General features: G+C 38.6%; 10 protein-coding genes across 12 annotated transcripts; 5 read left to right on the top strand and 5 right to left on the bottom strand.

The window, feature by feature from the left end:
- Positions 1 to 6,928: 6,928 nt before the first annotated feature.
- On the bottom strand, positions 6,929 to 8,890 carry LOC137575279 (luciferin 4-monooxygenase). The gene is made up of 4 exons (XM_068287751.1): positions 8,545 to 8,890; positions 8,289 to 8,481; positions 8,108 to 8,230; positions 6,929 to 8,048 (listed from the first exon to the last, which is right to left on the bottom strand). Exons 1-4 carry the CDS (start codon positions 8,888 to 8,890, stop codon positions 7,073 to 7,075), a joined length of 1,638 nt encoding a protein of 545 aa, XP_068143852.1. The 3' UTR covers positions 6,929 to 7,072.
- A 318-nt stretch (positions 8,891 to 9,208) lies between these two features.
- On the bottom strand, positions 9,209 to 12,084 carry LOC137575322 (luciferin 4-monooxygenase). The gene is made up of 4 exons (XM_068287836.1): positions 10,683 to 12,084; positions 10,424 to 10,622; positions 10,239 to 10,358; positions 9,209 to 10,180 (listed from the first exon to the last, which is right to left on the bottom strand). Exons 1-4 carry the CDS (start codon positions 11,023 to 11,025, stop codon positions 9,211 to 9,213), a joined length of 1,632 nt encoding a protein of 543 aa, XP_068143937.1. The 5' UTR covers positions 11,026 to 12,084; the 3' UTR covers positions 9,209 to 9,210.
- Positions 12,085 to 31,204: 19,120 nt separating this feature from the next.
- On the bottom strand, positions 31,205 to 36,610 carry LOC137575446 (uncharacterized). The gene has a single exon (XM_068288026.1). It carries the CDS (start codon positions 36,608 to 36,610, stop codon positions 31,205 to 31,207), a length of 5,406 nt encoding a protein of 1,801 aa, XP_068144127.1.
- Positions 36,611 to 40,070: 3,460 nt separating this feature from the next.
- On the top strand, positions 40,071 to 40,775 carry CAH14 (Carbonic anhydrase 14). The gene has a single exon (XM_068288025.1). The coding sequence runs from the start codon at positions 40,071 to 40,073 to the stop codon at positions 40,773 to 40,775; it is 705 nt and encodes a 234-aa protein (XP_068144126.1).
- Positions 40,776 to 45,356: 4,581 nt separating this feature from the next.
- Dso1 (Daisho1) lies at positions 45,357 to 47,011 on the bottom strand. 2 transcript variants are annotated; one of them, XR_011032178.1, is made up of 3 exons: positions 46,997 to 47,011; positions 45,544 to 45,831; positions 45,357 to 45,464 (listed from the first exon to the last, which is right to left on the bottom strand). XR_011032178.1 is itself a non-coding variant. In XM_068288115.1 (2 exons), exons 1-2 carry the CDS (start codon positions 45,617 to 45,619, stop codon positions 45,412 to 45,414), a joined length of 129 nt encoding a protein of 42 aa, XP_068144216.1. In that variant the 5' UTR covers positions 45,620 to 45,777; the 3' UTR covers positions 45,357 to 45,411. The 2 variants fall into 2 exon arrangements, 1 of the variants encoding a protein (XP_068144216.1); XM_068288115.1 differs by lacking the exon at positions 46,997 to 47,011 and having other exon boundaries at positions 45,544 to 45,777.
- Positions 47,012 to 47,122: 111 nt separating this feature from the next.
- On the top strand, positions 47,123 to 47,470 carry Dso2 (Daisho2). The gene is made up of 2 exons (XM_068288114.1): positions 47,123 to 47,277; positions 47,350 to 47,470. The coding sequence occupies exons 1-2, from the start codon at positions 47,211 to 47,213 to the stop codon at positions 47,421 to 47,423; spliced, it is 141 nt and encodes a 46-aa protein (XP_068144215.1). The 5' UTR covers positions 47,123 to 47,210; the 3' UTR covers positions 47,424 to 47,470.
- Positions 47,471 to 47,580: 110 nt separating this feature from the next.
- Ipk1 (Inositol phosphate kinase 1) lies at positions 47,581 to 56,506 on the top strand. Its single transcript, XM_068288112.1, is given in 11 exon segments — positions 47,581 to 48,026; positions 48,028 to 48,166; positions 48,535 to 48,687; positions 49,528 to 49,628; positions 51,358 to 51,627; positions 51,696 to 51,754; positions 52,498 to 52,644; positions 54,834 to 55,308; positions 55,310 to 55,360; positions 55,591 to 55,805; positions 55,889 to 56,506. Coding segments are annotated over 11 exon segments (1,929 nt in total). The 5' UTR covers positions 47,581 to 47,870; the 3' UTR covers positions 56,052 to 56,506.
- Cib2 (Calcium and integrin binding family member 2) lies at positions 56,475 to 60,337 on the top strand. Its single transcript, XM_068288113.1, has 5 exons — positions 56,475 to 56,574; positions 56,651 to 56,685; positions 56,993 to 57,132; positions 57,224 to 57,346; positions 60,083 to 60,337. Exons 1-5 carry the CDS (start codon positions 56,524 to 56,526, stop codon positions 60,298 to 60,300), a joined length of 567 nt encoding a protein of 188 aa, XP_068144214.1. The 5' UTR covers positions 56,475 to 56,523; the 3' UTR covers positions 60,301 to 60,337.
- A 1,263-nt stretch (positions 60,338 to 61,600) lies between these two features.
- Positions 61,601 to 90,184, bottom strand: otp (orthopedia). Of its 2 annotated transcripts, none has more exons than XM_068287940.1 (9): positions 90,008 to 90,184; positions 89,583 to 89,817; positions 80,176 to 80,492; positions 79,480 to 79,635; positions 66,482 to 66,686; positions 66,285 to 66,392; positions 65,435 to 65,601; positions 63,268 to 63,456; positions 61,601 to 62,416 (listed from the first exon to the last, which is right to left on the bottom strand). In XM_068287940.1, exons 2-9 carry the CDS (start codon positions 89,611 to 89,613, stop codon positions 62,183 to 62,185), a joined length of 1,407 nt encoding a protein of 468 aa, XP_068144041.1. In that variant the 5' UTR covers positions 89,614 to 89,817; positions 90,008 to 90,184; the 3' UTR covers positions 61,601 to 62,182. The 2 variants fall into 2 exon arrangements, with proteins under 2 accessions (XP_068144041.1, XP_068144042.1); XM_068287941.1 differs by having other exon boundaries at positions 61,601 to 62,413.
- A 32,163-nt stretch (positions 90,185 to 122,347) lies between these two features.
- CAH15 (Carbonic anhydrase 15) lies at positions 122,348 to 123,336 on the top strand. Its single transcript, XM_068288104.1, has one exon. It carries the CDS (start codon positions 122,405 to 122,407, stop codon positions 123,305 to 123,307), a length of 903 nt encoding a protein of 300 aa, XP_068144205.1. The 5' UTR covers positions 122,348 to 122,404; the 3' UTR covers positions 123,308 to 123,336.
- The last annotated feature ends 6,993 nt before the right edge of the window (positions 123,337 to 130,329 follow it).

Genomic DNA, 130,329 nt, shown 5'->3' with positions numbered 1-130,329 from the left:
ATGGAATATTCAGCATACTGAAAAATATCCTTTTTGTTAGCCACAAAAGATTCCTTTAAAAACCTAACTAAGCTATTGTGTTGAGTCGGGAATGGAAAGTGATATCGTTGGATGGTTAAGCATGGCTGAATCCTTTTTCGATCAGACACATTTCTGCCCTTGCGAAAGTCCATCTGCCCTTTCACAACATTTAGTCCTTTCGTGTGGGGTGCTTTTTCTTCATTCGCCAAATTGAACAATAGAAAATTATGAATCTTTCAAAAGAATGATTAATTGTGATAGTGATATCTGATCTACTAGTGCTTGAGTCAACCCTAACTTCATTTCTCATAGACTGACTCTTAAAAATTACCACATAAATAGATTGGACAAAGTATGTCTGTCAGCTGTCCCATACTAAATAACTTTTTGAAATAGGTTAAAAGTGAATTTTGTAGTAAAAATGCATTCTGCTTCAATTTACCCAAAACTTTCTTTGTTGAACCCAATTCTATTAGTTTTATGCGTGTTTTGAAAAGTTTTCATTTGCCGAGGATTCAAAAAGTGCTATCATTTAAAGGCGATTTCCCTAATTGTATGGCAATAAGAAAGTTTTAACATTTCTTTTTCATTACCGATGGTAAATATTCTCTTTATTTAAACTTTTCAGTAAAGTTGCTTTTCGATGATTTATTGCTTTTCATTTGACTTTATTAGCTATACGTTTTTTTTTAATTTTTGAAACTGAATTTGATGTGGTACTTGAAATTCTATAGTTTCTTAACTATACATATAAGAGAACTGAAAGTTTGAAAAGCTAAATACTTGTTAATTACTAACAAGGTTCACTTTAGTTTAAGTTTGGGTAATGTAAACCACTCCTAATATAATTAGTCTCAGTCAAAAGACTTTCAAATACTTACTTTAAGCTGGTTGAGTAAAAAATAACGATAGATTTTATAAATCAGGTATTCAATCTCTTGATTTTAAAGCTGTTTATTTTGGGAATCGAAAAGTATGTAAACACTCTTTAATTGTCCTTTCAACTTTCTTATTATGAAATATGTAGGGTATTTGCTTTCAATTTCCTGACTTCGGTAGTTCAAATGGATCATAATAGTAGAGGAAACTTTACTTTAAGTTACTTTATCAAAATGTATATAATTTACTTTAATGGACCTGTTCTTGCAATCATTTTACATGCAATCCAAATGAATGTGTCAAGTTAAATATAAGTTTTGCATACATTTCTGTATATACATATATTTTCCAGAGTTTCTGTGTTGCTTTCTGGTGGATATATAGCTTATCTCATTCCGCTTCAGCTGTTTAAACAGAAACTTCCAACTCTCCGACATACTTCACCTGGTTTATCTTATCATCGTGCCCCCCTGATAGGGCCAATGCCCACCTTTCTCTCTCCCTTTCGGTCCCTACGACTCTTCCTGTGACAAATATTGATTTATGTTTTAGCTTTCCCTTTGGCTTTGGACTGCAGCGCATAAGTTGAAGAGGAGTGAAGCTTGTTAAATATTTGCTTAAATAAAGCATAGGCAAGCATTTTCTTTTTACCCATCATCAAGAGGGCGGTGGGGAATGGGGGTCTGTGTTAAATTGGAGTGGGGTAAATGTGTTGCACAACAAACATAACATAAATATTATATGAAAATCCCTGACGACCTTGGTTCGCACTGTCAGGATAAATAATTTGCCATAATGTACGTTTCCACTCCTTTTACAGGCGAAACGCAATTAATGATGAAATCCTCCGGCTAGGCTAGGAGCCTTCATTCGACATCATCGTAGGCGTTATGGAATTGCGTGTCTGGATGCGTATGGCATAAGCAGATACTTACGTTTGTATGTATGTATAATGTAGCGAGGTTCTCATTTTTTTCCAAAAATATTCGTATTTATTTATATCTTTTCTTATCTGTGATGAAAAGTGAACTATTAGCCAGTGGAGCTTGACCAGAAGGGCGCTCAACTGAGACGCAAAAACGGCGTGTGCCAAGAGTTTCTTTTGCCACCCCTGCCACCACCTCAACCCAGTCCAAGTCCGTCCCATTTGGTTTTGTCCTGTTCTGTTCTGTTCTCTTGTAGGCGCTGTGAAGCGTGGCAAACAGACACCAGGACGGGCCGGGCTGGCTGCCAGAAGGGGCGTTTAGGACACGCGTCCTTTTCCATTCAGCAAAAGAAAGTTTTCCGGTGGGTAGGCTTCTGTCTGAAGGAAATTAAAATACTTACAACAGATGGGATCCGGATCTGCATGAGAACTATTAACTCGTGGTTAAACTTCCTTTATTTCCATCAATACCCTAGCAGAGAGTATCACAATAATATTCATGAAACACATAAAAAACATTTGCTATACATTTAAGAAAGGATATTTCTTTTCATAAATTTCACCCACTCAATCATCATGGAGAGTTAGTTATGATTTTTACATCAGACCTTATCTTTAATACAAAGACTAAATAAACAACACTAAAATAGTCTAGGATGTCCAATTTATGTAATTTATTTAAAATTACTCTTTAAGAAACTTCTTTATTTATGAAATTACTTTAAATGTTAAAATTCAATAGATTGAGTGATCAAAGGTCACATAAAATGTAGCTACTTTTGATATAACTTTAATCATTACTAAACGTATAAGTTAACTTACAAATACTACTGGGAAAAGACTTAATTGACGCTAAATACTGTCCCATGATAAGAAAGGAATTAGGTCAGGTCAGGTCAGGATAAGTCAGGATATGGGAATAATTAACTTAATAGTAACTTTAATGTAACTCATGAGTTTCCTTTATCTTCCTTTTAATTTACTGAAAGTATTTAAGTTTAAATAATCAAAGATTAGCAAGGGTATAGGAAAGTGACTGCTTAAATTTTCACTATCCAACGGTATCTTCTGGAAATGGAAAAATATTTATACAGTTTTGTTTGCCATAGAAAAGGCTGAAATCCTTGGGCTTATCTAGCCCCGGATATCGAATGCCTTTGATGATTAAAGCCGATTTGTGTACCTCTTTTTTTCACTCAAGCTGGTCCATTCAATTGCGGCCCTCCCCCCAGTCCCGCCGTGGCCCCCTCTCACATGGCCACACACATTTGGATCTATTGTGTTTTGTTGAATATGGGTTTATCTCTTGGAGCCCGCAGCTTTTTCGCATGAGACGCGATTTGCGATTTTAAGTATGTTTTCGCCTATTCAGTTTTTTGGAGCCTCATCCTTTGGCATCGTTCGCCATCAATCAAAAGTGCGTGAAATCAAAAATTTATGCCTCATTGGTAGACAAGGCACGCTCGAGCGCATAGAGCAGAGATAAAAACAAGTAGCTAACAAGGAGCGGAGAGGGAGCGACGGGGAGGCCTTGCCATCAGGTCAACAAGAAATCGCATAAAATTGCTCAAACCGCAAAGCAACAAAAATATAAATTTTATTAACCGACAAACAGAGAACAGATAGAAAGAGATGACAACAAACCCATGTGTCCAGCCTACAGATGTGTGTTCCGTGTGTGTGTGTGTGTGAATGTGTCAGGGACACGCACCGCACCTCTTGGGGGATCTTGATGAGAGAGAGAGAGAGAGAAAGAGAGTTAACTGCCTATGTGGTTGGCTTGAGTGGGTGGGGATATAAAAATTGCATGAACTTGAAGTTGATTTGAATGCGGCTGGCCCCATAAGTGGGTTGTGGGTCCCGGGTCCACTCGACAACCTGGGCCAATATGTATCACCACATAAACTAGAGAATTCTCTGAAGCGTTCTGTGCCAACATAAGTACGAGTTGTAGTCAAGCGTGTCACATGGAATTGGTCCAAATCAGACAAACATTTATTTGTATTCGTGAAAATGTAACGGTTTCTCTACATTTCCTTCTCTTTTTTTTTGGTTAAGGGTCATAATTGCCACCACTATGAATTTAGTTTTGGTACATACATATTTTCAACCCCCTTGCACTCTTCTCTTGATTACCCCGAAATCAACGCACGGCAGATGTGCAGGACGACGACGACGACGACGTGAAAGACTAAGCGGGACAGGGACACGCTCAACAGCACAGAACAGGACATGGTATACAGGAGGCATTTGTATGTGGGACTTGGTTCTCCTCTCTCTTTCACTCACTCATTCTATTGAGCTTCATTGAGATCAACCCTAGATCCACCTAAAAATATGCTTCACCAACTACCAACCATATTGTAATCATTTTTTCACTTTATACCCTCTACAAAGGCGATAAGAGAGGCATATTGAAATTGTCCAAACATATGTTGCAGCCCGAGACGATCAGGTTGAACATATGAACTACTTTATTATCGTCAGAATGGAAGAACTTCTTTCTTATGTAATCTATAAGTGATTAGTCCATGTGAGTGATTTCATTTATGAATTTATTAACAGTCTGAGTTTTTAAAACTTCTCTCCGTCGGTCAGCGGGTCTATTTAGAAGGACATTCAGCAAATCCATAACAGAAGTGGGTCACATTAAAATATTTCATTTCAAAACTTTGCAATGACCAACATATGAAAAATCCTATATGTATACATATGTATGAGAGCTTTCTTGAGCCGCGTATCAGAGTAATCCTCTTGAATAGGTTTCTGGATTCCGACGGTATAACAAGCATACCATTTCCAATGTGATGAATCACATTCATGTATCATATATTTGTAAGCAATTATAAATGTACAGATGATGAAGATGTAAATACCATACGTGATACATTTGTATCTTTTGCTCATGTGTTTGAACACTTTGTTATATGCAATCACTAAATGAATAAGAAAAAATGAATAATATCATATTATAAAGCGCATTAAACAATCCCTTAGTGGTCAGCCATATATGTTTTATCTAAAAACTTTCCACTTACTCAGTAGTTACTAAGGAGCTTTTCCCATGTCTCAGCAGAACTTTTCTTTCCCCAATAAATGACGCGATTCTCAAGAAACTCTGACAAAGTGTTAATCAGAATTCCTTACTAACTGTTGTTGACCTACTCCAAACAGGCTAACTGATGTTGCCAATACAAGTGTTTAATTTAATAAGGTACCACTAAGGAATATACCAGATCCATTATTTATACAATGCACTTGTGGACCTTAATGTTTGGGTGAAAAGTATTTCAACTTTCCACTAAGCTGGTACCGACTTAGTGACGTTTCCAACTAATATTTGGCTTCAAGATCAAAAAAGCTATCCCATTCGTCATATGGAATATATATTTGAAACTTTTATTTGTCTTTTGCTGGGTATCTCAATGTCGGTTCGAGCATATATTTCATTGAATTTTTAGCTTGTTTCGTTGTGCTGTTGTTTACAAATTCTTCCATATGCTACGAATATCCTTGATGAAAATTTAAAGAGTTTGCATAAATTTGTATTCTTTGTTTTGTGTAATACATGTACATACATACATATATACGAGTAACTATATGTGGTTTCAGTTGTGGGTTTATGATGTTGTTGTTGTTTACAAACTGTGGAAATATTTTATAAAAATTTACAACGAATAAAAGCAAAAAAGAACTGAGTAAAATAAATAAGAATTTCATATTGTTTACTCTTTGTGGCAAAGACAAAACGAACCGAGTTTATATATAGTTACACCAAACTATGAGTTCATAAGATCCCAAAGTATTTTATACCCTTTAGACTTAATTGACTATTTGGTCTACAATTCTGTTGTTAAGTTTATAAACAAACTAAATAGTTATATACATAAATAGTTAGAAACATTTATGTTTATGTAAACAAGAATTTATTCAGGAAAAGTTTTTAACATTTTCTTGACTTAGAAATGCCCTACAAATCGAATTGGTCACAAAATTATGATACCCATCGACATACCCTGCATCAATTTAAAAAAATTAAACGTGAAATTTATCTCCTTAGATAAGGAAAATCAAAATTCTTGAGCAAATTACTTTTTATCAAACAAAATGTATCAATGCGAAAATTTCTAGCCCAAAGAAAGAAAGCAAGAATTTCTTAGGCAAAACTAAGAATTTTTCTAAGAGGCAAAGTACGGGATGAATGAGTCTGTGTGTGTGTGTGTGTGTGTGAGGGTGTTTTGGACAGGTTCGGCCACAGCATTTAACTCTTTTTGCTGTATGCTGGCTTTATCCGGAAATTGTTAAGCAACTTCAGTTGTCCAGTATTCAGTTTTCATTCAGTTTTCATTCATTCATTCATTGGCCATGCAAATCCCTGGCACACAATTTACACCTTGGGTGCAGTTTGCAAAGCCCTGGGGATAATCCGCATTAGTTGCAAAATGCAGACAGGACAGGCCAGACCACAGCACCATCAGCATATGGATTCAACGGCTTAGTTTTGTGTCATTCCCTCTCTCTCTTCTCCTTTCCTGGCCCTATCTGAATCCCAAAACTCGAGCACCAAGTAGCTTTCTGGTTTCACTCACCGTGTGGGCTGTCATTTCTCGAAAAACGCAAATTGAATCGTGTTTTTATCGAAACATTTCATTTTGCTATTTGTCAAATGTCTAAACTAAATGTTAACCCCAATGTGTTGGAGACCAGGAAAAGTCCTAAAAACCCAAAACATCGACCCATAAAATATGTATTGCATATTGCAATTTTAATTTTTCAATTCATTTTATGTAGGAACATTTTTTGGTGTACTTCTCGTTGTTTTTGCACATCTCTTTTACAACATTGGCAGCCACAGGAGTGCCACAAATAACAAATTGCTTGTCATTGGGCCAGACCCACTCCACCCATGGCTTAGCTAGGACCAAGGTTGATACGGACTTCGGAAGGGGCAATGGCAAGAAGACGTCCAACAACTTTGTGGGGCGCAGTAGAAGGACATTGCATTTACAATTTCAATCTCGATTAAAATTCATTGAATCCCTGGCATTAGTTGACATCTCTGCACTGCGTACAGTGGAGCAAAATAAATTAACTCGGGCAACATTGCAGTAAAGCGTATTTTTATGTATTTGCAATCGATATTATATTAATCGGACTTTACTCCGGTAAAGTTAGCAGGAATTAATCGCACATATCTATAATTGGAAATACATTCAACAGTTTTTCTGAATGTGAGCTTAGGTCAAACTATTCAGATGGTATACCCGATTCTTTGATCATTTGTAGTACTTTACGCCTTTGCAGCTTATCGTTGGATGTTTTGGGTAAAGATTTGACGAAGTAAATTCCTCCACGTATGTGGTATGCCCCACTTAAATGCATTTCGACAATGGATGTAATTTGGTTAGCTCTAAGTTGTTTTCCCTCCAAGTTATCTGCCCTTACCACAGCACAGGCAGTTAGATTAGTGGACACATCATCGGGAATTCCGAAGACGCATGCCTCATTTACTCCTGGAAGGCGGAGAATAAATTCTTCAATTTGTTCGGGATATATTTGAAAGTTGTTGAACTTGAAGACATCTGTATCACGTGTCTGTATATACAGATACCCTTCGCTATCTATGTAACCAATATCTCCAGTTCTAAACCACTGACCGTCCTCGGTTAGTGCGCGTTTCGTCGCTTCTGGATTACGGTAGTAGCCCTCCCATTTATAGCGAAGATAGGCATAGATAATCCCCACCTCATTGAGTCCCAGTGGCATTCCTAATTTGTCCAGGACGCGAACATCAACGTTTCGCATTATCTTACCCTCGCAGCCTAAAGGACCTCCCAGATTCTTGCTTATTCCGCCCATCTCGGACAGACCATAGCCCACGATGAATCGCGTGTTTCCTATCAGATCGTACATACGACGGGAGACAGCCTTGCAGACCTTCGATCCAGCTCCGATTACAACACGTATGGAGTCTAGTTGAGCTCGCAGCTTTAGTAGATCCATCTCACATTTGGCTAGCAGAGCGATTTGGTGCGAAGCCAAGAAGAGGAATGTCACTTGATGAGTAGATACAATACTTAAGAGATAATCAACGGAATAAGGTCGATTTGTTATGATCCGTTTGCAGCCATTAAGAAGTGATGCCAGCAAGATAATGGTCCCAGAAATCCAATATAGGGGGCTGAATGACAATAGAATTGCATCTCTGGTGTATGTGTTTGGACTGAAAGCGAATAGTCTAGTAAAAACAAGAAGGTGAATGCGATTTTAAAGTACACCTACTTCTTGCAATTTCCCAGCAAACTACGATGTGAACGTGTTACTCCTTTGGGCATGCCCGTAGTACCCGAAGAGCACACTATGAAAGCTGTGTGATCACCATGCAACTTAGGACAAGGCTTGTACCTACAAAGAAAGCATTGAGTTATTAGGGAACACTTTAGAATTCAAGATAGAAACTTACGCTGCGGCTGTTATAGACTCATCGTCGATAAGCAACTCACTGACATCGCGTACACCTTTAATCTGTCCATTGACCAGATATATTTCTGCTGGCCTAATCAATCTCTCATTCACAGCCTTAATGGTCGTGTAGTTCTCTATGTCGCAGAATATCAACTTTGGTTCTGTGATGTCATACATGTACTTAACGGTTTCTGCAAACATAAGTGAGTCTTGTTTTTAAAGAATCTTTTACTTTCCCTTTTCTCGGGATTTACCTTCTGCGAAATCCGGGTGCAATGGATTGATAGCAATACCACGCAATAGAGCTGCAATAACGACACTAGTTAGATTTGTCGTATTATTCGCCGAGATGCCTATGACATCGCCGCGTTGCACTCCGAGACGCTTGTAGGCATGGGCGATTCGGGCACTCTGTCGAGCTAGTTGCGAGCCGGTTAGGTCTTGGCCCGTGATGTCACAGTGTTGCATTACCTTGTCCGCATTGAGACTGAGAACACGCATTATTACTTCCCCCAGGGTCATTTCGGGTCCGTAGAAGTCCTTGCCCCGCGGTCCCTGCCAGGTGCGTGTGGCGGCATCATAGTGCACCGTACAGCTCATATTATCGATCGTTGAGATCGCTGGATAGACTAAGTAATTTACTGCGTCTCATCTCTGTTTTATATGAGTCGTAAAATAGGAAACAAAAGTGAGGTTGCTAATTGAAGGGGCACGCTGCGAGACGATGCGTCGTCTGACAAAGCTAAATACCGAATATTATTGTTGTCATTGCCTATCTAAATAGATGCTGATTTGGTGGTTTAGCGGTTTGCATGACGTTAAAACTGACGAAATTATTGAAACCCAGACGAGAAAATTTCCATCCAAAAGAGACATAGACGACTTTTCCTTTCTTATTATTAACTGATTTATTGCACGATCTATAAATGTGTGATACCCTCTTTCAAATTTTCATAAATGTTTCGACGTAATACTTTCTTGTTTGTAGTTTTTGGTAGTGAATCAACGAAAAATACTCCGCCCCGTATATGATAGGCCTCACTGAGATGATCCTCTACGATTGCCTTGACATCTTGGGTCGTCAATTGTTGACCCACCTCATTCGAGTCACGTACCACAGCACAGGCCGTGAGATTGGTCGAAATATCATCGGGAACTCCAAAGACAGCTACTTCGTGGACTCCAGGCAAATGGAGGATCACATCTTCGATTTGTTTTGGATAAATCGGAAAATGATTGAACTTAAATACGTCCGTGTCGCGGGTCTGAAAGTGAATACAGCCCTCTTCATCGAAGTATCCGTGATCGCCAGTCAGAAGCCAATGGCCATCTGAGGTTAGAGCCGTTTGAGTGTCCTGAGGATTGCGATAATACCCGCCCCAACGTTGATTAATGTGGACATGAATGCGACCCGTTGTATTGGGTCCCAATCGCTGTCCCTGATCATCCAGGATACACACTCGAATGTTCCTTAATAGCTTACCCTCACTTCCGAGAGGTCCCCCAATATTCTTACTAATTCCACCCACCTCAGTGAGACCGTACAAAACGGCAAAACGATCTGCTCCCAGTAGATCATACAATTGTCTCCAAATATTAAGGGGCACTTTTGATCCACTACAGACAAACGACTTAACGGAATGAAGTCGTAGTGCCAGCTCCTTCTTCTCCCTCGACTTGGCCAGCAAGGCCATATGATGGGGCACGGTTAGGACAAATGAAACTTGATGTCTCTCGACTAGTTCAGCAAAATATTGAACACTAAACGGACGATTGGTAATTACACGTTTGCAACCATTTACAAGTGAGGCCAGCAAGGTAAAAATGCAGCTGATCCAGTACAAAGGACTAAAGCAAAAGAGCACTGACTCTGTGGTGAACAACTGTGGACTAGAAAAAACATCTCAGCTTGAGGCCATAGACTAATAAACCGTAAGTCGCAACATACATTTTGGTGTTGTTCAAAAGACTGCGATGAGATCGTGTGACACCTTTGGGCAAACCGGTTACACCGGAGGAGGTAATAATGAAGGCAGTGTCGTCACCACTCAAATGGGGGCAGGCAAAGCTGAGGAGGGAGGAAGATGGCAACGAAATTACAGTGTGAGTAGAAAATAGCACTGGTCTACCTACAGGGTCTTCTCGTCATAATCACTAGATCCCAATTCCAGCAAGTCCTGAACATTTCGGACGCCAGGCAAAGTTCCATTCAAAAGAATTAGTTCCGTCTTGAATTTGAGACTGTTTTTCACATTACTCAAGATCTCAAAATTGGCCAAATCACAGAAAATCACCTTCGGTTTGGTTATTTCGTACATATAGGCAACGGTTTCTAAGTGGAACAGAGGTAGAATTCAAAATGACGCATTTAACTTATTCTCATTTTTATTACCACTTTCGAATTCTGGATGCAATGGATTTATAGGTGTTCCATTCAACAAAGCGGCTATAACTACCTCGGTTAGATAGCTTGTGTTTGTGGCCGAAATGCCCACCACATCGCCCCGATGGAGCTTTAGGCTCGAGAACGCATTGGCCAATCGTCGGCTTTGCTCTAGCAATTGTCCCCCCGTAAGACTTTCGCCCGTTGGGTCAAACACTTGCATCACTTTATCCGAATGCAGGCGAAGAATGAGTAGAGCCACCTCGCCCAGTGTCATGTCGGGTCCATAGTATTCCTTATCCTTTGGACCGGACCAAATCTTTTCACAGCTGTCATATTTGGTAGATGCCATTGCCACTTGGTTGGTTGACCGAAAATATAACCAAAAACAAAACTACGAAAAACACCAAACTAACACCGACCGACTGACGACTGATTTTGGTTGGTCATGGCCCGTATATATAGAGGTGAGATGGCAAATTGAAGTAGCTTCTGCGATCTGCCTGCTAATTGCCTCAACACGTTTTTGGCTCAACCACAGGCTGTCGCTAGTTATCGCCGTTGCCGTCGCTGTCGCTGTCAAGATGTTCTAATAAAGTTCGGCGACAGCTGCCAGATTGTCAGGTGGTGTGTGTGTGTGTGCGGCGTTTGTGTGTGTTGTGTGTTTTGGGCATAACACATGAGATTACATAGTGGTTTTTGGTTTGGACTTAAATCAAACCTCTCCAGTGAAGTGGAAGTGTTTGTATGTATGTGTGTTGGTTTAGTCCTGCTTAAATTAGGCTTGTATAGAGGTTTAACTCTCTATATCTCTCTCTCTTCTCTTGTCTCTCCCGTCTCCCGTCTATCGTTGCTTAACTGCCAGTTGACATATATTTCATCTCGTGTTCAACGAATCGTTTACCAATGTATCTTAGACGCTGCTACGATGCTCTTCAATTGCATAATTTCAACGATTAGGCACGGGTTGATCTCATGGCTCTGTCTCCATCTCTCGGAATCTCTGCATCTGTGGTTGCCTGCACGCGCCACGGTTCTGTGTCCTTGTTGGGGTCCACTTTGTCAGAAATAGAGTCTCACACACACACTGTGATAGGTAGTCCTGGCGCATCCTTGGTGCGCACACGCTTCATTTGCGTGCTTAGTTAGGAAATCAAGCGTATGCTCCAGGACATAGAGCAGCCACAACTTAAAATGCAAGGTGCATGGCTCAGCCCATGCCCAGGCCCAGGACTTTCCCGTTGCCACCCGCATATGGAGTGGATTGAAAATTGCCATTCGATAGCAAACTTCAGTGCGTAGCTTTCGTGAAAAGTTGTTGAGCATCAGCGACCGGAAGCTCTCAAAGAAAAAAAAGAAGGGAATGGAGACAAAAGCAAAAGGTTCTTCCGCTGTCGTTAGTTGTCGTTATTCAGTGGTGGTCTCCGGTAGAGAGAAATAGATAAAACTGCATATAAAGTTTATCTATTGAACTCATCTTAACTCCTTTTCTGCTAAAGTTAATTAATTACGCGGCATGCAACAAAATGGCAGCAAAAACTCTCTATCAGCCTCCGCCTACTCCTTCCCTTCGAATTCGATGTAGTAAAAGTTTTTCAACAACTTTTTATATTGCCTTTTTATGACCCAGCATTAAACAGGCAACTAGGGAAAAGCCCACTACATCGGCTATGCCACACACACACATACAGGGTGTACTAAACACAGATAAACAACAACTTACAGAGTGACTGTAGTTGGAGAATTCTGTCTCAGATTTTAGCCAGCTTGAAATCTCAGCAATTAAGTGGGAGAAATATTCGAGAATGACATAAATGAGAAAAACGCGCGACAGATGCAGAGTTGCTGAAAAGTCCAGAACCAGAAGCGGCTTCAGGATCCAAATAAGGGAGGGAGGGAGCCAAGCAAATGTAATCAGGCTCAACATTATAATTAACCGCAAATGCAGTTATGCTGGACCCCGAGTTCGTGTCGAGATGACTTCTCTTCTCCTTCTCATCTTCCTCCTGGCCCTGGCAGGACCTGGGCTAGAGTTAGGCATCGCAGTTCAGCCGCTGGGCAATATGTTGTCACCATGCTTCAGGTTCTCTACTCTCCAAAGTCCCCTCTCTCTCCCTATCGCGTTACCACCGCAGCTCGTTGGCGTTGTTAAAACTTTTACGACAAGTAGGCGAAAAAACGAACAAAAAAAAAATACTTAATTAAAATGATTGACTAACAGAAAAGTTTGTGCGAAATCATTTTTACTTTTTTTTTTTTTTTTGCTTGCCGCCGTCGTTGTAGTTCATGGTAACTAGCTAGGAATACTTTTTCCGGAACAATAGTTCTTTCCGGTTGTGGCTCATTTCTCAGTTTCCTCCACACTTTTCGCCCCCCTTCCTCTCTCTCTTTCTCTGTGGGTTGTCCTCTTCTTTAGCTGGCATTTTTTATTGTTTGTCTTTGGCCGTTGGCTATGAAATTTGTAGGAAAACTGCGTGGACATGGCCAGATCTGCTGGCTAAGCTCGCAGATACGACGGCATCTTGTTGTTCATCTAACAAATTAGCGAACGCCTCAAGTGTTGTTGTGCGTTTTGCCTGTCCACGACTAGCTCCTCCACCTTCTCCTTCTCCCAAGTATCAAGTATCTCATCTACTTTTTCTTTTTCTCTCTATGTGTTTCTCTGTTGCTCTTTCGTTGGGGGGAACTTTGAAGTGTTAATGAATTGGTGGAGAGGTACATTTTGGGCGGGCGGGGGATTGTTGGAGTGGTTTTGCGGTGTAATGACCGTTGGGTATTGTGGTTAATTTTGTTGTAATTGAAATTATGATTTAATTTAATTTTGTTGAGTTGTGCGAATGCAGCTCTAAGTTAGGCCATCAAGAGTCCTATGAAGGACAAGCTAAAGGATTGTTTGGGATTCGCACGAAATTAACTTGTTTTGTTATTAGAAGACTGAGGAAGAATGAGCATTGGCCACCATTTTCCTTTAATATTGTGCCGTAAACTTCTTGGTTGGAATCCCATAACAAATTCATGGTTAAATATCTTTTGTCATCCATTAGTAATGTGCCAAACCGTTTCATAGCCAATCAACGTGATACCGTGCAACTTCCTCATTGGTATTGGTGGAATTACATCTTCCACATTTTCTTGTGCCAATGGGCGCTACAAATCAACTATTTGGATTTGAGGATAGAATTACTGATTACTAGCTATAAGGCGGTCAGGTTGATATCTTCGAAATTTGTGGAAACAGCTTTCTCATTCGAATTTTAAAGAAAACCAAAGGGCCAGGGCTAACTACGACCGCGTCAAAGTTTGTATACCCTTGCAAGTTTTTTTGTTGCCTTTCCTTTACCTTAAAAGTGGAAAAACGTTTTATAATAAAATTCTTATGTTCGCAAAAGAACGGCCTACAATTTTAGGCTGGTGCAATGCGGCTGTTTGTATGACAGCTATATATGGAGTATGGTTATCCGATTTTTATCAAATTTGGTACAGTCGTTAATATATCTATTAAGTTGTCAAATTTTAACTTTTGTAGCGATCGCAATGAAAATAACGAAGTTATTAACAACAGTCACTGCTTTCGACCGATCGATCCTATGGTATCTATATGATGTAGTCATAATACTTATACAAAACTAACAAATATAACGTTAGGCATAATTAAAATTATTGATAACTTAAAAGTTAAAACTAAAGCGCTGGCTATTTAAGTAGTTTCTTATAATTTATAAGAGGTGGCATGTTTGCATGAGGTTAAGGAATTGGACTATTTGGGATGCATTTTCTGGGGCGGGACTTAAGAGGATGGAGAGTGGCCATGTGTTTTTAAAGATTTGGTTTCTAAGGTGTATAGTTCCTGGACAGTCTGTAAGGATATGCAATATATTGAGATCATCTGATCATAGACAGTTTTGACATGGCATGATGTCGATATATGTACATATGTTTGTTGTGTGAACAAATATTATTATATGGTGACAATAGCTTAAAAAACAAAGTGTTCAAATCACTGTTTTTGACTTTGTCATTTGTATGGGAGCTACATATTTGTTACAGTGGTCCAATCTGACTGAATACGAGATACATAACAACTCTGTAGCTTCCAGCTTCCGGAAATTAGCGTCGATCCAGAGGAACATGGCTATTTAAATGGTCTGATGCTTCCTTCTATGCGTTGCACATTTCTGACCAAAATAAGTATACCCGTTTCGCAAGGGTATAAAAATGAAAGCCAGGCTGGGGTTAACTTCAGCCGAATAAAGAAGGCTACATGCAAAAATTTCAGCTGTGTAGCTTTTAGGAGGCTTAGGGGGGACTTTGCGCTGAGAGAGAATATATGTACATATACTTTTTATGGTCAGTGTGTTCACAAGTGGATTTTTTCAAAAATATCTTCATAATTGAAATATGTACTTCAACTTGTGGCTCAAGTTTCGAATCATTTAAGTTCGTGATTAGGCAAGGATTATAACAAGGATCTTCTCGAAGACAAGATGGGGGATGTGTTGCATTTGAGGATTATTTTGCATGGACATGTGAACAATTCAAGTGCCGGATTATGTAGTAGTGCAATTAAATAATTCATTGCAATTATGTATGTGTTTTAAGGCGTGATTACAAATCGCTACAAGACTACTAATAATCCATTCAAATGAGCAATTAACAATTAATTAGAGCGCCTTACAGTTTTGGCCCAAGTGTTTGTAGGCAAACACACCAACACACGCACACACACACACACACAAATGCATAATGAATGGAAAGACAAGTGAGTGGGAAGGGGAGTATCAGAGTCTTAGTTTAAGTTTGTTTGTCAGACTGTTGTTAAAACAGCCACAAACCAATTACATATTTGATTCGAAACATCTTCGTAGCACTTTGTAACCCAAGGCGCCGACATCTACTACGCTACTGTGTTAATGGACCAGAATTAGGAGTAGAAATAGGAGTAGGAGTAGTGTGTGTGCTCCCTTTTGGCACATAAAAGGCATTTAATTTAAATGTTGTTCAAACTGCCTTCAAGTGACTACTACAAAAACGGAAATGAGCAACCAAATTTTTTTAATTAGAAAATTCACACATATGCTCAGGGACTCCGAGTGTCGGTAATGTAACCTACCTAACGATTGCGAACTTCGGCTGGACGCATTCCTTTGCCAAAAGCCAAAAGCCAATTCCCATTGTCATAGTTAAGTCCCCGCCGTGTGCGCTCTGTGTGCTGGCAATTAAAAATGTTCATTTGGCGAATTTTCTTTGTTTTTCACCCCGACACTTTTGGGTGGCTTGCGGAGATTCGTTCTATTTTTCGCGTTTTCCATCCACGAGCAGTGCCTGGGCTTTTGCCTGAGCACACGTGCATTTCATTTGCCATTTTCCGGTATCCTTGTTTGTGTATATATGTGACTGTGTGTGTGTGTGTGTGTGTGTGTGTGTGTGTGTGTGTGTGAAGATGGGTGCGAATGTGTGTGCCAGCGTGACAACGTTTCCGCTCTTTATTGGCATAATTGCTCATTATGTGATTAAAAGATATGCCAAGAGTTGGATGAGCTTGAAATTGAATTAATCATCACGTACTTTATAGACCCATGAATCACTCAGATCTATTCAAAGGTTGCCCCGGAAACCCTAATCTGTCCTTAAATGGAATTAAAATATGTAATAGTGTAAGATATTTTGCATTACAGCAAAGAAGTACTTTTATATAATGAAATATTTCAAATGCGGTTACGTCGAGAACCTCACGTGGTGGGCTAACTAACTACGTACCCGGTCATGATCAACACTCACCAACTACTATAGGACACCTATTGAAGTTGACCTCAAAAAGTCAGGCCGTATTTATGGTCTCAAGGTGAGTTAGTAGTTAACACACAAATAGTTCTTAGTCATTATTTTATTTAGGTACCTATATAATAATTTATTAATAGGTATATCGTCGAGAGAACTCCCCAACGGTTTTTGTGAACATTAACACACATTCCACGCACAGCATCCACAACCTCTCACCTCGACAGTTTATTTAAGTTACTTGTGCTTAAAAGTATCCTCTCTCCATTTGCATTAGTCAGTTAGTTCTTCTGTATGAAACGAAAGTGTTGGGATTGTCCTGTCACACAACACTGATGGTAAAGCGGCCAAGTTTATAAGCCATCATTTGATCTACCTCTGACTTAGCTTCATGTAAACCCTGAACCATTCTAATAGACACCTTCTGAAGAGGTAAAAATTGCATAAAAACCAAGAGGAATCAAAACAATCTAGATAAGTCGTCCAATTGTTGGTTGAAAAGGGGTAAATTTGAATACAAAGCTCCCTTTTGCACTCTTCTGTCCATGAGGTTCTCAGCCGCTTCGTTTTGAACTCACAGAGTATTTTAGCCCAATCGTTTGTCAACAATCCAGCACTAAGGTGTATTCCATCTTCACCTTCTTCCGATCCTGGATGCCACAGCGACCTTATATGGCTTGATTTTCCATATCCGTTTGCCCCTGAGCTTGCCGTTTCATTTGATTCGTTTCTGATTCAGACCTACTCAACCAGTTAAAAAGTTTAATTTACTTGCGGCTCGCAAACTTATTTTCCTCCTCACATACGAAACGAAAGGATAACGCAATAAAAGCAAATATACATGGGCTAGAGAATTCATTTTGCGCTGCAAACTGAAACCGTATAAAATTTATGCTTTTGCCTGCATAAAAACTACCAGAAAAGAAATAAAAAAAACGGAAAAACTGAAACGAAAACGAAAACTATAAAAAATATAAGGAAAAGCTGCAAAACAAAAACAAAAGGCAAAACAAACAACAATTCAATTCATTGGCTGCAACGAAAGATGCAGACATGGCCTGGTCAACTCCTGACCAGAGGACAAACTTTGTCCAAAGAGATACAACAAAAATTAAAAAAAATACAGAGTAAAAGAAAAAACAAAACTAAAGCAATTCTAGTAGATTGCGTAGCAAAAAAGAGCGAATAGATAGGAAGTAGTGGAAGGGGAGTGAACTAAGAGGGGGAAAACTGCAGCTAACCGCAGGCATTCAATTCAACTAGAAAATACAACTTTGTGTTGTTGTTCTTGCTGCTGCAGCCGCTGCGGCGTTTTTATTAGCCTCGGCCCCTAGTCCTGGTCTTGCTTCTGGTTCTGGTCCCAGTCCTTGCCCTAGTCCTGGTCCTGGTCTTGATCCTGGCACAATGCAAAAAGCCGCCGCTGTCAGGACTTGCGTATAAATAATGAATACACAGGCAAAAGCAACATTGGCAGCCAACATCCTTGCGTAAATGTCTGCGTTTCGCATTAAGCCACTGGGTCCATAGACAGAGGGGGCAACACACGGGGGTCAAAGTGCGAGCCCTGGTAATAGAACAGAAAAACTAACCAAGGAACTGCTCAAAAAACGCACTTAAAGTTCTCCACAGCAATTGGAGCAGAGAACGAAACTTTCTTATACACTTTGCGATAAATGCGAAAAGTGAGTGTATCAATTTCCGGGAGAAGTTTGCAACGCCCTGAACCCAAAATCAACGACAATGAGGACAAAATGTATTCAAAATAAAAACCATTTTTATAAATATTTATCTATATGAAAAGCTTTTAAAGCAAAAGTTATCCGATCTGTAAAGAAAACAATATCTAAATATCTTAATCCTTCTTACATGTTTTCGTGTCTCTCGTCGTGTCTTTTGTAAGATGTCAACGCTTAAACCAGTTGCGAATTCTTGCCACATTAGGTAAAAATATAGTTTAGGGCTTAGAACTAAAGTCTCCTAATAAGCAGTTAATTTAAACGCCGAGAGGATCTCCTGAAAAGTAATGCGATACTTTTAAAATAAACCAAATCTAGATTGAAAAACCTTAACAAAATATTCTTGTAGAATCTCAGTCCTTTTAGAGTCAATTTGATGGAATCATTATAAACTATTTGACATTAGTAGACTTAAGTAATTATATCCTACATTATCCATATTTAAGATCCTTAACAAAATATTCGTGTAGAAGCTAGAAATTAGTTTTTCAAAACTAAACAGAAACTCTATTTAATGTCCTTCCAAATTCAATATGTTGGTTGAAGTGTATGAGAGTTTCATTGCAATTGGCATTTAACCGCGAGGCAATAACAAGTTGGTCTTTGGTGAAAGAGCTTTCTCGCACACATGTATAGAATTTCGATCCATTGAAATTATCATTAATCAGCTCGAACAACTGGCTAAACTAATGGCATTGCTGCTCTCCGCCTCACTTTCACTTTATCTCTCGCTCGGGTTTTAACCCTTTTTGCTTATTTTGGCCCGCTCGAAAGTTTTGCTAAAGCGAAATGCATTCCAATTAGTTACTCGACAGAAAATGCTAATTTGATGGAAGGCAAACTTCAATTTCAGAATATTCATTGTATAGGAATGCACTGTGCGATATCTTTTTACCTCTGTCGAAAAACATATTTGTTGTCATTTCCAGCTGCTGTAGTTTTGGCAAGCGAGAAAAACCTCATTTTGAGAAAATTGCTTGTTGCTTAATTGGAAAAGAGAAACCAGAAACCCAAATGACGAAATATGTTTCACAACATTTTCCCATACATATGTGCACAATTGAGGAATTTGCAGCTTTGTTGTGGCTTGCCTTGGTCAAAACTCAATCTTTCATCCTCTCTCCTTCCAGTATAAAATATTGCCAAATAATATTTGGGGTCAGCAAGGAGCTGGAGGCATAGCACACCTATTCTCAAACTCTAAGCAGATATGTATGCAGGTGCAATCGTGCCTATTCTCTGCCAATATCTTTCAAACTGTTTTTGAAGTGAGAGTTTCTAGTGATTGCTCTTTAAAACCGACACAGAATTCACCAGTTAATAAACAGTTCAAAAAAGTTGTAAAAAATGAGAAGACATTTAACAAATATACAATCTGAAAACATCCTTCTAAATGGGCGTCAATAAAGCTGCTGATTCTGGCGACCAAATATGACATTTTTTCGTCCTTTTCAATCACTTTGGACAATGTTTTGTTGGATTTTGGCGGCGATTCCTTGAAGAATATTATTCTTGAGGGCAGCTAGATCACGCCCATTTCTGCCCCCGCAATTTAGAATTAAATTTGTGTCACTAAAATAACAGTAACTTACTAAATTTGATCAATTAGGCTATTTGATCCAACAGAGCGGATCCTGGGCGTGTTGGAGTGAGCAAGATGGCGAGATATGTTTGCTAATATACTTTATTTAGTCTTTATTACAGGTACAACTGAAAATAATAATAAAAATGAGGATACACTCCAAATATTATTTACACATTATGTGTTAGTCATTAAATATCTTAAGTTTTATACAGAATATTAAATAAGTATTTATGGATAACCATTACTCACTTTTGAGGTTAGTAAACATTTTAAAGTACTGCAAAAGTCATATTGATATATATTTGAAATTAAAATATGTCTAGAAATTTGATACATATTTTAGTATTTAAAAAGTTTAATAATATTCGACGTGCATATTTGTATATTTTGTTAAAGTAATTGTCACTTTTCGACTCTGAATTTGCATTGTCAATCTTGTCAAAAGGAATGCCAATTTGTGAGTAAATATTATCAGAAACGAAACGATTTCATTTTTTGAATAAATACCGAGCAGTTTCAAAAGCCAATTTATCTTTTGCTTCCAAAAATGAAAATATACAGTGGTGCAAAATGGCGCAAAAGGTGGTCATAATTTTTGATGATGTGCAATTAACACAATAATGACAAAACTAAACAAAACTAACTCAACTAACTAACTAACTAATCATGATGTTTAGGTGTTTAGAAATGAGCGGCGATTACTCTAATGGAATAGACTGATATGAGCCTTTGAATTTGAAATTATAGGAAAAAGGCGATATCTTTATTTTAAAGTGGAATGGAAAGCTTTAAATGAAGTGGAATTTTCATCCTTTTACCTAATTTTGGTAGACAGGGATTCTAGGCATTAAATTGAGAGCTTTGCTTAAGGCTCGTCCGTCAGTTAGCATTGTAGTTTGATGGAACATTTTTGTGGAAAATTCTTGAAACTAGTCAGCAGCTTTGGCAATGTCACAGGTCAGAACGCGTTGATGTCCTTGCCATGGAATATGTATGTGGGGGTATACAACAACTTTGCGGCTGGCTGCTGTCGATGGCAAGCTCGTGTCCTTGTGCCTTCGCGTGTGCACAATGTCCTTGTCCGCAACGAGTTATAACTTGTGCCCACCTGTGCCGTCGCCCACCATCCCGTCACCTCTTTACCAGGAGTGAGTGTGTGTGGAAGTGTGTGTGTGTGTGCACTCTATATAGCAATTTATTTTTCGCTTTGATGCTCGACTGCTCCAACGAGTTGGCGACAATGTTGCGTTCTCTCGATGTAATTAGCGAAGTTTACTCTTATACAATTTCATTCCATCTTCCGACTTAACCCCAACTACCAACATTTTTTGTGTTTTTCTCGACTTCAGATGGGAGTAAAGGTGGAAGTGAATTTACTTTCATTAGCGTTTGATTAACGCTTAAAGTTGCAGGTTTCCATATGCATGAGATATATCAAGGACGGTTGGGGGCGGAAATGTAGCTTTATCTTTGTGGGAGGAGCAGGCGGAGGGATACCATATATATTTTCTTTCTGGAACTGAGAGTGGAAAATTGTATGTCAATTGAAATGCCCAGAAATCACTGTTTAAATTTGCATGCATTTGCAAGGCAATCGAGCCAAAAGGACAAAACGGAAGCAGGTCAACGGGATAACAATATTCCTACCGACCGAGCGACTCTATGGAATCAGCTCGTACCTACTTCTTGTGACTTTGGAGTAACGCAAATGGGAAACGGCAATGGCAACGGCAGCGGCAACGGCAACGGTTAACGCGCTGTTGCAGTCTCGGCATGCATAAAACATAAGGATAACGAACGGTGTACGCACACAGGACATACTACAAACACACATACACACACACGGAGGACACACAGGCGGCACACGGGAGACAACAACACAGTATTGTATAATTAAAACTGCATTCAAATGCAAATGCAAATGTAAGCTACAAAAGCGTAAGGCGTCCCAAAACCGGTCACAGATTAGACAATTTCCCTATACAGGGAAGGACTTTGGCCCAAAATGTCCTGAATGTATGAATGTATGAATGAATGATCTTGGGATAGAGCAATCCTATTAGAATTGCCTCCTATACAACACATTAGTGCTAGAAGGATTTTGCCAAGAGATTTAACCCATAATCCACACAGTCCTTGCTAATTTGTGTTCAAGGCAATCAAAACAATGCCACATCCTGTGTGCCTACCTTCTCCGACTCCTTTCTCTCTCTCCAGGTGCTTATCCTTGCAGGCTTAAGGCCTTCTTGCATACATATTTGTGCATGAATTATCACATCCTTTGCCAATGCATTCTATTCTGCCTTTAAGCGTTTGAAATTTTATTTGAAGAAAAAAATTCCATGGATTCCCTCGTAGATAACTATGAAATATCAACGCCCTCATCATCATCATCCTGGAAATGTGCAGAGTATTTATACTCTTGTGAAGAAACATGGTACATTGGTTTTGCCTCTCCAGAAGATCTACACATCTATGCTTGGGAGTTTGAGAAAACGATTAGTGATAGACTAAACATTAATTAAATTTCCTTCTATTCCTTTTCAGAATTTTGTGGCGCAGCTACTTAAATTTAAAAGTGTGTAGGGAACTGAACATCAGAAAAGAGTTTCGTGACATGGGTTTAATATTGAAATCCTTTAGCTGCAATAGAGAAAAAGTTGAACATATTTTGGGTTCATTGCATTTTCGCACCCGCACGTGTAGGTTAGGGACGAGGGATTATGCCTCTTGCCACTCCCAGAGGCAGCAGAAACACGTGTGCGTTCAGCAACAGGTAGGTGCAAGGGGATAGCCCGCAGTGTGTTGTCGTCGGGCCAAAGGTCGCGTGCCGCTCTGTTGACGTCCAAGGCACGCGTTCGTTATTGCCGCCAGGTGACTCTCTGTGCCAAGGAGTATCTGGGCTTTGAGTATGCGGGCTGCTCTCTGTTTATGCACATTTCTCCTTTTGCCACACGTGCCTGAGATGCAGGGGGAGGAGGAGGAGGAGATGAGGAAGTGCCTCTAATTGAAATGCAATGCTGGCCACTCAACACTCGACAGACACACATGTATAAGGGCTAAGCCAAGTGTAAACTTTACTTTTCAACTCGAATTTTCCAACATCAATTCGCAGTTAACTTGGCCCAAAGGAGAAAACAAAAAAATGCAATGTAAACACATTTCCATAAGAGAGAGAGAGAGAGCGAGAGAATGGGTCTCCAATAATTCCTATAATAATGCGATTTGATATTGACAAATCCAATTTGATGACACTATACTACACATTAATGAACTGCAAACATTTCCCACACCCTCCTCCAACTCTCATCTCACTGGCATTGTGATGGCACGTGGCTGGCGTTTCAATATTTGCTAGATGTAAATGTAAGTCAGATATGGTATATGTATATGTATGTATATCATCTCAGCTGGGTTGACCCGATTGAGCGCAATAAATCGCAGCTCAACTGCATATCACACTTTGCATATTAATAGCAATAACAATGAGATTCCAATTGGAATTAGAGAGGGATGCAAGACGGAATTATATATTTATTCGATTTGCTTTGCTTTGAGCAATAAGCAAAGCCTCAAGCACCTGCAGTGTTGATTAATGCAGCGAATAAAGCGAGTGTTATAACAAGTCATCAAATGACTTGTATAGGTAAACAATACTCTGAACTGCATATATTATATAAAGTCTTTAATTTCGAAAGTTCTGAAAGACAAAGAGCATTATAAAGACCTGAATAAACTAGTATTAGGTAAGCTACAATACTGACGATCTAAAGGATATTTCAAACGACAATGTTAATAATTATACTTTACTTGCTTTTTAAGAGTGTTGATAAGTTCCGCAAACATGAAGAGTGTTATTGAAAGCTTGTAAATGTTATGAACTCTTTGACTAGAATTTAGTTATCAATCGACTTTTTGTTTTAACGTTTCTTTTTTGCAATTCTTTTGAGCACTCAATTTGAGTGCCTTCCTTTGCAGACATTTTTCTTTTTCTTTTTAATGATTTGACACATAATTCTTTTTTCCATTTGACCATCCTTGGAAATGGAGGTGGTGTCCTTTTTGCATGCATCTGGGCAAGGTCTTCAAAAGGCGCATTTAAGACCCATTACCATTAGGCGAGGACACTTTACTTTGCTAGAAATCTGCCATAAGCTCGTCTGCTGCTGTTGCCTCCTTTTGCCTAGGACATTTGCATGATTTTTGCAAGAGTAATAAACGTGAAGCTCCAGTGAGAAGAAAGCAAGGCAAAAAAAAAGTAGAGACCAAGTAAAACATAGATGGAAAAGAAGCCAAAGGAGAAGGGCCAATGCCAATACTTAATGTCAGTCACGTAGCATGGACACTTTGCGTGCATTGACATGACCAGTTGGCAGATCCCAGTTGCCAGTTCCTCCACTCGGTACCGACAAACTACAGGAGTCCATGTCCGTGTCCGTGTCCCAGCATAACGGTCAGTTAGTTGGCATGCAAAATGCTTTATTCTCTTTTGCTCTACCTTTTCCTATTCGCCATTGATTTACCTTTCACTGTGAAGCAAAAACTAAAGTTATTAGGAAAAGAAAAACCGATGGCAGATGAAAAAAATTGGAATATTAAAGTGGCATAAATATGGTTATCTCTTCCACTTTCCATTCTCCGTGGCTCTATAGCTCGTCCTCTTTCCATTGCATATCTTGTAATTTGATAAGCTTTGGCAAAAAAAATATATCCTTCGCACAAATGAGTCGATACACATTTAATAGTTTTCCGGCTACTGGACAAAAAAGAAAGCAAAGACAAAAAAAAAACTTCTTCAAACTTTTCCTAGAAAACTTTTGCGCTCAGATAATCAACAACAACAACAACAGTAGCAAAAGCAGGATCAGGAAGGGGAAGCTCGAGTCAAAGGAAAAGTGTTGACACACACACACACTCGCAGAAGTTTAGACAGCTTCAAATGTATTGTACACAAATGCACTTTCGACTACTTGCAATTTCCTCCTTAGTCCCCCCCCACCTATGCCCCTAACAACCCCTCAAAATGGCCAAGTTTTGCTTTTCAATTTTGAACTTGCAAAAAGGCAAACGTGCAAAAGTTTATACTTTGCTTAGCACAAAGCCAAGCCAATCCTTGCCAAGTTATGTCCTGGGTATTATTAGAAATTGAATTAGATTTCTGTCACACTCAGATTGGAGTACAGTAAAAGTTAAAGGCCAATCACCAATCATCATCGTTCTTGGCTTTCTCACATGATCTGATGAAATGCAAAGACATGTCGAATGGCTAAATTAATCGATTGATCACATCCGCAGAAAAACTTCTACTCAATACCCTATTTTTTCTCACAAGAAAAGAAAAGAAAATACTTCATTATTCAATCCTTTGCATTATATCCCGGATAATAACTACCTTTTTAAGTATTGCTTCATCTTCAACAGAATTATAGATTTAGTAGCCACCGACTAGGTATTTGCACTTTTTAATTGTATCTAATGAAATGGTTTTTGCAGGAATACATAATGTTGCCAACTTTAAAGTGTCATTTAATATAATAACATTTAACTATCCAAAGACTGCAAGGGTATATAAACTTCGGCATAGCCGAATTTACATTTGGTATTGTATTGTATTCTCTTAGAAAATAGTTTGTATAGCATACTTTTGGGCATGAGAATTTATGCGTTTAGCGAGTTCGTAACCAATTGAGTTAAGCCATTTACTTGACTTTGCAGGTTTGTTGCGACAAAAACTTGGACACTTATTCAGTTAGCCTTTTTGCTTCCATTCGAAAGTTAATTTGGTTTTCTAAGATATCGCGAATGCGAGCTGTTCCTTTCGGCCCACTGTTGGCCAAGTTCAATTGTATTTTTGGCTTAAACTCCCATTTAAGTGCGAAATTAGGGAAATATATTGGTATAACTAAAATAAGAGTATTGTTCTTATGGATATTTTATTTAAGTATTTTACTTGACCTCTGTTTTGTAAATCTACAATATTTAGCAGATCTAACTATATAGGTAAACAGTCCTCAGAGTTCTAATTTGGTTAGCTAAAATGTCTCAGTCCATAGTAGATTTAATGTTTTCGAACCTGAATAGTTCCTTAAAATAACTTTGGCTCTTATTTTTTTTCTAACTGAAAAACTTCGATTCTGTTTTTTGATTATGTTTATTTTTAAAGAATATATATATAAAACAGAATCAAAGTTTTTCATTTAGAAAAAAAATAATAGCCAAACAACATCGGATGACTTCTTTTGCGCCGGATGACTTCTTTTGCGCCACCTTGTATATAAAAAATATCAAAGAAGTTAAATTCGGCTATGCCGAAGTTTATATACCCTTGCAGTCCTTGACAATAATAATTTCACATGTTCAAAATTTCTTTTCTGCAACTCAATTCATTAATATACAAACAAAACAATTTTACTCTTCATACTATGTACAATTTGTTCTTCTTCTTCCCTCATTCCCTAAGCAAAGCAACGCACGCATACACATACAGTTTATGTAGCGTTGCGTCTGTGTGTGTATGCATGTGCTCTGTTAACAGATGGTGACGTAGTAGGCAGCAAGCAGAGCTGCCGGCAGCGATTGAACCGATTTATATAGACTGTAACTTGTGTTCTATTTATCCGATCAGGGTCAAATTTTGGGATCTGAGATTTTATATCAAATTCTATTATATTGGTAAATTTCATGGGGATACTCCAATTTTTGCAAAAATTTTTGTTCCAGAGCTATATGATATAGTAGTCCGATCCCAAAGATTTTCATACTTTATCTCACCCGGGTAAAAAAAAAGCTCCCAAAAAAAATTTCATCCCGATAGCTCTTAAGATGGCTGAGTAAAACGCGTACGCACCGACGGACAGACGGACAGACGGACATGGCTATATCGACTTAGCTTCTCATGCTGATCAAGAATATATATACTTTATGGGGTCGGAAACGTCTCCTTCTGTGCGTTACAAACATCTGACCAATTTTATAATACCCTCTGCAAGGGTATAAAAATGTGTAAAAGCCTTTTAAAGTCCTCAACTGAAGTCCTAAACTCAACAACGGCAACTGGAGAAAGAAGATTACGTTCTCACAAAGATTAACGAGAATAAAATCCCGAAAGAATAAAGAAAAACTACCCAAATCAGGAATTTGTTTCTATAACGATTTCAAGTCGCAAAATGTTGACATTTGCTCGGAGGTCGTGCTTGATCAAATCCAAGGATCGACATTAAATATACAATCAAATGGCCAATAGTTGTGGAAGCAATTCATTTACCCACTAGGATGACTTTGCTTTTGATGACGGCTATCTCTTTGTGTTGACGAAACTTTTTAAAAGATCAATGACAATTTGTGGAAGATTTGTACCATCATTTTATCATTTATCAACTGACGATTAGAAAGGCAAATTTAAATTTGTCCTTAATTTATACGATTTTTGCATGAAGTTTTCTCTACTGTACTAAGAATATTATTTTTCTGTATTGTACTTTTCCAAATTCACTTTCAATTTCCAAACTCTTTGATGTGTTTCTTAATTGTCATGTAAATAAAACAAATGTGCATATTCAGTTTCATTTATTCGATGAAGTTTTTTGGGTATTCAACAACTAAACTTTCTCTTCTGCAGTTCCTGAGGAATTCAAATATTATTTAAGGATGTAATTTCTCAAAGAATTTAAAACACTTAGAACTTAGAAAGTTTATTCTGCAATCAAGAAAGTTATATCCAAATTATCTTTAAAATACTTAAATCTTTAACTAAGTCCTTCAGTTTTTTTATGCCCTTGTAGAGAGTAATATAAAATTGGTCAGATGTTTGTAACGCACAGAAGGAGACGTTTTCTAGAGAAGCTGAGTCGATATAGCCATGTCCGTCGGTGCGTATTCGTTTTACTCAGCCATCTTAAGAGCTATTGGGGTGAAACTTGGTATTTGAGTTACTTATAACCCAGGTGGGATAAAGTATGAAATTCATTAGGATCGGATCACTATATCATATTGTTCTAGAAGGAACATAGGTAATGAAATTGGAGTATTGCTATGAAGTTTACATATGTGATAATATTGGTTATAAAACCCCAGATCCCAAAATTTGAGTCTGATCGGATAAATATAACACAAGTTGCAGTCAACATATTAATCGGCTCTGCTCCCAGCTCTGCCAGCAGACGTCTACTGCGTCTTTGGTCATCAACAGAGCACATGCATACACACACACAGACGCAACGCTACATTGATGAACTGAGTTGCAGAAAACAAATTTTGAACATGTAGAAATATTATTGCAAAGGACTTCAAGGGTATAGAAGAAGTTACCTTCTTCTATTTATCTAAAAAACGAAAATTGCTGTACCTCAGTTAGGATATTTTCGTATATTCATTAAAAAACTGAAATATCGGAATGACATTTAATAAAGTTGATCGGCAGATCAAGATATTAGTCGATTGACTTTCCATCGCCTGATGGACTGACTGTTTGCCGTTCATCTGTTGTCATCTTCATTGCAGATGTTCCCCACAAATTATTCTCCTGTTTCCTTCTGCTTTGGCCCTCTGCCACTTTACGTTGCAATTCATCAAAAGTTTCAATCAGAAAACTTTGCCGTAAACACAAATTTTTAGTGCCAAAAATTTACCTTAGCCATTAAATAGACTGTAGACTAAAAAGTTCCATTCCCCAAAACTAAAGGAGCACTAATCCTTTTAATTTTGAAACTTTTTTCCTCTCTTATTTTGGGGCTCTTTCTTGCTTTTCCGTTTTTGAGCCGAACCAAACATGCGTCGCACTACTTGCTAAAAAGTTTTTTAATAACAAAACCTCCAAGCTAAAAAGAAGCAGGGAAAGCCAAAAAAAAAAAAAAACTAAAAACGAACTAAGATACCCCGCCGAACCTCCCTGATGCTCTCTATACAGTTATCAACCATGTCCAAACTATGAGAGGAGATGGAGAGGTTCTCGAGGGTAGGGGATAAATTTTATTCTAGCTGGCACATCCTTCACTGCATACATCTATTTCAACGATGATGACTTTCTCCCGAAAAATTGAAAACTTTTAGCAGCAACTGTGCCCCAGGCAGGCTCCTCCCACCACCTCCTACCGGTCGGTGTCTTGTCCAGACCAGTAGCACCAGCAGCAGCAGCAACCGAAATGCAAATACAAGTTATAATAATTTCTTTTCAATTTCCGTCAAAAAGCAAACTGCATAAATCCGCATTCAAATCTTTTTCGTGTCTCATTTTCCTTATTCAGAGGCAAAAATTTGCATGATTCCAAGTAAACAAGCAATTTGTAGAACCTTCTCCATCAAGGATGATGTCGACACAGGGGCAAGGGCAAGGCCAGAGGACAAAAGACAGAAAATTAATAACTCTTTTTGCCTTCCAAATACATATATATGTAGATATTTATGTAAGGATGTATCCAATTCCATTTCAAGTAAGAAAGTGAGGGAAAATTCACTTTGCTTTGCGTTTTCAGTCAGTAAATGTAACGCCTTGTTGAAACATAATTCGGAAATATAATATCGAAAATACCGGAAACATCTCTCCATTTATTAAAGGCTTCCTATTTTTGTGCAAGGACTGCAGGTGAGTTCACTACAAAACTTATGGTCTCTTATTACTCCACGGGAAGGAAAAGTAAAAACAAAACAAAAAGTTTGCGATAAAAGTGAAAAGTTTGCCCAGGAATTTGCAAGTTTTTTGACTGCAAAATAATTTGCCTAGGCCAACAAACACAATAAATTCAATATTAAGTTGTGCTTATGTCAACAGTTTTTCTGCAACACTCAGGCCCGAGATGGGAGCAGGACCAGGACTAGGACCTGGCCCAAGCCAAAAGTTATCGCTTGCCAAACATACACACACACACACGCACACACAAATAGAGAAACATAGCAAAAGAGAATTTCTCCATCCAATGGAATGGAAGGCGAAGGGGGGACATGCCGTGTGTGAGTGAGAGATTCGGTACTCTTCTGTTTATGACTTGCTTTGGGTAGCAGCTCCATGGTCATAAATAAAACTTACACTGGCAGGTAATAATTTTCATCCAACCATCTCTGTTCACCCCTGCCCATCCCACCCACTAAGTCTCTGTTGTGCCTGCCTTTGGTTTCAATTTAATTACTGCATAGCAGTTACACCAGTTAATATTGACACAGTAGCCCACAAAAACCACCTGTTCCCCATGCTGTGCCCCAGAGCCGTGTAAGCCACAAGCCTGTCAATTGCAAAAAGGCGATCTGCTCTGCTCCACCGACGCACTGCTAACCGCAGCAAACAAACCAGCTTAAAAATGGATTCACCCTCATTACAATGGGTATACACATCATCGTCCTTTCGCAATGTGCAAATTTCATTAATCGACATCTACCTCAAAGAAAGAAAACTGAGAAGAAACTAACAATAAGAGAAACTGAGAAAAGAAATTAAGAACTAATTCATTTACAACGTTAGAAACTTTTATAAAAACAATTGCCAGATTTTATCAAAACCGAAAGTAAACAATCCGTAATCATGGATCATGTGTCCATTAAAACAATATCTCAGACATTTTTTGACATTGGGCGGCAAATTGATAGAAACTGTAGACTTAGGTCAAAGTAGGTCAACGAGTAGACTTAGGTCAAAGTAGTATAAAAACCAGATGGCCTGAACTAACTTGGACCGTGTTTGTATGCTCTTGCAAGTTTTTTATCACTCTTTCCTTATCTATAAATTTCAAAGTTAAAAACGGTTTGTCTAAAAAGTCGAACGTTTATCAAAGAGCGGTCTACAATCTTAGCATAGCAAATTACAAAGTTATTGACAAAAGTCACTGTTTTCGACCTATCGTTCCTATGGGAGCTATATGATATAGTCACCAAGCCTACATGAAAAATTTCAACTCTGTAGCTCTTACGGTCTAGGAGGAGTTCGCGTTGATAGAGACGGATGGGCGGACGGACAGACGGACATACGGACATGGCTATATGAACTCGTCTCGACATGCTGATCAAGAATATATGTACTTTTGGTCGGTTCCATTTCACACCATTTCTGTAGAAAATGTTCAGGTCGTGACGTGGGACAGCTCCAAAAAAGTTCGCGAGTCGAACATATACCCCGAGCCCTCTAACCAAACAATTAAACGCCGGTTTTGTGTTGTATTGCGCTATATTCAGTTGCACAATTTGTGGGCATATCGATCGGTTAGATCGGTTGGCTGAAATCTTTATTTCAATGTTAATTCAAATTTCTCACATGTTTCTATTTTATCTTACATTTGTGTTTTTCTCTCCTTTTCACGTCTTTCCTGCTTGCCTAATTTTCTGTGACTGGCGCGCCGTCATAGCGGGCCGCCGCTCTGTCATAAGTGCAAGCAAAGACAAAGTAAATTCTAACTGTTCTTCTTCGAATGAGAGAGAATAAAAACCAGGGGCGCGTTGGGTAAGCCTTTCTACTGGCGCGGGGCGGCAATTAAGCCTGCACCGCAACATTCCCCACCCCGTAATTCACCAGCGTCTTCGCGCGGTGGATTACTCTCCAAATTCAGTACGGCCAGCTTCACTGTTGGTCGCGTAACAAGTCCATCTACTGTGCGAACGACTGCGCTTCGCACCTGCCCATCTTTCCCACGATGAACTTCGATCACTCTTCCCTTTGGCCACGTATTACGTTTAGCGGAATCGTCTACAATTATCACCACGTCACCTACTGCTACCGGCTTGAGCTGTGGTTGGAACCATTTCGTGCGCCTTGTGATTGTAGGTAGATATTCTCTTAGCCACCTCTTCCAGAAACGGTCGGCAATTTGGCTGGCAACACGATACCCTTTTGCGAGTTGCGGACCAGACTGTTCCAGTGAACCGTTCTCACGTAGGCCACTAGAACTGCCTTTTAGAAAATGGTTCGGCGTTAATGCTTCCGATTCGGCGCTTTCTAAAGGCACATACGTCAGAGGCCTTGAATTCAAAATTTGCTCTACGTCAGCAAACGCTCCTCTTAACACCTCTTCCTTCAGGCCGGCCTTTGGCAGTATTTCTGAAAGTATAGATTTAGTAGAACGTACCAGTCGCTCCCAAACGCCGCCCATGTGCGGTGAACTGGGAGGGTTAAACTTGAACTCCAACGTTGGATACTGCTGCTCCACAGCTGAAGTTGATATCCGTTCTATGTGCTCCTTCAATACGCGGCTAGCTCCTCTAAAATTTGTACCATTGTCCGATAGTATGGTACGCGGCACCCCTCTTCTGGCTACAAACGCCTTCAATACGCAAAGAAATGAGTCGGTTGACAGTGATGTAGCAATTTCTAGGTGTACCGCTCGGGTCGTAAGGCATGTGAATAACACGCCCCATCTCTTCTCGTGCCTGCGGCCCACTGCGACTTCAAATGGGCCGAAGCAGTCCACTCCAGTAAAAGTGAATGGTTGTGTGTGCGGCGATAACCTCTCCTTTGGTAAATCGCCCATCTTTGGTGGCACTGGTCGGGCCACTCGTATACGGCACGCTACACAGGCGTTCGCGACTTTTCTCACTAAAGCGCGTAAGCCGGTTATCCAGTACCGCTGTCGTACCTCGTTAACGACAATTTCATTGTGCAAATGGTAATTCTTCCTGTGATAGTACTCCACAATCAGAAACGTTACTCTATGCTTTTGCGGTAGTATAATGGGTCGCTTAGTGTCCATATCTACGCCTTCAATTCTGTCTATTCGTCCTTTGATACGTAGCACTCCTAACTCGTCCAGGTAAGGAGTGCACTTAAATAGCTTACTTTTCCTATTTGTTATGCCATGTCCTTGGTTTAGGCATCTGATCTCTTCTGGAAACTCCTCTTCTTGGCATGCACGAATAAAAACTGCATCGGTTTCCACATCGCGGTTTATAGCCAAAATGTTCATCAGTTTTTCTCCGCAAGGCCTCTTACATATGCCTTGCAAAAAGTTTAGAACTCGCTTTTGTACCGCCCGTAGCTTTTCCAACGTTCCGAATCGTTCCGGATCCGGTGTGATGCAAGCCAAACTAGAGTTCCCTTTGACTTTCTCCTCGTGGTGCAAAATACTTTCACTCGTCTTGCTCGGGCTCTGCTCCATGCTAGGCCATTGTGTCTCTTGTTCATACAAGAATCTCGGGCCAACAAACCACCTTGAATTCCCGGTCATGTCTGGCATCTTTGTCCATTTCGTGCCATCGTCTGCAACGTTATGCTGGGTGGGCACCCATCGCCAAGATAGCACGTCAGAGTCTTCCAGAATTTCTCCAACTCGCAATGCCACAAATTGATTGTATTTGCGGGCATCTGATCTAATCCAGCATAAAACGTCCTTAGAATCCGTCCAGAAAATACGCTGACATACTGTTACTGAGAGTTCAGGTTCAATGAATTTCGTCAGCCGTAAACCTAAAACAGCAGCCATCAGTTCCATCCGTGGTATTGAGACTGGCTTCAAGGGGGCCACTCGTGTTTTAGAAGCTACCAGGGAACAGTGGACTATTCCATCCACTTCTGCTCGCAAGTACACAAGCGCTGCATAAGCGTTGATACTGGCGTCCACAAACGTGTGAAGTTGTACTCGTCTTGCACAACAAACCTTCGGCATGCACCTTGAAATCCTCACTTCGTTGATTTTGGGTAACAGCTTCACCCAAGTTTTCCAGTCTGCTTGGTCCTCTTCCTGAAGAGACTCATCCCAATCCGTTCCTGCTCGCCAGATATTCTGCAAAATAATTTTAGCACGAACAGTGAAAAAGCCAAGCAATCCAAGTGGGTCAAAAATTGACATAACCACACTTAAAACAGTTCTTTTGGTCGGATAGTCTTTCGATGCTCTTTCAAGCAAATCCGGCTTGACTACATACGTAAGTTGATCTGTCACGGGCAGCCACCACATGCCTAAAACCTTATCTTGCGTTTTTTCAAGGAATCCCACCTCCCTAGGCACGTCGCCTTCTTGGTTCTTGAGCGCTCTCACTACGCTCGCAGAATTCGAGGTCCAGCGCCTCATGTTGAATCCACCCTCCAAGTGAATTCTCTGCACCTCCATGGCCAACTCCGTCATCTCGTCTTCGGTGTTTGTCGACTCGAGCCAGTCGTCGACAAACGTGTTTCTACAAATGGCCGCAACAGCTCTTGGAGATTCTTTTCTGAACCGCTCTGCGTTGCGATTCTTTATGTAATTAGCTAAGGCCGGCGAGCAGGAAGCCCCGAATGTCATAACCTGCATCACGTACGTTTCTGCCGCCTTAGCCGAATTTCCATTGCGCCATAGAAACTTCTGAGCCGTCTGGTCCTCTGGGCGCACTCTTACTTGGTGAAACATCTCACTTATGTCACCAGCCACTGCTACTGGTCGCTCCCGAAAACGTATTAGCACGCCAACTAGAGATGCCAGTATATCCGGGCCCTTTAGCAAGACGTCGTTTAATGACGTGCCGTTGACTTTCGCAGCTGCATCCCAGACCAGCCTCGTCTTGTTCTTGTTTGGGTTAGTGACTGTAAATATAGGAAGAAACCATGAACTTTTACCCTTATTTAGCTCACTTTCTGTTAATCTCCGGATGTATCCCTTTTCTTCATAGCTTTGCATAATGTCCAACATAAAGCTTCTAAGATCGATGTCCTTTGCCATTTTCGCTTCTAAACACTGAAGACGCCTCATGGCCATCGAGTATGAATCCGGTAGATCTACTCTGTCGAACCTCCATAACAGTCCAGTTTGCCAACGTTTGTCAATCGGGCAATAACTTGTGGTCGCCTCCATAATCTGCAACGCGCGCTCGTCGTCTTTCGATCTTAATGGCTTACTTGGCACACGTGTTCCCGAGGACTCCATGGCAAAGTATTCTTTCATTGACGCATCCAAAGCGCGCATGCTGCTCGCTTCATTGCACTCACATATGTGCAATATGTGTGGGGACGCTGGAGCGGCGTCGCTGTGCCGGCCATACACAGACCAGCCCAATCTACAGCGCGCCGCGACCACGTCGTCTCCTTCGGACTCCCGTATCTCCAAAGGCACACAAACTTTCAAATTATCCAGACCAATAATTAAGCTTGCTTTTACGTTACAGTAACTTAAATTTGGTAAATACTGTAGATGCTTTCTCGATGTTACCAGTTCGTCGGTAACTGTTTGCGTAGGCAAGTCTAACTTACGTACCGTGCGCAAACTCTTGAGTTCAAATTGCGTCGCACCTTGACACATTGATGACACTCCGACACTCACATACTTGGACGCGCTTTCCGTTTGAGTGACTTGACTGGTCCACTTTAAGCACAGTTCTTCGGCCGGGCCATCTAGTCCTAACTCGTCTGCCAGAGTTTCTTCAATCAAAGAGCAAGCGGCTCCCTCGTCCAGTAAGGCATATGTCGCTAAATTTCGCTTCCTTCCGTATAACGTGATTGGCATATATCTGAATAAAGCCTTGCTTGTTATATCTCCATGGAATAAGATTGGTGGATGAACTGGTTTATCATCCTCATTCGTCTGCCACTGCGATTTGCTTTCCTTGTAGTCCGCTGTCTCGTGGATCAACGAGTGGTGTATCTGCCTGCACCCATCGACACCACAACTTCTTTTACTTTTGCAATTCCGTATCACGTGCTGATCAAAACAACAATAGCAGAGCCTCTTTTGCCGCACGAACTCCTTTCTCTGCTTTATGCTCATTTCTCGAAAGAGGCGACAGTCTGCTACGTTATGACTCCCTGCACATTTGGGACACAACCGGATGCGTACTTCTTGTGTTTTCGATTCCTGACTAGATCCACTTTGCAATTCGTTGTGCAGAAAAATTCGCTCTTTGGTTCTCTTTGCTCCATCCTTAGCTGGAACTGTATACGGCGTAACCATTGAGGCACACATTGCAATGCCAAACAACCAATTGTCAAAGATAGACAAGTTAGCCACACATCCAATTAGAGTCATTCGGTGTCTTCCCCAATCGAGTTTCAATTCTCCCGGCAACTTCTCGACGAGCTCGCCTAGTAAAGCTGGATCGTGCAGATACTCTTTAAGCCCAATTGCGACCAGTGTCGCGCAATAGTTCTGCACTGCCAAGGCTAGCTGAATAACCGAATCCAAATTATTTGAGCGTGCCGCTGGTTCTTCTCTTAGTTTCCTTTGAAGGCTCGAGTGAATAATCTCCGGTCTTCCATAAAGCATCCGTAACGTACCGATTGCATACGGCACCGTCTCTGGACACATTAGCTTTCCTCGAACGGCATCCCAAGCCGCTCCTTTTAAGCACTTTTGGAGCCGAATAAGATTCTCTTCGTTACTAATTCCACATCTTTCAGTAGATTGTTCGTAGTGGCTTATAAACAACAACCACTCTTCTGGCTTACCGGAAAACACGGGTAAGTCTTTGTTCAGTACTTGGCGGGCCGCTATCTGTTCCGATGACAATAGAGTTTTCTTGTGTCCTAAATCCGTAGAGTGCACTCCAGGGCTTAACGTCAAGTGTCCGGTAGCCGGCAGTTGGCTTCCAGGTCCATGCTGCATTCCACCCGCGTTACTCATTTGTCCTTGGGTCCACAATCCGTTATGAAGATTAGCTGTATTGGCCAGAAAAGGTAGACTCACTCCTTGAATAGTCGATTGCGCCAACGCAGGTACGGACCACGGAGCTAGATCAATTTTACTGGGCCGTTTAATTGCCGTACCGTTTCCTGCGTGACTCTCGAACATTCCATTAAGAATCGTTTGTTGCACTGACAAACCGTCGCCTCTGGATGGCGTTGACATCGTTGGTGTATCAGTTTCTTTGTCGCTTGAGACCGCTCCATTCTCAGTCGCCTCAGCGCCGTCTTCCTGACTCTCAGCGCTAGGTTGAACTGGTACTCTATCACTGTTGCTCATTTCATATGTTGCGTAACAATGAGGTTATGTTTGCCTGTTTGCACGTGGTTCACTATCTCCCTCTCTCTTCCTCTCTCAGCGAGCCGGCATGTAATCGTCTGCCGCGGTCGCTCTCACGAAGGAAGCTTCTGGAAGATTCCACGTTTACTATCTCCCTCTCTCTTCCTCTCTCAGCGAGCCGGCATGTAATCGTCTGCCGCGGTCGCTCTCACGAAGGAAGCTTCTGGAAGATTCCACTCCAATCCACGTGGTTCAGAGATATTCAGACTCTGCTAATATCTCTGGAGCCAAAGAAATAAATATTTCAGGATGTAGAAAATGTTCAGGTCGTGACGTGGGACAGCTCCAAAAAAGTTCGCGAGTCGAACATATACCCCGAGCCCTCTAACCAAACAATTAAACGCCGGTTTTGTGTTGTATTGCGCTATATTCAGTTGCACAATTTGTGGGCATATCGATCGGTTAGATCGGTTGGCTGAAATCTTTATTTCAATGTTAATTCAAATTTCTCACATGTTTCTATTTTATCTTACATTTGTGTTTTTCTCTCCTTTTCACGTCTTTCCTGCTTGCCTAATTTTCTGTGACTGGCGCGCCGTCATAGCGGGCCGCCGCTCTGTCATAAGTGCAAGCAAAGACAAAGTAAATTCTAACTGTTCTTCTTCGAATGAGAGAGAATAAAAACCAGGGGCGCGTTGGGTAAGCCTTTCTACTGGCGCGGGGCGGCAATTAAGCCTGCACCGCAACAATTTCATTAAACCTTTTCCATTTTTCTTTGGCTTACGACTTCCTTTACCTCAGTGAAATGTGCATTGAAATTTTTTATATTTTTTTATTTTTTAGAAATTATATTTTTGATTTTTCAAACTTAATTATTATAAATATAAGAGATTTATACGGATACGAACAAACGAAAAATTTAATAAGAAAGATAAATCAGTTTACAAAACGTTCACAAATTATAATTAATTAAATACAACGTTTAATATTCAACTTAGTACGAATTGACTGACGACTTCTACGATTAATTACGACTTTTTGAGGACTCTCAATAGCCAGGGCTAGAAAAAACGAACTGCAACACAGAACACATAAATGCATTGTAAAAAATATTATAAATTTATTTTTAAATATCTGCAAGAAATTTAAAATATTAAAATATTTCTTCGCTCAGTCGAAACTATTTTCAAAATGAGAAGAAAATTCAAGATAACAAGTTTCTGCCAATTCATGCTTAACAGTAAATTCCTTAGTCCTAAATGTGGTTCATTGAGAAGCACCTCGACTGAAGGAACGGGTTGCACAGTGTCAAGTTTTTAAGTCATAACAAGTTCGAATTTTGGCTAAAATCTATTGCAATTATATTAAATACGAGCCCTAATCTGCACACTTCGATCGCTGGAGAAATACTAGTTAGTACAGATACTAAGTAAGCTGTGTGCTACCCATAAGAGACCTAGAGTGACTTTTGATGGCGCCAAAATGAATGTAAATTCTTGATCAGCATCAACAGCCGAGTGGATGCAGCCTTCTAAGTCTGTCCGTATGATCATCTAGACCTCGAAAACTATATGAGCTAGAGCTACCAAATTTAGTATGTAGACTCGTGTAGTATATACAGTTATCAAGTTTATTTCCAACTTTTGCCACGACCAGGAAAATAGAATATGCTATGAGGCATGCAAACCCAATTTAACAGGCATAACTTTTGTTTTCGAAATTGAAGATATTTTTTCACTTGGTGCTTGGTATGCCGAAGTCGGCGAGACGATTTACATATTTAATTATGATCTAGGAACGATGCAAAGGAAGTTTAACCATAAAATTTTGTGTCTAAAACCAACTTTCATACTAAAGGGAATAATTAATAAAGGAAATCTGCCTTCTCCACATGTTTGGATATACCTTGAATAGGGAACTAACTTAGAAATCGGGTCATCGGAAAAAGGATCGCTAAATCGCATCGTGCATATAAATATAGATAGAAAATGTTGCCTTAAATAACAAATTGTTGCAGTCGAGTACTATTTAGGCCAAAATCGATTTTCTGTCCGACTCCAGGTCATTTTCTTTTTTGGGGACTAAAGTTCTCCTGTGCTGATGTGACTTTTTAACTTTTAATTGGCTGAGTAATACGTTTAAGTCTGAATGGATATTTTTGTTGGTCCTGCATATAAATAATTAGAGGGGGAAAATATTTACATTTTGGACCAAAAATGCCATAAACGAGAATCTAGTGCTGGCCAAGAAGATGAGGTGAGGACAGAGAGAGAGAGAGCAAGAGAGGGGAGAGTGATGGGGGAAGTGATGGGAAGTTAAGTCTAAGCTTGGCCAGCAACTTTTTGGCCACTTCATATTTCATAGAAACATGCATTATGACTATTTTATGAAGAACACCGAGTACCAGCTCCCACCAGTTCCCAGATAGAAAACCCAAATACCCAATAGTGTCCTCGGAGAGCGTGGTGGCAACCAGGAGGATGTCGGACTAGCTGGCCATAGAATTCTCTCCTGTATGTTATGTGTTGTGTCCTGTGCCAGCCTAGGTATTTATTTAAGTTGTTTGTGTATGTGTGTGCGAGGGCGTGTGTGTGTGTGTGTGTTATTGTCCTGCCATAAAGTTGCTTGCTTTGGTGTCCTGTTGTCTATGCTTTGGCCTAGGGTCATCCCGTTCCACCCATTTGTGGCTCTGGGCTCTCTTCTTCTCGGTCTCTCTGGTTCACTATCTGCTTTATGGCTCAGCGCTTTCAATGGTTTAAACGTTTTGGTTTTGGCCCAAAACAAAAGGATTCAACCAAATTCATAGCCTGTGGGAGGTCTTTTCGAGTCGGGCACAAAGCTGTTATCCAATCCACTCAGCTCCTGTCTCAGTTGTTCGCCCATCAATTGGTAATTAACAATTTTGACTATTCACATAGCAGACAGGGAGTAAAAAGGTCAGTTTCAGTCCCTTCCATTTCTGCCATCAGCAACAGAACTCCAAACATAATCCCCCGATTTCGATAATTTAATATTTCGGCCCTACATACCAGGTGGTCACCTCCCTCTTCCTCCTCTTCTTTCCACCCACCCCCCTATTAACTGCAATAATTTCTTGCACTTGAATGACCAAACTCAAATGTGAGTTGGCTAAATACCAATTCGCATTAAGTACATTTGTGTGAGTGAGTGGGGCAATGGGTCGAAATGCATTTGAAAATTAGCCAGTAATTAATTAAAACTAGTTGTGGGATCATTAAGATATTAAATCTTCTCTTTCTTTCTCTTTCTTCCTCTCCTAGTGCTCTCTGACAATATGCTGTGGTATTCCTTGGCCTATTTGTTCAATGGTTTCATTTCCGGTTTACGATTCATTATGAGTTTTGCAAATGAATCAAAACCAATTATGATACTCCTTAGCAGCTGCTTGGCTCTGGCTTTCATACTAAATGTCCGGACGGGTGCCATAATTTTCCGGAACATGGGCAGATTAATGACACCAGAAATTCAGACTGCCCCCATCAACATTGTCAGCAACGGGGTGCAGGAGAGGAACTTGCCAAGGGAGCTGCTTTGGCAATTCTATGATGATTTGCCATCGGCCGTAATACTCAAAAATAACGGATGGACGGTAATTTTGAGCATTTGCTGCGAGAATCGTGAAATGATTCCCTATGTGACGGGCGGCGATCTGCACCATAAATATTACTTTGTGGAGGCCAGCTTCAAATGGAGCTTGTTGCACTCAGTGGAGCATTCGATAGATGGCCACAAGTTTTCACTGGAGATGCAGGCTCTTCACCGCTGTCCTGAGAAGGACGCCGCCTTCGAGTACCTCACAATTTCGCATTTGTTTGTCCTCACCTACCATTTAAATGGAAAGATAGGTAATATAACTAACAATTTGGAGCTGATTCGGCGTCCTGGTTCGGTTGCGGAATTGCCACCCTTCGATCTCTTCTCGCTCATGCCGAAGTTTGTGAACGGCTTCTACAGCTATCGCGGCACCTACGACAATGGCCAATCGCAGATAATCACCCAGTGGTTCATCAATTCCCGCATTTTCGGCATCAGCTTCGAGCAATTACAGAAATTTGCCGAAGTCTGTGGTAGGAATGGGAAAGCTATTAAGCAAAATACTCGCAGGATTCGACCTGTGGGCAATCCTTCCGTTCTGTATTATTAAAAAATATCAAATCAATGGATTCTTAGAACTTCAGTTAATGTTTTTTTCTGTTAATAAAACTTTATTATTCCATTTGGTTCTTCATCCTGAGTCCTTTCTAATCAGTGTAAATCGTCTGAGAGTTGTCTGTCTGAATGAGTATACTGCCTTGCTCTAAAGCAAAAATACAAATAAATAATGCGACTAACCAAAGGATAGTCTAAATTTCTAATACTTACGTTTTGGTTCTGCACTAGCCAGAGCCACAATCAAAGCCAGAACGAAACCGCAAATCTTTAGGAATTGCATCTTGAGCTCTCTTTAGTATGGCGATTGAGTAAGTGTGCCTGGATGGTCTCCACGCTTTTTATAGCACTTGCTTTATCTCTCATCTGAGCCATCGACCGACCTGGGATGTTGCCCCTAGCGAGACGCTTATCTCACTTGAGGGGGAAAAAAAACCCAAAAATGTAAACAAAGCGGCAAGTGTCAAAATTAGTCAAAATTCAAGCTTTTTTTTGTTTTGCTGATAAGTATGTAAATTTAAAATCGTTCCAGACTTGATTAAGTTTGATGACAAACATATAATACTTGGCATTAACAAAAATCAAATGAAATTATTATTGTCCATAGCAAATACAGACAGATATGTACGACGAAATTGTTTGGTTCTCATCTCTTTCTACCTAGAGATCCTCTATGGTACAGTCCTTCGTCCACATCAAGCTGTACTTTAAGCGAGCTTTCACTGTGATGCAGTTTTTTTATTGGTTAATAGGGTGTTAATTGGGCTTACTCCCATCCAGAATATGTCTACAGAACTTCTAAATATAACTCCTAACTCGTTGACTCGCTTTAATGATCAGGGCTTATATGAGAACGACAAGAGCTATACAACAAAATGCTCTTAAGATTATGTCACATGCCAAATAGGACCTTAAAAAACACAGGTTTAGTTGATAAGAACATTTTGCATTCGGTGTGATAATATTAAGTAAAAGAGATATGTAAGGATATATGTATATATATCAACAGTTTCTGTTGAAGCAGGTCATTGAGAATCTTACTTTTCTTTTTCCTATAAGAAAACTCAAAACAAAAACATAAATTGTGACATCTCACAATCAGTAAAATATTTTCTCAGTGTGTAATTGAAATTTTGACACTTGAACATTTTTCATTTTGTTGAGTTGTCGGTCTAAACTATTTGAATAACTATCTGACAGAATGTGCAAAAACAAAAAGAAGGTAAAAATAACAAAATTTCTCTCTTCAATCAATTGTCGTTTCTAGTTGAAATTTTTCATTTCATGTGAATTGTCTAAGCCCGACTCTTCGGCACGTTTTGCCCAAAAAAGAGGCAAGTGCTTGAAATACTTTGGCTAAAAAAGGCAAAGAGAACCAAGCTAAAGTAAAGTCATTCAATAGCAGCAACTGAAATTGTTTAAATTAATTTTCAATAAATGCTAGAGCCTAAGCTGGCAGAAAAAAAGAATTCAGCCGAGAGCCCAGCAAAGCCCCAGGATAGAAATCTGCAAATTCCTCAAATCCAATGCTGAACAATGGCAACCATAGCCATAGTCAATGGACTGGCCCACTGAGAGGGAGAAGGGGTGGCTGCATATTTGGTCGGTTTCTACTTCAAACATGGCTCCCAGCATTTAGCCCCCACACGAAGGCACAGAATATGCAGAGTACATCCTTTTCCATCGACATTCCAAAGCAAGTTGCCCATTCAGCCAGGATGTAAGCGGCTGGGAATATGGACGAGAACATTAAGCCCCAGAGGTGGCCATGCCACTTTAAAACACTTTTCCAATTGATTTGATTCCCTTAATGAAATGGCAATTTAATCATAATTTTCCCCAACTCTCAAAAATCAGATTTTATAATAAAAAACAAATAGTATTGGAAAATCGATTTTAAGAAAATTTAAGAAAAGAGAAAATAAATGTAATACGCTTGGCCGACCCATTTAGGTTATAAAATAATTTACTAATGTAGGTATATATTTTTAAATTTCATGAAATGCATAAAAAACACTTTGGCCCACCTCACTCTTTTCTTTTATTTTTCCATCTTGGGCGAATCGGATCATAAAAATCATAAGGTATATAAAAATATTTTATATTGAACCACATGGGTAAAGTCCTTTATCCATCTTCTGCTGATCCCAACTATCGTGTCCATTTATCATTTAATGAATTTGTCAGCTGTTTGGTCACATCGTCCTATACTTATTCTAAAACCTAAGTAATAATAATCAGGTGAAGTATATAATTATATTCGTGATTATCGTCTCTTGTTTTATGTAGTCATCTGTATCGTTTATTGCACATTGACAATATTGTTGATCCCAATCTGGTAAGTTAGTCATTTCTTCATCTCCAGGTAGATTTTCTTGATTCAGATACGTCTGAAAAATGAAATTATTTAAAAATTTCAGAATTGGAATAAAGAACATAAATTGTTAGTAGTTCAAAGATGACTGTTAAAATGATTTTTGAATCGACAAATGTAAGAGAGCCAAAGTAGATACTCTATACGAAGGGATTTTGAAGTGATGTTATTCATAATTGTCAGAAGATGATAATGACGGGCTTCAATAGTTTTGAAATTCAATTTCGGATATTGTTAATAACATAAACAGTTGCCCGAAATCTTAAAGAACTCCTTAAAAGGTGTGGAACCAGAATGCATTGCGGAGTTTGTTCAAGGATAATAGAGATGCCAATAATGACTGACTTCTCCAGCCATTCTCTAATGCTGAAAGTATTAAAACTTCTGATCGTGGGGTTTCAATTGACTGTTGAATATCAAAGGGATTAGTTTACAGACCAGTCGCCTTAAGAAATTGACAGGCATTGGATAGCTTCGCTGCTATTCCTCCCATTCATCTCAAGGTTCACCTACACATCCTTCATCTGGCAGTATCCATGCCGCCTCCAGTCATTTGAACTGTTAACCAGGCAACCGGGGCGAACGGCAACTTCTATTACAATTTATTTCAGGCGTAAAACCAGCGAAGGAAATATTTGTGGTAAAAGTTTAAAATAATTGTTGATGTAACGAAGCATACAACTGTTAGCGGCGACAGGGGGAAGGTGGCCAGTGGGTTGGATGCTGCTAAAGTTGGCGTCGCTCGGGCGGCATCCTACCACCATCATCCTCCTGCCACGAGCATTTAATATGAAACAATGGACTCAAAATCAGACTCAGTTGCGTAGCGGAATCAACAATAGTGGCCACCAGGACGACCAAATAGTTTTCGCTTGGAGAAAATTGTTTAAAGTTTTCCAATGTTCCAACTAAACTCAGCTCGACACGAGTCAACTCACTCCACTCCACTTCACTTCACTCCACTCCTCTTCACTCCATTCTCCACTTCACTCAGAGTGTACATATAAATATGGACGCACTTGTTCTCGTTGTTGTTGTTCATATTGTCGGTCGAGTTTCTTGTTGTAGTTGTTATCGTTGGTGTTTATGTTGTTGTTTGCTCTCTGCCTCTGGGCAGTCGATAAGTCAAGCAATTAAAGTCAACTTTAACAATTTTCATTTACAAGATATTTGAATACAATTTGTCATCCAATATCTCGGCCGATAAAACAAATAGTATAGAAACCTGTTTGGATAGCAAGAATTACAATTCCAAAGCTCACAAATGGCTTAAACTCATGAAGAACAAATGTGGCCAACTAGACGAAGTCTAAATACACTTTTAGCCAATGATTTTGTCATATATATAAAAGCATAAAAAGAAGAGTCTGAAAACAAATACCCCAAAAATATATATGGCCAACAATCCTGATGATTACACAGGCCGACATGATTTTTAAACTTGAGGTGTGTTCTTAAGTAATTCGGGTAAGCTGATTCTGACTGCTTACTTGGTTTTTGTCCATCACGTCTAGATTTTGTGAAATCTGGAGATCTGGGGTTGGAAAATAGGCACCCAAAAGTATACTATAGAAAGTTCAAAACAAAAATTTTCAACTTTTTTAACACATTTTAGAATATTCTGTGTAAGAAAATAAGTTCTTGTTTGCACATATAACTAATAAACAATTTGTTAGACTCCCAAAATTCTTTAAAATTTGAAAGCAGACAATTCTTGGAATCCCTATAGCATACTTTTTGGTTCAAATTTTACTCATTATAGAACCATATCCAAAGTGTAAGATATTATGCCTTATAACAAAGCAATAACTCTTTGATATTTTGTAAAATTCTTTTAAATCCTGACGTAATAGAGAAAAACTAAGTATAGGGCCGTGATCAGCGCCCCCCAATTTCTATAGGAAACCTATTGAACTTCAAACACTTTAATGATTATTATTTAACACTAAGATTACTTTTTTTTAACCATTTCGAGTCTGGTCGGTATTAATGAAATGTGAATCGTGAAATTGTTCTAATTCATGCCCTAATCACTTTGAGTCGCAACTATTTCTAATTAAAGACCAAATCCATGTAGTAAGCCACTTGGTAAGGGCATCCAAAGTAATACAAGATTTTTGTTCTAAACAAAACGTTTTTGATTTCATTTGCGTTTAAATATTTTCCCTTTTGTGTGTGCATTTAATTGAAAAAACAAACATATCAGGTTCAATAGAATATTAGTCGTTTATTTTTGTCATTGAATAAATTAATTAAATTAACCGGTGCGAATGTATTGAACATTGTCGGTCTGAACCAGAACAGTGCCAGCTGAAATATTGGAAAATTAGGTCGAATTAGTGACGAGCGACGAGCGACTCAGGGAATCCTTCTTCAGGTGTGTACTTACGTTTGGGCACGGGCTCAGCATTGGCCAGAGCAGCCAACATGGCAAGGAGAAGGGCGGCAGCTTGGAAGAATTTCATTTTGCTTTGATCTTTTTGTGATTGATTTGCAACTGATGTCTATCCCCCGGCGATGGGCTCTTTATATAGTCGTTTGCTTGTCGGCTGAGCTGGGGAATCTGGGAAATTCCATTTCTCTATCGCGAGTGGGAAATATCGGGAGCAGCGTTATCTCTCTCAAACGAGTTGCGATTAACGCGAATTCCGAACCGGTTGGGATTTCTACGCAATTTCTGTTAATGGAACAAAACACATGAACACATCCAAATGAATACTTATATTTTTATTGATGCAGGTAGTCGAATGCTAGACCAGAATCAAAACATTGTGCTGTCAATCTTAATAGTTAGTATAAACGTCGACAAGTGCAACTTTAGTTCAATATGCAAATGAGATTCTTTCCAGAGAAATAAAATTAAATGCTTAAGGTATATTTCATTGCAACGAACTTTAAATGCTCATTAAATTCTTTTATAAATATAAACTAAGTAACAGAAGTTTCATTTTTCAGATATATGAATTTGGTATTGATTGAAGTTGAATAATTTTTAAATATATAATTTGAATAATAAAAAAAAACATTGTTAGAAAAGACTTATGAAGGATAAAAACATATTTTTAAAGATTTTTTTCTTTTAACTTTTATGATAAGATTTTATTATGTATTGGAAAATTTAACATTTTGACTATTTTGTTTCAATTAAATTATTATTTATGTGCTCGGAAATATGAATATATAAATCAAATTGTAAATGGAAAATGTTGAGACTTTCTTCGAGTTATAATTAATTGTCACCTATATGCATTCTATATGTCGATCGGCCATATACATATGTATGTACATAAATATTTGAAAAATTTGAAGTGTTTTAGTAACTCCTAGAAAAATTTCGTCATTCCTGGAGCTTAAATGGCAAATGACCCTTTTTGGAAGAGTATAAAAACGTTTTATAATGGCACGTGTTTCTGGATAATTAAAATTGACGGGGAAAAGCCTAAGAATAAACTTCTTATACGTACTTATAGGGTATAGAATGTAATGAAATGTATTATATTTCAATATTTCTTTGTTGAACTTGTTGGATTTCCACTATACTTGGCAAGTTCTAACCATATTTTGGGGAAATTTTAATTAATTTTTGGTTTTATTATGTTTTATGTTAAACATTTCTTTGTCAACCCAACAACGAATGAGAAAACAGGTTCAGATTTAATTAAAAAGAGAAATTTTAAAACAAAACATGGAATTGTATATCGATTTTTCATATTTTTATCACTTATTTAGCTTTAAATGATTTGTTGACGATTACACAAAGAATAGGTTATCTGCATTGGAAAATGTTAGTGTCTTTGTTTGAAAACAATTAGAACACGGCATATAATAAATGTGTTTAGTACATGTCTAGTGGCTTATACGTATTGAATTAGCGTTATCACAAAGTCAATGCATTTGTGACCCTGGGTATTTTCGTTTTACGCTTAATCAATTGATCTTGGGATTTCCAGCGAGGCAGCCGACGACTTGCTGCGTTCTCTCCAGCTTCCAGCTATAAAAGGGGCTACTCTCGAGTCAGTCGATTGTCATACAACAGCAAGTAGAATCAGTCTAATCATGAACTGTCTGAAGATTTGCGGTTTCGTTTTCGCCCTGATTGCAGCTCTGGCTACAGCAGAGGCTGGTAAGTGTATAATTAAACCTAGTAAGAAATAATTTTGAAACATTTATTTATTTTTAATTTACTTTGTTGCAGGCACTCAGGTGATTAATGCTGGCGGACACACCTTGATCCAAACGGACAAGCATCAGTATATTCGCAAGAACTAAATTACAATAATGAAATAAACAAAAAAAAAAAAATCGTAGAAAACAAATCTTGCATTTAATTTATTTAGTTTTCTTTTGAATTAACCGCCAAATTATGGTCACACTAGCCGTTTGTGGCATGGTCACACCTTAGCGTATGGATATGGGCACACTAGCAAGAAGAAGTGATCTCAGCTGATCAGCTGTTTATACAAACAAGTTTTTATTTTTTACACAAGGAAACATTCTATTCTCTACTTAGCACAAAGCAAATCTAAAACCAAAACCACAAAATCCGACCACAAAACCAACCACAATCGGCAATCCATTGCCGCGGTCCGGAGTCGGTGCCAGAGCCAGGCAGGCGTCAGTTGCAATTTCGAGAACGACAACGCCAAACGAACCGCAAAACACAACAGCAACATCCCATGCTCATCCACACCCACAACAAACACCCGCGCAAAAGTCATGAGCATTGCTCCGTCTCCTCCGCCCTCTTCTAGCGGAGCTGTCCGGACACTGAACACCCTGCTCAATGTGCCCGAGCAGATGGAACTGTGCCAAATTGAGTTGATCTATCGGGCGGAGGGCAATGCAAATCTAGTACTGGCTTTGCCGCAATTTAAAAAAAGTTTTACGTTTGCCAAAAATGATATCCAACAGACGCCGACAGTCGGAGTCAGAGACGAAGTCCAAGTCCAAGTTGGAGTCGGAGATGCAGACGAATCCGCATCCGGCTGGGGAGTCCAGTGTTTCCGCTGAAGGTTCGTACGTACCAAACAAAAAAAAAAAAAAAAAAATATTGTATTTATGCTTGTTATTGTTGGCCACCTCATACCACCATGGCTTCCTATTCTTCTCTCTTTTCGGCCTGGTCAGGAAATGGTTGCGTGCAGTTTGAAACACCCAGCATGATGCATCCCAGGCCGGGCCGGGCTTGGCTAGTTCTTCCTTCATCTTCCTTTGTCCCTCGAGCAGTGGCCAGGCAATTTGTGTATTGTTTGCTCCCCTCGCTTTCTCTACATCTTTCTATCTCTCTATCTATCTCCGTTGTGCATCTTTTGGCCATTGCATCAAATGTGTTTATTTCATTTATCCACATTTCTTTATACCCCCTTTTTCCTTTTTACAGCTGGCGACTTGACAATGCCGGATTTTATGGCTTATATCGAGATAATGCGCCGTCTATTAGGAAATGAGTTTGTCTGCGAAGCGGATATTGTTGCTATACCGAAGGAGGATGATAGATTCTGGATAAATGAGCACATACGCCACCATAGACCGGGTAAATAACTACTTACAAGCTACAGTGGATGCTGAACCGAGATGGATGCCCAACAAAACAAAATACATTGATAACCGAGATGGCTATGAAGAAAACGTATCTAAGCTAAGCAAGTTGGTCTTCAGATCAAGCGATCACACACCTTAACTTAAAGTAAATCGGTTAAATTTAAGTTTGATTAGCTATTAGCTAGAGAGAGTTCAGTTTAGAAATTGTTTGCTGTTTCCTTTCTTTATGTGGAGGTATGGACTATATTTTGTGCCAGCGTCTGGGGCAAGTATTTTGTATTTGATCAGCTTTCGCTGCACTTGCCCTTTTTGCCTTTGCCTTTGGCTTTTTATTCTCTGTTTTGTCATGCCGTATCCTGGCCTCTGGCCAAAGTCTTTCCGAGCAAAACTGCAATCAATCATAAACGAGCTTTTTAGTGCTTCTCTGGTCCTTTTACTGGCATTGCACATACACACACACATAGACAGATGCTCTCTTCCCCTATCCTCTCTCCGTCGCTTTGTGACTGCTCCAAATTTCCACATCGGAATGGTCGTCAGTCTGGTGTGCACATGGGACTGATTAGTAGAGCGGCATGTCTAGTTGAGCTGGTAGCGGTAGCGGTAGCCAATAGTCGCTGCCATATATCAAAATTTTGGTTCATGCCCAGTGGCCAGCAACAGGCTTGGGCTATGGTTGTGGCCTTTGGGCCACCATTTATCATAGTCGGGGTGCTGCAACTAACCTAGTATTTATCAATAATCGCCATCGAACGCTTGCACTTTACATTTATATAGACCACCGCCTAGGTTTTTAGTCCTTCATTCATTTTTCCTTTTGCCTTTTTTGCAGTTTCGCGTCTGGATAAGGAATTTGTGGGGCCATTCGGTCTGCTGCTGCCAGATGTGACCCAATTGCCTGCCACGTTCGATGTTTTACTTGCCAATTTACAGGTGAGTATACCGATGGAGCTGAGTATGAGTGTTGGACGTCGTTGTTGGGCATGGTTATGAGAGGGGGGAACGGGAGGGGATGTTGACGCTGCTCAAATAAATTGTGTATTTTGTACAAGGACAATATTGGCATTTTTTCGGCCATATGTGCTGGACACTGGACATTGGACGACCTTCTATTCCCCGCTTACACAAAATCCACCAAAAACCCTGCACCAGCGGCGGGGCAAACAAATACCTACCAACAGCCCCACCTCTACCTCCACCCCAACCCCTAGCCCTAACTCACTACCAATACCATGGCACATGGCTAAGGCACATAAATCAACGGTTCTTTGTTTTGAATTAAAGTGGGCTACAGTGTAAACACTTTGTTGTTCTTGTTCCTTCGCTGGATGTGGGGATGTGGGCCGTTCTAGCCGCTGGCCGTTTCGGTTTGTGCGGTTATAAAAGACGCCGAAATTGCTTTGAAAGTGCCGCCATAGCTGCCACAGTAGCTAGTTTTTATTTCTACTCTTATTTCCTTCAATGGAGTTGCATTGAGTCGATTAGTTAACTCTATCCATATGCATCTATCTCAATAACAAATAAATGGATAATATTCCTAATGCTCAACCCTTTGGAGTATTTAACTTACAGCTTAGTTTCATACTTGATTCTCTATGAATGTTATATCTTTTAGTAGTATCTCAGGAAATCAAACTAAGTGTTTGGGAGCAGTAACTCCCAACGTGGTCAGGGGTTACAGAGTAGTGGATATAGAATGGAACTTTTGTTCAAGTGTTTAGAACCGATAGCCTCTTCCCTCTTATCAATCTAGATCCTCTTTAAAGGATCCCACAATCTTCGAGATTATTTGAAGTTAAAGTTTTCAGTGTATTTGGCTATTCGATGATATTTTTTTCAAATTATTTTTCCGTCAAATTTTTGGCTATTCGCTTTTCTCGGTACATATTGAATTTATGGTTTCGGTGCCAAAGCATTGACCGAAATAAAATTGCAAGCAAACGAAATGAACGCGATGGGAAGTGTGGGTAGTGGGTGGGTGGGATAAAGAAAAAAATATAGCTATGGCCATAACTAACGCCACATATTGTCTGGGGGTGGAAGAGAACTGAGGGGGAAGCGGACGGCAGCGAGAATAAAGGAGAATGAAAGAGTATTGCTTTATATGTACATATAAGCGAGACAGCAAATTGGAAAACCTTTTAATTGTCACTTTAAATGTTAATTTTCAATTTCAAACTTGAACCGAGCAGTGGCCGGCCTCTGGTCCGGTGGTCTCTCTCCGTCCATGCACTGGGCCCATAACTCATCATACAATCAGCGCAACAACTTTTGTTTTATGTCACAACAACACAATGGCAACAACATCAATGGAGCTGGCAGGCCAGGTTCATGTTCAGGGCAAAGGAGTGAGCCAGCGATAACCTGGCTCCATATCCTTTCATTTTTCCTTCTTGCCTTTTTTGCTTTCTGTTTGTTCGTGCTTGTCGTGCCTGTCCGTTGCATTTTCAAGTCAAAGTGGCGTCAACACTGGGATAACTGTTTGCGGCACACGGCAGGCATAATATTTCATGGCAGGACACAGTCAGGCCAGCCAGTGGAGTTCACCTTCATTTTACTCCATTTGGCAATGGAGCAAATAACAAACAAAATAAAAAAACACAACGACCAGAAAACAAAAAAGTAAAGGTAGCAAATAAGCCAAAACGATATAATTTTACAGGCAACAGACGAAGCCATCGCCGGAGTTCGTCGTCTGGGCCATACATATGCCATCGAAATAAAACCCAAACAGGGCTGGCTACAGTTTGCAAGTGATGTCAACGATTTATTTGATTTAATGCCAACAGAAGCAAAAACAGCAACAACAAAAGACCAGACGACACGACAGCGCGAAGGGGAGAGCAATGAAACGGGACAAGGGCAAGAGATGAAGCCCATTCTGGACAAGGGCAGGTGCAAGTGTCGTTATTGTAGCATGCAGGTTTTGAAGGTGAGTTGATGTTCTTTTGTCGAAGCAATTGGCGGGCGATACTGAGTTTTTTATTTTCTCTTTTACAGCTAAGCAAAGGAAAAATCAAACAGTTGAGCGGCTATTGTCCCATGGACTTGTTTTCAGGGTATGTCTGTCTGTCTGTCGTCCTCCTCATCAACGACAAGCACAAAAACACAAACAGCAAACGGCAATCGAGAAACAACAACAACCAGTTCGCTCAAGTCATAAATTTCAATCTGCTCCATTTGCGTGTCCTGTCGTGCTTCATAATTCCAACACTTTTCTGCCGTTCTCTGTAGCCTTTGCTTTTGCTAGCCATAAAGCTTTTCCCTCCTCCTTTATTATGGAGCACAGATCCAAGAGCCGTCGGAGCTGGTCCGATTCAGTTTGGTCCACTCTATTCGCTCCGTTCGACGCTTGCTACACTCAAATTCGTTTATTTGCGGCCCGCTGTTTTAAGTCATGCGTGCATCCGTGCACAAAATTCAATTTGCTTGCGCTTTCATTCCGGTTTACCGCCTGCTTCGCTTCCATTTCCACTGGCCATAACAGACATTTCTTTTTCATTCTTCTTCCTTGTTTTTTTTGCTGCCTTCGAAAATTGTTGCCAAGAGCCGACCATATGTATATGCATGCATATATGTATATATATAAATATATATCCCATATATCCCATCTGTATATACATAAGTTTTAATAGTGTTATTTATATGGATGGATGTGTGTATGTGATGCTGTCCTTCTGCCTATATCGCCTCCATTCCTACCTCCCTCCCTCCCTTCCTTCCTTTCATCCTTTATTATTTTTCTCTCTTTTTTGAATTATTATTATTGTTGTTGCCGTTCTTCTTCTTCTTCATTTTTTAGTGCACCCGGTCGTATGCTTGATGCCCTGAATGCACTTTTCGCCTGCCCGCAAAATAACTTACGTGTATTCCAGAACGGCAATTTAATTTATGGCGATCATGCGAATTCGATTTCCTGTGAACAATTGTATTCACAGGTTTTTCCCGGGTAAGTCAAAATCAGAAAAGAGTTTCTGTAAGGGCAAAGAGCTCTCGAGAGGAAGGCTATTGTTGAAAATTGATGCCTTGAGCCGTAGGCCCAATAAAAATCACCACCGATCTAATTAATGTAGAAGGCTTTGAATGGGTTGTCCCTGCTTCTTTCTCGACAATTAAGTAATGAAATCATTTCGGAAAATTTGCAAACTGTAGAAGGAATTATTCACGATTTTTCTTAAGGACTTTACATTTTCCATTACACAGCATAAAGTAAATCAAATTTAATGGAAAACGCAGTCACAAAAATACAAGGCCTCATAAGATCTTATGAAAAGGTTTTCGAAAGAAATATTGGTTTGCCTGATATATTAACATCTAAAAGAATTTTATTATTATTTTGTGTTCGAAATAAAAGGTAGATAGATTTTGGTCAAATTTCAAGATAAAAAATATCTGCTTGTATTTCGAGACTGTTTACCAATCACTTCGCAAGCGAAACAATTTCGTAAGTATCCAAAGGTTCATTGTAGAAAATGCAATGTCATTAAAGATATACAAGTTTAAGCAGTTGATTGTCTCTGTAGATTCCCTTAAATATCAGAGCTGGCCATGTTATTTATTCTGTTAATACAGTCCCCTGTTGGTGATAAAGAAACCCAAAAGGAATCACTGAACTCTAAAGAAAATATGTCAAACAAAAAACCGAAATTAAAACCTGCCAAAAGTATTGTTTTGGCTTTTGACAATTTCCCTAGATAAATTATAGAGATTTTAAGCTAAATATATGCTTTGCCATCTCTGATGACTTTTAGGTAGGAACCTAATGCTACAGAACAAGCAACTAGACCGCTTACATAGCAACTTGTGAAAGGCTCCCTCAGGTGGTAATGCATTTGTGGCAAATAAGTTCAGAACGTTCAACTGACTGAGTTGACTGACTTTGACTTCTCAGTATAGGAACTTCCCTTGATCAAGATTCATTACTACCACGTGGGCTGTATTTTTAGGGCTTAAGATATTTGGCACCTAAACATACGAAGTTGAAGTTGCATGTTAAACTGTTTAATTTCAAATAAAAATCTGTGACTTTGTTATACAGGGATGATCTTCTAATTGAAAAGTAAATACTTGGATTTGTTTATTGTTTACAGAAAGATTTACAAATTTGAAAGTTGGTTTCTTAAAGCATTTCTCAAAATGCGCGTTATGTCAAACCCACAAATTTAGACTCGTGGAAATAAAATTTCTGCTCAGGTCATTCCATTTCTTCCATTTTTTTGTGCCATAAAACGTCATCTTTGCTCATCTCATTACATAGTTTACTCGGGCAAAGTTCTTCCGTTCAATAGAACTTTCTCAGTACTTACACTGAATTTTCGATCAGTTTTATCCAATCTATATACAATTTTTAGTTTGTAATAAAAGGTTTCAGTCAGATTCTTATCAATTAAAAGGGTAGCCCAAAGGTGTGCAAAAGCATCGAAAAATTAAAGTTTTAAGCGGTACGGGTAGAATCATGGACCAATTGCAAATCAGCCTATCAGTCTTATCAATGTATGTTTAAAATTGCATGTTTCCTTTTAAACTGTATTCATTGCCAATAAATGAAGAGCCTTCCAAAGCCCAGATCCGCAACCTTTTTTGGAATCGCCTAAAAATAGTTTTCCAAGCCGTTTTTCTCACAAGTTTTACAAAGAAACAACCTACCTTTAATTCAAATAGAGAATCGGGAGAGCTAAAATTGTCTACCGGCTAAACAGAACAGACAAATCAAAATTGTTGCATTTTCATGTCGACACCACCATAAATATCCAGTCAAAAGGGAAACTCCCAAACAATTTCCATACAACACGCAAATATTCAATAAATATTTGCTAGAAAGAAAATGTTCCGGACAAATTCTCGAGTGGCAAATGCCAACACATTGCCATTTTTCTTACCATTTTCAACTTTGTAGTTTTTGTTTTCTTTCATTTTCCACACCTTTTTGCCACCGCCAACGCCAACACCGACACCAACACTAACACCAATACCAACATAAACATCTAAACATGTTGACGACAACCGCATAAAACGGATTGGGAATGGGAATGAATTGAAAATGTTAACAAACAAAAATTTTGCACCAACCACCAACGATGGGGATGGGGATGCGCTGCGATGCGACGCCATGGCCATAAAATCACTGAAATTCTCCAGCGAAATTATGGTGCTTATAAAACATTTGCTGGTTGCCTGCCTTCTCAGGGAATACAATGTGGAGCAGCAGGAGAAGGAGGAGTATGCCAACCAATGCCAAAGAGAAAGACAAACCCAGACCCAGAGCCAAAGCCACGTTGCAATTGGGCAAGTGAAGACAAAAGGTTTAGCTGGTGAAATTGGCGCCGCTAATGTTGCCATGACAGAGTTAGCGAAAAGGCAAGTGGAAGGGGGAGTTGGAGAGACTGTAGAGGTTGATTCTGTCAATGCTGGTCAATCCTCGAGAAGGACAAGAGAAGCAGCTGGTGAAAAAGCAACGACCCAAAGGTACACAAAGCGTTGCCGACTAGAAACAGCAACAAAAACAACGGAAACAAAAACGGAAACACGGCCAACTCGGAGTCCAAAACCGAAAGAGAATCAGAATCAGAATCAAACTCAAGCACAAGTCAACAGAGCGGAAAGACTGGGTCTGCAAAAAAAATTGTGTGTTGCAAAAAATTTTGCATTTACAATTGCTGGTAAAGGTAAATTTCCTTTTTTTCTCTCTCTCTCTCTCTCCCTCTTTCTCTCTCTTTTGCTTATTTTTATTGTGTCAGAAGGGAAACAGAGAAAGAATGGCAGGTGATTCCTTGAAGTGTGTAACCTATCTAGTAAAACTTGAAGTGTATTCGAAAAGGCAGCTAAATGGCCAATGGCCAAACAAAGTGGCCAAGTGACTTAGCCCAGTTTTCCTTCATGTACGTTTCGTTCACAGCAACACTTTGATTATATGTGGCAGGCCAACTACTCGACGCATTCGAAACGGAGCTATAAAGCTTTGAGAGAACTGCTGCCCCTAATCGATGCCATTAAATTGGAGGAGCTACAGCCGGAGCAGGCTTATATGCTGGGTGCCACTGCCTTGGATTGCTCGATAATGTTGACATTTCAGGAAATCGAATGTCAGGATAACAAAGACAACGAAAAAGGGTAACTAACTAACTAACATAGAAGCTCCCCTTAACGCTATCCCTTATCGAACTTAAATCGATTGCATTTTCCTCTTTTTGCAGTTCCCTCGTGATGTCTCCCGCACTGGGACTGGTTACTGTGCTGGGTCATCAGTTTCTCACCAAGCTCACTGTTTTGGATTTGGATCCCAAGCCTGATAGTCACTTTCATAAATTCATAGAGCAGACACGTGAAATTGAAAAGTGCTGCCAAGCATTAAATTAATTAATAAAGTTTACATAGAAAACTAAAAGCCTCACGCAACCGAATGTAAAGCGCAGAAAACTGTGCTACACTTTTTTTTTAGTTTAGTTTTGCAAGAGCCATTGCCGCACCTCTATGTAAAACAAGAAAAAAAAACGTTCTATGCCGCAGCTTGACAGCAGCAGCAACGTTGGCAGCAACAGCAACGCAGTGGCAAACAAACCACAGGACACAAGCCAAGAGGTGCGGGTGGCAAAAAAAAAAACACACGAAAAAGAAAAAACGGCTAGCCGTGAACACTCCTTAATTAATTTCCATGCGAATGCGGCGCCATACGCGCTAGAAAGAGGCGCCACCGCCACAGGAATGGTGTCCTAAATGGGGCCACTGAAGCAATGGCCATGCAAAGTTATAGTCAGTTGGCTGTAGTCGCGCACGGGCACAGGACAAACCACACACTATTGGATTGGATTGAGTTGATATTGGGCAAACTATGGGCAACAAAGTTGTTACCTTCACCGAACAGCAATTGGATGACTATCAGGTTGGCATTAAATTATTATTATCAAATATATTTTAATTGGAATTTACCCTCCCACTCTCGTTCTTTCTCTTTAAAGGATTGCACATTCTTTACACGCAAAGAGATTTTGCGGTAAGGTTTTTATGAATACAGAAATAAGCAAAAACTATTTCATTTCATTCGGCAAGATGCCGAAGATGGGGCCACACCCACAATACGGACTCAAACAATGACCGCATGCTGGCCATTGTTCATCTCTCAACCTTTTGTTAGCCACTCAAAACAAGAAAAACTGAACACACTCTGGGACAACACAAAGAGAGTCCTGCTCCATCCCCAGTATCCAGTCTGAGTGGCGTTCCATCATAGACCGATTTATCCACACTTCTACACTCTGTTTTTCGTTGTTGCTGATGTTCTTGTTGTTTTTCTTTGGCAGTGTTCATAAACGATTTCGTGAACTACGGCCGGATTTGGTGCCACGCCAAATGACCGAGGGCCAGTCAAGTGTCAAGGTTCCCTGCGAGTGCATTGAAAAGATGCCCGAGTTGCGTGAGAATCCTTTTCGGCGACGGATCTGTAAGCAACAATGGATAAAGGATATACCCAACCACCCGCACTCACACACATTGTTCTTATATATGTATGTATGTATGTATGTACATTCCAGGTGAGGCCTTCTCACGCGATGGCCAGGGCAATCTGTCCTTTGAGGATTTTTTGGATGCTCTCTCTGTCTTCAGCGAGCAGGCGCCCAGGGACATAAAAGTTTTCTACGCTTTTAAAATTTATGGTAAGGCGACTCCTTTTTGCATCCTTTTGTTTATGCATTTCCGCAGCACAACACTGGGTGTTTTCTCTTTCTCTCGTCTGTGTTTTAGTCCTTTTGTTTTGGTCCTGTGTCTTTGGCGTTTACATGGAACGCATTGCCCTGGCTTTGTGGTAATTTGTCTGCGAGTGGCATTCTGCCAAAGAGCCCAAAACTTTCGCGTGGTATGCGCTCTATTCGACCATGGCCAAAGTTCAAGGACAGTCATAAATTTCAATAAGCATTTTAATTGAAATTTAAATTAGTTTTTTTTTTTTTTTTTGAGAAACAACCCAATGTCATCCTGTAAATAACGACAAACTTTAAACAAGTGCAACGAAATTTAATGAACTTTAGATTCGATTTTTAAAATTGAAGCCCATTTTTCAGTTGCTAAACGGATATTTAAATTAAAGAAACCATTCAAGAGTTCAAAAGACTTAAGAGTAAATGACTTAAGAACAAATGTCTCCCCATTTTGAATGCTCTCTTTTGAGTTACTTAGATTGATTTTATAAATATTTTCTTTTATTAGAGCTGAATGAACGATTGAAACATGAATTCAAAGCAAAATTAATGAATTGAATGACTTTAAAAATCGACTTTAACTCACTCAAACGAATCAATCAAATTGAATGAGTTAGAATGTATGAAAATGAGTTGCTATGATTCGAATCCCATTTCTGATTTGAGTATTTATTTGAATTGATTACTATGTGATTGATCTAGTCTGGTCAGTGACTCAGTGGGGACCTACTCCGTCTACAATTACGTCTTCCAACTGGTGATACTTCACATTACTATGTTGAATGCAAAAAATAGCAATAGCAAAAAGTTTGTTTTGATGTTTTTGGCAATTAGGAAATCCCTTTGAAATAGGTTTCCCAAGATTTGTCCTAAAATGTCCAATCCTTAACCGCGCACTAAAATTTTTGGTGTATTGAGTATTTAAAGTTTAATAGCCCTCATTTGACCATTATTTTCTTTACATTTTTGATCAAATTAGTTGTTGTTGCTTAAAAAACTTTCCAATCAAAAGAAGACTATTCAAATAATTCAAATGATTCGAGTGCTTTTGTACATTTCGATGCTTTGACACTCAATTCATTGCTTTTCATTAAACAGAGTTACGTATCTTTAGAGATTTGAAAATCATTTCATTGTGTGTATGTGATTCATTCATTTGAATTTAATTCGAATGGATTCATTTGACTTTGATTTTTTTATCATTCATGCAGCTTAGAGAGCTTATTAATCACCTTAAAAAGAAGTCTATTGTTATCGAAATAGACACTTTCTGTCTGCAATCAACTTACTTAGAAAAGTCGTTTGAAAAGGGCATTACACCTTATAGATTGGATGCAGTTCGGAATGAATTAGGATCAATTTGTGTTTTCTTTTTTAAAAACACAGCCTCCAAAATAAAGATCGATAAAAATTATGTTCCATTACCAACCATTTAGATTAGAACTTGATTCGCACTTTGTAATACGATTTGATTCAAAACTCATTTATTTCGGTTTGGAACTATCTAGACGTCTCTCTTTGTCATAACATAAACAGAGGCTACATCGCAAGGACAAATGTCATAAATTTAATTGATTAAGTCTCTTATCTATCAATGAGATTATATTCAGACTAGTTTTCATTTGAGTCTAGATGGTAAATTCTTTGTATGCTTAGAAAGAAGATTTAGATAAAAAAGTTTAAATCTATCTTTCTGATTAAATAGATGCTCTGTGTCCGGTTTATTAGAAATTTAGTAGCCCATTTGAAAAACTGGTTACTTACCTTGTAGCTTAACCAAACAAAATATTTTAGTATGAAAATAGAAATTCATATAAGTATGTCTGTTTATGTCGGCTCTTTTCGATATATCGACACTAATGGACTGAAGTGGAAGTTTTCAAACATTGTAGAACGAAGTAACTTCCTAGCAGCGAAATACCTAAAAGCCTGTCTTCAAGGGTTATCTTTAAAGCTCCACATGTCCTGCACGAGTAAGGACCACACCTCGTTTAAGTGATGTATCTTCTATCTGTCAGATAATCAAACTAAATTAAAATTATAGCCTTATGTTAGAATTCGACATAATTAAAGTCTCAATTTTAATGAATATAAGTGAATGTGAAAGGATTTTAGAAAGGACATTGCTGAATATTCGATTGGCATTCGCCTTGCACGAACCACTGAATGAAATTCACTTTAACCGTTGCACCATGGTAACTAGGCCAATTGAGTCCTACAAAGCATCAAAAAGTACAAATGTGAGCTGCTTCACAATATTTCTGTGGAAATATTTTTACGTAAATATTTTCGAAAATTACAGGTGAAAGATGTGCAGAGAGAGGGGGAGAGAGAGAGCAAGAGAAGGACCCCGTGTGTGTGTACCGGAGCTCTTTGACTTTGTTTCAATGTGCATTATTAGATTGACACAAATTGAAACGTGCAGCAAGAAACAGGCGATTACCCTTCGCAAACACACACGGCGCCCATCACCACCCACCCACTAGACCCACCTACATTCACACACACACAAACACACACACACACATACACCAATAGACATGCATGCACAGGAAACTTATTTTTGCACACATCACTTGACTTTTGTAAAAGAAAATGTCAAGTTTTGTTTGGCTGCAGTTTTTCATCCATCTGCAGAAGGGCCATACTGCTGTTGCCATACTCGCCATACTTATGTCCGACATAACTTTACAGATTTCGATCAGGATGGCTTCATTGGCCACGATGACCTCATGTCCTGTTTGACAACAATGACCAAGAACGATATGAGTCCGGAGGAGCATCAGCAGATTGCAGACAAGGTAATCGAGGAGGCTGATGTCGATGGCGATGGCAAGCTATCAATTTTAGAATTCGAGCATGTCATATTGCGGGCCCCCGACTTTCTCTCAACCTTTCATATCAGGATATAAATAGAGAAAACTTGTATTATTAAATTGTTTATATCGCATCAAATAGTCTTTGTCTGTCGGTGTGTGTGTGTGCGGTGTCCTGGCCTGCATTGGGCAATTGTAGTGACAATGGGCAGCATGTCAAATGTCAGGGAACGTTATAAAATTTATAAGCCCATGCATGCAGACACTGAACTGACCTGACCTGGCCACCGGCCACCAAACTGCGAACTCAATCGGCCCAATCAACCCATCCGCCCTGTTGGCCAGAGGCCATGCAGCATCCCAGTTATCCTCGTTATCTATCTATGAGTGTCCACATGTATACGAGTGTGTTTGTAAGTGTGTGTCTGTGTGTGTGTGTGTGTGTTGGTACACTGTCCGGACTTTTATCAATTTGCCAATTTTCAGCTTAAACTTGCTTTCAGGCAAATTCGATTTGGCTTTTCCGATATTCAGCCTTTTAGTCCATTTCCTATTTAATTATATATTTTTCCTAGATAACAACAAAACACAAAAACCAAAAAAAAAAAAAAAAAAAACTTAATTAATTTTGGACTAAATCGTAAATCGCATAACGAATACACACGAATTTAAGTTTTTATTTTTGTTTTTCTCATCCTTTTTTTTTTTTTTTTTGTTTCGTTTTTTGTTTTGTCATTTAAATCACGTTCAAGTTCAATATTTAATTTAGTTCACTATTTAATAATACGCATAATTACATACATATTAATTAGTTGGTTGGGTTGTCGTTTTTTTTTTTTGCGTTTTTGCGTTTTTAGTTTCTGATTCCATGATATATGTATTTAAATTTAGGCTTAAACATTACAAGAAAGTCTATTACAAGTACATTTTGCCATTTATAGGTAATTGCATGCGTCTATTAATAGGTTTTGTTTCATTTTAGTTTTTGTTTTCGTTTTTCATAGGGTAAATGTTGGGAGAATGGAATCCCTTGTCAAGGATCGACTCAAGGAATTGCTATTTAGTTTAGTTTTAGTTTAGTTTAGTTGAGTTGTTTGGATTTATCTATAGGAATTGCTGCTTTAGATCGACTATTTTCTTGTTTGTTACGATTAGGTTCTTTAGATTAAGATTAAACAATATATTTCTACATATCTATAAGTATAATATGTATGTATGTATATATTTGCATATGTCGAAAAACAAAAGGATAATGGCTATACACAAAAACAACAACACTTATCGTTTACAATCTACACTTAGTGATAGCTCTAGAAATAAGTTTTCATCTTCTTTTCCTCGTTTCACTTTTTATTTTCTTTTATAAGTAAATACTAAGCGAATTTTTCTGTTTTCCTTTGTCTTCCAAAAATTATTGTGATGCCTTTAAGAATCGGATTTGTTTATACAATTTTTCGTATACAGCAATGATTTATCGTATATATATATATATATAATTCAATAACTATCTCTAAATATTTAAATGGAATAGCTTTCTCTTTCACATATGTATATATGTATGTATGTGTTTATAATTTGTATGCTTAGATCTGTTTAGTGTGGTATCCTTTTTCATTTTTTGTTTCGAAATACATTTAAATTGCATATTTTAGTATTCTGCTCTCATCTGTTCCAATGGCTAATAGTTAGCTCGGTTTCAAGGTTTTGTTTCTCGTATACATGGTTTTCATTTCATTATAGTCTTTTGAGTTTGAAAATATATATATATATATATATTATGTATATATGGGTGTATGCTGAGCCATCGTTCAACATATTTAATTTTGCTAACATTATGAGTTAACATTTTCTATTTCGTTAACATTCGAAGTTCCCCCGTCTCCAAAGCCTGGTCTGTGTCGATTCGTGTCTCGGCTGTCTAAAACTCATGGTTGGTAAACCCGTAATCCGAAAAGCTTTCAAAGCTTTTCAACAAATTTCAGTAGACCGAATTATGGTGCTCGTAATTGTTGTGGGCAGCTGCCGCCGCATGGTGCAAGTACGAAGGAATCGCCGTGGCATTAAGCTCCGAGGCTCGTCGTCTCAAAGCTGCAATGCTGTGTCCTCGCCAGACATCCTCCTCGGTGGTGGTTGCGCCTCCACTACCGTCAGTGGGTGATTGCATAGACTGATGGCAATGCGGCAGCAAGTGGGCATTCCCGGAGCTTTCCTGCTATAAAAAGAAAACCGTGTTAGAGCTTTCAAACCAATAATTCGCAACTGTCTTAAGCGTGAAAGTTTTGTTTAAGCTACGACGAATGAATACAGACACATTGTATATATCAAATAGTCAAGTCAAAGCGACTACCTAAATCTACTAAGTAATCTATTTATCTATAAACAGTGCTTGAACAAAGCTAAAAAATATTTCATATTAGTTGTTTCAATCATACTTTCTTATTTTTATCATATTTTTGTTGAACACAAGCTTCGACTTACTTATGAGTAATAATTTTGTAGCATACTTTTTTGGGACATTGTAGATACAAAAATAGGCGATCTTCCCTGCTTTTGATTTGCTGTTACTTTGAGCACTTCAAACTTGTCAATTTAAATTTGTATAACTATTTTTTGAATAATATTAACAATAACTTTTTAAAACACAAACTTTTAACTTTGCTGCTGAATTGTTTTTTGTTCTTTCAAGACGCCTAAACACAAAATTAGTTCATTTTACGGGTATTCGTAATACGATCGAAATACTTTGCAAAATTTCCTAAAAACCTCAATGTTAAGCTACAGAGAAGTAGATAATATAGGGGGTAGGGGTTAAAGAGGTTTAAAATGTATAAAAATTAAGAATAAATTCTATGAACGGTATTGAAATTTTGATATATTTCTATGGAATATATAGCTATAAACATATTTCAGATAAATAAACAATTTTCCATCTTCCTAAACAAATTGAAATTTATAATAGACATATGGATACTATATATAGAGGCTATTGATATGAATAGATTGATATTGATTAGGAATGTCGCTTAAAGAAAGCTTCATTGATTGAACTTTTGTCGTTGTTACCTGCTGTTGCTGATGATTTTGCTGTTGTTGTTGATGGTTTTGTTGCTGCTGTTGCTGTTGGTGAGTTTGCTGCTGTTGTTGTTGCTGCTGCTGTTGGTGTGATTGCTGTTGCTGCTGTTGTTGTTGCTGCTGCTGTTGTTGTTGCTGTTGCTGCTGTTGGTGACTCTGCTGCGGCTGTTGATGAATTGGCTATAAAGGAGAATTAAGAATTAATAAGTTTAAACAAGATATTTAAAGGAAATTAAACAAATTTAAGTCACTTAACAATAATAACCAAAGTACAGATTTTTCCAATGTACTCTGCTCTTATCTACATTCTGTGCCATTTTCCGGTACTTATTTAATGTTAACAAGTCTATAAGAATGTTCTGCACGAAATCTGCCAACAAATAGAGAACTTATCAACCTCAGAGGTTTTTTGGGATTGATTTTCCTATCAGAATTATCATTTCATCTCAGGAACAGAATTCAATTACAATAATAATGAAATTGGAAAGACAGTTTATTCCCAAAGTGAAGATAATTATAAAAAAGGTTTTTTGGACATGGTTAGATTTGATCAAAGTTCAAAATAAGAACCAAATAGGTCTAATTGGAGACTGACTAGACTTATTACGAAAACATTACATATTAATAGCAAAACGAGATAACGGAAATAAAACTCAATACAGTAGAATTCGGTTATAAAGGCGCTCCGACGGGACCGACGATTTTCATCGTTATAACCGGAGTATCTTTTATATATGTAAGTTTGTATTGGAACCAACCAATCACTCATTGAACTTTAGTCGCTATAACCGGACGGACGTTATAAGCGGATTCTCCTGTATTTATAAAGCATGCCAGAAATATGTTCATAAGGCATCTTTTAGCATATTTTGAAGATTTGTTTGAACTAAGGAAAACTGTACAGTCGGAAAAACTGTGAAATTAACAGAGAGACAAATCTTGCATTTCGTAATACAAGTATATCCTATTAATCAATGTATCTCTTATTGTCTCATATTGAAAATAGAAGAAACTCCAACCAAAAAGGGAATGGGGAATACATTATTTGTTCATTATTTGTTATTTTTGTTCCAAGAAAGTTGTTCTTTCATTTATCAAATAAGAATTCGCTGAGATGTAGGAGTTTTCCTTAAGTATTTGGTTAACTACTTCCAATTTTTTCATATTTTTGTTAACATAAAAAACATAAATAAAAACAGTTTACGTATCAGCTCTGAATCTCTCTGATATACACCGACAACATCAAGAAAAGACAATAGATAACGCGTGATACTTAACAGTGAATTCCTGAATTCAGTTTAAGAAAACATTAGTATTGGATAATCGATTACCAAGTTATGACTAAAATGTATCTTCAACTTCTCGAAAAAGCATTTTTGTATTTAGAAAAACTTTTGGGATATTCGGCCAATTTGGAGTATTCAGTTTTTCTTAGTTTTAGCATACCTTCAAAATCATTTTTATCAATGTGTAGGAATTTGGGAAATTCTGTCATACTAACATTAATACTAATCTAATTACTTATTAAGGAAGGAACAAGTTGCAATTGGACAATTTTGGAATAAATCACAACTGTTATCTATTGACCATTTTAAAATTCAGTAGACAAGGTATACCAAGGGACACCATCGTTCTGCCTTAAAAAGTAAACCTCGACATCTTGAATTTGATCAAATAAGTTTGACTGTGAGATATTTTGGTTTCGTATGAGTGAATCGTTACGTCAGAAAAGAAATTTACTAAGCAAGGCCGAAGTTGTTTATTATACGACAATAAAAGTATTACTTCAGTCCATTTCGCTGAATCAATTCAATTTACAACCTGTGATAATAAAAATCTTACACATCGCGAGACCAATTTGCATACAAACTGACTGACAGACAGATACGGATAAGTAATGAATATTTGCAGGAAATCCCGAATTGTAGAAATTTATAAACGAGAAACGAATACAATTACTGAGATTCATTCACCGATTGGTAAGTTTTAAGTCCAGAACTGAATGGACTCTGACCCTGTCACATTGAATGAGGGACCATTAAGATGTTAAAGGGTCGGAAATGAGTCCCTTGTCTCTGCTGTCAAATGTTGAACATCCTTTTCCCAAAGAATTTTCTAATTACAATAACTTAAAGAAAGGTTTCCGCCAACTACTTACCATGGGTTCGCCATTCACTTCATTTTGAGGAGCATTGGGCTGGTTGGACAGAGGCGGTGGGGTCACCGATGAGCAACTGTTCATATTGGGAGGCGTGGTGGCGTTCGGGGAGCCACTCGGCCCGCAGCTCACCCCGCCCACACTGTGCTGATACATCATGGAGTCGCCTAGAGGAACAGAAGGAGGCAGAATAACATTAATGCAAAGGCGCGCACTTGGAATTGATTAAAAACCCTCACAAAAGAACCCAAAAGTCCCCCCACCAACCCAAAAAAAAAAAAAACTGTAACAATGAAAACTTTGCAGTCAAAAATAAAAAGGGGGAGAAAAAAACATGTCTCCAAAATGTCAATTAGCACTTCTATGCGAAATCAAATAAAAGAATGCAAAGATATGTCGTACACAGATCTACAGATACAAATATATGTATAATGAAAAAATGTCTTTTGGTCATTTCTGAAAATTAAACGACTCTCTGTTAATTGAACAAACAAATAAGCCAGCAGCATTATAAAAATGATACAAACTCGATATATATCCGTATATATATTCAGCTTCTCTTGGGCTACCGAAAAAAGAAATACAGAGTGTCGAGTTCAAAGAAATGAAAACGTTTTTTTTTTCTCTTTCTTTTTTTTTTGTCGTGTTTGGTCAATTGTCAGGAGAACTGGATTTTGGAGTACAAACAAAAAACGCAAAGAGTAAAACGAAAGAACCAAAGCGAACACAAAAAAAGTGTCAACTCGACGAGAGATGGAAAATTTTCAAAAGCATCGAACAGGCATGTGATCAATCAACTATGAAGGGGGCCCAGGGGTGTCGGTGTGTTGGGGAAGGGTGGAACACCTACCCAAAGCATTCAGGCCATAGTGCTGATAGCTGCCCATGTTAATGCCCGAATTGAGACCGCTATTCAGGGTAGATGAGAGCGGTGACGATTGATTCAATTGGCCAAAGCCTTAACATCATACCAAATTGCAGCAAATTAGTTGGAAAAGAATATCTCAGTTAGTTGCAGATCTCATCCAGATTCGTCCTCGCACTTACCCGCTGTCATCGGATTGACTCCCACACTCCAGCGATCGCCGCCAAACATCCCAGTGCCGCAGAGGCCATCGCCCATGGCTATATTGGTTATGTTCGCCCCGAATGGCGGCAGACCGTGTGATGGCAAGAGAGCTCCCGGAGTACGAAAAACATTTGTGGTCTTCTTGCGCTTCTTCCATTTGGCACGGCGATTCTGGAACCAGACCTGCAAGTAAACCAAAATATAAATATTTTTTAAAGGAACACACAAATGTGGCCTAAAGGCTTAAGTTTCATCCACAGACAATTTGTGTCTCTTATTTGTGGTTTCCTATTAATGACGATCTCCATCTAATTATTCCCAATAGTTTTGAACATTTTCTAATCATTTCAAGCTCTTACGATTTTATTCTTTGTTCAAATAATATTGACATAATGTTTCCAAAAGAAGAGAAAAGGAATGAAAACAATTTTAATTTCGGTCGCATCCAATTTATGACGTTTTCAGTTTTCTGAATTGAATTCTAATATTCTCGGCTTCTAAGTAAGTTTAGGCAGATGACGAATAGTACATTTGATCATCTCAGCTTTTAATAACATTAATTTACAGCAAAGTACTAAAGGATAATGGAGTCCTGTGCATACATTTTTCATCAAAATCCAAAAAAAAATCAGATAGTTTTCAACATGTTGAACATTTGAACATTGTGAATGGTCGCTTAAAACCCAAAATAAATTGATTTCTAATGAAGTATTCTGAATCACCAGATATATTAAAAAAATACTTGGTTAAAGATGTAAATAACTTTGCAAGAGATGAAGTGAAATGAATCTTTCAATATAAATAAAGTGATAGATCTTTTCCATATCCATTTTATTTTTGCGGTGAAGAAAATGAACCATTTACGAGGAACTCAATTATTCCGGAAAACAAATAGAAATTGTTCGCCCAATAGAATAAAGAATGGGAATCAGTTAAAGACCTATGAATGCATAATGTGGAGTATGAATCTTTTTGTCAACAAATGGCTTAATAACAAGAAGCCAGATAACCAGATTTCGGAAACAATTCCGGGATTGTTAAGAGAAGTCAACCTTCTATTGAGAACCTCACGAATGAACTAAAGATTCTCTTTACTTTTAACCAATTTCAACAAAAGCGGTTAAGGCACCGTTAACACATAAAAATAAGTTGAATGTCTAGAAAGACTTAAATAAAATGGCTAAGAATACGATTGAGACATAAAAATCTATTTTAGAAATAGATATAGAAGGGACTAAAAAAGAGAACGTATCTCATTCATCTCCGACTTTCGATTAATCCGCCTATTCCCGAAAAAAAACTTTACAAGACTTTAATATGAACTAAGCACAAAATGTTTAATATGAACTAATAGTTATGTCTATCTCAATGCTAATACTTGATTGCTTATGCTTAAGACTTTGCAACAGACAGAGATATGGTATATGTATATATAGTGAAGTGATCCGGATCACATGGCCAAAATTGTAAAGGAATGGCTTACAGCCAAGATTTAAATCCGATCGAAAATCATGGGCTCGGCTAAAGAAGCAACTATCGCGCGACGAAAATCCGCCCAGGACAATAGGCGAGCCTTGGAGTCGAGTCCAAGCGGAATGGAGCACTCTATTGCACGGATTGATAGAAAAGTTGGTGGAGAGTATGCCCAGGAGCAATCATAGTGTGATTAAAGGCAAAAATTCGTTAATCTATAAGTTTTGTTATACGAGCAAAAGTGGATACATGCTCATTTTTCAGTTTTTTCTGGATTATTTGAGCTAAAGAGGGGATATTAAAAAAAAGTTTTTGTTTTTCGTTTTATGTATTATTAATGGATTTTTGTTAAAAATTTGGATTCGATTAAGGCATTTTCCTGGGTTTTAGAGCCACTCAAAGTCACAGTATCGAAACATATATCCGCATGTGCTCGGCACTGTATATTTAAACAGTTTAAAAACAAAAAGAGCTACAGAAGTGGACAAAACGGAAGGAGCAAAAAAAAGCATTTGTAATCAGCTATTCACCTGATATTCCTAAGTTTATCTCACAAAGAATATTTGCCACAATCCATTTTCCTTTCTCCTTTTTTATAGAATAAAATAATGAGATTTCAAGCTTATATCTAGGAAATAATGTTCGTAAGGAATTATGTTTCTCATTTTCATACTGAAATTACTTAAAACTAAGGGAATTCGAATTACTTTAAGATGTTTAGCTTCCAATAGTCCTTGAGCGTACATCGTTACATGTGTGTGAGCCTTTGTATATGTATATATGTATGTATGTGTATGTGAAAATGTATATGTTTTGCTAGCTTGTTAAGACACTCCCTCCACTTGGCAACTTCTTGCCATCTTCTCTTGCCCATAACATGGTCTTAATCGAGATCAATTACCGTCGTGACAGTCAAAACATGTCTCGACAACCAAGCACACACACACACACACAAACACACACCTACACAGGGATGCCAATACATTTACATGCGCATAAATTCCATATGTAAATTCTTTATCTATAGGCAATTTTCCCCTACTCCTTTTGTCCGCAATCTTTGGTCAGCTCCGATTTCTGTCCAGGGCCTGGCGAGGAGCTTTTGTCTTATTGCTGGAGGAGAGGTCGAACCCCATCCTTGTCGGATGTGTTTCGTCCTTTTGCAAAATTGGCATTTCCATATGCCATGGTTGTGGCATATGCATAAGAACGACTCGTAGTCGAGGCGACGTAGACATGTTGAGATTTTGACATTTACAAGGTAACGGTACACACACACACACCAACACCCACACACTAACATTCGGTGTGTGGTAAGGTGAGAAATGGTGGGCAGAAAGTGTTGCCAGATTTCTGCACTTTTGTCATAAGTATTTTCACTATTTCACTAAGCTTCAGCTCTATTTTGATACCCTTCATTTGTGATGACAGGGTAAATGGGTATATTAGGTTCATAATTATGTAGATGAGTGTTTTGAAAATAGACATTCTTCTTCTACCTCACGAAATCACAATGAATTTGTAAACTGTTACTGGGTATATTGTTTAGCCAGTTTATCAACTTAACCCTACAGATACATAGATACATATGTGTACATTCTAGTAGGATGTTGGAATGAGTGTTTTTTTTTTAAGGGTTTTAGTGGAAAAAATAAAATGCCAAGCAAAATGAATGACTGAGTGACGACTGACTTGTGACATGGAAACGATTTTGCCTTCATCAGGTTGGAAGGAAGGTCTCCGTTGATCTCGGATCCACATCAATCGGCGTTGCGCGTTGGCCGCATCGTTCACGGGTTGACAACTTCAACGGCAGAGCAAAAAACAGATACAGATACTGCGGGGGAAAATAAAGAATCCCGGCATTTCGTGGCAAATCTTGAGCTGTCAGTGTTCCTGTCCCTCTGTCTGTCTAACTGTTTGTGAGCCAGACTAATGGCAAAAGGAATACAAAGGAGCAAGAAAAAAGCATGGCAACTTTTGTGCAAAGTGACTTTGCTTGTAATGCTGTTGATGATGCCTGGATGCTTGATGCTTGATGGTCCCTAGTGGGTTTGTCATCCAATGTCGGTCGAGCAGGCGGGCAAAGAGACAGACAGACTTAGAGTCGGAGACAAACTATCCCAGGATCGGCGTTTGGGTATCGCTCAATGTGGCCACCAGGGACAGATGGCGTCTGCTAATGTGCCACACTTTAACGCAAGGAATAGAGAGAGAGAACCATCAAGGGTGGTGTGTGGGTTTGGTTAGTCTTTTATTTCTTGTTGCCCACCAAACAAAGGGGGTGGAAGGTGACAACGACCTTGACTTGTTTATGTTTATGGTGTTTCTGTTCGCTTTTTTTATGTGTTTATGCGACGCTCTATTCATTAACTTTTAATTTAATAATTTAAGACAATGTCTGACTGTCTGGTTGGCCATCTCACTCACACGCCCTCGCCATATGTATGTGTGCCTCTCTTTCGTACTGACTTTAGGGGGTAAATTAAATTTGCCGGAGTTTTATTTTGCTAGCCACATTCGTATATGCGTGTGGTGTATGTGTGTGTGTGTGTGTTTGTTCTTCCTTTTATTTTTCTTATTTATTCATCAAGTTTTCTCTTCGTTTCGTTTTGGCCCTAAAAACACAAAAAAAAGAGGCGAAAGAAATCGACATGCACAAAATCATTGCCTGCTTTTGGGCGCTCGAGCCCATTAAATTGGCATAACGTGCATGACGTGCACGGCACGTAAATAGGCGTTAAAATGTCGGTTAAACAAAAACATTTATATTTTATGCACACCACCACCAATCCCCTCCCCCTTCACTCTCCACCCCCTACTCCAAACACCTATATATACATATGTATGTTGAGGGTGTGCCAGACAGGCAGACAAATACACACACACACTGGCCCACAATTTGAATGTGTGTGTGTGTGTGTGTCTTGTTTATGTTTTTCTCTTGTTATTTTGGTCTTTTTTCTCTGGTTTCCCTTTGGTTGCGCCCAATTTTGAACTTATGCCGCGTTAAATTGTATGTTTCATGGTAATTTTTTAAGCTTCACCCTTATGCATAAATTATCAGCTGCGAGTTGAGTGACTGAGCTGATTCCAGAAATCATTGTTGTGCCAGGATGAAGTGGAGGATGGCTGCCGTCTGTTTTTAAATTTATTGGATTGTTATAATATACCAACATTGGCTTTTTAAGGTCAAGGAAATAGCTTGCTGCCAGTCGAAAAATCATAAAAGATGAAGTAGTCGCTTCTAAATGTATGATTAATAGACAAACTGATTATTTCTTTTTAGAATTTCAGATGATCATAATATCTTAAGATGTGTTTTCAAAAACTTTCACTATTGGCCATTCATTTACATATTTAAATATGAAATTCAGAACACTTATAAGGATTAAATGAATAAGGATAAATGGTTTTGATGGTGACAATTTTAATAAAAACCCAAATATATGTATTTACTAATATAAATTTGACTGAGAATCTATAAAATAATCAGATCCAAATGTCAAAAGTCAGTATTGAAATATATCTTTAAATGAAACTTTTAATTCTGCGTTTTCTTTTCAAAATGTATTTTAAACAAGTTAGTGGAAATCAATACTGTGTTTTCCTAAACTTGTCAGTTTAATTTTTGACTCCAACAGTAATTCAATTGAGTCATTTTCAATTCCTCGAACTAGGCTCAACTTCAGACAGGATTCCTTAATTCTATTTATAAAATTTGACTTCTTTTAAAGAGGTTCAAAATAACGAGAAGTTGGTAGCTAATCAACTAAAAGATCAATTAAACTAATGACAAAGTCTTTACTTACTAATATGAGATCGAATTTCACCTGAAACTAATCAAATCAAGTTTTAGATAAAGAAAAGTAAGCTAAAGACTTGGTAATGAGTCGTGTTTAGTGTCCAGTACAAACTGAAGAAAGGGAGAAAGGATAAGGTCGAGTGGAGAAAAGGATGATCAAACAAAAAACATTTTTATTTGTTTTTTAAGAAACTTGAAAATATTCATTGTAAACTAACTTATTAGTTTAATGTCTTACAAATGTCTTTGATATATTTTTCGCCTTATGCTCTTAACATATTTTAGTTTTGATTTTTTGTTTGTCTTTTGTTTGGGAACAAAAAGAAGAACATTTTCACGCCATATGTTTGATACAAAAAAAGCATTTTCATGTTTTGACTCTGAATTTGTTAAACCTCACCACCCAAAACAAAAAGTCGACCAGCAACAAATGAGGGGAGAGTAGGCAGAGAGGAAGAGACGAAGGGAGGGGCGAAGAAAACTGTTGCAAATAATAAATGAGTCAAGTTCATGAAAAAGCAATTTCTTGCGGCAGGCCGCAGAGATATTAACACCCCTCAAATCTGATGCCGATTTCATTCCTATTCCAGTTACCGTTCCAACGAGGGTTGGCAAAATGAAAGCAGAAGTCACAAATTAAGTAGGCAGCCAAATTACATGGCCAGGGGATGTGGTTATTCAGTGGATGACCGACCTGCTATGACTATGACTGAGAGAATTTCGACCGAGAATGGGAATATGGGATAACAAGTGATTTGCTTTGATTTTATGGCTTCTGGTCTGCCAGATATATTGTGGAGGGGGAGTGGTGGTGGAGGGGGGGTGGTGTCATTCTTATTATTGTTATTATGAACCTGTTTGGTGTGAATGGTGTCACCCTGTGTGTGTGTGTGTGTGCGTGGTTATGATTGCAGCTCCTGTCATAATGGGCCCTTTGTTGTAGTCCTTGCTGAACCTTGTTTATGGCTAAGTGTTCAGTTCGTTATGCAACATTAATTGCACATTATGTCGCATCTAATGGCTGATTAAACAGCTGTAAGGATAATACACACAACACAAAACTAGTAAAAACGAGAACCTAGTTGGAATTCTCTGATTATATTTTTGCATATTTGCAATTTGATTCGTTTCGATTTGCCTACATTGAAATGCACTTTGGCTAAAAAGTCAAATGTATGTATGTACTTGAAAAGCCAATAACAAAAATATCAATCAGAGTGCATTCGAGGGATCAAAAGGGGAGCAGGGGCGGAGAGACGTAGATCGAGCACATATCGCGTTTGCAACTACAGAAAATTGCAATCAAAATTCGATTAGTATGCCTATGTAAATATTATTTATTGTAACCATTGGGGGGGCGGAGGTAGTCTTTCACTTTTAATAAACATTTTTGATTGGCAAAGTGCCACAGAGATAGTGAGCGAAAGAGAGAGATAGCGAGATAGGGGGAAACAGATAGGCAAAGAGCAAAAGAGTGCAATAATATTTTGGCCTGGTTTTATTGACAATTTTTGCATTGGTAATCAAAAATCAATTGGCCAGGTTATTGCTTTTTCTTGGCCCTCAGTGATACATTCAGTCCCCCTCTGGAATGTGGAGGAGCTGCCTTGGCAACAACAGGCCAAAAACCAAATAAAATGGCCACTCGACAAAGTCCACAGTTGTCTCGGTGCTTGGTTTGTCCTTCTCTCTCTGTCCCTTGGTCTTTCTGTCTTGTTGTTTGCATGTCCTTTGATGTGCTACTTATGTGACTCTCTCTCTCTCTCTTTCTATCTGTCTCTTTTCTCCGTTGGCCATCTTCAACTTGATGGCAATCTTTTTATTATTATGATTGCTGAAGAGTTGTTGCCACTTCCATTGCCTTTTGGCTTGTGCTTTGTCTTTGGCCTTTGCCATTGCTGAGTGGTTTATGAAAATCGCTTTTCGGCCAATATCTTTTCATTCGTGCGGAGATAAAACTTGCGTATAAATTCATAAAATGCCGTTGTCTCGACTCACTCCTCTCGCAGCCACCACTCAGTCAACCACCCACACACCCATCCACGCACACATACATACATACAAATGGAAGTCGATTTATTTTATGTTATCCTTTAAATCCTGCTTTACGATGGCCCAGCCCCAGCAGCGACACTTGCCGGGACTCGGGACTCTCCACCTCCCTCTCTTTAGTCACCCCAAAGCATTTCCCACCACCACTCCGTTCCCCACAGTGTGCTGAAGCTATTTATTTCATTTGCTGCCCCCAAAAGCCATTGGGGAGGCTGATGACGAGGTTACACTATGGCCATCTCTCTCACACTCTCTTCGCTATACTGCTTGAGTTCTCTTTCAACCTTTCTTCCTCTCTCTCTCTCTCTCGTTCTCTCGTTCTCTCCATCTCTCTCTCTCTCTCTGGTAGCATCTATAGACTCGAAAATGTGTCGCTTGGATTTTTGATAGACATTTCCCTTTTTCGGGAAACTGATTTCTATTCTGTTTATTCTGTTTGGCCGCCCTTTGGGCCAACTATTTGTTGTCCGTAGGCCTAGCTAGTCTAGGAGTCGTTTGATTTATGAAATAGTTGTGAAAATCTTTTCATTGCAGCCTCCCATACCCTTCTCATTCCAACCGAACCGAGGCATCGTTTTGGGTATGCAACCCCCAAAAAACTTTGTTCTGTATGCATTTGTGGAGCATGCGCAGGGTCCACGACCAGGTCCTGGCTCTAGCTCCTGGCTAAGGCTGAATCTCACTTTAGCAAGTTATTTTTACGTTTGGTTCGGTTTTCACCAGTTTTTCAGTGAGCTAAGGGTTCTTTTCGAACCAGTTTTAACCTTTTTTTTGTTTATCAATGGCAAGCGAATTGTCTCCCAGCTTATCCCAGCATAGATGCAGGGTGGGGGACTCGGAGTGGGAGTCGGGGTTTGTCTGTCGCTTTGGCACTCGGTTGACTTTGACTATCTCTCTGCTGGTCCTCTGGGCACTTTGGCACGCCATTTTCACACAAACATTTCAATGAAAAGTATCAACGAAATTGCTTTTGAAATTGCTTCATATGCCATAAACAGAATGCGTGCCAGATTTTCTTGATGCTCTTTATGTGCATTTTACGTCCTGCCCAGCCCCCCTGCATTAACCCACCGAATCCCTCCCTCCCACCTTGTCAGTCTGGCCCCTTCTTTCACGGTCTCTCTATCTATCCCGTGGCTCTTGTTAAAGCTTTCACTGGCAGGCATCTAAAATTTTAGCGAAGCTCTCTTCATTTCTTTCTCCTTATCGTCCTCATCGTGCTCATCGTGCTCGTCGTTCTCCTCCTTCTCCTGCTGTTTGCGTTTGTTGCATATTTTCCCCGGTTTTTTGGTATTTCAATTAAACTTTAATTAAAATGCGATGCCATGGTTATCAGACGCCCGCGGCCCAGTCATAGCCATTTGTTGGAGTGCTTCGCTAGAAAATGTCTGCTAAAAATAAGCTCGTTACCTTTCCCCAAATCAACCCCACCCACAATCCCCATCTCTATTTCTATCTCCATCTCCATCTCCATTCCTCATTCCCATCCCAACACCCACAAGTCCTTGTGTCTTCATCATCTCATTTCTTTTGCAATTTTTGTAGCTGGAGATTTAATAAATTCTACCTTAGATGCCTTTTGTTGTCCTCTTTATTATTATGAAAATATCTTTGTCACTAGCCCGAACCCCCCCACCCTCATTCCCTACTCCTAGGTGACTATTAGATTGAGCTTGGCATCTAAATAAATATTAGACACGAAAAGGAAAGGAAACGCTTTAAATTTCAAGGCCTGTTGAACACTTCACGATAAAAATTTGAATACGGATGTGTTTTTTTGGGTTGGAAAACTTTAAAAGCCCGTAAAGTCCTGTGTTCCATGTCAATTTCATTACGTTCATCAAAATCCGAGTCCTTTAAGACGCCTTTCTTCACTCTTTTGCATGTTCACGAAAGGATCGAAAGGAAATAGCAAATGTTTCATCTCATCAAGATTGAAACAATCGAATACATATCTTAAATAAGAATCATTTTGCTGTCCTCATTAAGAACTCATTGCGTTGCGTTGGCTTTTGCCATTTTAACTCCATGAATTTCTTATGAATTTTATATAACTAATAATTGGGCCAATTTGGAAACCGCAATTCTTTCCCAAATGACCTAAAATAAGAGTTTTCATCGATTTACCTTACAATTAACTAATTACTCAGTGATAAGTGTCAAGCAGTCAATTCGCTACAGTTAATTATTCATTCACAACAATTGCAAATGAGCAAATAATTATTGAAAAAGAAAATGAGAAAATTTTTCAATTACTTGCAAAGAAAGACAGTCGTCAAATTGATCATTGATGGAAATTGGAGCTGAGGTTTGAGATTCTATTCATGACTTTATCTCCATCAAGCCTTTTTGAAATGTTCTTTAAGTCCTTTGGCTGAATACTTCTAATAAACTTTCTCAATGAATACTTCTTATTTACTTATTATCACTGAAACAATATAGCAAATGTAATGTGGACTGTAGTCAAGTCTAAATCAATTAGAAATACTTTTAGAATATGGTTATTAGTTTGGATTCGAAAATAGAAGAATAAATATTGAGTATGATTGAGTGATTGCGAATATATTCGTTTAAGTCAAAACGTAGTTCTTTCCAGGTAGCTTGCTTTTTGTTTTGAATACAAATAAACGTTAAAACTTGTTAAAACGAGTTGATTATAAGGAGTTGGTCACATTAATGAAAAGGTGATCCCGATTATTGTATAAAACTTTGCCAAAGTTGAAAACTTTATCTCATCTGCTTCACCTCATATCTGTAAAGATTATGAATCAAATAAAGTTTATTTTTCTTAAAGGACTCTAACAATAGAATCCTTTAACAGATAACTACCTAGTTACCTGCTTATCCTCATAACATTTCTATTTTTAACTTCACCCCAACGCGCATATTCATAGTTGTCCATTTGATCTGATGTAATTGTCAGTCATGTCGGTTGCCATTGTGAGAATTGGCCGAGTTGCCAGGCAAATTAATCAAGTGAAAAATTCATTTAGGGCACACAGTTTGTTGGCACGTGCTTGGCCGTCGTGCCAATGCCACGCCCTACGCCTTGCTGTACTTTCGTTTAATGTGCAACAAAAACACAAATTTAATAAACAAACCAATAAATGCAAAACATTCCCCAGACCAAACAAAAGGCCCTATGACTCTGAGAGAGAGAGAGAGAGTGTAAAATCATGATAAGTCAATTTTGTGGGACATTTCTTCACCCTGGGAAGGCGGAAAGTCCTGGGAATCCTGCCACCGCCATCCTCCGTCTACAATCTCCTGCTGAGTTGTTCACGTGTTCCGCTGTGTTGAGAGAAATTGTAAGTGACAAACATATTGTCTATAGCCATGGGTGGCGGTCAGGCAAATTGTCAATTGCCAGCTGTGAAAATACAAATTAACAATTGTCCTGCAGGGGTATAATGCCAAAGTCCTTGCTTCCTTTTGGCTTTTAATTTACCCGAAAGAATGCGATTAGACTTAACTAAGCGGATAGTCCGATTTGGGGGGAGGCGGGAAGTCTGCCTAGTTCTTTTATTTTATTAAATTATATTTGTATTTGTATTTGTGTTTGTGTTTGCGTGTGAGACTAAGTTTTTATATCCGAAGAACTGCTTACCGACTGCTCGTTTTGCTCTTTTGGGCTACGTGAGATTCATAACTTATGCACATGACTTGCCATCCAGTGAGGACAGAGAGTGGGAGGGAGAGGTGGGCAGAAAGATTCTCCCCTTTCTTCACTTGCCTTGGCTTTGTGACTTGATTTTCGTGTTAATATGCCCAACATCCTCTTTGGGGGCAATTCGGGGAGTTGGGGCAGAAAATTGAGCTGGAGCCCTGTCTTTATGCCGTCATTAGCCTGAAATCCTTGTAGATTGATTTAGGGCCAGACGTGTGTGTGCATATTAAATGAAAGTTGGACAAGATTTGCAACACTTTCGCTAAACCTAAAAATTCCCAATAAATTTCGGGCGAATGAGCAAGAGCAAGTGACGCTGAGATTGAGAGTAAGAGTGAGAGTGGGCGAACAGCAGGGCCGAACTTAATTTATATGCTAATTTGTTTTAACAAGACAATCCCGAAAACTAATCCAACATGGGCTGACATTCCACTAAGCCGCCAAGAGCAACAACGAAAAATCAAACATTATAGCGTGTTAATGGCAGGGAAAACGGACGAAAAACACACCCCAAACCGGAAAAGAAGAGAAAGGAAAACGGGCACCACATGCATTATCCTCGTGCCCTTGCCCTTGCCCATGCCCTTGGCTCTTCATTCAGTCCGCTTCACCTGCATCATTTGGCATTGTCCTACCTCGACAGTCGGTTAGGGGTGCAGAGAGGGTCGGTGGGGCGGGAAAAAAAACATTAACAGCCAACACTGATACGCAATTATTAAAACAATTTATCAAAGTAGAATATCCGGCAGGGCAAGCCACCATCAGAGCATCAGAGAAGCAACGTCCTGCCCCTCCTCTTTTCTCTTCTTATTCTCCTTCTCATCATCATCGTCAGCAGCATTATTCAACTGAGCTGTCGCCTGAAAGTAGGCAATAGTTTTATCCCCCATTCTATCCTTTGATTTATTTTTTGTTTTTGCTCTGGCATTTGGCTAATTGTTTGGCAGGCAAATAATTCCTGAGGACAAAAGTTTTGGCATTCATTTAAAACCGCAAAACAATTCTCGCAATGCATAGTTTAAGCCAAAACCAATGAAGCACACACATACACACACACACTCACAGAGAGAGTGAATCGAGGGGGACGGTTGGAATTCTCTGCCTCAACAGGAAACGGAAGCTTAAACACAAATTTAATGAAGCAGTAAATTCGATTGTCGCATAAACAAAACCCGCCCCCGACAGGCACCTTCCCCCCCAAAGAAAGGAGCAAAAGTGAGATTCAGAATGGGGAGGAGACATCAAGCCGAACAGCAGGATAATGGCAGTGGCAGTCAACCAGGAAGCTAGAGCAAGCCACAAAAGGATAATGCCCACACATTCACTTTATATGTATGAGTGTCTGTGTGTGTGTTTGTTTGGATGCGGCAAACTTTTACACCGACAGCGACAGTCATAAGTCCACAAAAGGGAGTACTGCGGGGACTGGGAGCACCATCTAAATTTGACTTTATGTGCTTTAATAAAGTATAATTTTTGGACGCTTAAATACTCCGTCGCGCCTTCTCTTTCAGTGCAGGACTCAAATGGGCTTTCCATTAACTGTTGAGCTCTGAATTAAAGCTGAGAAAGAAACAGGGAAACTTTGTTATGATATCAGGAATACGGATGACAATTGGGAATGAATTCGAAATGAATGTAGAATATGTCCTTTAAAGCATCACTCTATAACTATGCGTTAATGTCTATACTTTCCACTGGTTGAAACCACATTTTAACTGTCCAGTTGAGTTCATGGGGTTCATGGGGTACTCTCAGTCTCGTGTCTTTGAATCTTTTGTCGATTTGGCGGTTTTGTGCAACATCAGTTAAAATGTCATGTTGCAGGCTTAACTGAAACTGCTGCCAAACTGTCATTCCACATGCCACATGGAGGTTCACTTAGTTCGATGACGACGGACAGCTAATCAGCGATGCGGAAAACCGCGAAAACAAAGCCGCAGCAAAGTTTCTCGACGGAAAAGGGCTAAAGGACTCACCTGGACCCGGGACTCAGTTAGGCCAATGCGCATGGCAATCTCCTCGCGCATAAATATATCCGGATAGTGGGTCTTGGAGAAGCATCGCTCGAGTTCGTTCAACTGGGCCGGGGTGAAACGAGTGCGATGGCGTTTCTGTTTGTTTTTATCCAGATGCTGCAACAGATAGAGAGAGAGAAAGAGACGAGATCATGATGGGATGGGGCTAAAACAGTTGGCCTACAACACTAATATTCAACATTCAAACTATATCGAACTACTACAAACTAATAGTATCTATATATGTATGTATGTATATATCTATTTAAGAACAGGGTTACGGGGTTACAGATTAGAAGTACAATAGAGTTTCTAAGGTCTACATATGGAGATAAATCAAATCACACTTACTTTTTTTTTTATTATTATTATTAATTATTGATAGTATTCATTGCACATTTAATTGATTCATTACACAATTCAATACACACACATTCACATTTTTGGATTTGGATTATTTTTGAGATCGAATTGGGTTTTGGTTTGTATTTGTATATATTTTGTGTATTTTTTTGGTTTTCGTAGAAAGGAATGGAAAAAACATCGAAAAGAACATGGATTATTAAAAAATAGTTTTAGCAAATATTCTTACTAAGGCCGGATGATTTAGTAGAACTTGTTTATAATATGCTGTTTTGCCAACATATATATTCTCACCTGATCCTGTTGTTGCATGTTGTTGTTATTGTTGTTGTTGTTGCTGTTGCTGTTGTTATTGTTATTGTTGTTGTTGGTATTGTGATTGCTGCCAGCGGCAGATAAAGGATTGGAATTATCGCATAAACTGCCAGTGATATGAAGTCGTGCCACACCGCCAATACTAGGACCACCACCTGCACCACCACCGCCGCCGCCTGGACCACCAGCACCGCCAAGATCGGCTATATTTGGAGCACCAGGCAATTGGCCAAAACTATTAACGCCAGCATGCAAAGCGGTTAAAGCTGCCTTGGGTAAATCACAATCCTTGGGGCCTAACAAAGATGACGATATCGTGGCATTAGTTTAAATCAATTAATCAACTCAAATGGTTCGGTATATAGCTTTAATCCCCACCCGATCCTAAGCCACTTTCCATACTTTGTTTATTAAGCTAGTGACTTATTAAAATCAAGCTTCAGTGTTTACATTTAAAATACATTAACTTTTTTTGTTCACATTGTTTAATAAGTTAAACAAACAAACGGCAAAGACTTCAGCTCAGCAAACAGACAAAAACTGAACAAGAGGCTAAAACCAAGAACCGTGAAGGCTTTTCGCCTTTGGTTTAGTACTTGTCAAACTTAGTTAATAGATAAAGATTTCAATTGTATATTTAATATAAAATACAAGTAAATTGTTTGCCTTGAAGAGGCTTTCCGAGGAGTAAGTGAAATATACCCATTAATAGGAAAGAAATCACACTTTTTATACTCTTGCAAAAAGGGTATATTAATTTTGGTCAGAAGTGTGCAACGCATAGAACGAAGCATCTCCGACCATACAAAGCATATATATTCTTGATCAGCACGACGAGACGAGTTCAAATAGCCATGTCCGTCCGTCCGTCTGGATCAACGCAAACTCCTCCTAGACCGTAAGAGCTACAGAGCTGAAATTTTGCACGTAGGCTTGTAGGATCGGACCACTATATCATATAGCTCCCATACAAACTTCAAAGTCACGAACAGTGACTTTTCTCAATAACTTCGTTATTTTCTGCGCTATTATCGTGAAAGAGTTTATTACGCCTATAAACTACTGTGCCAAATTTGATCAAGATCGGATGACTATATTATGTAGCTCCCATAGGAACGATCGGGCGAAAACAGTGACTTTTGTAAATAACTTCGTTACTCTTAACGTGATTGCTTTCAAATTAAACATTTCTTAATTTTATATATCTGTTAATGACTGTGCCAAATTTGATAAAGATCGGGTGACTATATCATATAGCTCCCATAGGAACGATCGGTGAAAAACAGTGACTTTCATCAATATCTTCGTTATTTCCTATGATTGTAGGCCATTCTTTCGCAAACATAAGCCTTTTTAGATAAAACGTTCTTCCACTTTAATGGCTAATAGGTAAGGAAAGAGTTGCCAAAAAAGTTGCAAGGGTATACAAACTTTGACGCGGTCGAAGTTAGTCCCGGCCCTCTGGTTGTTTTTAGAATGGATTAATCTTCAAATCTCAAATGGTTAGTAAGTCAATTAGCTAGTTCATAGAAAAGATTCAACTATTTTGCCCTAAAACAAACACTTAATATTGGTTAAGATTATTCATTTTCAGTTGAAAATTCAAGTTGTGATTAACTAGATAGTATTGATTATCTGCTAAAAACAAGAGCGGTCACCTTTACCCAACCAATTATTTCTATAATATATCGAAGGTGTCGATTTCAATGGCGAATTTCTGCAGCTAAAAGTTGTTGAACAGATTTTAACTAACTTGATCCCTAAATACTTGTAATGACAATTCACTCTATATATAAATTACTTCTAGTATCCAAAAACATATACTAATTGTAGGTATATATACTAATTCCGAAAGCACATGATGAACTATGATAAAGTTACTTCAAGTGGCGCGCTTTAAATATTTAGTTTCACTTGTAATTTATTTTGTTTATCTTTTGAATAAAATGTAGTTTAAGTTAATTATTTTTGGGAATTTTCTTTTGCATTGTCTGCTTTCTTTTTGTGTTTTCCTTGGTCTTTGGCAAGGTCATGACTGAGTGAAATTTTTGTGGTTTCTTTTATAAATTATTTTTAATTATTTAGAGATATTTGAGTTGAAATTTCACTATTTATCGCACACTCACAAAAACTGATTTTCCGTTACGTATATATATATCTTTGTGTACATATATATAAAGACAATTTCTATTGTCGTGCGTACAAAATGACGAACGATGTTGCGTATTGCTCGAACCGAACTAACTGCGGCGATCGGATTGAATTGAATTTTTCAACAACCTGTCATTCAAAAACCAACGAAAAAAAGATGCCAAAAACAGTAACAACACAAGTGAGAGGGAGAGAGAGAGAGAGTGTGAGAGAGAGAGAGAGCTAAATCTCAACTGAGGTGCGATACAACGCACGAACACAAATACAGTAACAGATACGGATACAAATGCAATAGCTGGAGATACAGATACATTTCGAATGCTAACCCCTTTTTTTTCATTTTCTCAATTTTTAACCCTCTATGTAACGTACGCTTTGGTTGCACAACAACAACACGGACTACTACTTGTTACAACAACATCAAATACAAACATTTGTTGTTGCCGTTGCCAATGGAGTGGGTTGACTGGGCTAGTGCCTCATCTCCGTCGTCGTTGTCGTCGTCGATGTCGATGTCGAAGTCGGAGGCTCAAACGCTCGGAGACCTCATCTCTTGGAATTTTTAACATATACGTGTGAGAGAGACTCAATATCTCAGTCCGTGTCTGTCTATCTGTCTGTCTGTCTGTCTGACTGACTGACTCGAACTCTTTTTCTTCTCTGTTGTTGTTTTTTATTCGACTCTGCTACAAGTTAAACATTTACTCATCGCCAGTTGATGCGAACTCTTGCCTCTCCATACAATAACCTTTTCGGGATGCCCACCCCTCCATCTCCTCATCCCCCTCCTCCTCCACCTACTACTACTGCGTCTCCTCCGTGTCACCTGTCGATGTTGTCATGATACTCATTTAATTATGCACAACTCTGCGATTTCTCAGTGTGTGTGTTTGCCAAAGTGAAGGTGTGTAGGCGGAAAAGTGTGCAATTTCCATTGAAAGCAAAAACCCAAAAGAAAATCGAAGAAACGGAAACTTATTTGAGATCAGTTCACTTCTGTTCTCTTCTGTTCTGTGCGGTCAGTTGCCTTTGATGTGTAAGACAAACAAGGCTTTCAATGATTTTTATTGTTTCGAAATGGACTTGTTAAAATTTCGGTAACTTCACAAGGAGTGATTGCTGCTGCACGTGATGTCGCTGCCGATGCAGGCCAATCAACAGGTTTCTTTTTTATCTCCACCTTGCCATTTAGTTAGAAGTTTTGCTTGTTGGCTGCTGACGCCACATAAAAATCCAAATTAAACATCAACAAATCCAAGTGAAGAAGAAAAAAAACGCTTTCCAACGACATTCCCGCCCATATCTGATATACATATGTGTATGGACGTGTGTTGTTGTTGCACAGTTCACTCGCTTTTAAAGCGTTACCAGCAAAGTGCTAATTTTTACACATACACCCAGAGCGGCTACTGTTCATTAGCAATTTTTTGCCTCCCTTTGGTAGTCATAGTAGAAGTGGTGGCAGCAGCAGCAGCAATCCGTCCCCAATAGTTACTCGCCCCAAGCTCCATCCTCCATCATCATCATCGCCGTCGTCATCATCAGAAGTAGAAGAGCAATCTGTGCGTTTGTCAAACAAACAAGCCGAGGGGAAAGGTATGTCTAAGCTTGCAACCAGTGGCAAGTTGTAACTGTAACTTGATTGAGTGCTCACAGCTGCCACTCCAGCTCTGGGCATCATCATCATCATATTTTTAGAGCATTACGCAGAAGCCAGCAACCCGACCGACCCAGACTTGAGTCACTCCGCTCGTGATTAGTAAATTTAAGGCGCGGTGTTAGGTGCTATGTATCTACTTCCATCTTGCAGCCACTGCCATCAGTGGCTACAGATACGACTGAAGGTACACAGCGATAGCTTCAGACTCATCATCAATTCATCTCCTAAATTCACGCTCGATGGCAACATCTCAAATACTCCAAAGAAGTGCGACTTTTAACATTCAACTGTGCCAATGCCCAGTGGGCCCAGTGGGGCTCATCTTACTTTTTGCCTGCCTTCCTTCTGTTTCCCATCGAAATCACGTTTTGGCTTTTACTTTGGTCAGTTTTGGGTTTTCGGGGGGTTTCACAAAAATAACGCCACTTCTCGAAATCGCACTCCTCTCTCACAATCTCCTCTATCTCTCACTCGTTTCCCCTGCCCCAATCTTGCTCTCCACTTGCCTCCAACTTGAATGTTTTTACAGTTGTAACACATAAATATGAAAATATCAAATGTCCGCTTACTATATATTTATTTTCCCTAGCCAAAGAGACGTTACTTGACCAGCGTATTACGCAACTCCCCAAGAACTTGACATTAAATCTAGATTAAATGCTGAACAATCTTCAAGTTCATACAACATATATCCTGATTCTTTTGAATTAGGACTTTAATTTTGAGGCAGTTGACTCTTTCAAGTGAATAGCTTCACATTTTGACTTAACTCATTTTCAGATCTCGGTGCAGATGTTGGCTATAAGAATCGATCTTGGTTAATGGTAAAATATAGTTCCTATTGGCCATCTATCTACATATGACAAAGGCAAGTTTATCAACTTTTTGTTTTAAGTTTCAAGACACAGTCAATGCCTCAATTTGGCTTTTGTTCTGCTAATATGGGCCAAGTTATTCACACATCTCTTTAAAAAGATATATTATATAGATTGTAAGCTCTCTGAAGTAAGCCACCTAGATCCATTATGGACCTGACTGAAAAGAGAAGAGGGAGAGTAAGAAGACTTAAGCGGTCCTAAGAAATTTATATGGTAACTTTATTTAGACCAAATATGATAATCTTCCTCTTTATAAGGTCCACAATTTATTGAGTTTATTTGATGCATTCATCAGATTTGGGTTAGTAATCAAAGAGTTTCGGAGATGGGTGACTAATTAAGCGGATGTCATCATATTCACTCATTTTTAAAGGGAGAGATGAAACATTTTTGGCCTAATCAGTTGGCCAAAATGTTTGATGGCCATGTTTATTTCAGTTCGTCTAATGTTGTCTAATTGGACACCATCATAAGCATAATCATCATTATAGTGATAACATTCGAATCAATCATATATGTGCACCTAATTTGCTTAGGTCCAAAGCACAACAACACACACACACACACACCACACCGTCCACTATTTGCAGAAACGTGAATTAGAACGCATGGAAAACGGCCATTTTAGTTTCGAAACGAAACGAAACGAACGAACGAACTGAAAACCGCACAAAGCGATTAATTAATTAAAATTGGCAAACATGAATTTATCGCGCAAGCAATTTGCACAATTTGCACAAATCAGTTTGTGTCTGTTTTTCGTGCGCGAAATGCAAAATATCGTGTGAGCCACAAAATATATGGGCCTAAAGGCCTATCTCTCTCCGACTCTCTCTCCTTCTATCCTTCTCTCCTATCCGGGCACCCAGAATCCCAGCTATCCAGCTATCTCTATGGGTCGTCAGATGCATGCACACTGTGCATAATTATTGAAATTTGGAAATTGTGCGGTTTTTAGGCCGGGCTGGCAGTCTGGATGGTTGGTTGGTTGGTTGGTAACCGCAAAACAGGGAACTGAATTCAGCAGCAACCGCAAAACATTTCGATACAAACGGTTTTCAAAAGCGGTGGGCCATAGATGCGGGGTGATAGTGGAGGGTGGAGGGCACAATAGGCACATATTTCACTAGCGCAGAATACCGCAAAAATGCCAATGCACGAAGAGGAAGAAGGAGAGCGGGAGGCCAAGTGGGTGCTAGGCAAAGTCTGCTTAAATTACAAATGCAATCATCAAATTAATTTAATTAATCCGAGGTATATAAAATTGTTGCCCTTCTTCTCTGTTCTCCCTCGAAATGTTAATAAAATGCGATTTAAGTTTTTCGCGACATTCGCAGAATATGCAAATTAAATGACTCAGAAAGATAGAGATGAAGCAATAGAGACAGAGAGAGAGAGGGAGAACTTTTTGTATTTCCTTTTTTGCGCCTGTAAATTGTTCTTAATTGTGGCAAGTCTGAGCCCAAGCCCCAAGCTCCAATCTGCTCCCTTCCCTGGAAAAACCTCAATATGCAAATTTTGCCCTTCTGTTGCTTCTTTGCATAGTTTTTTTGTTGTTGTTTATGTGGTGGCGGACTCCGAAAAGGCTTAGGAAATTTATTATGGCCAGACTCTGTGGTGAAACAGCTAGCAAAAGGATTTCAAAAAAGGATTATTTTTTGTATATTTTGAGGCGCAGTGCGAAACATTGATATTTATGGGTTAAAAACAAAAAAAATGACTTTAGCACAAAGTAAAAATCGACTGCAAATGTGCCTCAAATAAACTTGCCTAATGGAACTATAAACCATTAGATCTGTTAAGTGAGAATAACATTGATGGACTGCTCAAATCAGTGAAATGAGAGATGACAGATGGAAATTTCATCAACTATAAAAGAAGGCCACAAAAGATTTCTAAAGATCTTCTAGAACTATGTATATAAATAATAGTTGGGACTAAGTATATCATGTTCATACTTCATATAACTCATCGAAGTATATAAAGTGATTTTGATAATCCAATAAACTCTGAGATATCCTTACCGTTATCTATTTTGTTCCAATCCTTAACTAGCTAAGCTGTTTCTTGTCTTCGTTTCGATGTTTGTTTAGTTTTTTTCCGATAAAAAATTTAGAGTTCCTCCTAATCAATATATGTTTAAGGTAATTTATGCAATTCATTCAAAAGTTACCTCAAAAAGAATCAAATCACTTGATAAAAATGTAAGTCCATGTTATTAAAGAACTTAAAAATGTAATCGACTGATGTTTGAAACTTTTCTAATACCTATATGGATAAGTCTACTGCTTTGAGGCACTTATCATATATTTAATTAACAACTTCAAAAGCGGTGGGCCTTGAATGAGGTGGAGGGCAGAGGGCAATAGGCACATAATTCGAACATGAATTTACAAATTTCTAGCTAAAATGATTTCATGAATTATATAAGATAAGTGTCCTGCAAGATCCTGGCTATCAAAATAAAAGGTCTTTCAATTTGGATCAAATTTAGTCATCTATGTATATAAAATTCTCGTGTCACAGTTTTCGTTGTCATACTCCTCCGAAACGGCTTGACCGATTTTGATGAAATTTTTTGTGCCAATCCGGTATCTATAAGATTCGGCCAACAACTATTTTTCACCATTCTACGATCAACGCTTAGTTTTTAATAATCATTTTTCCTCTCCGGTCGATAACTGATCAATCGTAATTGAATTAGCTGTCACTTTTTTCATTATTAAATAATTTCATTCATTCTATTCATGTATGTTTTGTACGGTGAGCAGTGCCAGGAAAACTCAAAGGGGCTGATTTCAGCAGAAGAACAAATCCAGCAACAAAATACTGATGCACGTGTCAGAGTGGTGCAAGAGCCAGAAGATACACGAGCTGAACTCAAAAAAGTCAGAAGATTAGAACAACGACATCGAGCATTTATATCTGATTCATTCCTGCGTCTAGCATTCCAGTATGAGCCCGATATTGAAAGTGGTAACTGGTGCTATGGACAAGGAGTGTCCGCATTGTCACGCTCTGAAATGAGCCAGCTGGGATGTGTATACCTGAAATTTAAACACAACCTGAACCATTGAACGGCTTACTTATCGGGCACGGATCCACATTCTAACGTGTTCCTGAAGTCAATTCGAAGATTCAATTCATGCTTTCAAATGCCGGGTCTACTACTTAGTATCAATATTAAAACAAATTAGAGCCAGTAGATTTCAAGACATCGATGATTACATTGACTTGCCTTTAGTTCAAAATGCTTCATCACATTCAAACAAAAACTGAATATTTAAAAACATTCATTTTGAACTCTTCGCTTTGAAATCCAAATTAAGGAAATGTCGCCATTTGTTCAAATTTTGCTTATAGAAGCACTCATCAGTTCAGAAATTTCAGCTGGAATATATATCAAACACTTAATAGTATTCCAAATAGAAAAGAGAAGGCTTTCTATTCCATAGACTTTAATTGAATTCTTGTTTTGAATCTTCTTAGAAATTTACAAAAACATGAACTCTTAAAGAAGTATATAAAACGTTTTTATGTTAACTAAACATTTAGTTAAATGACAATTCGAATCGGCATAAAAAATAATTTTTGAAATAAAGTAAATAAATTCAAACTATTCGCTTATTGTTGTCATTGGTTTCAATTTGATTTTTTTGTTTGTTTGTATTGACTATGAAATGAAATATGTTCACTGCCGATATTTGCAATTGTGTGGGAATTACTATGGGAAAAATGCATTGAGTATACGCAGTGTTGTGCGCCACCAGCAGCAGCAGCAGCAGAGAAAACTTGTATATGAAAAATGGCAATAAATTAATAAAAGTAATTAATTACTTTGAGAAAGAACAGAAACCCAGGCACAGGACATGAGAGCGCGAAAGGGAAAGAGATAGAGAGAGAGAGACAGATATAGTGGGTGCAAGTGAATGGTTGATAAAAATTGAATAAAAAAAAATGCCGCGCAACATAAATTTCTCATGTTGGCAGTTGCAGAAAAATGCAGTTGGCTGATTGCCCTTGCCTTTGCCCTTGCCCTTGCTGTTGCTGTTGCTACAGAAATTGATTGCCAAAATTGAAAGTACTTGAAAAATTATCAACAATGTGGTAGAAAAAAGCGATTATATTAATGTGAATGAATTCGAATGTACATTTTGATATGAATATATATATGTATATACTTTGATAATTATGTGTACAATGTACAAATGTAATTTACAGCACAATTTGCGGCATATTTAAAAGAGCAATTATGGCAATTAACACACAGTCAGTCCAAGCGATTCCAATCCCAACCCGCACCCACTCATCAATGATGATGATGATGTCGATGTCCAACTTGGTGGTGATGATGATGAGAAGCGCCGAGTTAGTTAAATATACAACTTAATTATTGCTAAATGCATGCGACACCAAGCGCCAACTGTTTAGACGGCTCAATTATAGGCCATTTAGCAGAATCAATCGGACTCAAAGGCAATCGGCAATCGGAAGTAACTACTACTCGGAACGTATGCCAAAGAAATTAGTTTAATTATAGCCAGAGCGGATGGTTTAATACACATATTATTATATATTAGCGTAATTCACTAGCCGATCTTAATTACGACATTTAACCACCTCTCCCTCTCCCCCTACCACTACCTCTCCCTCTCCCTCTCATATTTACATATGAATAAATAAAATATAGTACTTACCCAGCACATTGGCCCCAAGATTGTTCAGCATGTTTGCCGAAAAGTTTCTTATCGATAACGTCGACAGTTTGTCTGTGTTTTTTGTCTTCAATTTGATTGAATTGCTGAATTGTTTTATTCAGTTGATTCCCTTTTCCCTTTGCAAGTTTCGTATACTTAGTCGTCTATCACAGTGTGTTATCAGAACATTCTCAGATATATAGTTAGTTACATTCTGAGCAAATCAGATGAAAATCTGCAAGTTGGAGTTAAATCGTTAGGTATGTATATATATATATGCAAAGCGACGGCAATTTCTGTTCACTCTCCCTCTTTTTGTCTTGTGGTCTAAATCGATAAACAAACCAAAAAACATTTCCCTTTCAATAACCGCAAAATGTCTTGATTCTTACAACACTTTTATTGTCAGGCTGTCTGCCACTTACCTTGATTTCCCCTCACCCAAGTTGGCTATTCAGGCTGGAGGACTGAGGGGGGTTTTGGGGCGGTGTCTCAGACTGCAGATTAAGTCCAGACGACGACGATGACAAAGGCAATCAAATTGCCATAGTAAAAATTAATTAAATGCCTTGACCATAAAAAAGCCAAAGAAATTAAATCGAAGTCACTTGGCCGGAAGTTGAAAAGTTTCCTTCTTGCCACGCAACACACACACACACATGCTCACTCTAACACACACACACGCACACACACACACACACGCTGAAACACAGACAACACGCAATAAAACGGAAGTTGTATCGTTTATTGATGAAATGTTTGACCAACTGACAGCTGGACACAGTCCTCAATACACTTATGTATGTATGTGGGGATTACTTTCTTTTGATTTGAACTTTTTTGTTTTCCGCTTTTGACCTTAAGTTACTTTCTTTGTTACTTAATTGATTTTCTTTTCGGGATCACACAATTTCACTTGTTTATCTTTCGTGTTATATGTATAGGCAAATTTTTAGTCGGTTTGCATTTTTTTTTTTGGCGACGGCATTCATTTCACACAAATTTCTATTCAGTTTGCTGTGAATTGCTCTGAATTGGCGACGGGAACGGAATGGAACGGAAAACCGCGTAACGCTTCCTTAGCGGACTCGCTTGCATTTGAAAGCAAGTGCGAAAAAATCAAAATCAAAACCGAATCGACTCCGCCATCATCATCATCATCATCATCATGGGGATGATGACGATGATAGTGACGATGATGATGGTGATGATGATAAGAACAACAACCTGCCCTGCGCACTGACAATGCCTTCAATGAACCAACTGCACCCGCTTCCACCCCCTTGGACAACAATCGACGGGTAGTAAGCTGTCTCAGTGTCGTTTTATCTGGCTTCTGTGGGTTATCTCTTTTGCATTGATTTGCCCAAAAGGAGAAAAGAACAACAATATATACACGTATATGCATGTGTGTGTGTGTGTGTGTGTGTGTGTGCGGCCATAATGGACGCAATTGGTTGCACTAGCTGACTCGCTCTAACCTCTGGCTGCTCTGAGAGCCATTTGGCCCATTGCTTGCCGCTGATTGGCTCTTCAATCTTCCCAGCCTGCTGATTGGCTGATGCCAAAAACTTGTTCACAGTAGCATAACAGCTGGCTGTAAGGACTTCGATAGCGATGTTGTGGCAGGGTCCTTGCCGCAACTATCGATAAATATATCAATCGATAAACCAGCCCCCATACACTCGAAGAAAAAAGACCAAGTCAAGCAATGAAAAGTTTCCTTTCCTTCATGGAAAGATAGTTTTATTAAACAATTCATTCTTTTAACTTTTGTTTTTATATTGTGGGTTTCTGTGGCATCCATGGTGGTGGAAAATTGTGGAATTTTCAGGTTTTCATGTTGCCAGAGCAGCCGAGAAGCGCGTGGCTTCCTGTCTCTATCTATGTATATTTGCCACGTGCCAGTCGGTCGGTCGCTCGCTCGCCTGTTCACCTGTTGTCGTTTATTAGTTTCTTCCCCTTGTTCGCAGGAATTTGATAATATTTTGCATGCTGCACAAATGTCGAATTAGCCAGACAAAGAATGTCCCCGTCAGAACCAAATGAACGAAATGTCATGGCAACCGCGCAATTCAAAGGGACAGCCACAGCAGCGAGTCCCTTTAGCTTACTTTTTTGATATTCTCTCCATCATATTCCGTCACGACCCAGCTGCCACTTATGAAGCTGGCCATCATCTACCTTTCTTCTTATTTTTTATCAGTGTTTTTTCCTCTCTTTCCATTTCTTAGATACACACACACACACACATATATGTACATACATACATGAGATATGAACGCGGGGCGTTAATTGAAAACTCAAAGCAGAAAGACCACAAAAAAGTGTCTGTACAGCAAACAAAAATCAGATACAAGTAAAACTGGAAAGGGGTGTCGTTGGTCAGGGGTGGGGGGCCACAACGTTCAAAAAAAATATCAATTTGTCAGCCATAATGATGACTGTACAGTGTGCACCAAGGTCTTTACTTCGGTTTCCAAATAAGTTCGATATGTATCTCCACCCACTTTGGGCCAACTCAGATCATTTGGTAAGGGTTCTGGACCAATTTCTTTCAATTTAACCAAATCGCAACTCCAAAATACTCATAAATCTGGGCATAATTATGCTAGAATCAACTAACTAGATAGTTAGGCAAGTCAAAAGTTAGTTTATCTACTATATAGATATCCCCGAGCAGTCATATATATCATCTTAATAAACAATTTACTTTCTACTTTAATATTTTCTATTAGGCCAAGAAATTGTTTTATATTGTCTGATATTGTTAAGGAAATTTTGAAATTGGTTAACTGATTACTAAACATTTTTGTCAGTTTTTTTTAGGATAAACTCTTTAATCTTGATCTTTGGGAGTTTTCTTTATTTGGGAATAGGAATTGGTTAAAGGACAATATCCTTAAGGCTCTAATAACAACCTTTCGCAACTCAGCGGAAGTTAAAGAAAACAAAATACATATTCTAAAACTATATACTAATGTAATGTAATAATAATACGACACATAACACAATTTTTAATTATGGAAGATTTTGACCTTGAAACTGTTTTTTTGACCCCTTTTAAATGACATCCGCCAACGAAAAAAACTGTCTAAATCAAAAACTTGATAATGGTATGTAAAATAATTATTAATAGTTTCAAAACAATTGGTTCATTAGTTTTCCAAAAAAATCTCTGGTTACCAATACCAAAAAATCTAGTTTGGAAAAAGACGCGCTTTGGATTTCGTTATATATTCTGCTTGATCGATCAAACTGGGCTTGGGTAGCTCATGAATGAGTGAGCCAAAATGAATGGCTCACTGAACTGAGCCACTGAGCTTGGTCCTTCAATATGGCTCATTTTGGCTCACTAGCTCATTTTGACTCAATAGTTCAGTTGTGCTAACTAGCTCAGTTTTGCCCACTGAGCCATAAGGCTCATTTCGCGTTCAATGAATGGATCTCAAAGAATGTTTATTTTGTTTTTAATTTTCTGTTATATTTTATCTTAACATTTTGTTAAATTCCCAATGAAGGGAGCTAAAAAATATATTTTTAATTAAAAGTTTGTTCTGCTAGCTCAAAGAAAAAAAAATTTTAAAATATGTAATATTTTTAAATGGCTTAAAATGTAATGTATTTTACTATCGGGTCATGAGCTATCAGCAAGTGAGCCAGTGAGCCAAACGAGTGAGTTGGCTCACTACGGAAAAAAAGAATGAGTGAGCCAGTTCACCTCGATGAGCTGCATTTACCCAAGTCTAGATCAAACATATTAATCGGGTTTTCTTTAAATTTGTTCGGAAATATACATTTCAACATTCTAAAATTTTACTGGTCTATTCTACCAATCACAATATATAATATATAAAATCAACTGGGTAATTTTTTAATCAAATTTAAACAATTTTGATTTTTCTCATTTCTCATATTAAGATTGTTAAGAGTTATGCCTCAATTGAAATAGTGAAATTTTAAGTTTTTATATTATTATTACATAAAAATATTAAAAATTGTTTAATTAGATTAAAATTTGAGTTTGAGTTTAATGTGAAAATTGAAAAACTACCGTATTACTTATATTTTCTGAACATTAATATGATTGATCGAGTGGACGGGATTCGGGTCTTAAAATCAAATAAGCATAGCTTCCATATTTGTGTTAAATTTTTTTTTTTGAAAGTAAATTTAGTTAATGTCTACGAATTTGGGTGATACTAAGCCGTTAATTCTCAATGGAGTCAAAATCTTGGAAAAAAAATGTGAACAAAAGGCCAAAAGAAAGTCACGAAGAGCTGAGACACAAGGAAATGTTTTTTGTATCTCACGAGTTCTGTCCAGCCATTCTTGGATATTTAGGAATGGTTTCGGATAAGCAAATAATACGAAGCTGAAAAGATCAGCCCGCTAATTAGAATATTATTTCAGAACAGAAATATTCTCCATACCACAATTGAACTGCTAGCAGACTAAAATATTTTAGCTGACGTTGACGCAGTACGTTCAAGTGGCTCCTTCGACACCAGGATAAGGCCTTCTACGCGCGAGCCCAAGCAGATAACTGACCACCTCCCATCCGACCTACCGAGGGGTGAACCCATATAACACACGGCACAAAACGCGTGGACAAATACACAATAGAAAAAACAGACAAACAAATAATACTATAGCTATCTATTAACTAAATAGGAAAGGATAGATGTTTTAGGTATATTAATTGAAGACTCTGAGCCGATTACAGGGAATAGAAGGGAATAGAAGGATGTAATCAGAGCAGAGGACCCTAAAAGGTTCATGCATGGCATAGTTAGAAGAACAACGACTAAGGGATAAAGGTATAATAGGATGTCTACTAATAATGATCAACTTGATCTGGCAATATTCGCTTTGTTGAGATTAATTTTGAAAAGTTTATTTTTTTTTATTATGTTTGTTTAAACAAGAAATAAAGAATCGTGAAAATATCTCACTTAAGTGTTGAGATTTTTTATTAGAGCTTTCAATTGAAGTGCCATCACGACGATAGGGTATTACCCATGGAAGGTTTTATGTCAACTACTCAACTACTACTACTTGTTTCTTAAAATAGAACTAACAAACTGACTACTGCTAAGTAACTGCCTCAGTTTGTCCTTGAAAATGACACCTTTGACTTGTTCTGTCTTCTTTTTCATTCATTTGACAATATTCAGGCAAATTTCCCAATTCGATTTCAATTTGAAAACTTTGAAATCAAATTTTTATATTCTTTTCTCTTTTCGTTACAGGTTGATGTGGGTTTTGAATAAAGTGTTTAAAAATAGAGTCCAGTACTATGTAAACGACCCAAGTGCTTCAAAACGAAAAACTAGAAAAACGTCTTAAACTATGACTATAGATTTAGATGGGTATCTTTTGCCTATTCAACTATATTAAGGCTTAATTCATTCATGATAAGATAAGATAATGATTGTGTTTCTATTCTCTGCTATTTTCTCTTTTAGTAATAGTAAATTACTAGTCCCTGTCTACTTTCAACTAGGATTCTGTTGTGTCGCAAACGAAAAAGTCCATGAAAAGTTGCTTGATCTGAATTGAATAATGCCAGAACATCGATTATTTTAAGCCAGGGGAGGTCCCTAACCCTGTGACTATCTCAATGACCCGAGAGGAGAAAGGAAATGAAGTCCAATGAATGAGGTCCTAGTCATGGATTAGGCATCATTAGGCAACTGAACGAAAAGGATTCGGTTACCAGGTTAGTCTATGGGCCAAAGTCTTGCAAGATTTGATGTGGAGCTTTGCTTAATGTTAATAGAAGGGTATTCAAACGTTGGTATGACAAAATTATTGTTTTCTCCCACATTTCTTTTTCGTGTGTGTGTTTTTATTTTATTTGTGTGTGTGTTTTTTTTCTCTTCTTTTTTGGTTTATTTGTTTGAGCGTGTTAATTAATCAAAGGCGATTGCTGCTGTTGCGCATTTTGTGTATACCTCTTGAAAAATGTTCACATACATACATATGTACATATCTATGTATGTATCAGTGTATGTGTGTGTCGTATACGTAATGTCGATATGTACATTTGTTATTTGTTATGCATAGTAGTTAAATTTCACAATATTTGCTCTGGCCTAATCATCATGAGGATATCTCAATTAAATGCAACTTTGAATGCCAAACATGAGCAGGACATAAATCACTTTGCCAAATGCTAACAGGATATTGGCTGTTGACATCCTTTCGCTACTAGGACTGAAGAAAGAGCTATGGTGGTAGTAGGGGGTTGCACACTGCTCTTGCATACTAAAATTGTGCTCTCTTTTCCTTTGTGTCATGTGCACAGCGAATCTCGACTTTGTTTGACAATCGTTTAAGCTGCCACGAAGCAAAAAGCCAAAATATCAAGGAAAAGGAGAGTGTAAACCATTGAAGGAGGGCATTAAATGGGGAGGCACAACAAGTACGTGTAGAATGCAGTGTCAGTGGCCAAAATTTCCAGTTAGCAGCTCACAACAATTCGCTTTTAAGCCAGCGCATAAATCAAGCAAACAGCCAACTGCAAAAAAAAATCGGAGAAAAAATATATCTACGAGATACAGATACATATACAAACATACATATGTATGTATGTGTGTGCATTTCGAGAGTGAGCAAAAGTTTTGTTGGCTTTTTGTTTTTGGTTTGTCGAGCCGCAGGATTTTTTATTGAAAGGATAATCGATGGCTGCCAAAGAGAAATCTGAAGTTGTATTAAAGGATTTGGCAACTTTAAAAACTTCAACCCCAAGATGTGTCCGATGTACATAAAGAAATGCGGCTCTGCGGTCAATTTAATTGAATGATGAATTGCTATTGACGTGCAAGAAGGAGGTGGAGCAGTTCGGATAGGGAAAGATGGAGGAGTTTGACCGTAGAGACAACAGAGATACAGAGAAGATGGGTGATGGCGAGGGGTGAGTGGCTGCGGAGGCAACCAACCGCAGAAATTTCTTCAGTTGTCAAAGGATACGCTCGACAAAGACGAATACGCATAATCAGTCAAATTTTATGACAAGCTCCGAACCAGAATATCAGCTTAAGCATTTAATTGGCCCAGCCAGTCCACTTTCAGGCACAAGAGTCTCACAGGATATTTGCCTAATTAGCCACCCCCTACCCTCCCCTCCCCTGACCATACGAATGACAGTAATTTTTTGTCCCTTTTGCCAAGAAGGCGACCCAAAACGATTTTTACTGTTTTCATATCTGTCTTTTTTTTTTTTTTTTTGGAGTAGAGGCCTCTGATCTGAGCATCTCTTCTCTGACTGATGACTCCTAGTTGGAACCCTGAACCCCGAACTCCAATGGTAATTTGTCTACGCTGACTGACTGAACCCCCCGCCCCGTCAAAAGTTTCTTCTCTTCGCTTCTTGAATCTGTTTTTGTTTCTTCAGTATGGTGGATTGCCTCTCGCCCTGCATTTTGCTGCAAAATTCCAGCATAGGACATAAAAAATCACAACCGAAAATGTTTCTGCTTAGTGCACTTCCATGTAACGCATTATTCTTGCTTAACAGTTTTTCCTATTGCCTCTTTTGCTTTTTGCCACTCTTTTGGCTCTTTTGTTGACTGCCTCTTTACGCGTGTCTCGGACTTTTAGTTTCTAGCAGTTTGAGGAGACATTCATGAATTCAATAGACATACACTGGTTAATGAAAATGATAACTAAGATCTTGACCAGAAACAAGTGAAAACTTGTATTAATTAAAGGAAATTGTCGCCATAATGTACGATGGATGGAGATGGAGACATTTCCTCCTCCAAAAGTCATATATATATTCATGATTAGAAGAAGTCGAGTCGACTAACATTATTTGGACAGACTACTTTCGTATCTTTATATCCTTGCAAATAGGGTATATATGTATGTTATCCATATTCTTGATCAGAAAGGGATGAGGAAGAAGAAAAACGCATCCAAATTCGGAACTAACATACTAGTTGACTAAATGTATTATCCCTGTACGACAACACAGACTGACTTCATAGACCTTTTATTACTTTTTATGTTGATGTTCTACCGATTCTTACTCAAAGTTATCTTTACTACTGCTCCTACTAAGAGTCTTATGAGTCTTCTGGTCGGGCTGTGGTCTTACCATGATCCTTTGGATACACATTAATAGATGACACACACGACTCTTCCTTTGAAACTAGTTACACAGAAGTTTCGATTCCACGTTATAATCTGTTTATTAGTCACTTGATTGTACTTCTGGTTCCGAGGCCAGTTTAAAACTAAGACTGCCATTCTTCCAGAGATCAGCGCCATAAATATACCTCAAGAGGGCTGATCAACGTCTATTAATCGTACTGTGGCTGATCGTGAAAGTAGGTCGCTCTTCCGGTGAAGTCAGCAGATACGGATTAATTACAAAGATAGATAGAAAAGAGCTTATGCTATGTGATAGGAAGTTAGTGTTGGGTCAAGCGTTAAAGTGCTTACTTCAGGTAAAGGAAGTCATGGAACAAGTGGATAGTTTGGGTTGAGATGGGTCACAATGAACTCAAGGTTATGGGATGTGTGTGTTGTCAACGTGACTTCTAATGAGGGCGGGTATACTACCCGGAACTCATTCAGCGGTTTTTATATACATTCGTAATTGGTTCTAACAATTGGTTCCATTTTCATGGGACTCCTCTAACAAAGCAATTAGCTTAATATAACAATTCTTAGATTCATTTGTCAATCAAGTTAATATTTGACACTATTTCCTTAATATTTTGATCCTCATTAGCTTTTGTTTGTTGTAAATCTGGAAGATCATAGAGATTTTTTCGCTGGAATTTTTCATTTCAGTGTATAAACAATTCCTTTGAATGCAATCTGTAATCTGAAATCAATCAATGCACAATTAGTTAAACGATCTCAATATTTGGTTTCGTCCTACAGAATTTACATTTCTCGGTCAAGAACTGGACATATCAAGTCTTAAGTTTAGTTTTATATTACAAATTTTAGAAAGGTACTCCAACTCTTTTACCGACTTTTCGTATAGCCCTAAATAATCCAGTGGTTCGATTTGAACACCCAGAAAGGCCTTGAAGAAATTCCTGCTACAACAAAAACAAGATGGACAAAAAGAATACTGAGAAATGAATTTAAAAAAAAAGAATTTTATAGACAATACACAAATGTAACAGTTCAAACTAAGTTTGAATATAAATTTAAGGAGAAAGAAGCTGTCTTTGGCTAAACCGAAATTCAAGAGCACAAATATACATATATCGATTTCCAAATATTTCTCAATATGTTAGGCTTAACGATCGCGGATGAGGATGCACAGGCGAATAAAAGGACAAAAGGAAGCCTCATTTTCTCTGCTTTACAAACATCTGACAATTTGATAATACTTCCTAAAGGATATTTTTAGTTTTCCAAGTTAATCCTTTCGCCATCCGTAGGGATGTACGTCTCCCTTTAATGGGAAGAGTGTTCTTGGCTTTATAAAGCGCTGGTCGAAGGAGTTCAAGGATCCATATACTACCAAAATACTTTTTACTTCTTTAGTCCGCCCCATATTGGAGTATGGATCTTGTGTTTGGTCTCCTCAGTATGAGTTTTATCAACACAAATTAGAATCTGTACAAAAACAGTTTTTAGTTCTTTGCTGGGATCCACCTGTACAACTTCCATCGTATTCTAGTAGACTTCAGTTAATTAACCTTCCTTCTTTAACTAATCGTAGAACTATGCTTGATGTAACTTTTCTTTACAAACTTTTGAATGGTGAGATTGACTCTTACCAGCTGTTGAGCCAAATTAACATTTCTGTTCAATCTAGAAGGACCCGCAATTTATGAAAACGCCTGTGCCCTTAGGTCGGAGTGGGTAGAGGTTGTAACATTAACTTTCCTTAGGGTCATTCGTTACAGGCGCGGGCCTGGTGTCATTTGGGCCACTTGTTCGTACTGAGCGTTGTACGACTACGTCAATAATAAATATCAAAGATGCTAACTTCGGCTATGCCGAAGTTTTTATACCCTTGCAAATTTCTTTCTTTGCAACTCAATTCATCAATACACAAACAAAACATTATTACTCTTTTTACTACAATTTGTTCTTCCTTTTTTTTATTCAATACTATCATCGTAGTAAATTTCATGGGGATACTCCAATTTTCATGAAAATGTTTCTTCTTCTATATAATATTGTGGTCCGATCCTGACAATTTTCATACTTTATCTGCTCCGGGATATAAGTAGCTCAAATACCAAGTTTCATCTCGATAGCTCTTAAGATGGCGGCGTGAAGTTGATTTGCACAGACGGACATGGCTATATTGACTCAGCTTCTCATGCTGATCAAGAATATATATATGTACATCATGGGGTCGGAAACGTCTCCTTCTGTGCGTTACAAATATCTGACCCTCTGCAAGGGTATCAAAAAAAAAAAAGTTGCTATTGACCAGTTATTGAGAAAACTCACTGGCTGTGATTTTGAGTTTTCTATGCGAGCCATATGATATGGTGATCCGTCTGAATCCGAGAAATACAAACTGTGTAATATTTCGGCTCTGTAGCTCTTACGGTTTGGAAGGAGTTCGCGTCGATCCAGACGGACGAGTGGACGTCCATGCCTATATGTATTCGTCTCGTCATGCAGAACAAGAATATATACACTTTATATGGTCGGAAATGCATCCTTTTATGCGTTGCACACTTCTAACCAAGATGAATGTACCCTTGTACCCTGACAAGAACAAGGGTAACAAACGTCGGCCCTGCCCAAGCTATAAATTGTTAATGGGAAGCAAGACCCATCTAAATGGTAAAACTTTGTCCCTTGAGATAATATATAATAATTCATTGATGCTGAGCAATCATTACCTTTCGATCAGGTGTAGAAATGGGTTCCCAGGCTACCCAAAAGAGCTTGCTAAAAAACTTGCCAGAATGAAATCTATTTGTGTCTTAGAGAAGGTAAACTCAACGAAGGTTTTAACAAATTGTTCCACTACTTTAATTAAGTGCGACTATAATCATTTATAATAATATACTTTTTATTTTTCACAACTTTATGGCCTTGGAATACAAGATTGTTGTAAGTATTTAGATTTCAGATTGTTTCTCTCTTACCATAAATTGAGCAAATATGCAATTATCGGTGAATTTGTTAATTAATGTTGAGTATGATAGGTCTTTAAAAGTCCCTCGAATAGTTATTGAGCTTCTGAGAAAATCAATCGTTTTTATTTTACAAATACCAACGTCAGCAAGACTATAATAATATTTAACAAGAGTGAAGTTGTCATATTGAGCAAACAAGTGCTTCCATCTTTATGAAGCCTATGAATATAAAGTTCATGTCGCTGATCATTGACTAAGTCCATCACGTTGTGACAATCAACCTCAAGTGTTTGAAGTAATTCCTCATTATCCATTTCATGACGTGATATGATTATCCAACCAGGACCTGCGATGTCGTTGGAAACTTCAAAAGAACACGTTGGTCTATTTGCGAAAATTACTTCTACTTGGTTGGCGACTTTATTGTTGCCCTGGTCTTGGCCTTCTCGATGTCCATATATTTTGACTTGTAATTCTTCAAGTTTTGCCTCGTAATTCTTGATCAAAATATCATTCTCAGTAATTTTATCTGCCAATTGTTTCTCCAGTTGCTCCTTTTGAGCCTTTGCTTCCTTGAGTTTGTCTTCGTATTTTGACACAACGTCCGCAATGCTTGCATCTTTATCAGCTTTTTGGTATTTCCTCCATCTGGCAGGTCATCGTGTTTAGTTTCATGGGGATTTTTTATTTCAGAGCTTCTATTTAAGGCCATGATAAGATTATCAATTTGGCGATCTTTCAGTTGGATTACATTAGCTGCATATTGCCATATGGCTTTCATCTTCTTGTTGCAGTCTCCGTCGCATTCAGTATTTACTAACTCGAATCCATGAAACATCTTAAATGTAAGACAATAATTAGCGAATTGGTTTTTAAGTAGGCTTTCGATTTTACCGATTTGGCCTCTGAATGCTCCGACTCTTCCAAAGAACCATCCAGATTCGACAACATTAAATTCAGTATGGACTGAGCCATTTTAGCTAACCAAATGTGAAAAAGAATGTTTATTTAAATAACGCATTCTTCCGCAAATGTACATATGTATGTATGTATGTACATACATACATATGTATCCAAATACAACGTGACTTACCGTGAACGTATGGGTACGGTTTGTCTTAAAAGGGGTTTCCCCTTTATTGTGAAATAAATCGAATGACCTTGTAATGTTTAAAGCCGTCGAGGGTGAATTGCTTTTCGGCCTGTGTATGGTAAAGACAAGATACCCTTCAGTACCAAATGTCGCCGGGGACAAAATCGCCACATATTCCGAACTACTAACGTCGACAGAAAAAAATTCTGCCAGCGCATTTCATGCTGAGGTTAGCCGAAGGCACCCGAACGAGCTAATGTCGTCATTGTACATACATATATATATATTTCTCATTTGAAAAAAAAAATTGGAAGAAGTAAAGCAGGGCCCGGCACAAAGAGAGCGCTAGAAAAATGTAGTTGTATGTGTGCACTTGCTTGTCTGCGTGTGTTGCTTTACACTGCGCAAAATGAAAGTTGACAAAATTTTGCCTCAAATCAAGAAAACGAGTACAGCAGCTGAACTGATGCAAGAGAAAGATAGAAAAACAAAGTAGCGATCAATTTTTTCATGTGTCATCTCTCAACAAAGCGACATAGACCTGCTTGCGTCGAAATGCTGAGGAAAACTAAATCCATCTTGATTTTTTTGTGTGAGGACTTCGGCAGCCGTTCGGTTACACGCATACGACGAGCCGAACGTGTTCGTCCCCCGGGGGATATGAGTGCCTGGCTCTGAAGTAAAGCATGATGATTTTTGTCTACGCCAATTCACTTCGTTCGTCAGTGCATTGTTGTTATTGTTTTTTCCAATCTGCGCGCATGGCTTTGTACTTTTCGTTTCTTTGTTCATTCGCGATTGAATTTCGTAGGAACAGGAACTGTTGAATTTTTTCAAATTCAGTGTATACAGTAATAAAGGTAAGTGTTATTAATATTTTGAATTTTTCATTCCCTAATCAATTTTGTTCTTTTTAGAATCCATCCAAAATCCGATTCCGGATGAGCTGGCGGAGAATGTGCTAAGACATTGGTTGGCACAAGCCAAAAGAAGTAAAGTAATAAAAACTTAAGAAAAATGTAAATATACATACATATGTAAATATTTAAATTTAATGTAATATATTTAAGAATAAAAATAAACAAATTTAAATGTATATATATGTTGTTAAATAAAAACTAATGCGTGTTAAAAAACCAAATCAAGTCAAGTTTTTATTTATTTTTGGAAAAATGCGGCGATATTCCATCGACAATGTCGCCGCAATGTCGATTGTAAATCCGAGGTAAATTTTTGCTGGGATATTCCATCGACAATGTCGCCGCAATGTCGATTGTAAATCCGAGGTAAATTTTTGCTGGGATATTCTATCGACAATGTCGCCGCAATGTCGATTGTAAATCCGAGGTATAATTTCGCTGGGACATTGCGTCGACATGTCGCCGCTAATTCGATTGAAAAATCAACCACTATTTTGCGGGGACATTCCGTCGACATGTCGCCGAAAAATCGATAGAATGTCCGAGGCGCTAGGACACACAATGTTAAATGTCGCCGGTAATTTGTATGGCATGTCCCCTGAAAATCCGAGGTGACATCTTAAAAATTACCTCGGATTTTCTGAGGAATTTGCGGCGACCGGTACTGAAGGGTATACTTACATACATACACATGTATGTATATGTTCATTTTTTCGGATTCTTCTACTTACATATGTACATACATACATACATACCACTAGAGTGACTTACTGTGAACGTACACGTGTGCGATTTATTTTCTTTACTTCACTTGACTTTATTTTGTTTAATAAATCAGTACGCTGAAGTTGGGGAAAACTAAATATTTCAAATTGCTGTTATTGATTTGTGTCTAAAGACAAAAAAAAAAGAAAAACAGAGATAATTTGCAAAAGCAACGCGCGCAAGTACACACGAAAGAAAAGAAGAAGAAAAAGCACAGAAAATCTATCGAACTGTCGAACTAACTTATCGATGAATTGTCCAGTCGGTCGATTTGTTATCGAACAGCTAATCGTGGCAGCGCTAGACAATGAAAAAAGTTCGAATTTTTGCACGGTCTTGAACTGAAACGTTTTGTGGTCATTATGCGTTTTGCCTTGATGCTCATCTATCTGCAATCGTTGGCTGGACGCATTACCAACGTTGAGTTTCAGAAGATCTCCTCCATATTCTCTTATCTTTGCTTTGTGACACTGCAATTTGCTGAACCGCTAAATTGTTTGAGCGTTTGTTTGTTTTAATTTGTTTTGTTGTTATACCCTTGCAAAAAGGTTATATTCATTTTGGTCTGAATTGTGCAACGCATAGAAGGAAGCATTTCCCACCACATAAAGTATATATATTCTTGATCAGCACGACCAGACGAGTTCAAATAGCCATGTCCGTCCGTCCGTCCGTCTGGATCAGCGCAAACTCCTCCTAGACCCTAACGACTACTGCGCTGAAATTTTGAATGTAGGCTTGTATATAGTGCAGAGGCTGTATATCTCGGATTCAGCCGGATCGGACCACTATATCATATAGCTCCCATACAAACGTCAAAGTCACGAACAGTGACTTTTTTCAATAACTTCGTTGTTTTCTATGCAATTATCGTGAAACTTAATATTAGAGAGTTTATTACGCTTATAAACGATTGTGCCAAATTTGATTAAGATCGGATGACTATATCATATAGCTCCCATAGGAACGATCGGTTGAAAACAGTGACTTTTGTCAATAACTTCGTTACTTTCTGTGATTGCTTTCAAATTAAACTTTTATCAGTTTTATGTATCTGTTAATGACTGTGCCAAATTTGATCAACTTCGAGTGACTATATCTTATAGCTCCCATAGGGAAAATCGGCGGAAAACAGTGACTCTGATTAATAACTTCGTTTTTTCGTATGTAAGCGGTTTTGCAAACATTAACCCTTCAAAACGTTTTTCCCACTTTGAACATCATAGGTAAGGAAAGAGTTACAAACTTTGACGCGGTCGTTTGGCTACTCTGTTATTTACAAGGCAGCCATTTATCTTAAAATATATAAACGTTTATTGGAAGTCCGATCAAAGCGTCTTGACGCGTCTAGACAAGTTTTAGAAGAGACATTAGTAGTGTTGACTAACTTAATAATACTAGCAATTCCGTTCAGAATTGGTAAACGACAAACAGAGGGCGAACCAGTATTTTCGGTGTCGCCACAGTCGAAGTTAGCCCCCGCCCTCTGGTTTTTGTTTATGTTTGTCTTGCTTGGATACTTGTTGCTCAACATTTTGGGCATGATGATGATGATGATTTTAGGGATCTGTGGATGAGCCGCTGCTTTCCACGTTCTATTTTTTGTAGGCCCTCTCTAGGAAAAGGAAACTTATTTAGTAACTACTACTAGGGGAGTTTAAGCTGCAAATCACTCACCTAAATCCAACCTTCAAACAACTATGTATGTATATCAAGCGACACTTAAATTAAAATATACCCAAAAACAGACAACAATCTTAAACATAATTAAAAGCCAAACTCACAATCAAACCAAATAACGCAACATAAAATCTTTCCCTCTCACATAAATTTCAATAAACAATTGATTACTATCTCCAAAAGCTTCTCTTATTTCTAAATCATGTATTTAAAAATTATTGGTTACGTTAACAACTTCTATGAATTACAAATTGTAATAAAAAATATATTCCAAAAATTATATCCCTACAAGAAACCCATTTAAAACCCCAAACTAACTAACATTCCAACACCTATTAACTATAAAATCTACGCACTAAACTCCTCTCAAGGTTCCTCTGATAATATCTCCACTATCATTACTGGCGACTTTAATAGTTGGCACATTCTTTGTGGCGATGGTTCCCCAACGCATTATTCCACCCACCACATATTCACCTACATTGATCTCACCCTCTCTACCCCTTCTATTGCCATGGAATCCTTATGGATAGTTGAATCTGACACTTACGGTAGTGACCACACTTCAGCATGTCTCTTTGAGGCCAACTCCTCCACCAAAACTTTCACAAAAATTCAAAATTGATTTCGGAGATTGGCCCTAATTCTTTCTAACCATTGTCTCCGGCCCCCCCCAGCCACAACTTATAGCACGCAAAAGCGCCACCCTCAAACCAACCTTTCTCGTCAAAATATTCGCACGGTTCATTAGTGGAACTTTAAACTATCCGCTCTTAAAAATTAATAAAATTCTTTAGTCATGCCTTAAAAATAATATATGCTTCGACAACATCGTCAACTACAAGAAAACGAATGCCCTCTTCAAAAGAGAACTAAAACAAAATCGATTGATTCATTTACCATTGATATACATATGTTTTAACATCCCTTCTTCCAAAACTTGGTCTACGATACGTAGATTCTGTGGCTTTAAACAACGTCTCCCAATACACTGTATCCAAAAATGCACCCCTCCTACTACTACAACCACAAATAGCCAATTAATATCGGAAGAGTTTTGCTTCTTCTGGTCTTCCGTCAAACTCTCCATGGCCCTATCTAAACATTCCGGCAAAAACCCTGGCCAAGATAGAATATCATACCCCCTGCTGAAAAACTTACACCCTACAGTCAAAGACAGAGTAACACAACTTTTCAACAATATCTTCAATAACCACATTCCTCAAAATTACAAAGTAAGTCAAATTATCCCCATTCACAAGCCCAACAGTAAGAAAACCAACCTCCTATAAACCAATCTCTCTTAACTCTTGCTTTGCCACAACCCTCGACAAGATCATTGCAAATCGACTATGGTGGTTTGTCTCACATCAGTTAACAAATCTATCAATAGCCGTCAAAGGGGTTTTAGGAAAGGAAAATCTATATCAGACTCTCTACTATCGATAGACCATCACCATTTATCAATAGTCTCACTAAATTTCAAAAAAGCTTTTGATAAAATTGGCATACACTCCGTCATAGACGTAAAATCGTTGTGAGTATCGACTGACACTTATCCTCTGTAAGCCCTCAACACAATGGCATACCCCAAGGCTCTCCTCTCTCAGTTATTCTTTTTCTTATCGCTTATAATAAACTAAATAGAACCATTCTTGCTCATAAAAAAGTTGACTTCTATGCCTATGCAGGCGGCTATATGACTACCTTAAATGTAGTGACTACTACATCCAGCTTATTGAGAGGGAGGAGATCGGGTATGATATGCGGTCGGACCATTTGTATTTATTGTTGAAGACTATTCCTAGAATCTTTATTCATCATAATAATGTCCAAAATCGACTATGTAATACCTACAAAATGTTGTTGAAATTGTTTTAAAGTTTAAGCTGCTGGGTGAGTTATAAATATGATGAGCACTGTATACCTTTACGGAAATGCCACCAATATGAAACAAACAAATTAAAATCAATATACCACTCAGCCATTCGAATGGCCCTTGAAGCATTCAGAACAACTTCCACCCAAATCCTTTTAATTGAATCAAACATATCTCCCTTTGAGAGCAGAAAAACTTTTAGTGACTACAAAATTATCAAGACCATCCTTCAAACTCACTCCTCTCAACTTGCCACTCATATCAATAAAATTAATAAATCTAAAAAACCTCCTCCAAGGATATGCTCCGCACTACAAAGAGCTATAATTTTAAACAAATCTCTTCATTTCCCGACTACACCTCGACAACCAGCACGTGAAAAGTTTCCTCCCTATGCAAATATCGACCAGCACATAGACTACTCCCTACATGCTCTACCCAAATCTTCCACAACTCCCGAAATATATTGTAAATTATTTAAGGAAAACCCAACAACTAAAATATTCCAATTATAGCTTTATTTATACTGATGGATCCAAAAATGACAACTACACATCCTTCAGTATTGTCAGCAACCACTTGGCAACCAACTTAGCCAAAGTCCTTCCACATCAAACTGCCATCTGCACCGATTCGCATTCTTCTATTCTATTCTTTATGTAGAATCGTCCTGGAATTTGGGCACTTTTTCTCTTTCAGTAATCGACTGAATGCTAGGCACAAGTCCACTGAGAATGATTTCTTTGAACTTTTCTGCGTTCACCATACCTTGAAGCATAATAAGAATCACTTACTACTTTTGTATTTGGAAATGCATCCCCATATCATAACATAAGGTAAATGTTTAACAGAGGCAACACAGCAGTTTTCCAAATAGCCATCGGGTCCAATAAGATTAAATTTGGACTCATCAGAAAATATGATCCGTGACCATTCAAATTGACCCCAATTGCGCTTATTTTTCGCCCAGTTTAAGAGAGCTGTCTTCATTTTCTGGTTGAGAAGAGGTTTTTTGGCTGGTGTCCTTGCTGTTAAACCCATCTCCTTGAGCTGACATTGAATAGTCCAAGCCGAAATTTCTATCCAAATCGTTGCTGCACTTCAGATGCAATTTGTACGGCATTTTTGAAGAGATCCTGGAAGCTCGTTCTCTTGATCAAATTCGGCACAGTCGTTTATAGGCGTAATACTAATAATATAATAAGTTTCACGACAATAGCTCTGAAAATAACGAAGTTATTAAGAAAAGTCACTGTTCGTGGAAATGCATCCTTCTATGCGTTGCATACATCTGACCAAAATTAATATACCCTTTTTGCAAGGGTATAATAACCTGGATCCCTGGTCACTGCCAGATTCTAGGAAAGGAGAAAGCCGATGAGGCGGCCAAACCCGCCAACACTCTCCCTCTTATACATATTTACAGAAAACTATATTGTCACAGACTTATTGAAACAAATTAAACCAAAGGCCCGGGGCTAACTTCGACCGCGTCAAAGTTTGTATACCCTTGCAACTTTTTTGGTAACTCTTTCCTTACCTATTAGCCATCAATGTGGAAGAACGTTTTATCTAAAAAGGCTTATGTTTGCGAAAGAATGGCCTACAATCATAACGAAATAACGAAGATATTAATCATAGTCACTGTTTTCCACCGATCGTTCCTATGGGAGCTATATGATATAGTCACCCGATCTTTATCAAATTTGGCACAGTCATTAACAGATATACTAAACTAACAAATATTTAATTTGAAAGCAATCGCGTTGAAAGTAACGAAGTTATTTACAAAAGTCACTGTTTTCGACCAATCGTTCCTATGGGAGCTATATGATATAGTCATCCGATCTTGATCAAATTTGGCACAGTCGTTTATAAGCGTAATAAACTCTCTAATATTAAGTTTCACGATAATAACATAGAAAATAACGAAGTTATTGAGAAAAGTCACTGTTCGTGACTTTGGGGTTTGTATGGGAGCTATATGATATAGTGGTCCGATCCGGCTGAATCCGAGACATACAACCCCTGCAGTATATACAAGCCTACGTGCAATTTCAGCTCTGTAGCTCTTACGGTCTAGGAGGAGTTTGCGTTGATCCAGACGGACGGACGGACATGGCCATTTGAACTCGTCTCGTCGTGCTGATCAAGAATATATACATACATATACTTTGTATGGTCGGAGATGCTTCGTTCTATGCGTTGCACACTTCTGTCCAAAATTAATATATGTACCCTTTTTGCAAGGGTATAAAATAAATAATCTCACTAAACTTACGTTATTTGCAAAAACAATCAACTTTTATAAATCTAATAACACACCAATATAACTAACTACGCTACTTACAACCAACTTTCTCGACGAGATCTAATAGTACACACCCTTGAACACCCATTCCTACCTCCTAACCACATCCTACTAGATTGTCCAAACACTTTAAGCCTTAGAAAATCCCTTTTTCCATCATCCAACCCTCTCTCAGCCATATTTAACCCAACTTTTGAAAACCTATCCAAAGTCATTCAATTTTGAAAATCATCTAACCTTATCAGTTATCTGTTTATAATAATGAATTTAATTAATCTAAAAGTATACTGCACCATATGGGGGGTGTCCACTGTTCCAACTCGAAGGAAGCATCGAACATGCAAAGTACCAACATCGAACAAAAGAGTCAACCTCGAACCATGGAGTCGAACATCGATCAAAAGAGTACGCATCGCACGGAAGAGTCGAATAAAGAGAGAAATGCTGTTAACTCGAACAGCCTTTTAGTGTGGACACAAACCATTCTGTTACCGGTGGCGCCACTGGGAAATCGTAGTCCTAAAGGTGCGAGTGAAAGTTCTAAGGGTGCGAGTAATAGTGCTAAGGGTGCGAGTAATAGTGATAAGCGGCTAATTTGAAAACAAATAAAATCTTTCGAATGCAACGAGGAGTATCTATTTCTTATCCGATTTTGATGAACAATATCTCATTCGACGGGAAATTCACTATCGATCGTAGTTCAAGTGTAGTTATACTTTAAAACGAATTAGTGGCGTAAAATGACGCCAAACAGGAAGACCAAAGAAAATGCATAAAGTTAGCAGTATAGTTGAAAGCTTTTTATGAGCTGTATTGCAACAGTAATTACAGTTATTATTACCAGATCGAAACTTAAATACTTCATCTTTGATCAGATTTACTTACAAATAGACGCATGGACAAGGTCCACACAAGACATGGGTAAGTTTGTGAAGAACTAATATCAAGCTGATTACTTAAATTTTATTCTCTGTCTTAGTTTCAATATCTCTTCCACGTTTCATCCGTAACCTGAGAAATTTGTGTTGCTGCGATGGCGATGCAAGTTCCATTCATCATTTGGGAAAAGGATGGGCGTGTGGTGCCCAGTGACAACAAGGACTATGTAATGTCCTTTGATGGCGTAAAGGCAACGTTGAGTATACCTCGGTATACCCAGAGGACGAGGGCAAATACTCATGCGTAGCCAAGAACTCGGTTGGATGATCTGTCATCAGCCTGCATTATTGTCTATATTCTGGAGCAAAAAAGAGAATATGCTCAGTAGACAATTGGCGCGTCCGAGTGGTCTGCTTTCCGCCCACTCCACGCCCCGTTCGATGCCCCGCTCAACACCAAATCGCTGTTTCTCTCCCATGCGTTTGTATTCCTTACAATCGGATTGTCGAGGAGGGCGAGAGCGTGCGCTTCCAGTGTGCTATATCTGGTCATCCCAAGCCCTGGGCAATCTGGGATAAGGACGGCTTGATAGTCACGGCCGCACAGCTGTCAAGGAAGTGGATGATCGCCGCTTCATTGAAAGCGATGAAGTGGGCATTGAGGACGCTGGGAAATCTTAGTAAGCTTTTATAGAAATATTTCCATTTTACCATTGCAAACTACAATTTTAATGCTAGCGTATGGAAATTTCGCAGGCAGGATTGTAAGACCAAAAACTAATATTTAATACCAACTTTTAATTTGCAAATTATGAATGTTATGCATTTATTAAAGGCATAATACCTTTTTGTTAATTTTGAACAAATGTATGAAACTTTAATAAAAACAGACCCAACTTGAATAATAACAAATTTTTTTTCTGCCAATTTTGTTTTTAAGATTCAGTACAAATCCTTGTTTCGCTTAACACGAGGATTTCTAGGAAAGTAACCCCCGTGTTAAGCGAGGGCCAAGTGTAGCTTCGATTGCAGATTTCTTCTGTATGTTTTATTCTTCGTCCTGTGAGTATTCTGCTGCTGATGGAGTGCTAGAATATCTCCATCGGCTTGAGAGCTGTGCTCGCAGATGAAATGTAATGCTAAATGAGGCCAAATGTTTAAATATATGCTTCACATTGAGAAGAAAGCATCCTCCTCGAGTAGGGCTTAACGGCAAGGTGCTACAACTAGAATCAAAGGCAAAATGCCTGGGAGTTGTCCTAGACAAACGCCTTACTTTTAAGGATCGCATCGAAGCCTCTCTAGAAACGTGAAGAATCAAATGGTCGAAACTAAGCTGGCTGACAAATGGCAAAAGCAAATTGCCACTAAGATGCAAACGGGCACTATATATTGCCATAATAGGTCCTGCTTGGAGATATGGAGTCCAAATCTGGGGGATGGCTGCAGATTCCAATAGAAAAAGCTACGAACTTTTCAAAACAAAGCTCCGAGGCCCCTTACAACACCACGATCTTGACGTGGAAACGGTAGAAGATCAAATAAATCGCCACACCAGCAGGTACAATGACAGGCTGCAGACGCATGCAAGCCGGCTGGCTAGATCCCTTGCGAGCCAGGCTAAAGAGAAGGCAATATCTTACAATGATTCGGTAAGTTGCTGACTGATTTGTATAACCACCAAAAATATAGAGTTAAACGCTTTCACTTTACCTAAAACTCTTTAGTATAGTCTGAAAAAAATACAAGCCAAAACTTTAGCATTTTAGCACAATTCTAATCGAACGTTCCTTTATATTACCAAAATGTGCGAAAAGGGGACGACGTAATCATTCGGTAAAGGAATGTGATAAAATAGAATATTTTGTTATAATGCCTCGTGGTATGGAACTATCCCATCAGAAGCGGGGGCAGATCAGTGGTATGCAACTAGCCGGACCTAAAATTGGTCAAAGTGCTAAACAAATGAATCGGCGTAGAAATACCATTAAGAGATACTTAAAAGACCCCGAAGATTACCGCATTAAGCGGCATGAGGGAAAGCTGGCAAGGGAAAATATTATGAGCTGCAACCAAATCAAAGCTGAACTGGGATTAAGTATTACCCGGCAATTTAGATCTCACATACCAAAACAAAGTCGGTAAACCCCGCTTATCCAAACGCCATAAAGATAGAGTCTTATGAAAAACATAAGTTTTAGGATGCTGAGTTCCAAAATATAATATTTAACGATGAAAGAAAATTTATATGGTCCTGACGATCATCATAAATATTGAAGGGATCCACGTCACGCACGAGCCACATGCTGTAAGCGAAATCATGGAGGTGGATCTATAATGGTATGGGCGGCTTTTAGTGCTAAACGAGAGTCTCCAATGTGTTTTGAATCCAGTCGAATGAATGGTAAAGCTTAGATGGAGTTAGTGGATAGCATGTTCTCAAGTTTTGGTCAGAAGTGTGCAACACATGGTAGGAAAGTTTTAATATTTTATCACCACGACGAGATGAGTTGGTAAATATTTACTTAAGCTACTTGAGATTTCAGTGTTGAAAAGTGGAAAAATCGGCTAAAGCTAGATTTCAGTTTTGCCAAATGCTATTTTTTATTTGGCGCGAGAAAAGATTCAAAAAGATTTTTTTGTTCATTACTCAAAAACTACGAAATAATTCGCCAAGGCGCACCTGAGGTAGTGCTCGTGGAATTTTTCTCTGTCGTTTGATACCAAAATTATGTAGTTCGGTACCGAGTAATGTAAGTAAATGTTTACCGGTCAGATTTTTGTAACGCACAGAAGGAGACGATTCCGACACCATAAAGTATATGTATTCTTGATCAGCATGAGAAGCTGAGTCGATATAGCCATGTCCGTCTGTCCGTCCGTGCGTGCGTATGCGTTTTACTCAGCCATCTTGAAAACTATCGGGCTGAATTTTTTTTCTGTGCTTCTTATTACTATCAAGTATGAATATTATTAGGATCGGACTACTATATCATATAGCTCTATCGCTATGAAATTTACATATGTATGTGCTAATATTAGATATAAAACCCCAGAACCCAATTTGAATCTGATCGGATAAATATAACACAAAGTACAGTCAACATAATAATCTCTGCTCTGCTCCCAGCTCTGCCGTCAGCGTTGCTTGCTGTCTACTACGTCATACGTCATCAACAGAGCACTTGCATACACACACAGACGCAACGCTACATGAACTGTATGTGTATGCGTGCGTTGCTTAAGCGAATTCGCTTAGGGAATGAGGGAAGAAGCAGAACAAATTGTAGTATAAAGACTAAAATTGTTTTGTTTGTACATATATATGTACATCAATATTGATGAATTGAGTTGCAGAAAACAAATTTTGAACATGTAAAATTATTATTGCCAAGGACTACAAGGGTACATATATCAACTTCGGCATAGCCGAATTTAAATTGGAATTTTTATGTCATACAATCAGCTGTTGTAAAATTATTATGGCCAAGGCCAACGGTATATAAACTTTGGATGTGCCGATGTTAGCTCTCTTTGATATTTGCTATTGCCATTGCTACAGTTTTTCAAAGGTCATTTTAGAACTCAGATTTTTTAAACATGCCAATAAGAATAAAAAGCCTAGTTTAATTGAATAAATCTTTTGGTTTTTATTATTTATCAAACCTAAAGTGCTGAAAAATGAGTTATCACTTCCATCAGTTGTTTTACAACACTTAAAATAAATCGATTGCTGTCCCATGAGAGTTATCGATAACCATTGCCTATATAAACTGGTGCAGCGTTCCTAGAGGTTCACTTATTCTGGACACTCCGACAATTAAGTTCATTTTTTCTGGTTTGCCATTTATAGACGTTTTAAAATGGTGTTAGTTTAATAAGTTAAAGTAACTTAACCGCTTGGAGAGTTTAATAAGGTGGACCGTCTGAATTCGGTGCCATTAAAATAAGTCTCCTAATTCGATGAAACAGAAAAAATTGGTTTGGGTAGTAATTGCCTTGGCAAACTTGTCCATTCGTCCGCAAGTTACAAGTATCCCAAGTTTTAATTTTTTAAATGTTAGTCGTCTGTTTTTTGGTCATCAAACTGAATCTCCATTGGAAGGGTGCTTTTGTCACATATTAAAACCGATTGAGGGAAATGGATGTTCTAAAAGTGACTTGAGCTTTTATAAATTGGCGCTTAGTTACCGCCTTTTTAGTTTGAATTTAAATTCTCCGCCGTTGCAGCAATCGAAAATTCTGGTGTGACCTCCAACAATTCCTTTATTATTCCTCCATCACCATTGAAGGCAATGATATTTGCATTCCTGGATCTTAATGAATTTATCGCGTAACTCGCTTAGATTAATGAAAAGTTATTTTTTTGGTCTTTTGAATGCTCAATGCCGTAGTCAGGTGCATGTTTGCAGACAGTTTGACCGGGCAACGTGCGTCTTTTTTCTCCCAATAAGTAAAAGTAAAGAAGTTGGTACGAATTAAGTTAATCACTTTTTATTTAGAACTGTGGGGTTAGTTCCCAGGGGTTTATTATTCTGAGCCCGAGGCCCCTCTTCATATAGGACCTGACCTGAAGACAGCTCTCAACATTTTTCCATGTTTAACTAAGAAATCGCCATTGTCAACACCTTCTTTTTTCCCACAAGCAACTCATGTCCTGTGTGTGTACATGGGGAAATGTTTGTTCAATAAGAGTTTCTTGTGAATCAGTGATTGACCGCTCTCTGTTTCATCTGGTGTCGCAATTGCAGGTAGTTGCACTTTTCCTGATATGCAACACGCGTTTCTTCAGCTGGATTAAGGTTCTAGGTGCTAGCACGTAAAATGTTTTCCAATAACTTGAAACAGTTTCCATAGAATTATTTTAAAATGTTAATTAGGGTATGACCTTTAGCCGATTTTTCCACTTCTCAACACTGAAATCTCTAGTAGCTGTAGTAAATATTTACCCTTCCGTCAGTTGTTTTACACACTTAAAATAAATCGATTGCTGTCCCATAAGAGTAATCGATAACCATTGCCTATATAAACCGGTGCAGCGTTCCGAGAGGTTCACTTATTCTGGACACCTCCGACAATTAAGTTCATTTTTTCTGGTTTGCCATTTATAGACGTTTTAAAATGGTGTTAGTTTAATAAGTTAAAGTAACTTAACCGCTTGGAGAGTTTAAAAAGGTGGACGGTCTGAATTCGGCTGTTTGGGTTTATAACCTATCACTTAAAGTATTTCCCAAAGTGCCATTAAAATAAGTCTTCTAATTTGATGAAAGGGAAAACCCAATGTTTGGGTAGTAATTGCCTTGGCAAACTTGTCCATTCGTCCGCAAGTTACAAGTATCCCAAGTTTTAATTTTTTAAATGTTAGTCGTCTGTTTTTTGGTCATCATACTGAATCTCCATTGGAAGGGTGCTTTTGTCACATATTAAAACCGATTGAGGGAAATGGATGTTCTAAAAGTGACTTGAGCTTTTATAAATTGACGCTTAGTTACCGCCTTTTTAGTTTGAATTTAAATTCTCCGCCGTTGCAGCAATCGAAAATTCTGGTGTGACCTCCAACAATTCCTTTATTATTCCTCCATCACCATTGAAGGCAATGATATTTGCATTCCTGGATCTTAATGAATTTATCGCGTAACTCGCTTAGATTAATGAAAAGTTATTTTTTTGGTCTTTTGAATGCTCAATGCCGTAGTCAGGTGCATGTTTGCAGACAGTTTGACCGGGCAACGTGCGTCTTTTTTCTCCCAATAAGTAAAAGTAAAGAAGTTGGTACGAATTAAGTTAATCACTTTTTATTTAGAACTGTGGGGTTAGTTCCCAGGGGTTTATTATTCTGAGCCCGAGGCCCCTCTTCATATAGGACCTGACCTGAAGACAGCTCTCAACATTTTTCCATGTTTAACTAAGAAATCGCCATTGTCAACACCTTCTTTTTTCCCACAAGCAACTCATGTCCTGTGTGTGTACATGGGGAAATGTTTGTTCAATAAGAGTTTCTTGTGAATCAGTGATTGACCGCTCTCTGTTTCATCTGGTGTCGCAATTGCAGGTAGTTGCACTTTTCCTGATATGCAACACGCGTTTCTTCAGCTGGATTAAGGTTCTAGGTGCTAGCACGTAAAATGTTTTCCAATAACTTGAAACAGTTTCCATAGAATTATTTTAAAATGTTAATTAGGGTATGACCTTTAGCCGATTTTTCCACTTCTCAACACTGAAATCTCTAGTAGCTGTAGTAAATATTTACCCTTCCGTCAGTTGTTTTACACACTTAAAATAAATCGATTGCTGTCCCATAAGAGTAATCGATAACCATTGCCTATATAAACCGGTGCAGCGTTCCGAGAGGTTCACTTATTCTGGACACCTCCGACAATTAAGTTCATTTTTTTCTGGTTTGCCATTTATAGACGTTTTAAAATGGTGTTAGTTTAATAAGTTAAAGTAACTTAACCGCTTGGAGAGTTTAAAAAGGTGGACGGTCTGAATTCGGCTGTTTGGGTTTATAACCTATCACTTAAAGTATTTCCCAAAGTGCCATTAAAATAAGTCTTCTAATTTGATGAAAGGGAAAACCCAATGTTTGGGTAGTAATTGCCTTGGCAAACTTGTCCATTCGTCCGCAAGTTACAAGTATCCCAAGTTTTAATTTTTTAAATGTTAGTCGTCTGTTTTTTGGTCATCATACTGAATCTCCATTGGAAGGGTGCTTTTGTCACATATTAAAACCGATTGAGGGAAATGGATGTTCTAAAAGTGACTTGAGCTTTTATAAATTGGCGCTTAGTTACCGCCTTTTTAGTTTGAATTTAAATTCTCCGCCGTTGCAGCAATCGAAAATTCTGGTGTGACCTCCAACAATTCCTTTATTATTCCTCCATCACCATTGAAGGCAATGATATTTGCATTCCTGGATCTTAATGAATTTATCGCGTAACTCGCTTAGATTAATGAAAAGTTATTTTTTTGGTCTTTTGAATGCTCAATGCCGTAGTCAGGTGCATGTTTGCAGACAGTTTGACCGGGCAACGTGCGTCTTTTTTCTCCCAATAAGTAAAAGTAAAGAAGTTGGTACGAATTAAGTTAATCACTTTTTATTTAGAACTGTGGGGTTAGTTCCCAGGGGTTTATTATTCTGAGCCCGAGGCCCCTCTTCATATAGGACCTGACCTGAAGACAGCTCTCAACATTTTTCCATGTTTAACTAAGAAATCGCCATTGTCAACACCTTCTTTTTTCCCACAAGCAACTCATGTCCTGTGTGTGTACATGGGGAAATGTTTGTTCAATAAGAGTTTCTTGTGAATCAGTGATTGACCGCTCTCTGTTTCATCTGGTGTCGCAATTGCAGGTAGTTGCACTTTTCCTGATATGCAACACGCGTTTCTTCAGTTGGATTAAGGTCTTCACCTTCACATGGTGTTGTGATTTGCTACTTTATGTTGTTCCATCGCTTATTATTGTGGTTGTTTGCATTTGTAGATATATGTATGTACATACATACATATGTACTTCTGATGACCTCGTCTTGTTGATGTTGTAATGTTTAGTTTTTTAATTACAAAATCCCTAAACATTGCTTATATGTTTATTTTTCAACTAGGATTTCTTAGCCAACGTGTTTTCTTATTGCTGTTCTATGGTTAATGTGTCCGTCTTTATTAATATTATTGCTCATTTTTTTGCTAAGATAAAGTTTTACTTTAATATTTTTTAAGTGTTTAATAATGTACATATATATGTATGTATGTATTAATGGTCGATTGCGCATCAAAGTTCTAGCAACGACTTAGTTCATTTTTATTTTAAATAAAAGTTTGCCTATCTGAAATGTGAAAGCTTTTAATTTCTGTCATTATTTTCTTTTTGTTTCTTTTTTTGATTAAATTATTATTATTCGGCTCCAGCTATTTGCAGTTTTGTGACTGTTTTCTCTTGACCAACTTTTTATTATTTACTTTCCTCACCACAAATCACTCATTCACCTTACTTGAGGGGAGTTGAAATAGCTTTTAGAGGGATTGCTGCCACATGCATTCCGCTAAAACCGCTAGAATTTTTTCCGTGTCTTATCGTTATCGATTTTTGAGGTATCGGTAACAAACAGTCACCAATGAAATTAAATAAATAACAAAGCATCTGTCAAAGATTACCAAATATAACTATTTTAGAAATTTAATTATTGAATTTAGGGAATATATTATTTCACAGTAAAAACTATCTCATTAATATACTCCAACTCCTTTTGAATATATAACGGTGCAATCCAAACGTTTTAACTTAAATATCGAGTTTGATTCCGATAGCTCTCAAATCGGGAAAGGGGAAAATTGGGTTGTCTAGTTTTTGTGTAATTAACAAAATGCCAGAATAGCCGAATATTCTTCGATTTAATGAAACCAATTAAAACGGCGCACATATACCACTTAGGTTTAACTTAACAGTGTTCAAACTTAAACGCCAAAATAAACATATTTCAAACAATGCAGCAAAAAAAACAACAGACTGGCAACGCTGTAATTCAGAACAAATAGCGTTTTTCCAAACTAAATCGATTTTCCACTTTTCAACACTAAAAACTCGAGTAGCTTAATTTGATTATTTTTGGTATTCTTGGTTAATTAAAATGAAATAGGTAAGTTCTCTCCCCGACTTCGGTATGCCATGCACCAAGTGAGCAAATATTTCAAATTTTGAAACCCAAATGTCATAGCCAATGCTATCTCGCTCACTCTACAAACAAAAACCTAGTCGGTGGCTCAATGGAGACCTACTAAAACTACAATTCGAACCCCGAGCACTATAGCGTAGGTTGGTTGAAATTAATAAGACTGAGTGCGCTGAATTTGAATTTAATAGTCAAAAAATTATTACAGCCAATCGGTTTTTCTTATTTATGGCCAAAATTGCAATTAACTCTATATATTAACATCGGTCTACATACCAAATTAGATGGCTCTATTCCTTAAAGTCTCCGAAATCTGGGTGTTTATACAGACGGACCTGGCTAGATAGACTCGGCTGTTGATCCTGTTCAAGAATATATATATATACTTTATACAGGCAGAAGCATGTTACATACAATTTGGCGACTTTAACATACCATCTGACCATATGGGTGCATGGTATAAAAAGATCTATCTGTGTTTATTTGAAGAATCCTTACCTATGTATGTATACCTCGTAATCGAATCGGAATATGCAGGTTCCATACTAAGAACCTAACTGATTAAATTAGATCTTCAAAAGAGGTCAGATTAACATATGCCTCCTGTAAGAAAATTAAAAACTAAATACTTAAACTGAATAAAAAACGAGTAAACGGTGCTCCTTTATGCAGATTTTTCGGTGTCCAATTGTAACGAAAATGTTTGAAAATAGTTTTTAAAACCAAAAGTTAGAAACATTGGTTATTAAATATCTTGAAATCTCAATTACATCTTTAACAAATGATTCTCCTCCGTTTTTTTTCGGGACAATGATATGTAGGTCTCTATTATTGAGACACAACGAAATAGTTCCTCAGGGATACCTGGAGAAAGCGGGAAGGAACAAAAACATTGTAAACAACTGCGAAAACAAGCAAACGCCCCTAAGCTGCTAACGATGAAGGTTAAGCACTCCAGCCACAAAGGCGAGGAAGCCTCATAAAGGACGCATGCTGAGATAAGAATCGCAACTGGAGAGAGGGAGAGATCCGTAGAGACAGTAGCAGGCTGTGGAACGAGACGGATCTGAAATACGCTCTAGTTTTGTGGTTCCTTTCTGATCCTTGTTGTTCATTTAACAATCGCACACTCGCCTTGTGAAAGGCGATAATCCTCTAGGCCCATGACAAATATGTGGTAAAAACTATAACAAAACCGGGGACAGAGGACACTGCGAAAAGATAAGCGGATTGGCCAAACAAAGTTGAGTGGCCAGACGGATCCTCGCCCTCTGCCGAAATGTTTGATGTCCTGCGGCGCATATTAACATTATCAGCTGTTCTTTGGGGGAGAGAAAGAGAGAGGATGATACATTTACACAAAAAGTAAGCTCATAATAGACACTTTGTGTGTTATCAGAGTTTAGTAATTGTGGCTGGTCCTTGTTTTACACATCCTTGAGAATGCGTCGGCATTCAAATAATGTGTGAAAATTTACACTGAACGGAAAGACTCCTGCTGTGTGCTGGTCTATGGATGTTAGACGAGTAGCGTGTGTGTGTGTGTGCACACCATTAGCTCAAGGTGCTGCTCATTGGTTTAATCAGCATCAGCGCAAAATGCGGTTAAGTAATTTAAAGGATATTACTTATCAAGGAGGACATGAAGACCATCGTCATCTATACAAATCAAATTCTAAATTACCAAAGTGAGACAAATTTCGTTACGATGGCAGATGACATGAACGGCCAACTGCAAGTTGCACTTCGTCATCGATTTCTTTATCGGCATTGATTTAACTAACTTCGCATTCGCTTTACTATCCTTCTTTTTTCATTGCTTCTTTGAAAACGGAAACGGAAATTTCCTTTGCATGTTTGTGATAAGGCGTCTTCGCTCGGTACTATGGGCCCAAACTTTTACTTGTGAATTTATGTTCACCATTTGGACAGTTAAGCAGGTTTACATTTTGATTGACTGTGAACTGTTGGGAGTCGCGTGGGGCTATTACCATTCTTAGACTTAATTTTGTTTATGTTTTCTGACTCATCGGACAAATTCGGAAAACATTCCAATACAATCCAATTCAAGTCCAAAATTTTAAATAAAATGATATAGTTGTAAACTGTCAACCTAACTATATTTTCTAACTGAGGTTCAGACGAAAACAACATTCATACACTAGTCCGGGTTTCGAACACGGATCCTCCTCAGACTCAAGTTACTCGGTTACAAATCGTTTACCTCTTGATCAGTGATGTTAAAAGGATTTGCCAAAATAAACCAGTGTTAATTTTGACAGCATACGAGAACACACCTGCATGATCCATATCAAAGGAGGCAGAGGGATTCCATTTTAGGGAAAGAATAGTGTAGTAAGAGTGTGATATAGACAGATTTCTGAACATTCATAGATAATTCTGTATTCACATGCCTCATTTAATAGTAATATTGTTTTAATAAGGATTTTGACGTCTATACTTCTGACTCTTTCGGATCTTTGCACACTGAAACACTAAACGACCTGCAAATGACCCATTTATTCATGTACTCGGTTTGGAAAATCAAAACAAATGCCATGGGCGAATCCATTCAGAAAATGATTATTATGATTGTTCGTTATGTTTGGCACCCCCAAGCCAAAAGCATTAGGTTTTCATCTAACAATGTTAGAGTGTTTCGTTTATGCCACATGCTTACCCAGCAATTTGCGTGCAGCTCGCCCGCCCGAGGCCGGAAAGCCAGAGCAAGCCAAAGGCTCTGGGGGTGGGGCTGCGATGAGATGGACAAGAGATGCTTGAAGAGGAGAGAAGTCAGTTTTATGCAATGTATTTGTAACATTTGGCAGACGTCAACGCCTTCCATCGAGTGGGAAAAAATAGCAAAATCAAATCAAAGCCAACAATTTGATCAGAAAAATGTCATAATTCAATCAGATAGAGAGAAAGACGGGGTGAGAGATGTGTTGGCAGTGGGGGGTGAACAAAAAAACACCCTCTCGTTTAGAATCAATCTTAATTTTCAGATCATTGTCCCAAATGTGTCAAATTTCAGGTGCGTTCAGGGGTCAGAGGTTAGTGTCAACTGAAGTTGCAACTTGAAAATGAAAATTATGAAAAGTTTTAGTTGTCAGAGCGAGAGAAAGAGTTGAAAATAATTTCCGTTCTTAATGCTCATTTTCGGGGACATTTTGTATACAAAACTAATTAATATCCTTGGCCGAAAATGCAACAGGAGGGAATGCGGATGCGCGGACACGAATGCGGATGGAGGGAGGTCACAGGATATTTGTGCAGGTAATTTCCGCTGCCGAAGAGTTTTATTCATAATTAATTTATGCAAAATAGAAATGCAAACAAAATTGCCAAATAGATTTTTGTCGCTCAAAATTTGTTTTTCGTATATAATTAACTTTTCAGCGGGTTTAATTAGAACTTTTCTCTCTCTTTCTCTGTCTCTCTCTCTCTCTCTCTCTCTCTCTCTCTCTCTCTTTTTAACATTTCCGAGTATTAGTTTTGGAATTACTGTCAGCAGAAACTGTCGATCTGGAACAAAAAGTGAAAAGAAATGTGGTGCTGGTTATCGCAAATCCTTACCTTTTTGACGGATTGGGATCCACTGAGTCTAGCATTTGCAGTTGCCGTTTCCATTGTGGTCATACTCAATGTATATTCCGGGATCAAGTTGGGTGAGATTGACCACCACTGGCGCCAAGTAAGAAGGGAACCCGTACACATCGTTGCGTTACCAAGTGGTTCATCCAGACCGAGCAATAATCAGAGTCCCATCAATATAGAGACTAGCTGCTATGTACGATCGTACTTTATAAACCCATTGGTGTGGTCCCACTACGATGATCTCCCCTTGGGGATTCGTTTGGAGAACAATGGCACTACACTTCAACTGCGAGCCGTCTTCCCGGGCCAAACACCCTTCATAGATGGAGGCGATTTATTGAACCGTTTTAGTTTCCATGAGATCTCTTTTCGTTGGGGTTGGTACAACAACACCGGATCGGAACACACAGTGGACAATCAACATTATCCGCTGGAGATGCAGTGCCTCCACACAGATACCAATACACCTGAGCATGCCTCCAGTCAAAGCCTGCTTATGGTGTCCTACATGTTCACTCTGTCCGAAGATAATCCCTATCTGGATGTCCTAATCCAGCATTTGGCTGCTGTCCAGCAGGCTGGCCAATGTGTGGAGCTTCCGCCCTTTCCGCTCACCTATTTGATGATGCCGTTTTACTCCAACTTCCTGAGCTACCATGGATCTCTAACAGAATATCCCTACCATCGCGGTGCCGAGTGGTTCATCTGGCCCTATCCCCTGGCCATTGGAGAGCGTCAGTTGAATGAATTCCGTCAGCTGCGTAACTGTCACGGAGCCAGAATCAGCTGGAATGGACGCCCGGTCCAACTACTGCAGGATCGCAGTGTCTACTATAATGAATATCGTTGCTAGTTCTTGATCTCTCCGTAGAAGACTCTTTCCAGAACAATTGATTGAAACGTTTCTTGTAGATCCGTATATTTGTTATTGAATTATTTGGTTTATATTTAGATTACTTGGCTAATCAGTTATTCATATCCATAAATAAAAGTAATTGTAATTGAAATATTAATATACTTAGTAATTAAATAAGTTGAGTACTTGAGTAGCTGTTGCTGTTGCTGCTATCTGCCTCAACTAATTAGACGTTCATGCCAAATGCGTCCGTCAACTGACGGTGGTGGTGACCAAACCGGGCTCAAGCCAAATCTTCCGGACAATTTCATTCAGTTTCGGGTAAATAGTTTGCTTATATAGAGTAATCCACTAATTAGACGTTCAAAGAGCATTAACAACCAGCGCAGAGGCGGACCCTGGCATGTTCTTGTTCCGTTTCGAGCCGCAGGACATCTCTTCCTGCGTTCAATCAGAATGAGAGAGAGAGAGAGGAAGAGAGTGCGTATGTTTGCGTATGTCTGAGTCTATAATTTCGTTAGTGCAACGGAAACTGTTGCGGACATGTTTGCCATGGACTGAGATTGAGAATGGGATGGGAATGGGAATGGGATTGCGATTGGACCTCCTGCGGCGCCGCACCCTTGTCCTCCACATCTACTTCTCTTTCTCTCGTTCACAGCAGCTGACTAGCAATCACAGAGAGTTCCAGTTTCCAGGCTTATAATTATCAGTTTTTGGCCCCTAGTCAGGCATGGATATATGTTCCGGGATTGCCTTGTAATTAGTTTTTATTTTGTGAGGCGAGTATACATATAGGTTTGTTTATCTTTCCCCTAGTCCTGCATCCCCCTAACCATTTATGTGTGTATGTATGTATGTATGTATTTGCTGCTTTCTGTCAATTGCAAATACAAATCTAAATGTGCTTCAATTTGATGCAGGCACAAGGATAAGGACATCATCATCATCACATTGGAATCGGCATGACCATCATCATCGGCTTCTATATAATCAATGGCAGGCCAAAATCGAACGAATTGCATTTGCTGCAAATCAACGCTAATGAAATTATACAAACAAGTTTTGGGGCTTCGACCAGGCTATCTCTCTCACAGTCTCTCTCTCTCTCTCTCTTTATCAAACCACCCTTCTGTCCTCTCTGTCAATATTTATTTGGCCGAATCGGCCGATACGCAATTTGCGTGTTTTGAAAACTTAATTGAATTGCAATTTCCACAAATAGAGCTTAATTTTTCGGTCACGCTCAACATTTCGGTGCCAGCCCCAAAATCGGATTGTGAATATACACATACATACATACATATCTATATATATGTATATATATGTTTATTTCAATGTGCATTTTTGGTGTTGTCGAGAAATGCAATTAAAATTGCATAATCCCATTTATTAATACTTGATATGCAAATTGAATGCACACAAAATATGCAATTATCATTATTTTTTTGGCAAATTTAATTAAGTCTTTTGCGATGATGCAATGTGAAAAGAGAAAATTATAATTAGAATTATTTGTATTAGATGATTACCCCAAAATATGCACTAAATTAGTCTAAAACTTCATTATAATATATTTTCTGTCACGGACAAAGCGTGTCATTATTCGTTATAATTACAAAAAAGGAACAAATTTTCCTCTCTAATCAATTGGAAAACTAAGCCACAAGCCATTTCTGTCTGTTGTCATTGAGATTAAACTAAATGTGCCCCGAAATACTTTGGATAACAATCCCAAATGAATCATTGACTCTATTCCTCCTTCTACTTTTCTTGGCTACATTGGGTCAAAGTCTTTTGTTGTGATTAGGAAACAATCATAGATTCGGAACAGTTAACCCAGCACTGGTCCTAGCTAAAGTCATAGGACAGGCCTAGAAAGAATCTTTTGGGGTTAAGGGTTCTATCTAGTAAGTCTGTCCATTTGCTTAATAAATCTGCAGTTATTTGTGTCAATCTGAGTTATTGTCCTTCTTGAATGCTCAAGCAGCTAATGTTCATCAAAGGATAAACCTAATCACAATTCTTAATATATATTCTCTTTAAATTTAAGTTTATAAGGACCTTGTGAAATGAAGTTGAGATTGTAAAGTGGTAGGTATGTATATACATACATATGTATGTATATATAGGCTTATTTTATGTACGTCGATATAGTAAGAGTCGGTCTGAATTGAAGTCCTTCATTCAATGTTGAAGTTTAGAACCCGTCGGAATGTATTTGTAGATGTATCAATAATTGTTTGTATCCTTTCTTTTTAGTAGCTTCTTCGAAATTGAATTTGAATAAGATTATACTTAGTTTGAGTATTGTGGAATGGAAAATGGAAAAATTACAATCTCAAGAATCAATAATACATTGATATACTCATGCATCCAGTTAGATCTGAGGATCTGAAGAGACGGAAGTTTTAAACTTTGCCAAGTTGAAGATCTTTCGGCTTTGGTAGTTGCTAAATTAATTTTGCTCCAATGTGGCCTTGGTATGATTGAACTGCCTTCAAATCGAAGCAGTCGCAGCAATACAAACATATCAATCAACATATCTAATTGAATGTAATTAGAAAAAGGGTAGGCAAGAGGCAAAAAGGAAACTTGCCAAAATTTATTCCCTTTCACACTTGTGTTTCACTTAACTTTTCCTTCTCTCTCTCTCTCTCTCTCTGTCTCTCTATCTTTCTAGTGGCACACACACAAAGCGCTTTTCTGATGCTGAGCCACGTAGTTTTCCTCACTGAAAATGGCAAGAAAATGAAATTAGACGAATAGAATGACGATGTAAGTGCCATGAAAAGACGTTAAGATGCTCTAAGTGGGAGGATGGAAGAGTCCAAACGGAGAATGGGGAATATGCCAACTTGATGATGATGATGATGTTGATGGAGCTGGATGGTTGAATGGTTGTTGTTGGTGGCGATAAAGGGGCTGGGGGGTAAGAAGCTGCCAGCCGCTCCTGCTAAAATTGAGGCAAATTGCATTTAAGTGTTGCCGTTTTCATTTAGCCGCATGAATATGTATGTTGAAAGGACTCTTGGGTGAGTTTCTTCTTCTGCATCTTCTTCAGCTTTGTCAGGAGACTCTCTCTCTGTCTCTGTCTCTCTCTTTCCCTCACACTTACTCTTGCCTTTTGAGAGTATGGAAAATTGAATTGAATAATTGAGAAAACGAGCGCATGATGGCATTAGTAAGTGATTGTATGCGATTCTCTCTATACACACATATATGAATGTGAATCTCTGTCTATGTGTGTGTGTGTGTGTTTGCAGCTAATGAATTTTAATTGCTTTTATTAAGGCACAAAGGCAAGTGAGAGGAAGAGAGAGAGAGCATAAGGGGCTTAAGTGGGAGCAAAGTGTTTATGGCTGTGAATCAAAAATCCCAGTTTACCGTTAATTGTTAATCATTAAATATTGTTGCTGGCAAAATCAATATGGCATCCGGCTGGCTCTCTGCCTCTCTTCCTCTCTGTCTGATGATGATTAATTAACGCCATTTTGTAATTATCTTTTGCAATATTTAATTCAATTAACTTTGTGTGAAAGAGAAAAGCTTCTCGCTCTATCTCCGTCCTTCTTCGACACTCTGATAACTCCAACTCCAAAGCTTATATCTCTATAAACAAATAAAATAAATTTAATTGAAAATTGTTATTGCAAAAGTAACCACACAACAATAATAATGGCAACAAAAAAAAAAACAGTTATGAAACAAAAAGCGTTGATGTATTAATATAAACATACATATATGTATGTATGTATGTATGTACATATATGTGTAACCCACACCAAGCTCCCATTTTTTTCCTTTTCATTCTGACCCCTTCGTGTTTTTCCGTTCGTTTCCAGCCCTTTGGCGCACTTCCTTTTTCAATTAAACGCCACCATTTTCCATTAACGAATTTGCATGTGTGTGTGTCACACACACACACTCCTTCACTCTTTCTCTTTGGCATCTCGCCATCTCTGTCACACTCACGCTTATGTCTGTATTTCTATAATAAAATTAAATTAGAAGACCAGAAAATTAAATCATCAAAGCTTGACGTCGGGCAGCAGCAGCGTCGACTGCACCAGCAAAAGTAACAGTAACGGTAAAGGCAACCAACCCGCTCCCTCGCAGCCTCCCTCACCATGTGTGTATGTCCCTCACACTACACACACACACACACACAGAGCACCCAATTTGCAAAGCGACAGTTACGAGTTCATTAATTTTTTTTTTCCAACTTTTTCTCAACAGAATGCTCCCAGCCTAGTGCTCTTGCGGTTTTTGGCCAGGTCCGCCTTTCTTTCTCTTTCTCTCTCTCACCCATTGGCACTGCCTCCCTCTCTCACACTTACTGAGCTATGCTCTCCCCCATGCACTCACTCTCTCTCTCTCTTTCGCTCTCTTTCTGTGTCTTTGTCAATGAGTGGTGAGGAGTGATGGTGTGTGTATGTGTGTGTGTTATGGAAAGGGGTGAGGGGTCAGGGGCTGGCAGCATCATAAATTAAATTCTTCATCAACTCAAACTCGTTAAGCGCCAATAAAGTGACAGAGAGTTATTTTCATCACTTTTTCAATGGTCTACCACAAGGCACAGGCTGCATGTATTTGTATCTGCATCTGTGGGTGTGTGTGTTTGCCCTTTCTCTCTCACTCTCTCTCTCCCTCTTTATCTCTGCGCCGAAGCTCTCTTCTTGCTGGCTCTCTCATTCGCCCTCTCTTAGTTTTCAACTGGTTTTAGGCCACGCCTCTCAGAGCGTAAACGAGAGGGAGAGCCAACATCAGGAAGTATTTGTAGATTGACTCAACAAATATAAACTGGTTCCAAAATCGGTTTATATTTTCCATTCTTTTCTCCTTTTAATTCTTTCGTGTGTGTGTGTGAGTCATTCACGCATGCCCCAAAGGATTTTGATTTGTTCTTTAGATATGAGCTTAAAAGCAGTTATGAAATGTTGTACATACATTTATCTGATTTGTTCATGTCACTCCGCCTGTATGTCCCTCTTCAAATCGCATTTCAATTATTTTCCACCCAAGTGCATTATAATTTAATGCCCAGCCAGCATTCCGTCCACAACCACGAGCTGTGTGTGTGTGTGTGTGTAGACCTTTCCCTCGTCCCTTCTGGGTCCTCTATTCGCCCTAACTGTTTAACGATAAAAGCAAACTAATTAAAAACAACGTACAAGACGACACAGAAGATGAAGAAGGAGAAATTGCCACATAATAAAGCAAATTAAAAGCAAATTAATTTAAAACAAAAAAGTAAACGTTGCGGATGTGGCGTAAATGAAAATGACGCAAGGCAAGCTCCTCTACCCTCCATCTCTCTCACACACACACACACAAACATAGATACATAGACACGGAGTGACACCCATATACAGTTAACCGCCCAACGTTGCTCCACTTCAATTAAGCAACGCGCCAACATGGCAGCCTCTCTCCTTCTCTCTCTCTCTCTCACTCTCTTCCATCTCTTTCGCTCTGCTTCTTCCTCTCTCTCTCTCTCTCTGTCAGGCACTCACATGCTCTCATTTGTAGAACGTAATTACGTTTGGCAAGCTCGTTATGCGTAAGAATAAACGCACATTAAGAGCTCATTAGTTGGCACAAATCGAATCGTGCGGGAGGTTCCATGAGGGAAAGGCGGGGGAAAGCGGCGGTAAGGGCAAAAGAGAACGACAACTGGATGACGATGACTCGATGGTTGGTTGGTTACTTGGTCGGTCGGTTAGTTGTCTGGCATTTTCATTTAACATGTAATGGAGGAGAGATAGCCAGCAGCAGTTAGTAGGTAAGGTAAAAGAAGTTGAATGGATTGAAGTTCAGGTGGAAAAGCCACAACTCATGCCAACAGGTAAACGAGTTGTGCACACACACACACACACACACAGACACACTGGCAGACGTTCTTGTTAAATGGGAAATGGCTGATTGAACCGAATGCCAGAGTGACTGACTACCAATATATTACTCGACTGACAGTTAAAAAAGAAACTCTAAAGTGCAAGGGTTTTCATGTTTTTCCTTTTAAAAACAATAAAATTAAACTCTAAACTAATCAAAGTAAAATAATACTAAATTGTTAGATAGTAGAACAAATGGTTAACTTGAGCCTTGAGTTTATAGGACTTGTTTGAGGCGATCCAAGTTTCTACGAGGACAACTTACTGACTAACTAACTATTAATTATAGATAGATCTGTATCTACAAATAATACTGAACGGGCAGATAAGTCCAGCCCCGTCCAGAGGTTGAGATCAATCAGTTCTCCATTTCACATCATGAATCTATATAATCTGCCTTAGCTTCTATAACTGCCCATGCGATCAACGTGGCCAACTAATCTTATATAGATTGAAAATAATAGCAACAGTAGCAGATTTCCTTAAGATCAAAATAAGTGTTAAGCTTCAATTGCTTAAAGCCCCCTCCAAACAGCCCATTTACTCGAGATACTTAGCTTTCCTTTCCATTGTTCCTTTCTATAACGAAATATATTTAGAGAACTTTCTTTCTTATCTACTCCTTACAATTCAGAGGCAATTCAAAGCCTTTCTCTCAAAACACTAAACAATCAGTCTATAGAGAGAGAGAGAGAGTACAGAAAATTCAGTTAACTTGTAAACTTATTAACTGATTGGCTTTAATAAGGCTATCTAAACCAAGAAGTTTCGAAGCGAACTTAAAAATTTCGATCTATCATTTTTGTTTTTCTCCTAGTTTTAAGTGTTCTCTCTCCTTACCTTAGCCTATTAAGGAGATTATAATTTTTGGTGGATCAAATTGGGAAAATTTTAAAATTTAAATTGTTTTATCCAAAAATGTGCTGCTATTAAAAGTAACCTTTTGTCGGAATGCCATTAGGAAAAGCGACAAAATAGAAGCAAAGTAAATCTAAGGCCACAAAATAGTTTGCCACATACAGGAAAATGGGTTTAGGGAAAATTCAAGAAAAACAAATCCGTGTGCTCATAATTTGTTGCTCACCAAGAGAGAGAGAGAGAGAGAGGGGGGTGTGCATGCAT

This window comes from Drosophila tropicalis, unplaced genomic scaffold (genome assembly GCF_018151085.1).
Source record: "Drosophila tropicalis isolate 14030-0801.00 unplaced genomic scaffold, ASM1815108v1 contig_573, whole genome shotgun sequence".
NCBI lineage: Eukaryota > Metazoa > Arthropoda > Insecta > Diptera > Drosophilidae > Drosophila > Drosophila tropicalis.
The sequence above is the reverse complement of the archived record's forward strand: the minus strand, read 5'-3'. Positions and strand labels throughout refer to the sequence as shown.

Bases quoted from the DNA above. Each gene is read 5' to 3' on its own strand.
- LOC137575279 (XM_068287751.1), bottom strand. From the start codon at position 8,890: ATGAGCTGTACGGTGCACTATGATGCCGCCACACGCACCTGGCAGGGA. The intron at 8,482-8,544 runs GTAAATCCCGAG...TTATGTTTGCAG, and splicing joins GCACCCGGATTTCGCAGAAG to AAACCGTTAAGTACATGTAT. The intron at 8,231-8,288 runs GTAAGTTTCTAT...CTTTCTTTGTAG, and splicing joins GAGTCTATAACAGCCGCAGC to GTACAAGCCTTGTCCTAAGT.
- LOC137575322 (XM_068287836.1), bottom strand. From the start codon at position 11,025: ATGGCATCTACCAAATATGACAGCTGTGAAAAGATTTGGTCCGGTCCA. The intron at 10,623-10,682 runs GTAATAAAAATG...TGTTCCACTTAG, and splicing joins GCATCCAGAATTCGAAAGTG to AAACCGTTGCCTATATGTAC. The intron at 10,181-10,238 runs GTATGTTGCGAC...TGTTTTTTCTAG, and splicing joins CTTTTGAACAACACCAAAAT to TCCACAGTTGTTCACCACAG.
- LOC137575446 (XM_068288026.1), bottom strand. From the start codon at position 36,610: ATGAGCAACAGTGATAGAGTACCAGTTCAACCTAGCGCTGAGAGTCAG.
- CAH14 (XM_068288025.1), top strand. From the start codon at position 40,071: ATGGGCAGATTAATGACACCAGAAATTCAGACTGCCCCCATCAACATT.
- Dso1 (XM_068288115.1), bottom strand. From the start codon at position 45,619: ATGAAATTCTTCCAAGCTGCCGCCCTTCTCCTTGCCATGTTGGCTGCT. The intron at 45,465-45,543 runs GTAAGTACACAC...CCAATATTTCAG, and splicing joins TGCTGAGCCCGTGCCCAAAC to CTGGCACTGTTCTGGTTCAG.
- Dso2 (XM_068288114.1), top strand. From the start codon at position 47,211: ATGAACTGTCTGAAGATTTGCGGTTTCGTTTTCGCCCTGATTGCAGCT. The intron at 47,278-47,349 runs GTAAGTGTATAA...ACTTTGTTGCAG, and splicing joins TCTGGCTACAGCAGAGGCTG to GCACTCAGGTGATTAATGCT.
- Cib2 (XM_068288113.1), top strand. From the start codon at position 56,524: ATGGGCAACAAAGTTGTTACCTTCACCGAACAGCAATTGGATGACTAT. The intron at 56,575-56,650 runs GTTGGCATTAAA...TTCTCTTTAAAG, and splicing joins AGCAATTGGATGACTATCAG to GATTGCACATTCTTTACACG. The intron at 56,686-56,992 runs GTAAGGTTTTTA...TTTCTTTGGCAG, and splicing joins ACACGCAAAGAGATTTTGCG to TGTTCATAAACGATTTCGTG.
- otp (XM_068287940.1), bottom strand. From the start codon at position 89,613: ATGCTGAACAATCTTGGGGCCAATGTGCTGG. The intron at 79,636-80,175 runs GTGAGAATATAT...TATCTGTTGCAG, and splicing joins ACATGCAACAACAGGATCAG to CATCTGGATAAAAACAAACA. The intron at 66,687-79,479 runs GTGAGTCCTTTA...GTTTACTTGCAG, and splicing joins TAACTGAGTCCCGGGTCCAG to GTCTGGTTCCAGAATCGCCG.
- CAH15 (XM_068288104.1), top strand. From the start codon at position 122,405: ATGTGGTGCTGGTTATCGCAAATCCTTACCTTTTTGACGGATTGGGAT.